This window comes from Eretmochelys imbricata, chromosome 17 (genome assembly GCF_965152235.1).
Source record: "Eretmochelys imbricata isolate rEreImb1 chromosome 17, rEreImb1.hap1, whole genome shotgun sequence".
NCBI classification, from domain to species: Eukaryota; Metazoa; Chordata; order Testudines; family Cheloniidae; genus Eretmochelys; species Eretmochelys imbricata.
In genome coordinates, this window is record NC_135588.1 from 22,103,847 (window position 1) to 22,243,200 (window position 139,354).

The 139,354-nt window shown below is 53.5% G+C and overlaps 4 protein-coding genes across 6 annotated transcripts; 2 read left to right on the forward strand and 2 right to left on the reverse strand.

Annotated features, from left to right (window-relative positions):
- Positions 1-567: 567 nt before the first annotated feature.
- Positions 568-25,822, forward strand: POM121C (POM121 transmembrane nucleoporin C). Of its 3 annotated transcripts, none has more exons than XM_077836326.1 (13): positions 568-674; positions 7,378-7,593; positions 8,274-8,429; positions 10,611-10,691; positions 11,519-11,690; positions 14,630-14,721; positions 15,820-15,890; positions 16,661-16,785; positions 17,080-17,182; positions 17,885-18,064; positions 18,530-20,179; positions 20,976-21,104; positions 21,412-25,822. In XM_077836326.1, the coding sequence occupies exons 1-13, from the start codon at positions 589-591 to the stop codon at positions 21,504-21,506; spliced, it is 3,156 nt and encodes a 1,051-aa protein (XP_077692452.1). In that variant the 5' UTR covers positions 568-588; the 3' UTR covers positions 21,507-25,822. The 3 variants fall into 3 exon arrangements, with proteins under 3 accessions (XP_077692452.1, XP_077692454.1, XP_077692453.1); XM_077836328.1 differs by having other exon boundaries at positions 21,777-25,822; XM_077836327.1 differs by having other exon boundaries at positions 17,888-18,064.
- A 2,975-nt stretch (positions 25,823-28,797) lies between these two features.
- On the reverse strand, positions 28,798-44,184 carry NSUN5 (NOP2/Sun RNA methyltransferase 5). The gene is made up of 10 exons (XM_077836647.1): positions 44,012-44,184; positions 43,037-43,159; positions 42,776-42,947; positions 42,220-42,328; positions 41,632-41,770; positions 40,753-40,868; positions 34,254-34,432; positions 33,746-33,950; positions 33,231-33,389; positions 28,798-31,352 (listed from the first exon to the last, which is right to left on the reverse strand). Exons 1-10 carry the CDS (start codon positions 44,102-44,104, stop codon positions 31,241-31,243), a joined length of 1,407 nt encoding a protein of 468 aa, XP_077692773.1. The 5' UTR covers positions 44,105-44,184; the 3' UTR covers positions 28,798-31,240.
- Positions 44,185-57,764: 13,580 nt separating this feature from the next.
- Positions 57,765-101,623, forward strand: LOC144276683 (maestro heat-like repeat-containing protein family member 2A). The gene is made up of 43 exons (XM_077836942.1): positions 57,765-57,864; positions 58,212-58,354; positions 59,093-59,221; positions 60,171-60,333; positions 60,472-60,570; positions 61,522-61,673; positions 62,059-62,202; positions 63,303-63,392; positions 63,904-63,982; positions 64,133-64,246; positions 64,713-64,786; positions 73,915-74,034; positions 74,401-74,511; positions 75,289-75,427; positions 75,932-75,972; positions 84,419-84,560; positions 85,189-85,241; positions 85,848-85,955; positions 86,212-86,316; positions 86,603-86,704; positions 87,190-87,342; positions 87,794-87,820; positions 88,226-88,348; positions 88,741-88,820; positions 89,325-89,439; positions 89,593-89,688; positions 90,158-90,262; positions 90,604-90,727; positions 91,059-91,180; positions 91,635-91,787; positions 92,072-92,226; positions 92,877-93,021; positions 93,670-93,866; positions 94,677-94,811; positions 95,542-95,656; positions 96,795-96,941; positions 98,475-98,657; positions 98,895-99,050; positions 99,810-99,947; positions 100,298-100,400; positions 100,817-100,882; positions 101,025-101,096; positions 101,385-101,623. Exons 1-43 carry the CDS (start codon positions 57,765-57,767, stop codon positions 101,621-101,623), a joined length of 5,157 nt encoding a protein of 1,718 aa, XP_077693068.1.
- An 8,745-nt stretch (positions 101,624-110,368) lies between these two features.
- TRIM50 (tripartite motif containing 50) lies at positions 110,369-118,762 on the reverse strand. Its single transcript, XM_077836799.1, has 6 exons — positions 118,358-118,762; positions 114,111-114,206; positions 112,607-112,837; positions 112,007-112,029; positions 111,363-111,502; positions 110,369-110,979 (listed from the first exon to the last, which is right to left on the reverse strand). The coding sequence occupies exons 1-6, from the start codon at positions 118,760-118,762 to the stop codon at positions 110,369-110,371; spliced, it is 1,506 nt and encodes a 501-aa protein (XP_077692925.1).
- Between the last annotated feature and the right edge of the window lie 20,592 nt (positions 118,763-139,354).

The window sequence follows — 139,354 nt, forward strand, 5'->3', positions numbered from 1 at the left end:
TCCCCTCCCTGTCGCCCCTCCCCCCTGCTTCGAGCCCCGCCCCCGAACCCTCCCCTCCCGTCCCCCCGCTTCCAGCCCCGCCCCCGAACCCTCTCCTCCCATCCCCCCGCTTCCAGCCCCGCCCCCGAACCCGCCCCTCCCTGTCGCCCCTCCCCCGGCTCCGAGCCCCGCCCGTCCCCCCGCTTCCAGCCCCGCCCCCGAACCCTCCCCTCCCGTCGCCCCGCCCCTTTCCCAGCCCCGCCCCGAGCCCTCCCCTCCCCGCCCGTCGCCCCGCCCCCGGCCCCGGCGCGCGGTGCATGCCGGGCGCGGTGCGGCGGCGGGCGGCGCGGGGCCGCCATGTCTCGGGGCGGGCCGGGGCCGCGGCGGCGGGCCTGGCTCTGGCTCTGGCTGCGCGGCGCGGCGGCGGGGCTGACGCTGGCGCTGCTGGGCCTGGCCTGCCTGGTGCTGCGGGGCCCGGGGCCGGGCGCGGCGCTGCTGGGCGCGGCGGGGGCCTGGTGCGCCCTGAGGCCCGGCCCGGGGGCGCCGCGCAGGCCGGGGACCCGGGGCGGCCCCAAGCCGCCGGCCGCGGCCAACGGGGGCCCCTTCGCCATGGGCGGCCAGCTGGGCCGGGCCGAGCCGCGCCCCGCCGGGGGAGCCGGGACCGCGCGGCCCCTGAGCCGCCGCCTCGCCGCGGGGTAAGAGCGGCCCGGACCCCCCATCTCCCGGCCCCCCCTTCCGGAGCCCCATCTCCCGGCCCCCCCATCTCCCGGCCCGAACCCCCATCTCCCGCCCCCCCCGGCCCGGAGCCCCATCTCCCGGCCCCCCCTTCCGGAGCCCCATCTCCCGGCCCCCCCATCTCCCGGCCCGAACCCCCATCTCCCGGCCCCCCCTTCCGGAGCCCCATCTCCCGGCCCCCCCATCTCCCGGCCCGAACCCCCATCTCCCGCCCCCCCCGGCCCGGAGCTCCATCTCCCGGCCCCCCCATCTCCCGGCCCCCCTTCCGGAGCCCCATCTCCCGGCCCCCCCATCTCCTGGCCCGAACCCCCATCTCCCGGCCCCCCCTTCCGGAGCCCCATCTCCCGGCCCCCCCATCTCCTGGCCCGAACCCCCATCTCCCGGCCCCCCCTTCCGGAGCCCCATCTCCCGGCCCCCCCATCTCCCGGCCCCCCCATCTCCCGGCCCCCCCATCTCCTGGCCCGAACCCCCATCTCCCGGCCCCCCCTTCCGGAGCCCCATCTCCCGGCCCCCCCATCTCCCGGCCCGAACCCCCATCTCCCGCCCCCCCCGGCCCGGAGCTCCATCTCCCGGCCCCCCCATCTCCCGGCCCCCCTTCCGGAGCCCCATCTCCCGGCCCCCCCATCTCCTGGCCCGAACCCCCATCTCCCGGCCCCCCCTTCCGGAGCCCCATCTCCCGGCCCCCCCATCTCCTGGCCCGAACCCCCATCTCCCGGCCCCCCCTTCCGGAGCCCCATCTCCCGGCCCCCCCTCCCGGCCCGAACCCCCATCTCCCGCCCCCCCCTTCCGGAGCCCCATTTCCCTGCCCGCCCCCCCATCTCCCGGCCCCCCCATCTCCCGACCCCCCCTTCCGGACCCTCCCCGGCCTGGGCCCCCCTCCCGGCCCGAACCCCCATCTCCCGGACCCCCCTTCTGACTCCCCCCGGCTCAGACCCCCCTGACCTGCTCCCCATGGCCCGGCCCCCCCTTTTCTGATCCCCTCGGCTCTCCATCTCTCGGTCCCCCCTCTTCCAATCTCCCTCGGCTTCCATCACCCCGACCCGCTTCCCATCGCCCGGCCCCCCCCTTTCTGACCCCCCCACTAGCTCCTCATCTCCCGGCCTGCCCCCCCCCCGGCCTCCCTCACCCCGACCTCCTCCTCGTCTCCTAGCCCAATCCCCCCTTCCCGGCCTCCCTCACCCCGACCCGCTCCCTGTCTCCCATCCCGGCCCCCCGCTTCCCGACCCCCCCCCGGTCACCCTCACCCCAGCCCCGTCCCCATCGCCCGGCCCACCCTTTCCGACCCATCCCCACCCCAGCCCCTTTCTCCTGGCCCAGATCTCCCTTTTCAACCCCACCCCGACCCGCTTCCCATCTCCTGGCCCGGACCCCCCCCTTTGACCCCACTCCGACCGGCTCCCCATCTCCCGGCCTGTGCCCGGTCCCCCTCACTGCAACCTGCTCCCCATCGCCCCCCCCTCCTGGCCCCTCTCACCCCAACCCGCTCCCCATCTCCTGGCCCAGCCCCCCCTTTCCGACACCCCCCAGCCTCCCTCACCCCGACCCGCTCCCTGTCTCCCGGCCCCCCTCTTTCTGACCCCTCCCCGACCTCCTTCACCCTGACCGCTCCCCATTTTCCAGCCCGACCCCCCGCCTCGCATTGGGGTAAGAGCCGACCCGGCCCCTCCTTTCCGACACCCCCCAGCCACCCCTCACTCCAACCCACTCCCCATCTCCCGGCCCGACCCCCCCTTTCCAACACCCCCTGGCCTCCCTCACCCTGACCCACTCCCCATCTCTCGGCCTGATCCCCTTCCTTGCCTTGCCTCGGGGTAAGAGCAGACCCGGCCCGCCCTTTCCGACACCCCTGGCCTCCCCTCACCCCGATCCACTCACCATCTCCCGACCCCCTGCCTCGCCTCGGGGTAAGAGCGGACCTGGCCCCCTCCCAGCCCCCTCTGATCCCTCAGCTTTCCCTCACCCCGACTCAGTGCCTCGCCTCAGGGTAAGAGCGGACCTGACCTTCCACCCAATCCCACTGATCCCCCCGGCCCTTCCCCCTTGTCTCCCTCTAACTCCCAGTACTTCCCCTCACTCCGTCCCCCACACTGCCCCCCTCCAGCGTGTCCCCGCACTCTGTTCCCCTCACTGACCCCCCCCCCTCAGCCTTTCCTCTCATCCTGTCCCCCCAGCTGACCTCCCGGCCCTTGCCCCAGTCCCCCTGCCTACCTGACCCCGACCCCCCCACTGACCTTCTCCCAGCCTCACCCCGATCCACCCCACTGACCCCCCCGGTCCTTCCCCACACACTGACCCCCCCAGCCTCATCCACCCCTCATCTCCCAGCCTGCCATGTCTCCTCTCCTTGGGGTAAGAGCGGACCGACACCCCCGCCAGACGTTCCCCCTCACCCCAACCCACTGATCCCTCCCAGCCTCCCCATACCCCTACCCACCCCCCATCTCCCAGCCTGTCCCACCGCCTCATCTTGGGGTAAGAGAGGGCTGACCACCTGCACCCCAGCCCTTTCCCCTCACCCTGGGCCCCTGACCTGCCCAGCCTCCCCTCACCAGCCCAACACCCCCCAACCTAGTCCTTGCTCCTCACCCCGACTCACCCTCTGACTAGCCCGTCTTCCCTCCAGCCCAACCCCATGCCTCACCTTGGGGTAAGTGCAGACCGACCCTCCCCAGCATTCCCCCTCACCCATTGATCCCGTCAGCCCGACCTGCCTCCTTGCCCCTTCACCGCTGATCCCCTCACCCCCCACACCCTGACCTGCTCCTCCATCGCTCCCTGCACTCTCTCAGCTATGACTCTCCCATCACCTCCTAGCCCAACCTGCCACCTCGCATTTGGGTAAGGACTGGACATACTACCCCCCAGCCCAACCTGCTACCTCAGGCCCCCTTACTCCTGCCTGCCCATCAGCCCCAGCTGGCCACCTCACCTTTAATTAAGGACTGGACCAATCCTGCCAGCTGCCCTTTCAGTCTGCTGTACTCCCCCCCCCGACATACCCCCGCCCTTTCCCCTGCTCCCATTCTCAGCCTGGACCACTGCCTTGCCTTCATCCCCAGCCCTCCCTCACTCTGACCCCTGCTCAACCCATCCACTCCTCTCTCCTCTTTTCCCCCCTCCATCCACTCCTTGGCCTTTGGGTAAAGACCAGACTGCCCCCTCACCCCCAACTTGACCTGCCACCTCTCCTTCAGGAAAGGACCAGACCTGCCTCCTAGCCCAACCCCTGGGCTCCCACCCCTCCGCTTCTCTTTCTGGTAAAGATGGGACCCACCTGCCCCAGCTTCCTCATCCCATCCTCCTCATTTCTCCTGATGCATTTCCTTTGGGTAAGGAGAGGACTGAACCCCCCCCCGCCCCAGCCCTGCTCCGGGGGCAGCTCCATCCCAGCACAATTCCTCATCCCCAACCCAATCCATGCTGCCTGCCTCGCTCTCCTTCAAGTAAGGACAAGATGGATCCCTCCTCCCCATTGCTCCCTCCCCAACCCCCATTCGGGGGTGGGGCAGCCCCCTCTCCATTATCCTCCTGTCCTTGCTGTCCCTCCTGGCCCCCTCAACCCAACTCCCATTCAACTTTCCTTGGCCCTGCTATCCCCAACCCTTCTGGAGAACGGCCCCCACTTCCCTCCCCACTGTCTGATCTTCTCCTCTCTTGTGCTGCTCCTGGGGCACCCCTTCTTCCAGCATTGGGCAGCAGGCCCCATCTTGGAGCTACGGGGTGGGGAGGCTCCATGCTTTTGGTGGATTCTGGGGCTAGGTCTCTTCCCCAAGCACATGTCTCTGTTCTGAAGGTACCAACTTGGGAAGAACATCCAGAGGGTTTACCTCCCTCCTGGTATCAGGCCTGGGGAATGCAGGCAGGTAGCAGAGAGCTGGCACCACAGTGTGTGAAGCCCCCTTCTCTAGGCAGGAGAGGAAACCCTCTTGCAGGGCGTTCTCCATGCAGCTCTGTGGGGTGCTTGGGCTGTGTGGGGTTCTACCCCACTCCACACAAGCTCATAAGCAATCAACTGAGTCAGGAGGGATGGGTGGAGCAAGTAGGAGTGGGGGAACTCCCTCACTTCTCTCTGTGATTTTGGCCAGGTTTCCTAGGGATTTTTTGCATTTCTGCAGCATGCTGCAATAGATACTCTGCATGTGTACACAAGAAAGTCTAGAGCTCCAGGGCATTATCCCAACATGTGCAGGGAGTGGGGAATGCTCTGGGCCCTCACAAGTTGCTGTCCCCTTAGTTTGGCATGGGTGGGCAAAAATGGGGTGAGCACAGCAGCATCTTAGGGAAGGAATGATCTTAGCAGCCACATGTAAGCCCTTTGGGGTAGGGAGTAGACCACCTTGTTCTCTGTGTGTGTGTGTACAGCGCCTAGCAGAATAGGGTCCTGGTCCTTGACTAGGGCTCCCAATAACACATGCTGCTGTTACCGCTATTAATGTAAATAGCGATGGCCTCTCACTCCTGGTCTCTAAGGTCTTGGCCACACTTACTACTTATAGGTTCTTAAAGCGCAAAAACTCTGTTTATAATGGCTAACAAAGTTTGTGCCTGTTACATGGATCGCCTGCTGCCTATTTACCAGCACATTAACCATGTTTGAGCCTGTTGAAAATAGTTTAGCTGTAGTATGCAGTACACAAACTTTGTTAACCAGTTCTCAGAATTGGTCTGATTTGTGCTTGGTGTGGCTAGGGCATTGCTGAGATGCAGGCTTGATATTTATGTCCCCTGCAGATTTATTTGATTCCCTGCAGAAAAATGACTTTCTCACGGGGAAGCAAAGGGAGGCCACCAGGGCGATCACGCGACCCTCCCAAGCAATATGTTTCCAGGTGCCCAGGGCAGCCGGCAGAGAGCTAAATCACTGTAGGGCAGCAGGTAGGACTGGGGAAGACCCAGATGGTGGTTCCGAACCTGTGCCAGCTCAGCAGCTGGGCTCGGGAGGACGGGACTTCCTCTTCCCCTGCATGGCATCTGGGGCCGGGTCAGACCCACCCCCAGATTTCTCCCCCAGCTGCAGTAAGCTCTGCAAACTCCCTGCCCCTGCTTCCTGCACCCATTGCTCCTCAGATACTGGGGGAGGGATCCCTGTACAGGGAGCTGCTCCGCCATCTGCCTAACCCTGTACATCCAGACCTGCCTCCGCTGAGCCAAACCCCCCTGCACTCAGAACCCCCCTCATGAGCCCCACTCCCCCAGCATCTGGACCCCCCAGTAAGTCCCCCAGACTCCCTGCCAAGTTGTGTATTCCCCAGACCCACTGCTGCTGAGCCCCAACCTCCTTCACCTGGACCCCCCTGCAGAGTCCCATTACCATTGCACCCAGACCCCGCCTCCATGTATCCAGATCCCCCACTGAGCAGCCCGCACCCAGATTGCCCCAAACAGAACCCTCTCAACCCCCACCTGGATCCCCCCCCCTCTTGGATCTTGCCTTACTGAGCCTACCTGCTTGCACCTGGCATGGAAGGGCAAGGCCCTGGGGTGTTTCTGGGGTAGGCCGGGCCCTTGTGCTATGGCAGGGTTGGGTGCAGTCTCACCTCTGTGTCCGGGGGGGGGGCGGGCGGCTGCACAGTGATCTCCCATCTCTGTGTAGCCAGTGTCCTGTGCTCCCCAGTGCCATGCTGGAGCCTCCACATTTATTTGAAAAATAAAATTTGCAGCATTTTAAAATATTGTGCACAGAATTTTAATTTTTTTGGCACAGAGTTCCTTCAGGGGTATATTGTGGAACCAAACAGTGTGGAGTGAATTCACGTCCTGCCCAGAGGCTGTCTTCTGCAAGACTGGCCTAGGGTCGAGGCACCTTGGCTTATTTTGGAATGGCTCCTCTCCACTTAGTTCAAGCCAAAGCTTAGATTTTGCAGGAGACTACTATAGAAGTTGAAATCTGAGGTTCTGTTTTCAGAGCTGCATATTTCTCCTGTTCCTAGCAATGAGTCAACTTTCATAAACTATTCCTCACTACTTCATGAGTAACAGTGACTTGGTTGCAGCTGGAATGTTTGTGTCTCTACGGAGTTGGTGGGAGAACTGCTTACCCAGAGTCACTGCCAAGTGATGTTTCATTGGCTTCCTATTAAATAGGCTGGAGGGGGGACTCTCCAAATAGATTAGTATTTGTTTGGTGCTGCCGCATGCTAATGGTTCCGTGGATGTTTTCCCTGTTGTCTGGCCCGTATTCTGAAGTGGGAAATAGTCAGATGATCCTGATGGATTTTACTGCACCAACATCTCTTCTACAAAGAAAGTGTAGTTTCGAAGGGTAGTTCTCACCAAAAATGGTTGCTTTGCCCTAGTCCCCTACTGTAGCAGAAGCGTTCCATTCTCTAGGATATCACCATGAAGTTTAAACTGGTATGGTATTTTCTCGCTGTTGTGTGTTGTTGCTGTATGGAGATGTACGCTCTGCCAACATCGTAGAGGAAGCTGTGTTTTGGTGAGGCTGTGTGTAGATACTGTGTAATTCTGGTCACTTACGAATTGTTGGGGGTGATTCCTTGTAATGACTAAAGCAGCCCTTTTCTGAACCTTTCTAGTTTTTCCTTGCAACAAATAATTGCAGCTTAAACTCATTTGATCCCTTGCAATGCTTGGAGTCTCTTGGGGTTAGCAAGAGGTACGTTAGCTAGCCGCCCACTTATACCCTGTGGTCTTTCTCTACAGGGATCACCTGACTCCACCAACTCCCTTTGCGCTGACTTCTCGACACCGGTATCCAATTCAGCAGGCCCAGTACTCCTCGTTGGGGGCCCTGCCCACAGTATGCCTGGATGGCTACCAGAGGAAAAGCCTGCTATCTGCTCGCAACTCCAGCATGGTGCACAGCCCAGTGACAGTGAAGATTGCACGTCCGGACAGCAACCTGGCCCGCTCTCCACTGTGAGTACCGCTTAATCAGTGGCCCTTCAGTATCCCACAGCACATGTGGTACACACGAGGTACACGCATACAACCAGTGCTCAAATACACTTGTATCTTATGTGTTAAAGATTACTGAGTGCTGAGCAGAGTAGTGTTCCCCTTTAGAGGGCAGGAGCCCTCTATCCTGCAGAGCCCTGCTTCTCCCAGATCCTGCACTTACTGGTAGCAAGCAGATTGTATCTCCTGCATGGCGACTTGCTCTGGATGCACTGAGGCGGGTGTGCACTGGTGGTTGCACTTACGCATCACTTTGCACTACTTACAGCTCTGTAAAACCTCCCCTTAATTAATCGCAGAGGGGAGAGTAGCCTGCTTGGGGAAAATGGGTAGTTCACTCTTCTGTTTGGTCGCTTGATCCTCTCTTCCCTGAGGGAGTGTCTGTTGCTCATGGCCCTGTAGTGACCTTTTAATCCCCATCTGAAGTATCGCTTTATTGCCATGGAAAGGCTTGTGAGGTCACAAGCTAGTCCTGAAGGTGCATTGGAGATGCTGCTTAGATTATTTCTCTTTCTTTAGAGGGGGGCCAGTCTTCAGATGTGCTGGGCTGTTCAGGCGCAGGGGAACTCAGCACATCCATCACTGTTAATGGGGAGGAGGTGGGGGCCCACTCTCCCTTAACTCATGACTTTACATTGCAGCCTGGAGCAGCTGGTTTCACCAATGGCCTTGTCATGCAATAGCTCCCTGGACCCATGTGCAAAGGAGACTGTACTGAGTGCCCTCAAAGAGAGCAGGAAGAGGGCTGTGGAGGAGGAGGACCAGAGTTTCCCTAGTGGTCAGGAGAACAAAAGAAGGTAATACATTAGGGGGCTGGATGCTATCTTTGTGTGTCTGAAGCGGTGCTGTAGGTGTCAGGTGCTTCACTATCTTCATAATAGATATCCAGGCAGCATGCTAGCTGTGAACATGGGAGCAATCAGCTGGCCTTTCCAGTGTGGCCAGTAATCCGAAACAGAACTTGGCTATTAAAGGTGGTCGGCAAGAGGAAACCAATCTGGTATCTGTGCCCTTCCAACTACCTTCAGGAAGCCTAGAAGAATCCTCTTTTGAGGAAGAGGGGAAAACTTTGTTTGGGTTTCTGTCGTGGAAGTTTTAAATGCCAAGCCTGGTCTCCCCTGCTTTGGTGGAGGTCTTTGACAGCTTTCAATCCACACGCCAGGCCTCTATCTCAGCACTTGGTTGAAGGAGTGAAGGAGTTGGAATCCTAAAAGAGAATCACTTCCATCTGCTTGGATTCTTAAGTCTGGTTTATTAACTTCCATTTAAACATAACCATCCCTTCCCCTCACTTCACCAGGTCTCACTTCCATATTATTTTTATCATAAACCAATCAGTTCTCCAGTCAGCCTCAGTCTTTAGAGAGAAATGGGATACATGTGTCCTGAATTTCTGATGTAAAACAAAACATGACAGTTTAAAATCTGTTGAGATCTACTTTATATAGCTCAATAAGCAAAAAAAGCATGCATGTTTTTCCTTCAAGAAATGGTGGGGGAAATATTTCCCAGTTTCCATTCGTTATTTTTAATGAGAACACCAGACCTTAGATCTCAGACACATAGCTTCAGCAGTATCTTTCCCCAGGATTTTAGGAAGGAGTAGGATATAAATCGGTGGATGCCATCCTCTTTCTGGTGGAGTCCTCTTGCAAATGCCCTAGCGTAGTTGTGCTGTCCTCTCTTCCATCTGTGTTTTCCTTCTGTCCATTTCTGTATGTGTGGGTTTAATTTGTTTTGTGACTCCCCATGTTTGTCCCTTGCTTGCCATGAGGCTGCTTGCAGTGGGGAAATCCACTGGGGCTGGGTTATATGGGCTCTTGCAGATGAATTGAGTGCTAGAGAACCGGAGAAGAGAAGCTTGGGCTGATGAGATACTGTTTGAGTCTGTCACCCTGAATGGTGCTCCTGGCCCCACATTTAGATATCAGTTTGAGAGCTTTCAGGGAGCAACCAGTTGCTTTTCCCACTGCTGCAGGAGCACACTTTCAGTTGGAGTTGTAGTGACTTATGCAGCTTTCTCCTCTCTCCTTTGCTCTTCTCTGTACCTCTTGGACTAGTGAATGTCTGGTCCCACCTCCTAAAGTGTGTGTGGGGATAGGATGAATACAATCCTACAAAGCGTGGTAGAAGGTGAGCATGGATGTTGACACTTCATTCTCCTTTCTGACATTGGCTCCACAAATCCCCACTAATATTGAGTGCCCAGCTGTGTAACAGTAACCCATTTCAAAGCACTGAGCCAGCGGGGGAGCGTGAGGAGGTTATGTACGCAGAAAGCTCACTGCTCAGAGACTTGAGTTGTGGGCCAAACGGCGCTTGTCAGCTATGTCAGATCTTAGCACCAATGCTCTGAGGGCGCCTTTGTGCTGCCAGCGGTTATGCCTGGCACGCAGGCAGCACCTGGTGTGGCTTGCACTTGAGAAATGCAGTCAAGCTCAGCAGTAGAACTGACCAGAAGATGACAATTCTGTTTTAAGGCAACTTTCAAGGTTTTGAAATTGGTTTTCATTCCATGTTGGAACAAAAACTAAAACTTCTGAACGTTTTCATGAAAACAGAGTTCTGTCAGTGTTGATTTTCAGATGAAAACATGGGTGGGGAGGTCCGTCTGGTCATATGCCTGTCTAGTTAGGGCAATGGGTGTAGGATGTAAGATGGGGGTTCTCAAACTGGGGGTCGGGACCCCTCAGGGGATCGCGAGGTTATTACATGGGGGGTCGCGAGCTGTCAGCCTCCACCCCAAACCCTGCTTTGCCTCCAGCATTTATAATGGTGTTAAATATATAAAAAAGTGTTTTTAATTTGTAACGGGGTGACTCACTCAGAGGTTTATGTGAAAGGGGTCACCAGTACAAAAGTTTGAGAACGACTGATGTAGGAGTTCTTGGTTCCAGAGCAGAGATTTTCATCACATATTCCTGGATTGTGTGGGTCCTTCTGAACACTGAGGATTTCCTCGTATCTTTTTCTTGCAGACGCCATGACAGCAGTGGCAGTGGGCAGTCTGCGTTTGAGCCTCTGGTAGCTAATGGAGCCCCAGCTTCTCTTGTACCCAAGTAAGTGCCTGCTAAACTGTAAAGGGGCTAGTGTTGGCTAAAGGGCAAAGCCAAAAGGCTCTGCAGACTTGGCCAGTCGAGTGGAGGCCAGAGGAAAAGGCACTGTGCTTTTCCTTCATGAAGTGCAATTTATTGAAATAGCAGGCAGGGCTAGAGCTGGGCTTCCTGTCCTGTGACCCAAGCATTGCGGAGCTCTGCACCCTCACTGTGGGAGAAAAGACTTCTGGGAGGTGTCCAGTGCGGTGCTGGATCCTCTCTATATGGAGGGGAGCTTGGCCTGAGCTGCTGGCAGCCCCCTTGTCAAGATCTCGGTTGCACAAGCTGAAAAAGGAAAACTGAAAACCCTGCCCCTCCCTCAAAAATCACCCAGACTAACCTATCAGAGAGAGAGTCTGGGTGGGAGACTCCCAAAACATGTGGATGCTGGGAGTGCATGAAATTAGAACTGGAAAAAACTTTTTTTTAGTGAATAATAAAATCACTGAAAAATGCATTTTTCGCAGCACCAAAATTGTGTGTGAATTCAAGTTAAATTCAGTGAAAAGTTTCAGCCAGAAAAAATGGAAAATCTTGAAAGTCAAAGCTGTTTTTTAAATAGTTAAATCTCTAAACAAAAGATCAAGTGCTAAATACCTGAGAATAAAACATTTTGTGTGAAACAAGACAGAAAAAAACCTGAGATGAGACTCAATGTTTTGTTTTTCTCATCAAAACAAAAAACTAAGCTTTGGTTCAAATCAAAGCAAACTTTTTTGGCTCAGCCCCCAAATTGAAAATTCAATGATTTACTTAGCTTCATTAGCAACCTTCTCTCCCTCTTTCTCTAGGCCAGGCACTTTGAAGAGGGCCCTCGTTTCCCAGTGCCTAGACGATTGCTTGAGCAAGAGATCGCGCACTTCTTCCATCGGCTCCATGAACAACACATATGCTGGTGGGATTCCCAGCTCCATCCGCAATGCCATCGCTAGCTCCTACAGCTCCACCCGGGGACTCTCGAAGGTAGGACACAGCGTTTCTAATAAAACACCTGGAATTCACAAGAGACATGGTGGTTTGGGGTGGCATGGCCCTATGAGAATAAGGCAGCATTGCCACATGCCTGGCAATAAACGTGAGTAGTCTCTCTCCAGCTTCATGCAGCACAAAAACCTTCAGCAGAGCATCTCAAGCAAAATGTAAACTGTAGCATTGCCTGTCCTCAACATGCCCATCAGGAGGCAGTGCTTTGCCATCCTCAGCACTGGCTAAAGCCGAGGGGTATCATGGAATTGAGCCCCCTCAAATAGACCAGAACACACTGTGGTTTCCTTATGACTTAGTTTCAGTTGGATGGTGCTCAATTTGGATTGTTCTAGGTAAAACAAAACGTAAAATCAGAACCATTCTCCTGTCATGCCACCCTCTTTCAGGCTGCAATTGGCCAATGTTTGAGTCCAGCATTTTCAGCTTTGATCCAGGGCTCTTAGTCAACTGCTAATCTACCAAAAAAATGGTGTTGAAATGACTCCTTTGTCATCAGACAGGACTGTAAAATTGCAGATGCAGCATAAGGGGGAAAAGGGGATAAACAGTGAGGTGGCAAAATTTGCAGATGACACAAAATTACTAAAGATAGTTAAGACCCAGGCAGACTGCGAAGAGCTACAAAGGATCTCTTAAAACTGGGTGACTGGGCAACAAAATGGCAGTTGTAATTCGGTGTTGATAAATGCGAAGTAATGCACATGGGAAAACATAATCCCAGCTATATATATAAAATGATGGGGTCTAAATTAGCTGTTACCACTAAAGAAAGCGATCTTGGAGTCATTGCGGATAGTTCTCTGAAAACATCCGCTCAATGTTCAGCGGCAGTCAAAAAAGCGAACAGAATGCTGTGAATAATTAAGAAAGGGATAGATAATAGGACAGAAAATATCACGTTGTCTCTATATAAATCCATGATACGCCCACAGCTTGAATACTGTGTGCAGATGTGGTCGCCCCATCTCAAAAACGATATAATGGAATTGGAAAAGGTTCAGAAAAGGGCAACAAAAATTATTAGGGGTATGGAACGGCTTCTGTATGAGGAGAGATTAATAAGACTGGGACTTTTCAGCTTGGAAAAGAGACCGCTAAGGCGAGATATGGTTGAGGTCTATAAAACCATGACTGGTGTAGAGAAAGTAGATAAGGAAGTGTTGTTTACTACTTCTCATAACACAAGAATTAGGGGTCACCAAATGAAATGAATAGGCAGCGGGTTTAAAACAAATAAAAGGAAGTATTTCTTCACATAACTCAGTCAACCTATGGAACTCCTTGCCAGAGGATGTTGTGAAGGCCAAGATATAACAGAGTTCAAAAAAGAACTAGATAAATTCATGGAGGATAGGTCCTTCAGTGGCTATTAGTCAGGATGGGCAGGGATGGTGTCTCTAGCCTCTGTTTGCCAGAAGCTGGGAATGGGTAATGAGATGGTTCACTTGATGATTACCTGTTCATTCCCTATGGGACACCTGCACTGGCCACTGTCAGAAGACATGATACTGAGCTAGATGGACCTTTGGTATGACCCAGTAGGGCCATTCTTATGTTCTTATAAGAGCAGATAACTGAACTTTACTAGCTAGTAGCCTATCCTTGTGCAGGCTTAACTGCTGCTGTTCTACTCTCTCTCTTGTACCTCCTCGTCTCCTGAGCCACTTTAGGGCATCAAACCTGATACACCTTTTTAAAATAAATCCATGGGAAAACGACATATTGAATATTGCATGCAGTTCTGATCTCCCCATCAAAAAAATATTAATTTGGAAAAAGTACAGAGAAAGGCAACAAAAATGAGTGGTACGGAACAGCTTCCATATGAGGAGACATTAATAAGACTGGGACTATTCAGCTTGGAAAAGAGATGACGGGGGAGGGAATATGACAGAGATCTAGAAGATCATGAATGGTGTGGTGAAAGGGAATAAGGAAGTGTTATTTACCTCCTCATATAACACAAGAATCAGGGCTCACCCAATGCAATTAATAGCAGGTTTTAAACAAACGGAAGGAAGTATTTCTTCACACAACGCACAGTCAACCTGTGGAACTCATTGCCAAGGGATGTTGTGAAGGCCAAAACTATTACAGGGTTCAAAAAGGAATTAGATAAGTTCACGGAGGATAGGTCCATCAGTGGCTGTAAGCCAAGATGGTCAGGGATGCAACCGCATGCTCTGAGTGTTCCCTAAGCCTCTGACTGCCAGAAGCTGGGGCTGGATGATAGGATGAATCACTTGATGATTGCCATGTTCTGTTCATTTCCTCTGAAGTATTTGTCACTGTCCACTGTTAGAAGACAGGATACGGGGCTAGATGGACCATTGCTGTGACCCAGTATAGCCATTCCTGTTCTTACGATTCCTGTAGGAAGTGTTCCCTAGGTTCAGTCTCACCTGAAATGTACCACTTTCAATGGAAAAATGGTACAGTCCCTGAGGTTGGATTGACGGTATCTTGTGCAGTGTTGCTGAGAACATAGCCTGTTCTCGCCAGAGTAACTCGATGTGTGCTAATGGATCTAGGGTATGTCTACATCGCAGTTAAAAGCCTGCGGCAGGCCTGAGCCACTTATTCTCAGGGCTCGAGCTAAGGGACTAATTGTCGTGTAGACATGTAGGCTCAGACTGGAGCCCAGGCTCTAGGATCCTGCAAGGAGGGCGGACCCCAGAGCTCTTCACCACAATTAAACAGCTCTGTGAGCCCAAGTCAGCTGGCATGGGCCAGTCAAGGATGTCTAATTGCAGCATAGACATATCCTACGGCTCTAGTCTCTTCACCAGCCAGATCATTGTTGCTTTATTTGTTATAAAAAGGAGCAATACAGCCTGTGGGGCTGGCCAGGAGCACAGGGTATTTAGCCTCCTGATGTGAATTACTTTTTAATGGTCTCTCTCTCTGGGTTCCAGCTGTGGAAGAGAAGTGGCCCGAGTACTTCCCCTCTCTCCAGTCCGGCATCTTCCCGCTCTCAGACACCGGAGAGGCCTAGCAAGAAAGCAAGGTAACCAAGCTGTACTTCCAGTTCAGTGCAGCTCACATTTGTTGCTGATTCAGTCTAAACAGATGTTGGGGGTATTGTTCTAGCGGTATCCTATGTGCAGACTCCAGCTGGGGGGTCGCAAGGCATGTCCAGGTGGGGCTGGTGTGGCGCTTTGCACTGCCCTCTTCTTTCTCCCCAAGTCTTAAGCTCTGTGTAAGCCACCCACCTTGGGGCAGTCCGACCCTTCCCTTCCAGTCCATCTCGAGTCCCCTGAAGTCTGGCTAACTCTACTCTCCCTTGTTTTCCTGCTGGTGGCCTGATGCACTCTAAGGAGGCATTGCACTTGTTCCATTCTCTAGTGTCCGTAACTGTATCCTGCCTACCCTGCAGCTGATATGGATTACTGGCATGGTGACTTTCAATGCTGCACACACATCCTGCTGCTTTTGTCCATTTCCTTGGCCTGGATTGTTCGCGTGTCTGGGGCTGGGAGAGAAGGAAGGGCCCAGTGCCATTTCGTTAACTAACACCCACCTCTGCTGCTCCTAACGACTCCGTCATAGCTGTCCGAGGGATACAGAGGCACCTGTCTACTTCCAGCCTCCTGTCTTAGTGCTCAGCACCTCATCCTTCTGCAGCGAGGGGTGTGTGTCTGCAGTCTGAGTGTGCGCCACATCAGTTGTAAAACAAAAATGTTGAAACAGGCTGTTTTCCCAGAATATTCACAGTGAATGTTTGGGTCTAAAGCAAAATGACTCTCAGGCCAGCAAAATATGGCCCCCTCAGTGGTGCTCGGAGGTTAGATTTGCCTCTGCCAAGTGCTGGAGGGTTTGTGTGCAATTCTCCCTTTGCTGATATGCCAGACCTCTCCATTGTCCCAAGCTGTGGAACACAAGCGTTCGCCTTTTGTTTCCAGGCGCTGCCGAGCTGTTTGGACTAGAGACAGTGCTGCGCTCAAGGCACTGGTCTTACCAGTGGTTGGCAGTTTTCTTGTGGCTTTCAAGATTATCGTTCATGGCTCGTGGGTTGTGTTAAATCTGTCCTGAAATGTTCGCAGCCCTCAGAGTGGAGGTGAGTCGGAGTGAACTGGGCCTAACGGGCTTTCTCCTGTCTCTGCAGGGAGGAGGATCCTCACTGGTCCAGCACTTCTACCCCTTTAAAATCTGACAAGGAGCTGCAGACAGAAAAGGGTGAGTGGGGACGGGGTATGGCTTGCAGAGCCACTGGGGATGCCTGCTTGGCTCAGGCTCTGCAACTGCCTTGTAAAGGAAAGGCTGCTGAAGAGTAAGAGGAGGCAAAAGTTAGAACCTTCTTTGGAAGTAAGATCTGAATGTGATCTAGAAACGGAGTAAGTAGGTACAGGGCACAGCAGAGGGGGCAGGATGATGCGTCTCCACCGAGTTCCAAGCTGAGCAATGATAGGCCCCTCCCTATTTCCTCCTGCTGGTTAAATTGGACAGTGTTCTTCACTTGCTGTCCTAAGTGGTTAAACAGCTCCCATGCTTCACCCCACAGGGGGCTGAATGTGGGTGATGGAAAAGGAACCTCAGGTTTAGTTTGTATGCTGGTTAGTGGAGCACTCTGAGAGGATGGGAACAGCCATTATAAAGGGCCACTGCACTGCTGCTCTGAGTTACTGAATGGGCTCTTCAATGTAAGCAGGAGCAAGTCCTGGAGCAGTCTGTTCCACACTCCCTGGGAGACTTCGCACAAGCTGCCTCCTCAGTTTGCGGGTGTGGCCAGCCATTCATCCAGGAAACCCTGGGGTCCTGTACTCAGCTTGGCCCACTGTCTGTGGCTCTGTGCTCCGAGGCAGGGTTATCTGGAGGCAAGTCTCTCCCTCCCACTCTGACAGAAGGGCAGTGAAAGCATCGGTAAGCAAGTTCCTATGACAGGGTGTGCGAACTGACCCTCTCCTCCATCTGGGATCCCCACTTTTGATTGTTTCCTCCCATTCTAGCTTTGGAGACTCCTGTGCGGAAGAAGCAGAGTTCCTTGACCTTGCCGTCCATGTCAGGGAGCAGTGGGAAACGCAAGCGGAAGATCCAGCTGCTTTCTTCTCGCCGAGGAGACCAGCTTACCCTGGTATGTTGCCTCCACGTAGGCCCTCCTGGGCACCTCTGGCAGTGGAATACCCTGCTGCAGGTCCTCCATTTGTGGGATGGGAAGTGAAGCCAACCCCAGCTCCTGGTGTCTGGAGAGCTGCTTACTGCTGGGCTTCCCGGGCAATACTCTGGCCCACTGTGCACTCAGCACCAAGCTGAGTGGCAGACTCTGCTTCATAGCTGTTGCTGCTCAGTGTCTTTACCATGAGTTTGGCTGGGCTCTGCCTGCCTCCTTGAGGAAGAGACTAAGCTCAGGCTGTTCTTCCCTTGGCAGCCCCCACCCCCTCAGCTAGGTTATGCTGTCACAGCAGAGGACTTGGATGCAGAAAAGAAGACAGCACTGCAATGGTTCAACAAAGTCTTGGAGGATAAGACAGGTAAGGACTCCTCACGGCCTTCTCCTCCCGTTTAGGAGGTGTGGCTAGTAGGATACTTACAGTAAGTTAAAATTGTAAGCAAGAAACTGAAGAAAACACCCATCCCATAGATTTCTAAGGCCGGAAGGGACCATTATGGTTAAGAATACAAGTCCATCACGGATTCCGTGATTTTTGGTGACCTCTGCAACTTCAGTCCCAGGTGGCGCACGGCTTGGGCTTGAGCAGTGCGGGTCTCGGGCTTCTATGAATTATTGCTTATTGACCATGACCTTACTAAAAATAACCCTGACAAAATCTTAAGCTTAATTAAGGTTATCTGGTGTGACTACCTGTGTAACACAGGCCAGAGAACATCACCATGTGAGTCATGCATCATACCCAGTAAAGCTGCCTTCTCCCAGGGGCTAATGAAGTTAGATTTTCTGCCACTCTTGGTCCTGAGGAGAACTTCATGAATGACTCCTTCACCGCTCCCCCCAAACCTGGGGATTTTAACCCCATGTGAGTCCTCCAGATCCTGGAGTGGGGGTGACGTCCTTGGATCCTTTCTGAAATGTGGAGTGTCCTCCTAATTTTACTTCACTGTCGTCAGGCTCCGGTTCCCTCTAGTAGCTGCCCCTGCATAGTTGGGAAGCCCTGCTAATAGCAAACTGCTTTTCTGTAGAGGGGTGTAAGCATGTTGTTTTTCTTGCTCCCCAGCAGTAGATGCCACCCCAAGCACTGCTGCAGAAACCACCCCTGCATCCAGGCCTGTGTCATTCACACTGACATCTACTGGGCCTACGTCTGTTTCGTCGGCCCCCCTGGTCACTGACACTGGCTCACTCCTGGAGAGTCTGAAGAAGATGCAGAGCAGCCAGAGTGCTCTTGTGCTTTCAGGTTTGTGCTCCAGCCAGGGCAGGAGTGACCATGGGGCTGTAGTGTGGTGAGGGGGACGAGAGAGCAGTGGGAATGTTGGCCTTTGTGGGTCACTGGCCAGTCCCAGCTTGGCAAGGCTTGGAGTTGCAATGTTGCTTCTCCCTGACACAGCTTATAAACAGCTGAGTGCAGGAAATCCCAAATGGCATTTGATTCAGTGCATCCATAACACCTCTCCAACGCAGAGTGGAACAAGAGCGGCACAGGAGGGTCTCTAGGGGAAGCCATCCGGGTTCGAACTTGGTGGCTCACCTTGGCACCCAGAGCAGTGCTGTTTGGGTCTGGCGTTTTGCTCCAGGTAAGGTTGTCTTGGTGGCAACTTGATCATCTTCCCCCAGCCCACCGAGTCGACTTCCTTCATCACACAAATCAAACTCTGGTAATCAGTCATCTGTTCATCTGTCAATGATTTTCCCTCTTCCACAGATTCGACTGGGGCTGCAGTGACATCTCAGCTGCCTCTGACAGTTCCCACAGTATTGCTGGATTCAGGTTCACTCCCTGCAACCGTGTCTGACTCCAAGCCTGCGCTGACATTAAACTTGCCGGCTCCCTTGGCCCCTCCCTCCTCCACTGTTCAGCCTGCCAGCAGTGTGAGCAACCTGGCAATTCCTGCTTCATCCGACCTGGGCCAGACCCCCACCAAGACGTCCTCCCCACCTAAGCCCAGCATTCTCTTTGGGATGCTGAGTACGCCGCCAGCCAGCCAGCCTGGACCAGCGGCAGCATCCACTGCACCCACAGCCATCCCCATGTTCAAACCAATCTTTGGCACCCTGCCAAAAAGCGAGAGTGGGGCGCTCTCTGCAGCAGGCACCTCTCTGGCAGTCGCAGCAGCTGCTGGCTCCGTGCCTCCCTCAACAGCTGCTTCCTCTGCCGCCGCCACCACATTCAAGCCCATCTTTGGGAACGTAGCAGCTGGGGCTGCCCCTGGAGCAACAGCGTCTCCTTTCACATTCAAGCAGACACCTCAGCCAGCCCCAGCTGCTGACCTGACAGTAACTTCCACTACAGACACCACCTCTGTCTTCACCGGCCTCCCCAACGCCGTCTTTACGACGGCAGCTACCACTGCCAGCCCACCGGGTGCCACCACTGACTCCAGCACAAAGCCGGCCTTCAGCTTTGGACTCGGCGTGCCGCTTGCCACCAGCGTATCCCACAGCACAACTGTCGCTGCTCCCATCTCCGCCCGAGCAAGCCAGCCGTTCCTGTTCGGAGCCTCCCCAAACCCAGCCCCTAGCACAGCAGCCAGCTTCACGCCTACCGCTCCTGTCTTCCAGTTTGGAAAGCCTGCAGCCCCCGCAGCCCCCACTACCAGCGTTGCAGCAGGCTCCGCCTTTGGCCCCGTGCCCTTGAATGCAGCACAGGCTGCTCCCAGCACCACCGCTGGCTTTAATATCTTTGGGGGCACAAATCTGACCTCTTCTACCCCACCAACCACCAGTCAGTCAACGCTGTCGTTTGGTTCCTCCACTGCTGCATTTGGGGGTTCCTTTGGAACAGGTGCAAAACTGCCCCCTCCGTATCCTGGTGCAGCTGGTCAGCCTGCGTTTGCCACTGGCGCCCCGGAGAGCCAGCAGCCCACCAGCAAACCTGCCGCTGGCCCAGCGAGCTTCAGTACCCCCGCTTTTGGCTTTGGGGCCTCCGCGGCCCAGTCCGCAGCACAGCCGGCCTTTGGGAACAGCTCCCAGCCAGTTTTCGGAGGCACCACGTCCGTGTTCTCCTTCGGAACAGCCGCCACTTCAACCGTGTCAAGTTTTGGCTCCAACACCCAGCCTACAAAGAGCAGTACGGGTAGCATGGTATTTGGCGGAAGCACCCCCTCCCCATTCCCCTTTGGGGGGCCCAGCCAGCAGAGCACAGGTGCCAGTACCTTTGGCATGGGAGCGCCTGCCCCGAGTGGGGGCACCCCCGCAGTGGCATTCAGTTTTGGGGCTGGACAGAACGGATCGGCAAGCGCAGCAACCCCCTTTGGTTCTTCTTTGACACAGAACACGCTGGGTGCCCAAAACCAGAGTGCGCCATTCGCCTTCGCTGTGCCTGGCACTCCTGACAGCAAGCCTGTGTTTGGAGGTAAGGTGCAGGGGAGGAAAGTCTGCTTAGCCCTGTTTGGGACGAAGGCTGGGCCTCTCCTTCGAGCTGGCATGAGGAGGAAGTGAGAGGCTTGAGTGGATCTAGGCAGTGACCTTGCTGTGCTTTCATTCTCCCTTTATTCCTCACCCCTCTACACTTAGGGCTGGCGCTGTTGATATTTTGCCCCCTCTGCCATGAGCCATTCCTTGGGATCAGGAGAATCCCAGATGACTGTATTTCCAGTCTTTGCATAGACTGGGGACCACTCCAGCTTGTAGCGGTGTGTCTGTGAGGGGTGCATCCACGTAGCTCAGCTCTGCAGGGGAAGGAATGGGCTGGGATCACTCTTCTAATAGACTGAGCTGTACAAAGGTCTTTCTGCGCCAGCCAGTAGAGTAAGCTCTCCCCAGCCTGTTCTGTCCCATGGGTCTGCTGAATGGAGGCTCCAGGAAATAGGAAGGGAGTGGATGGGAGATGCAGGAGCCAGTTTTCCCAGGAACTCAGGTATTTCAGGGGGAGAGGGGAGGTGGCCACCTTGGGAAAGAGGGAAATGGAAACCCTCTGGGGTTAGTGGGGAGTGCACGTCATCTCTTCCTGTTGGGAGGCCGGGTGGACATGTTCCAGCCCCTGCACAGTCTGTTCTCATCTTCTCCTTCCTCCCCTGGCTGAGCTGTAACCCCCCCCGTGGAGCAGAAGCTTCCCCAAAGTGCACCAGGCCCCTATCCTGCTGTGGCGTTGACACAGACTCCCTGTCCTGCTCCTCTAACCAAGGCTGACAGCGCTGTGTTGTTTTCAGGATCTCCCACTCCCTCCTTTGGGCAGAGCACGCCTGCCTCAGGAGCAGGACCTGTCGGGAGCAACAGCCTTTCCTTCGGGACCCCCAGCACTCCCGGGTCGGGCTTCGGAGGAGCAAGGCCTCCATTTGGTAAGAGACTTTCCTCATGGCTTCCTCTTCCCCCAGGTCTGCAACATGGGGGGTGATTGGGGTGTCAGTAGGAGCCCTGCCGCTAATGCAGAGCCTGCTGTGTGCTGCACTGACTTCAGACAGGCTCCCAGAGGTGAGTGTCTGTGGGCTGGCCGTTGGGTGGCTGGAAATATGTCTGACAACTGGTCCTGGAAGACAGCATTTGCCTGCCTGCTCCCTGGGATGGTGGGAAGGTTGGGTCATGGAGAGGACTGCATCCCTCTTGGTTAAGGCTGGCAGTGGCCCATGCAATCTCTCTCGCCTCCAGGACCATCAGCCCCTGCATTTTCTATCGGGGCAGGATCCAAGACTGGGCCCCGTCAGCGGCTGCAGGCACGAAGGCAGCACCCCCGCAAAAAGTAGCCTCTTGGCTCTTCCGTTGGATCGTAGCTCTGGCCCGGCTGTGAAGAGCCCCGCCAGATACATGAGCAAAGGGGCCTAGTTCTAAGTAACCCTTCTGACGAGCAGCCAGGGCCCTGGGGTCAGGCGCTCGCTTCTGAAATCAGTTGGAGACACTTCTGGGCGACGCAGGACAGGATAAACCAAACCCTTCGTACTTGAACAGTTCCACGGCCGAGACTGGATAAACTCTGTACATATCAGCAGTGTTCCTCTTCTCCCTTCTTTCTCCAGGGCTTCATCTAGCGGCTCCTGTGCTCTCCTGACCTGACAGTTGAGCCTTGCCCATCCACCATGTACCGAGTGCGTGGAGTGGGAGCTGGTGGGGGGACGAGGGGATGTGCGCATGGTGCCGGCCCATATCCACGTTCCCTGTGTCTGAATGGAAACCCGTGTTCTGCTCCTTCGCTTGCTGTGTCCCTGCATTCTTCCCCCTTGTAGCTTTGCTGTAAGTGAGGCTCTTCCCTCCAGGCAGATGCGTTCCCAGAATGCTTCGTGGCTGCTGGCCCTGGAGGGAGGGTGTCTTCGCTGGCTCCAGAGGCCTTTCCCTGCATGGTGATCTCATGACTTGGTAAACACACCTCTTCCCCCCTCCTCCTATGGGACTCCAGCCTCTGGTTTGAACTGGCAGGTGCTGACTTGCCAGACATCTGGCCTGGGCAAATGGACCGGGTCCCTGTGTGTTGGGGAGTAACTCTTGGTGCTCCAGACAGACCACCATCCAGCTCCTGCATCTGGGCCTAATTACCGCTGTGAGCAATCTGCCTTTGAATGCTCCTAAGCAGACCTTGCAACTCAGCATCTTTCGTCTCCTGCGGGAACCTAGGATAGGTTGGCAGAGCTGCCCATTGCAGGGGGTAACCTAGCCTCTGCAGCCAGGGAAGGCAGGAGGGTGGTGCCTTTGGTGCACCAGAGGTGTTCTGCCATGCCCGAAACGAGCAGAACCCCTGCCCAGAGGAGGTGGGACGCTGTCACTTACTGCCCTCTCCCGTCGTCATGCTCCTGTAGTTTTCCCTGCTCCTGTCTAAGCACTGTCTGTTGTGCTCTTCGTATATTTGCTCCTGTTTGTTCGCTCATTGAATCGAGCTTGGAGGAAGAATTGAACCGTGTGAGTGGCGGCATGTTGGTAATGCCGGATTTGCTGTGTAAAGATTTTGCGGGGAGGCTGTCTCCTAGTGGGGGATGTGCCCTGCCTAATTGGGTGTTGAGAGTAGCATCATTGTGTGGCTACTAGTGCTGAGTGAACTCTGTATCTAAATGTGATGACTGAAAGGACGGCAGCCTGGGGCGTGGGGGGCCATAGGGCCCTCGGGATGCATGGGGCTGGAAGGGTTCCCTAGGTCACGGTTTGGCAGCCTCTTTGCTGTCATGCCCTGCTCTAAGCCTAGCTCTTCTCTCCCTTGTGTCAAACCCAGCTTGCTCTTGTCTACGCATGGTCTGTAGCACATGTCCCTTCTCGCTTCCCTTCAGTGCCAGGCTTCCCTGGGACTGCACGGAGCTGCAGACCCTGCCTGAAGCCACTAAAGGGAAAGAATCCCCAACTGACATGCTTAGGACTCTGCTTTTTGCCCCCTTGTTAAACTTTGTAGCTGCTCCCCATTGAAACTGGCTCCAGGGGCCCAGTGGGAGCCAGCGGGGGGTGCTCCTGGGGCTGCCCCTGTATCTTGGAGCGGAGTGGGCCAGGGCTTCTATTCCCTCTGTTGCCCGCAGCCTCTGGGGAGCTTTCACTGGGAGGATGCCTTGTGTGCCTCGGGGAGAGGGGCTGACACGCCAAAGGCCTAGGCCCCTATGACTCCCCCACGTTCCAAGAGTGACTCTGGCCGCCAGATCTTTTTACTACTCAGAGGTGTGAGTGTGTGTCTGCCGAATCCTAAATTAACAGATATTTAAACATTTTTTAAGAAAATAAAAATTTATTTTTATATTTAAGCTAAATTGCCTTTGAATTCCTTCAAGCTTGGTTCACTGAGGTGGTCAAAAGTTCAAAGCTGTTGACTAGGATTTAGCTGTGCAGTTACCTCTGGGGAGGAGGAAGTGGTCCCTTGCAGGCCTGGAACCCACCCCTGCCAGCCATGGCAGGCTGGGCTAGCAGCTGGGAAGGGCAGCTAGCCCATGTGGTGCTTTGCCCAGAGGCGTGGGGGCAGGAAGGGCTGGCCTGCTCTGTCCGAGTGGGTGCATTCTCTTCCTGCTGGCAGGAACTGCCAGGGCTGCTTCTCCCCTGACAGTCAATGTTACATGAAATGTACTTAATTCTTTTATAATGTGCTGTATGTGGATGTGACTAAACTTTTTTATTTTTCCTTGAGACTGAGGCTTAGGAGCTCTTGCACGTCAGAGAGAGTTGGGTGTTATTTTTTTCTTCCAGGAACAATGAGCCTCTCCTGGCTGGGGAGGCAGGACATGGGCGGAAAGTCTCTGGGCTCTAGCAGCTGGGAGGTGGCTCCCTTTAGAGTGTGGGGGTGGAGGTTGCGCTGCACTCACCCCTGCCCCTTTGGAGGGCTGTAGCTGCCTGGTGTTGGGCTGTTTTCCAGCCTTTCCTTAGGGTACCAAAGCAGCCATCGTGGGCTGTGGGGGGCTCTCCCCGGTCCATGGGCACTGCCCAACCATGTAAAGAGCACCGGCCCAGCCTTGCGGGAGTCTCATTTCAGTCTGACTCTTCGCACGGTTTTGGAAAATGAGGTGAAGGGGCTCGTACCTTAAAACTGGTCCCAGACCCCCACCCCTCACCTGAGAGGCCGTAGCGGCACTTCTCTCCTTGCTGCCGAGCACCTGTCTGGGCCCACGCGCTGTCCTGTCGGGCGACCACTCATTCATCGCTGGTGTCAGGCCTGTGCTTTTCCAGCCTGCTGCCTTCGGGGGGGGGGCAATGTATGCTGTGTTCAGAGGCTCTGGAGCTTCCCAAATCCACTGGGAATTGCGGCAGTTTGGTTCTGACACGCTGTGAATGGTCCGTGGCTGTTGGTTCGTGGATGTCTTTGCTCGCTGGCTTAGATACAAGAATTGCTTCTACCCAGAAAAAAGAGGAGAGTTCAGTGTCAGCCAGTGAGCAGAGAGAGATCAAGGTAGGTGTTGGTGCTCGCTGCTGTGACCGCTGGCAGGCCTGCTCCCACGCGCCTGTATTCCTGGGAGACGGGCCTGAGGGAACTGGCCTACAGAGCTCCGTTAGCAAGAGGAGGCAGCTCTTCTGGTTACCTCAGTTGACTTTCCTCCACCACAAGCCCATTCTGCCCAGCCTCCCATCTATCTCCGTTCATGGCGGTGCTAGGCTAGAGGTGACCTACGAGGTAGAGGCCACGTATTAAGTTTTCTGGCCATGTTATGCTGCATTGGTGTGTAACTTACTGCAATTCTAACGCCCTGCAGCAGAATATAAGGAGGAGGCCTCTTGCGCCTCAGACACAGCTGGGCTCCTGCAGGCTAATTAAACTCTGTTGGGAGTATATTGCATCTGAGGCCCCTGTTCACACCAATGGGGTGTAATGCATTTCAGAGCTGAACTCCAGGCTGTCTTGGTATTCCACATCAGAGGCAGGTTGCTGGGGCTGGTGGAAGAGCCGAACAGAACAATGGTGGGTGGATGGTCTCTATTTATAGAATAAATTATCAGCAACCCAAAAGAGCCCTGTGCAGTGGCTTGTGCCCTGAAACAAACCATGTTCATAATCAGTCTTCAGGGCACGGAGGTTTCAGGCTAGTCCAGTGAAAGAACCAGGGTAGGAAGAAGTAATAGGGTCCAGATACCACCACAGACCGGGGGGGCTGGTTCAGACACTTGCTGGAGTGTTACCCTGGGCTTGTTTTTAAACTGGCCCTGTTCTGGTGCTGGTGCTCTAAACTACCAAGCCATTTAGCAGCAGTAACGAGTCACTTCGCTGTACCTTGGTTGGGCTTGTGTTTGTCAATGGCCCTTTCCTCTTTTTCTAACGCAGTTATGCTGGGCCTGAGTTTTCCAAGCTCTCCCACCATTCTCTGCTGTGATTAGCAAATACCAAAGCTGCCTAGTGACCAGGCCGCTGCTCTAAAGGACCCATCTGCTTATTGCACAGAGACCTTCCGCTGCCCGGCTTCCTCTGTAGTGGCTGGGTGAGAACTGTGTGCGTTGCAAACCTGAGTGGGCTACAGTACGTGAATGTTGACAGGGGTGGGAGGCTGGGTTTTTTTAATTACAAATGAAAACTTAGATCATTCCTGGTGCAGCTGGTGGGGATTTTTAGTGTGAATGTGCAATTTTTTCCCTTGCTTATGTCATTGATTTAAAATAAAAACAAAATTGTGCTCGATTCTGGCTGTTCTTGCACCAGTTGCTTTGTGTCCTGGGCAGCCCCAGCTCCACCCTGGCTGGCCATGCCTGTGAGATGGAAGGGGTAGGCTCAGGCAGCAACAGCCACTCTGCGCCATTCGAGAGCAGCATTTCTCAAATGTAGCTGTATGTGGCCATCTGGTTCTTCCTGCGGCCACAACAGCCTCCTGGGCAGAGATGGGGCAGGCCGCAAAGCAGCACCCTCTCCCTGCAGCATACAGGGTGGGCTTCAGTCCCCCTCTCCTGATTCAGAGACTTGGACGGCAGGCTTCCCCCCCCCCCACCCTTCAGCTGCACGGCTCTTGCTTTGGCTATAGGGTTCTGGGGACAGGTTCAACCTCTTTCCCCCCCCACCCCCCTTCAGCCTTGGGGCTCTGGCAGTGGGATCCATGATTCAGCTCCCACATCTTTGGTTGCAGGGCTCTGGGCTTCAGCCCCCCACCCCAAATCCAGCCATGGGGCTCTGGGCTTCAGCCCGGCCAGCCTTACTGGGCACCATGGTCAAGAGGCAAGGAGCGGGGTGAGCCTGAAGTGCAAGGCTGCAGAAGGGAGCTTGACAATGGAGGGGGGGGGGAAGCAGTGGGGACCCAGGGGAGGATGAAGAGGCAGTGGGGCTGGGGAATCTGTAGGGGGAGGCTGTGGAGGCCTAAGGGGATGCATGAGGGGCAGGGAGAGGCATTGGGGGCCAGAGGTGATGGGTGGGGGTCAAGGGCACCAAAATAAATTTTGAGTCTGCAAAAAACCCCTACACACCTAAATTACAATGATTTGGATGTGCATATTTATTATTTTTTCCTAAAGTTAGGAAAATGTCAGAGCAGCCACCAGCAGCAGCTGGTGGCCACACTCTGAGGCCACCAACAAGTGTTGAGAACCCCTGTGCGGCTGCCTGCCTAGTGCTCATCAGACTGTGGCCATCCCCTTGATCCTATTAGCTGCTGGATTGCTCTCCTGCAGCTGCTACTCACAGATCAATCCTTGTGCGTGGTTAATACAGCAAAATTGGTAGAGCCTTCCTGCATTGAATCAATCCTGCCCTCACTAGAATAATCTCACGACCCTGTGACTAGTAGGATGCTCTTTACCCTTAGTCTGCAAATAGTACAGAAAAGTGTGTCCTAGCCTGGCCCAGTGGGAATGCATCACACATCAGTTGTAGGAAGAGAGGCCCTGTGCCCCTTAGTCTGGGGGTAAAAGTGGCTGTAGGTGGGTGGTGTGTGGCTGTACCAAACTGAAGGTCCCCTGGCTCTAGCTAGAAATATGATCCATGCTGCTTGGAGGAGGCCAGGAAGAAAGGAACATAGCAATCGCCAGCTGCTCAGACCTGAAGACCATCAAAGCCAGTGTCCTGTCTGCCAGCTGCCAGTACCAGACGCTTCACAGGAAGGTGCAAGAAATTGCCCCTTAAGTAAGAATCTGTTCTCCACAAGAGGTTTCCTCCTAAACCATCAGGCAGGTCTCTCTCAGTTAATGCATTAACTAGACTAAGAACTGTCTGACTTGGTCAGACCAATGGTCCATCTAGCCCAATATCCGGTCTTCTGACAGTGGCCAATGCCAGGTGCTGCAGAAGGAATGAACAGAACAGGTCACCATAAAGTGAACCCTCTGGTTACCCATTCCTGGCTTCTGGCAAACAGAGGCTAGGGACACCATCCTGGCTAATAGCTCTTGTTGGACCTATCCGCCATGAATTTATCTCCTTTTTTTTTTTAATCCTCTTATAGTTTTGGCCTTCACAACATCCTCTGGCAAAGAGTTCCACAGGGTGACACTGCGTTGTGTGAAGAAATACTTTTAAACCTAGTGCCTATTAATTTCATTTGGTGACCCTGAGTTCTTGTGTTATGAAAATGAGTAACACTTATTTACTTTCTCCACACCAGTTGTGATTTTATAGACCTCTATCATATCCCCCCTTAGTCATCTCTTTTCCAAGCTGAAAAGTCCCAGTCTTATTAATCTCTCCTCATACAGAAGCTGTTTCAAACCCCTAATCATTTTTGTTCTTTTCTGAACCTTTTCCAATTCCAATATATCTTTTTTGAGATGGGACAACCACATTTGCACGTAGTATTCAAGATGTGGGAATACTGTGGATTTATATAGAGGCAATATGATATTTTCTGTCTTATTATCTATCCCTTTTTTAATGATTTCCAACATTGTTGGCTTTTTTGACAGCTGCTGCACATTGAGCAAATGTTTTCAGAGAACGATCCACACTGACTCCAAGATCTCTTTCTTGAGTGGTAACAGCTAATTTAGACCCCATCATTGTATATGTAGAGTTGGGATGATGTTTTCCAATGTGCATTACTTTGCATTTATCAACATTGAATTTCATCTGCCATTCTGTTGCCCAGTCACCCAGTTTTGTGAGATCCCTTTGTAGCTCTTCACAGTCTGCCTGGGACTTAACTATCTTGAGTAGTTTTGTATCATCTGCAAATTTTGCCTCCTCACTGTTTACACCTTTTTCCAGGTCATTGTTGAATAGGACTGGTCCCAGTACAGACCCCTGGGGGACACCACTATTTACCTCTCTCCATTCTGAAAACTGACCATTTATTCCTACCCTTTGTTTCCTATCTTTTAACCAGTTACTGATCCATCAGGGGACCTTCCCTCTTATCCCATGACAGTTTACTATGCTTAAGAGCCTTTGATGAGGGTCCTTGTCAAAGGCTTTCTGAAAATCTCTCAGTACACTTTATTCACTGGAGTCCCCCCTGTCCACATGCTTGTTAACCCCCTCAAAGAATTCTAGTAGGTCGGTGCGGCATGATTTCCCTTTACTAAAACCACTACTAAAAACATGCATCCGATGAAGTGAGCTGTAGCTCACAAAAGCTTATGCTCTAATAAATTTGTTAGTCTCTAAGGTGCCACAAGTCCTCCTTTTCTTAAAACCATGTTGACTCTTCCCCAACAAATTACATTCATCTCTGTGTCTGACAATTCTGTTCTTTACTATAGTTTCAGCGAGTTTGCCTGGTACTGAAGCGAGGCTTACCAGCCTCTGGAGCCCTTTTTAAAAATTGGCATCACATTAACTATCCTCCAGGCATTTGGTACAGAAACTGATTTAAATGACAGGTTACAAACCACAGTTAGTAGTTCTGCACTTTCACCTTTGAGTTCCTTCAGAAGTCTTGGCGGAATGCCATCTGGTCCTGGTGACTTATGATAAATTAAATAGTAAATTTGTTCCCAAACCTCCTCTAATGACACCTCAATCTGGGACAGTTCCTCAGCTTTGTCACCTAAAGAAAATGGCTCAGGTGTCAATCTACCTCACATCCTCAGCTGTGAAGAACGATGCAAAAAATTCATGTAGCTTCTCTGCTACGGCTGTATCAACCTCGAGTGCTCGTTAGCAGCTCAATCGTCCAATGGCCCCACTGGTTGTTTAGCAGGCTTCCTGCTTCTGGTGTACTTAAAAATCTTTTTGCTCTTACTTTTTGAGGCTTTGGGCTAGCTGTGCTTCAAATTCTTTTTTGGCCTTCCTAATTATAACTTTGGATAGTCTTGTTAAATGTCCCCTGCCTTTTAATTTTACTAAATTTGTGGCCACATTTCATCCCTTGGGACTGAGTTTACAGCTTAGGTACAAATTGAGAGGAAAGAAATCTTTTTGAATTGGTCATTTTTAATAGAATGGTCCCTTCAAATGGGAGACGGGAAGAAAAAGGAAGCCAGAAGCCAAGGCTGGTGTTTTGAACTAGGGCCTACCCTTAGATACCTGCTGGAGAACCAAGAGCATTTGTGTGAAGTACTGAACTCAGCCATCAATGGCAGTGCTGGCTTCGGTATCTCCACTTCAGTCACAGCAGCCCCTCTGTGAGTCGTCATTTCAAGGATCACATGAGCCATGTTGAAAATCAGGCCCCTCTAAGGTGTCAAGCGAAACACCCAAGTACACTGGTCACTTGTGAAAACTAGGGCTTGACATTTCAGCCTCTCTGCAGGGTGCCTTGGTTTCCAGAGTTCTGCAGTCCTTTTATTCAGCGGGCCCAACGGCTGCAGGTAGAAAGAATGCAAATTCCTCACTGAGCTTATTTCAGCCCAGTGAGCAAACTCATGGCCCATGGAACACAAGCACCGAAATAGCTGGCTGTGCTCCTCAGCGAGGGGGAGAGCCTAGAGCCCCCGGCACCGGAACAGTGGCAGTGCTTATAAGGGAGCAGATTTCATTGTCCAAGCTAAACACACCGGCTCAGGAGCTCCTGCCTGGATTTTCTGGCTGCCTTGAACTCTCAGTGGGTTCTGGTGGGCTAGGGCTTAGCCAGTAACCCAGGATTCTTCCCCATTTCATCACTGTAACCTGCACTTCTCTCTCCAGGCGCTGCCCTGCTATACCCAAGGGAGGGCTGCGTTGTGCTCACATGCAGGGAGAGTGCAGGAGGGGTGAAGCTGTGGGTGGTGACAGGAGTAGCCCAGTGCACAGCCCTGACCGAACTCGACACAGGCATAGGGCAGGGAAGAGCAAGCACTGAGGGTGGTCATTTGGCAGTTGAAATTCCTCCTCCCAAGGCTGTCCTGGGGCTGGCTGCTAACGACAGGCAGCAGCGCTCATGGCTCACAGAGAAAGGCTTATGAAAACAGCCACAGATCTGCCCCCCTTGAGTTCAGCTGCTCTAGCCACAGCTGTTCTTCCTCACCCCAACCCACTGCAGTGCTGCTTCCCATGCGCGGCCAGTGTCCCTTTTCTCCCCCTCCAAAGCTGCCAAGCTCTCACCTAAAGGCTTGGCTGGCCTCCAGCGACAGAAGAGACCAGCAAGAGTCAGACAAAGTTGATGCTCAACCCCTCCCAGGAGCAAAAGTCAGGGAGGCCAGAAAGCAGTTCTGGATTGAGAGACAGGAAGGACCATACAACAACATAACCTGGCCCACGCCTGTCTGCTGGCCAAGACACCTGCTTGCGAAGGGAAGCTGACAGATTGCTTTGAGTGGAGTCATCGGCGAGCCCTTGGTTTGTATCTTACTCTCATAGAAGAGCCAATCGAGAGCGCAGGTTGGAGTCTGAGCCCATGCGCAGGTGGTGTCCCTGGGGCCTGCACTGCAGCAGCATTTCTACAGACTGGGGCTCAGAGAAACTTACTCAAGACAAAACCTGAAAGGGGTTGGAAAACTTTACTCCCACCCTGACCCAGGCTGGGGCCACAGCACCCCCAGCGGCTGGACTGGCAGCGGCTTAGACAACCCCCTTCGACAGCAAAAACATCTGTTCGGACCAGCCCCATGGAGGGAAAGCTTGCCAGCAGCACAGGGCCGACGCAGCAAGGGGCTCCAGCCTCAGGGCTCCGAGTTCTGCCAGCAGGATAGGCAGGCGGCTGGCAGAAGCCTGGCTCTAAGGCTGCCACCACAGGGCCACCGCTGCTCCTGTCAAGAGTCCTCATTTCACACACTGGCTCTTCTTCCGCCTCTTCTTGCGGGCAGCGAGAGGGCCCCTTCCCTCTCCATCCTGGGATCTCTCTGCTCCACCGTCCACCTCGGCAAGAAGGGAGCTGGAAGCAACAGCCGGAGGAGAGCCCAGAGCAGCAAGAGTTACTGGTGGGACAAAGTCACCTTCCCAACAGAGCAGTGCCCCAACAGACTGGCCGTCCCACCACTAGACATTGTTCCCCAACCTTGCTTCTATTGACACTGACAACTCCACAAATCTGCCACCCGACTCCTCCTGCCCGGCCCCGGCCCTTGGATTCAGCACAATCTCCCCCTCTCCCCCACCCCAGCTACTTTCTCTCCCAACCCCCAGCTCTGACCTCCATCACCTCCCTCAGCTGGCTCCCCTCCCCTCCAATTTACGCCCTTCCCTAAGGCCCTACAGCTCACTGCCTCCTGCTGTCCCTCCTCCCAGCTAGAGGGTAACCTCGCCTCAGGGTCAATGAGCTCCTTCAAAGCCACTTTTTGCAGGAATCCTGCCCCCTATGGTTCCCCCCCCCCCAGCCCAGGTGCTGCAGGACAGCAGGCCTTGTCGGACAGCCTGCACAATGGAAATGCAACATAGTTCCTATTTTTAAGGAAGGGAAAAAGTGTGATCCGGGTAACTACAGGCCTGTTAGTTTGACATCTGTAGTATGCAAGGTCTTAGAAAAAATTTTGAAGGAGAAAGTAGTTAAGGACATTGAGGTCAATGGTAATTGGGACAAAATACAACATGGTTTTACAAAAGGTAAATCGTGTCAAACCAACTCAGCAAGATGCAGCATACCCAGGGCATGGTGCTGCCAGCCTCTCCGCACCACATCCAACAGAGGATTTCTAACCAGAGCCTTTAAGGCAGTGCTAGGCCCTGCAAAAGAACAGAGGGCAAGCCCCAGCCCCTTGCCCCTATAAGGTGGATAGAAAGCTGGCTAGATTGTTGGGCTCAACGGGTAGTGATCAATGGCTCCATGTCTAGTTGGCAGACGGTATCAAGTGGAGTGCCTCAAGGGTTGGTCCTCGGGCCAGTTTTGTTCAATATCTTCATAAATGATCTGGAGGATGGTGTGGATTGCACCCTCAGCAAGTTTGCAGAGGACACTAAACTGGGAGGAGAAGTAGATATGCTGGAGGGTACGGATAGGGTACAGAGGGGCCTAGACAAATTGGGGGATTGGGCCAAAAGAAATCTGATGAGGTTCAACAAGGACAAGTGCAGAGTCCTGCACTTAGGACGGAAGAATCCCATGCACCGCTACAGACTAGGGACCGAATGGCTCGACAGCAGTTCGGCAGAAAAGGACGTAGGGGTTACAGTGGACAAGAAGCTGGATATGAGTCAACAGTGTGTCCTTGTTGCCAAGAAGGCCAATGGCATTTTGGGATGTATAAGTAGGGGCATTGCCAGCAGATTGAGGGACGTGATCGTTCCCCCTCTATTCAACATTGGTGAGGCCTCATCTGGAGTACTGTGTCCAGTTTTGGGCCCCACACTACAAGAAGGATGTGGAAAAATTGGAAAGAGTCCAGCGGAGGGCAACACAAATGATGAGGGGACTGGAACACATGACTTATGAGGAGAGGCTGACAGAACTGGGGATGTTTAGTCTTCAGAAGAGAAGAATGAGGGGGGATTTGATAGCTGCTTTCAACTACCTGAAAGGGGGTTCCAAAGAGGATGGCTCTAGACTGTTCTCAGTGGTAGCAGATGACAGAACAAGGAGTAATGGTCTCAATTTGCAGTGGGGGAGATTTAGGTTGGATATTAGGAAAAACTTTTTCACTAGGAGGGTGGTGGAACACTGGAATGGGTTCCCTAGGGAGGTGGTGGAATCATCAAAGCCCTGGCTGGGATGATTTAGTTGGGATTGGTCCTGCTTTGAGCAGGGGGTTGGACGAGATGACCTCCTGAGGTCCCTGCCAACCCTGATATTCTATGATTCTAGCCGCAGAGCTCTCACCTGGAGGAGACCTGGCTGTTGCATTCCTGCTGCCTCTCCAGCACGGCAACAAAGAAGCCGTTTGTCAGCGTCGCTGTGGGGCAGGCTCGGAGGCAGCACTCCGCACCTGGGAAGGTGGCGAGGCCTCGATGGGGCCAGGAAGGCAGCACGTTTACCAACCTGTGAGCGGGGGCAAGATCACGACAAAGCTCAGTGACCCAGCTAGCCACTGCCTGCTCCGCTGCAGGGCACCAACCCAGAGGCCTAAGTGCCCAGCTGGCCAGCTGCCTGTGACAGTGAGGCGGGGAAACCTACCTCTTTGGAACCACTGGCTAGAGCCCCCGGGCCTCAGAGCTGCCTCAAACGATGCCCTCAGTCCCCTTCCCCCCCCCCCCCCCACAGGAAACACAGGGAGCAGATACTAACAATGCTGCCTGGCTTGTCCCCTGCCCAGTGGGCAATTCCACTTCCATCTAGCCACGGGCACCCACACACACTGTTTATTGCAGACCCAGCTTCAGCCCAAGTGTTGGTACCTGAATGCTGTGCCGTGTTCCTGGAGCACATCCCACACCACATCCTCGTTCTCCTCCTGCTGCACCGAGCAGGTGGAGTAAGCCAGGCGCTGGAGGGCAGGGAAGCGCAGGGCATGGCTCAGGGCCTTGCGCTGGAACCCAGCCAGCGCCCGCAGCCGCTCCGAGCTGGGGGCACTCTCCTCAGCTGGCAGCCGGTTCACCATTCCTGGGGGGAGAGACAGTCAGAGAGGCATGGACAAGTTGGGCTCCAATTCAGGCACCCGTATCACCCAGCTGCTGGGCTCCCCTCTGTTCCAGGCTTTGCATCCAAAGGTCTATTCTCCACCAACCCCACTGACTTCAGTGTATCCTGTGGGGAGAATCAGGGCCCCAGGATCCTTCCCATAGGCTGGAATGGGCAGCCCTAGATGGAAGCAGAGCTTTAGAGATTACTCAGACAGGTACACCAGATGAGTATAACCACCACCCTGTTTGTACTGCATAGGCCTGGCCTACCCCCACCCCTTACCTGAGCCGCTGCATGAGGGGTCCAGGAGAATGTAGGTCACATTGTTGTACTTGGGGTCACTGGGGTCAATTGTCAGGAAGTCCTGATTGGCCAGTTCACAACAGCTAACCCCAGCCTGCACCAGCATGGTGCTCATGGTGGCCAAGCGGTTGGGGTCCAGGTCAAAGGCGAAGATCTGCCTGAATGTAATGCCCCAAAGAGGAATACAGGAATCATTACCTGGCAGACAGGGCCCTACCTTCATTGCCAGACCCACAACCCCAGGCACGCAGAAATTCTCCGACAACCAAAGCAGTTTTGGCCAAGTACATCCTTAAGTCGATTAACCCACTTCCCCCAGGGGTATAGCACCTCCTTCCCACCACTGCAGGAGGAGCCGGAGCACAGCTGGCAGCATGCTGGGGGAGGAGGGGGTTCACCTTGCTCTGCAGTGGGTGGGTACAGGTCACTTGCCAGGAACATCTGGGTATATCTTAATAGTTTCCCTGCCATTGCAGGGGTCTCGGGCACTGCTGCACCTTGGTGCCTCCTATCCTCTCCCCATGGCACACAACAGTCTAGTCTCTGGTGGGCTGTGATGCTTCGGTCTCATTCTGGCTGTTGGGTTAGTGTGCAGGTGCTGGTGGTCTGAAACGTACAGCAAGCCAGAGTAGATGATCTGATGGTCCCTTCTGGCCTATGACTCTATATTAACGGCTGCCAATCCGAGTCTTTGGTTGCTTTTAAGTCCCTCCCCAAGCCTCACTCTCCAGCTGGTGCTCTGCCAGCAGTCCCCACAGACGCTGCCCTGTGCTGGACTGATTTCAGACAAGGACAGAGCTAACAAGACAAGCTGACAACAATTCCCAGTTCCCACATGTGAGAGCCAACATGCCCGCTCCCCCAGTGCTTGCCCCTTTCCCTTGTGTAGTCCTGCTTTCCTAGGCTCCTGTAGGACCCAGAGGGCTCTGAGCAGAACTGAGGCCAAAGACAGTGTGCATCCCTCCCCCCCACGGAATCATAGAATCATAGACTTTAAGGTCAGAAGGGACCATTATGATGGTCTAGTCTGACCTCCTGCACGACGCAGGCCACAGAATCTCATCCACCCGCTCCTGTAACAAACTTTTAACCTATGTCTGAGCTACTGAAGTCCTCAAATTGTGGTTTAAAGACTTTGAGGTGTAGAGAATCCTCCAGCAAGTGACCCGTGCCCCATGCTGCAGAGGAGGGCGAAAAAACCCCGGGCCTCTGCCAATCTGCCCTGGATGAAAATTCCTTCCCGACCCCAAATATGGCTATCAGCTAAACCCTGAGCAAGTGGGCAAGCCTCACCAGCCAGACACCCAGGAAAGAATTCTCTCAGATCCCACCCCATCTAACATCCCATCATGGGCCATTGGGCATATTTACCGCTAATAGTCAAAGATCAATTCATTGCCAAAATTAGGCTATCCCATATCATCCCTTCCATAAATTTATCAAGCTTAGTCTGGAAGCCAGATATGTCTTTTGCCCCCACTGCTTCCCTTGGAAGGCTGTTCCAGAATTTCACTCCTCTGATGGTTAGAAACCTTCATCTAATTGCAAGTCTAAACTTCCTGATGGCCAGTTTATATCCATTTCTTCTTGTGTCCACATTGGTACAGACCTTAAATAATTCTTCTCCCTCCGTGGTATTTATCCCTCTGATATATTTAAAGAGAGCAACCATATCTCCCCTCAACCTTCTTTTGGTTAGGCTAAACAAGCCAAGCTCTTTGAGTCTTCTTTCATAAGACAGGTTTTCCATTCCTCGGATCATCCTAGTAGTCCTTCTCTGTACCTGTTCCACTCCAAATTCATCTTTCTTAAACATGGGTGACCAGAACGGCACACAGTATTCCAGATGAGGTCTCACCAGTGCCTTGTATAATGGTACCAACACCTCCTTATCTCTACTGGAAATACCTCGCCTGATGCATCCCAAGACCGCATTTGCTTTTTTCACGGCAATATCACACTAGCGGCTCATAGTCATCCTGCGATCAACCAATACTCAGAGGTCCTTCTCCTACTCTGTTACTTCCAAGTGATGTGTCCCCCGTTTATAACAAAAATTCTTGTTATTAATTCCTAAATGCATGACCTTGCACTTTTCACTATTAAATTTCATCCTATTACTATTACTCCAGTTTACAAAGTCATCCAGATCCTCCTGTATGATATCCCGGTCCTTCTCTAAGTTGGCAATACCTCCCAGCTGTGTCTCATCTGCAAACTTCATTAGCACATTCCCGCTTTTTGTGCCAAGGTCAGTAATAAAAAGATTAAATAAGATTGGTCCCTGAGGAACTCCACTAGTAACTTCCTTCCAGCCTGACAGTTCATTTTTCAGTGTGACCTGTTATAGTCTCCTCTTTAACCAGTTCCTTATCCACCTTTCATTTTCATATTGATCCCCATCTTTTCCAATTTAACTAATAATTCCCCATGTGGCATGGTATCAAATGCCTTACTGAAACCTAGGTAAATTAGATCCACTGCATTTCCTTTGTCTAAAAAAATCTGTTACCTTCTCAAAGAAAGAGATCAGGTTGGTTTGGCACGATCTACCTTTTGTAAAACCATGTTGTACTTTGTCCCAATTACCATTGACCTCAATGTCCTTAACTACTTTCTCCTTCAAATTTTTTTCCAAGACCTTGCATACTACAGATGTCAAACTAACAGGCCTGTAGTTACCTGGATCACATTTTTTCCCTTTCCTAAAAATAAGAACTATGTTAGCAATTCTCCAGTCATACGGTACAACGCCTGAGTTTACAGATTCATTAAAATTTTTTGCTAATGGGCTTGCAATTATATGTGCCAGTTCCTTTAATATTCTTGGATGAAGATTATCTGGGCCCCTCAATTTAGTCCCATTAAGCTGTTCAAGTTTGGCTTTTATCTCAGATGTGGTAATATCTGCCTCCATATCCTCCTTCCCATTTGTTGTACTACCATTATCCCTAAACTCCTCATTAAAGACTGAGGCAAAGTATTTGTTTAGATATTGGGCCATGCCTAGATTATCCTTAACCTCCACTCCATCCTCAGTCTTCAGCGGTCCCACTTCTTCTTTCTTTGTTTTCTTATTTATATGGCTATAGAACCTTTTACTATTGCTTTTAATTCCCTTTGCAAGGTCCAACTCTGCATGGCTTTTGGCCTTTCTCACTTTATCCCTACATGTTCTGACCTCAGTAAGGTAGCTTTACTTGCTGATCCCTCCCTTCTGCTTTTTCTTAATCACCTCTCTAGGATGCTTAGAATCACAGAATATTAGGGTTGGAAGGGACCTTAGGAGGTCATCTAGTCCAACCTCCTGCTCAAAGCAGGACCAATCTCCAACTAAATCATTCCAGCCAGGGCTTTATCAAGCCTGACCTTAAAAACCTCTAAGGAAGGAGATTCCACCACCTCCCTAGGAACCCATTCCAGTGCTTCACTACCCTCCTAGTGAAAAAGTTTTTCCTGATATCCAACCTAAACCTCCCCCACTGCAACTCGAGACCATTACTCCTTGTTCTGTCATCTGCTACCACTGAGAACAGTCTAGATCCATCCTCTTTGGAACCCCCTTTCAGGTAGTTGAAAGCAGCTATCAAATCCCCCCTCATTCTTCTGTTCCGCGGACTAAACAATCCTAGTTCCCTCAACCTCTCCTCATAAGACATGTGTTGCAGTCCCCTAATCATTTTTTTTACCCTCCACTGGACTTGTTCCAATTTTTCCACATCCTTCTTGTAGCGTGGGGCCCAAAACTAGACACAGTACTCCAGATGAGGCCTCACCAATGTCGAATATAGGGGAACAAACACATCCCTCGATCTGCGGGCAATGCCCCTACTTATACAGCCCAAAATGCCAAAATCCTTGCTCATCCAGCTTGGTCTACAACTCCTGCCTATGAATTTTTTCCCCTTTCTTGGGATGCAGGCTTCTGATAGTTTCTGCAGCTTTTACTTTGAAGTAATTCCAGGCCTCCTCCGCCTTTAGATCCACAAGTTCTTCAGTCCAATCCACTTCCCTAACTAATTTCCTTAAATTTTTTTAAGTTAGCTCTTTTGAAATCAAAAACCCTAGTCACAGATCTATTTTTGTTTATCCTTCCATTTAGTTTGAACTGAATTAGCTCATGATCGCTTGAACTAAGGTTGTCCCCTACAACCATTTCTTCTATGAGGTCCTCACTATTCACCAAAACCAAATCTAAAATGGCATCCCCTCTTGTTGGTTCAGCGACTACTTGGTGAAGGAATCCATCAGCTATCGCATCCAGGAAAATCTGAGCCCTATTATTATTACTAGCACTTGTCCTCCAGTCTATATCTGGGAAATTAAAGTCTCCCATGATCACACAATTCCCATTAGTATTTACTTCATTAAAAACATTAAAGAGATCTCTATCCATATCCAGATCGGATCCCGGTGGTCTATAGCACATCCCAAGCACTATCCCAGGGCAGGCTCTAGTAGCTTTCTTCCCCAATGTGATTTTTGCCCAGAAAGACTGTCTTATCCATTCCATCACTTCTTATTTATTTACAGTCTACCTCCTCATTGATAGACAATGCTACTCCACCACCTTTGCCTTTATTTCTGTCTTTCCTAAACATCACATACCTTTCAATACCGGTACTCCAGTCATGACTACTACTCCACCATGTTTCTGTTATCCCTAGAATATCTGGTTTCACTTCCTGCACCAGTAGCTCTAGTTCCTCCATTTTGTTACCTAGGCTCCTTGCACTGGTGTACAAACATCTTAATTTTTGCTGTTTGGCCTCGTTCACATTCTTTACCCGCGTAGGCGCAGACATTCCACAGCCAGTATGACCTATTAGACTGCTATGTACACTGCCCTTCCTCCTTATGTCCATTCTCCTACCCACGGCTGTATGCTTTCTTACTTCGTTTTCTTCCCTCTCAACGTTAAAATCTGGTATGGAGATTACCTGGACATCTCCCAATCATTTCCCCCAGATTCCTAGTTTAAAGCTCTCTTGATCAGTTGTACCATCCTCCATCCTAGAAGTCTATTTCCCTCCTTACTCGGGTGAAGTCCATCCCGAAAGAACAGTCTTCTGTCCATGAATGCTTTCCAGTGGCCATACATCCCAAAGCCCTCCTTACAGCACCACTGCCTGAGCCATCTGTTGATCATCATAATCTTATCACACCTTTGTTGCCCTTCTCTAGGAACAAGCAGAATCCTACTGAAGATCACCTGAGCCTCGATTTCCTTAAGCATCTTCCCCAGCCTGGCAGTCTCCCTTGATACGTTCCAGCGAGAATCTAGCCATATCATTTGTTCCCACATAAAGGACCATCAGTGGATTCTTTCCTGCTCCCATTAGGATCCTCTTCAGCCTCAGGTCCACATCCCGTATCTTAGCACCCGGCAGACAGCACACCCTTCTGTTCTCTGGATCAGCTCTTGTCACAGGCTTGTCTATTCTTCTCAGTAAGGAGTCCCCAATCACATAGACCTGCCTTTTCCTGGTGATGGTGTGATTCTCCAGTCTACCCCCTGTTCCCTCTGGCTGCAAGTCCTCTTGATTCCTATTGTCCCTTGCAATCCTCTGCAACCCATCCCATATCCTCCTGGGGCTCATCTTTGGTGTTATCTCCATTGACTCTTGCCCTCTTCCAATAGGACTAGCTGGTCTTCTCTTTTTCCTTGCTCTCTCACCTTCAGTGACCACCTGCAGTGCCCCTTCTTCATTTTCCAACTCCGCAAACCTGTTCCTGAGCTCTGTTTCTCCTTCACTGGCCCATCTTTTCCTCTGCCTGGTTCTTAGTCACATGCTTCTAACTGTCCACTTTCCTCACCCAGCAGTCTCCCCTCAGAGTTCTTTGGTCCTGCTTCCATCTGCAGGTCTGAGCTTTTCCCTTCAGCCTCCTCATGTCTTTGCTCCATCATCCCTGGAACCCCCTTCTAAACTCGACCAGAGTTTCCACCTGCATCTCCAATCCTCGGATCTTCTCTTCCATCAGCTCTATCAGGTGGCACTTCATGCGGACAAAACTCTTTTCAGGTACCCCCTCCAGGATCATGTACATGCCACAGCTTCTACATCCAGTCCTCTTCATTGTGTCTTCCACTGCCTGGGTCACTACCACTGCTGCCTCTGTGTCTGTCATAGCCTTCTCACCCAAGTCCTGTTAGTCTGGGAAACAAACACCACCACCCACAGCATAAACAACCCCCATGAAGCACCACAACACTGCCAGAACACCACACACTCCCTTCACTAGCCTGTCTGTTCCTCTGCCTCGCTCTTAGTCTTCCCCACAAACTCCCCCAACAGAATTCCTACTCAAACTCCCCTGTTTACAGCTCTGTTTGCTGGCTCCTGTACCGCTGCAGCTGTCTGTTCCTCATCAGAACGGCTGCTAGGCCAGGGCTTCAGTGCCCAGCACTGGGAAAACTGCTTATCACAACAGCAGGCAGCCCTCACCCACACAGCTCTGTCCTGCAGCTCACACTCACCCCTTGTTCTTCATGATGGCGGCCATGTGGCTGGTCTTGTTCCCGGGGGCAGCACAGGCATCGATTACATGGGCCTCTGAGGGGGGACTCAGAAGGAAGGCAGGAAGGCAGCTGGCCTGGAAGAGAGACCACCAGTCACAGCTCTGCACCTGCAGTACCTACCTCCCCAATATACACATTTACCCAATCTCTTCAGAAAACTCCCCTAAGTCATTCCACAGCCATAGAATCCACCCCCGCCTGGGGAATCAAAACTTCCATAAAAATACAACCGTCACCCTTCTAGTTATGGAGATAGCTTTCCAACACAGAGTAACCAATGCAGTGACAGCTGCCTCAGTCTGCAGCAAGCCGGAGACTGACACAAATTGCTCTCATTTGTCTTGATGGGGTATTGACATTTAACTAGCATCATGAGGTTTCAGAGTTGATAGGCTAACTATGTCATTGCTCTTTAGCAGAAACACCCAGCTTGAGTCCTTACCCTGCAACCCCAAACTGCCTCCTGCATCTCTCAGTTTGCCCCAGGCAATTTCTACAGTGCAGTTAGGAGCTGTCAGTACAAAAATCTCCAGCATATTGAGAACTATGGGAACTGCATGATCCTTCAGGGTCGTATCTGGGCCATTCTGCCCCATTAAAGGTCACCACTTCTTAGACCTATCTTAAGTTGCTGCACCAGAAAGCCACAGAATTTAGCTTTAGTTTGCTACAAAGTACGTGCGGGTTGTGGCCTAAAAACAACACCCATCCTTCCTGTATAGCCTTGTGACACCCATCACCATACCTCACTCCATTCCACAGCAGAACCACCCCTTGGCACTTCTCCCCTTAGCCTGAGTTTTCCATCCTCACCACAGTGTCACCCGAGCCCCACACCTTGTCCTGCAGTATGATATGCCCTGCGACGTACAGCCGGTTCTCATGGAAGTCTGTCTGTGGCGGGAAGACAAGCAGCTCCGGCAGGTGGGGATCCAGAAGGAATTGCTTCCCTGAGAGGGAGCTCAGCTCCTCCATTCTACCCAGAGACAGCAAGGAGCGGGGATGGAGAAGACTGATTTAGTGAAGCACACATCCTGATTCCCCCAAGCTCAAAAGTCCTTCAGAGGCCAGCTACAGATTTCCCGCTTTCTCATTAGCCCACTAAAGCCCATACCCCAACCCCATCTCAAGGCCAGCCAAGTAGCTGACCAGAATCCAGGGCAGCGCACCACTCTAGAAGCTCCAACCCATCCACTGCCAATATTGAAGATAGTGTCCCTACCCCTCTCATTCTCTTCCACACACAAGGCTCTACTACTCCCCTTCACAAAGAGGATGGCTTATGGATTCCTGCAGTGCCAACCCTTGATTGTCTGGAAGGTCACTACAGTAGGTGCAAGGCCTCCCCCATCTCGGGCTATCAGCTTGGCAGGTCAGTGAAGACCAGAGCGCACAGGGTCATGGGACAGGCTAGGATGGCTTTACCTGGCTGCCCTGCCCAAGTAGGAGTAGCCCTGGCGTTTGAAGTAGTCAACCACATCATCCTTGCAAGTTTTCAGGGTGTTCACTCGGACATACCGTGGCACTTGAGGGGCTGGGGAACCAAAACAAACAGGTTACACACAGACACAGACACACACAATCCCCTTTCCCAAATCACCTGAGATACAAGAATTCTCCAGCTTGTTCCGAGTATCAGGCAGAGATGGAAGGGACAGATCAGGTCATGTCTAGCCCAGTCTGAAAGTCCATTTACTAAGTTACAGGTTAACCAGGAGCCCAACTCAAACAGACCCAATGCCCAGAAGAATGAACCTGGAAACCACTGCCCCATACATGACCCTTATCTCTAGTGAAATGATGGCACAAATACAGAGAATAGCCTTGAAGAAACCAGGAACTACAGTACACCTCCCACTGGAGAAACAGTCACAACCTACCATCCGGGCAGAGGTGGGCATAGGAATCCTGCTGAGTCTCCCGCTACAATGGGATTCCCAGTCTAGAAGCCCACCTGCTGGGGAAAGCCCCCCACACTCACCTTGGATCATCCCATCTGTGGGCGCCAGCAGATCCTCGTTGCAGCTCACCTTCCTGCGCACCTTGAGACGGGCAAGTTCTGCCTGCAGCCGGGCCCTGTGCTTCAGCACCAGCACCTTCCAGCGGCCCCCGCACTTCAGACCCTTGCCAAAGAGCAGGTCATACACCAGCACCTGCGGCAAGACAGAGTGGGTCAGGCCCAGCCCAGTGCCACCAGCCTAGGGCATCCCCCTGAGATAGCCTGGGCAGGGCCAGGTCTTACCTTGGCCAAGTGGGGAGGCAGCTTCTTCTCAGCCTTCAGCAGGGCAGCCCCGGCCATGATGGAGTCCAGCACCAGCGAGTAGCGCAGGGTCTCGGACACCAGGGCATAGAGCTGCTTCACGTTCTGTGGGGAACAGACCCGGTGAGCCTAGGGGCCCAGCCCCCCTGTCTGGCTCTACCCCCCAATAACCCCAACTCCTGCCCCTGGCATGGTCAGTCTGGGAGCCCAGCCCCCCAGCCCAGCTCTGCCCCCCCAATAACCCCAACTCCTGCCCCCCACCCTGTGAGCCCAGCCCCCCTATAATCCCAACTCCTGCCCCCCACCCTATGAGCCTGGGGGCCCAGCCCCCCCAATAACCCCAACTCCTGCCCCTGGCATGGTCAGTCTGGGAGCCCAGCCCCCCAGCCCAGCTTTGCTCCCCTATAACCTCAACTCCTGCCCCCCACCCTGTGAGCCCAGCCCCCCTATAACCCCAACTCCTGCCCCCCACCCTGTGAGCCCAGCCCCCCTATAACCTCAACTCCTGCCCCTGGCATGGACAGTCTGGGAGCCCAGCCCCCCCAATAACCCCAACTCCTGCCCCTGGCATGGACAGTCTGGGAGCCCAGCCCCCCCAATAACCCCAACTCCTGCCCCTGGCATGGACAGTCTGGGAGCCCAGCCCCCCCAATAACCCCAACTCCTGCCCCCCACCCTGTGAGCCCAGCCCCCCTATAATCCCAACTCCTGCCCCCCACCCTATGAGCCTGGGGGCCCAGCCCCCCCAATAACCCCAACTCCTGCCCCTGGCATGGTCAGTCTGGGAGCCCAGCCCCCCAGCCCAGCTCTGCCCCCCCAATAACCCCAACTCCTGCCCCCCACCCTGTGAGCCCAGCCCCCCTATAACCCCAATTCCTGCCCCTTCCCGGCTCCGCTGACACCCCACGCCCCAGGCCGGAGCGGGGCGGCGCGGGGGGCTGGGCCCGGCCCCGGTACCTGGAAGCGGCTCTTGTACACGAGAGTCTTGAGGGCGCCCTCCCGGCGCTGCAGCCCCGCCAGGACAGAGGCGGCCGCGCTGTAGAGCGCCATGGCCCGGCCCGGCCCCCGTACTCAGCTGCGCGACCCGAGCCGCCTCAGCCACGCGCCACAGCCGGCGGGCCCGACTTCCGGCAGCGCCGCTCCACGAGGCCCCGCCCCCTCCTGTGGCCCCACCCCGAGAACCGCGCGACAGGAGCGCGATCAGCGAGGAGGTGCGCACGAGCCCCGGGCATTGTGGGTAACAGCGGGCGTCCCGCGCTGGGCGGGTCTGGCTGAGGCCGGGCTGGGACCTGGCGCCGGGCCCGTGATTCCATCTTAGGGTGGCCAACATTCTAATTGCCCCGCCCCTTCCCTAGGCCCCGCCCACACTCACTCCAGCCCCCCCGCCCCCGTTGCTCGCTCTCCCACCCTCACTCGCTTCCAGTGGGGTGGGGCTGGGGATGAGGGGGTTGGAGTGTGGGAGGGGCCGCGGGCGGGAGTTTGGGTGTGGGAGGGGGCTCAGGGCTGGGGTGCGGGGTCTGGGATGGAGTTTGGGTGGGGGCTCTGGGATGGGGCTGGGGATGAGGGGGTTGGAGTGCGGGAGGGGCCGTGGGCGGGAGTTTGGGTGTGGGAGGGGGCTCAGGGCTGAGGTGGGGGGTCTGGGATGGAGTTTGGGTGGGGGCTCTGGGGTGGGGCTGGGGATGAGGGGGTTGGAGTGTGGGAGGGGCCGCGGGCGGGAGTTTGGGTGTGGGAGGGAGCTCAGGGCTGAGGTGCGGGGTCTGGGATGGAGTTTGGGTGGGGGCTCTGGGGTGGGGCTGGGGATGAGGGGGTTGGAGTGCGGGAGGGGCCGTGGGCGGGAGTTTGGGTGTGGGAGGGGGCTCAGGGCTGGGGTGCGGAGTCTGGGATGGAGTTCGGGTGGGGGCTCTGGGATGGGGCTGGGGATGAGGGGGTTGGAGTGCGGGAGGGGCCGTGGGCGGGAGTTTGGGTGTGGGAGGGAGCTCAGGGCTGAGGTGCGGGGTCTGGGATGGAGTTTGGGTGGGGGCTCTGGGGTGGGGCTGGGGATGAGGGGGTTGGAGTGTGGGAGGGGCCGCGGGCGGGAGTTTGGGTGTGGGAGGGGGCTCAGGGCTGGGGTGCGGAGTCTGGGATGGAGTTTGGGTGGGGGCTCTGGGGTGGGGCTGGGGATGAGGGGGTTGGAGTGTGGGAGGGGCCGCGGGCGGGAGTTTGGGTGTGGGAGGGAGCTCAGGGATGGGGTGCGGGGTCTGGGATGGAGTTTGGGTGGGGGCTCTGGGATGGGGCTGGGGATGAGGGGGTTGGAGTGCGGGAGGGGCCGCGGGCGGGAGTTTGGGTGTGGGAGGGGGCTCAGGGCTGGGGTGCGGAGTCTGGGATGGAGTTTGGGTGGGGGCTCTGGGATGGGGCTGGGGATGAGGGAGTTGGAGTGCGGGAGGGGCCGTGGGCGGGAGTTTGGGTGTGGGAGGGAGCTCAGGGCTGAGGTGCGGGGTCTGGGATGGAGTTTGGGTGGGGGCTCTGGGGTGGGGCTGGGGATGAGGGGGTTGGAGTGTGGGAGGGGCCGCGGGCGGGAGTTTGGGTGTGGGAGGGGGCTCAGGGCTGGGGTGCGGGGTCTGGGATGGAGTTTGGGTGGGGGCTCTGGGGTGGGGCTGGGGATAAGGGGGTTGGAGTGTGGGAGGGGGCTCAGGGCTAGGGCAGGGGGTTGGAGTGCAGGAGCGGGTGCGGGCTCCAGGAGGGAGTTTGGGTGTGGGAAGGGGCTCAGGTCTGGGGTAGGGGGTTGGCGTACGGGCTCCAGGAGAGGGCAGGGGTGGGGAGTTGGGGTGCAGGAAGGGTACGGGGTGCAGGCTCTGGGAGGGAGTTTGGGTGTGGGAGGGGGTTCTGACCTGTGGCGAGGGATTCGGGGTGCGGGCTCCAGCCAGGCAGCACTTGCCTCAGGCAGCTCCCCGTTGACATTGCAGCAGCATGAAGGCAGGTGCCCTGCTCTGGCTCTTCACAGCTCCCTGGAAGCAGCTGGCACAATTCACCTTCTTCCCAAGGCCAACACGCACAGCGAGACCTGCTAGGATGCAGAGTCACCTCTCTGTACCAACAAGCCATGGCGGGGGAGGAAGTAGGTATGAAGGTTCCTTTTTTATATAAAAATCAAGGTTCATACCTGCCCTTAGAGCTTCCAAAGAATTCGACTCCAGTGCTGCACGTGAGAATCTTAGCCCTAGACCAGCAGCAATCATGCCTCACCCTGTCTTCCAGCCCCAGATATCTCTCCATCCTTGCTCTCTCTCCTCCAGCAGCATCCAGAACTCTTTCAGCCAGCAGTCTTCACTGCTCTGTAAATCTGGTCAGCCACAATGGGGCAGAGGATTCTTGTGGGTAACAATGGACACTCTGCACTGGGACCTGGCCCAGTGCATTGTGTGTAACAGCAGAGTGCTGCTGCAAATGCTCATGGCGTCAACTATGCCACAAATAGCAGAGTCATAGTCATAGGGGGAGGGATAGCTCAGTGGTTTGAGCATTGGCCTGCTAACCCCAGGGTTGTGAGTTCAATCCTTGAGGAGGCTATTTAGGGATCTGGGGCAAAAATTGGGGATTGATCATGCTTTGAGCAGGGGGTTGGACTAGATGATCTCCTGAAGTCCCTTCCAACCCTGATATTCTATGATAATGAAGCAGGCTGTGCCCTGTGTCACTCACCAGTACTGCACCACTAGCTCCTCTTTAGGAAACAGGCCAGAGTCCACCTGCTAGGTGAGCTGGTTAGATAAGTCTGGCAGCTACTTGATTATTGAAGAGACAAACCATTAATATTGTTCCGTACTCTCCTCCAGCCCCTCCCCCTTCATGGTCTTTGTTGATTCTTTGTCCATGTGGATCCCACTTGTCATGCACATGAGATTGAAACCCTTGTACCAGCAGGGTCTGGTGGGGCCATACTGAAAAGAGCCAAATCAACACCACGGTGTGTAGCAGAGGCCTTACTGTGGGGTCTGTTCCCTGGAGAGACCCCTTTACCCAATGGCCATTATCTCATGAAATTTGCAGCATGTATGAAGCCAGTAGCTCATGTTTCAATTAGTTCATTCCCATCGCTACCCCTCACAAGTTAGACTAATGCACAAGTTAGAAATAACCCCCAGGGATGGGGGAATCTCCAGATCTCACTGAGTGATGAGAAGGGGGATCATTCTGTGGAGAGGACCCCAGGGCAGAAGAAGAACAGAACTTCAGTCAAGGAGAGGAGAGGAACATGGCCTTGGAGAGCTGGAAAAACCTCAGTTTCATGACCTGCTCCTATCTCAGCCCATCCAAATCGAGCAAGCTTACAGCAAGGAGCATATTCACGCTCAGCCTTGTGCTCTCAGCTATTCCCCACACTAGTCCCTACGCAGAGAGGAGCTGGCCACAAAGCTGCTGAGATCCAGATGATGTGCCCCATCCCCTCTGGCCTAGGCTGGGCCTGAGCTTTTCCAGAACCCAGCTTCTGTCTATCAACTAGTGAGTCTCACCTGAACGAAGAGTCATTACAATGATTCTCTCCTGTCCACCCTCCCCTTCCTCATCCTGAGGATCTGGCTGTCTCCCAGAAGATCCCAGGAAGTGGAGGTGTCATAAATATAAAGGAAGGGAAACCACCTTTCTGTATACAGTGCTGTAAAATCCCTCCTGGCCAGAGGCAAAACCCTTTCACCTGTAAAGGGTTAAGAAGCTACAGTAACCTCGCTGGCACCTGACCCAAAATGACCAATGAGGGGACAAGATACTTTCAAATCTGGAGGGGGGGGAACAAAGGGTTGTCTGTGTGTGTGATGCTTTTGCCGGGAACAGATCAGGAATGTAAGCCTTACAACTCCTGTAAAGTTAGTAAGTAATCTTGCTAGAAAATGCGTTAGATTTTCTTTTGTTTAATGGCTTGTAAAATAAGCTGTGCTGGAGGGAATGTATATTCCTGTTTTTGTCTCTTTTTGTAACTTAAGGTTTTGCCTAGAGGGATTCTCTATGTTTTGAATCTGATTACCTTGTAAAGTATTTACCATCCTGATTTTACGGAGGTGATTCTTTTACCTTTTCTTTAAATAAAATTTTTCTTTTAAGAACCTGATTGATTTTTCATTGTTCTTAAGATCCAAGGGTTTGGGTCTGTGCTCACCTGTACCAACTGAGATTATTATTCTCAAGCCTTCCCCAGGAGAGGGGGTGTAAGGCTTGGGGGAACACGTCTCCAAGTGGGCTCTTTCCCTGTTCTTTGTTTAAAACACTTGGTGGTGGCAGCATACTGTTCAAGGACAAGGCAAAGTTTGTACCTTGGGGAAGTTTTTAACCTAAGCTGATAAGAATAAGCTTAGGGGGTCTTTCATGCAGGTTCCCACATCTGTACCCTAGAGTTCAGAGTGGGGAAGGAACCTTGACAGGAGGTCAATCAAAATCATGTCTCTGGAACATGAAACAGAAGTTTCCTCTTGATTATCAAGAGGCAGAGTAAGATCTGCTCCAGTTGCTGGGGCCAAGATGGCAACCTGGAATGGAGGAATATTTCACACTGAAATTCCACTACCAAGAGTGGCATCCTGAAGGGAAATCTTTAGGCTCCTACTTTACAATCAGGCAAACACCTTGTATGTAATAATGTGGGGCAGATAACATGGCCTATCCTTGCTGGAACTGGATACAGGCAAACTCTTCCCAATAGCCAAGCACAGAAAAAAGGCTCTGCACTTTTGCTAAAGATAAAAAAATGCCAGCGTCCTGGAATGCGATCAGCCCCAAGTACAGCAACTCAGTGGGAATCTGCATGAGCCCTACGCCACATGGCATGCTCTGCAATAGAAGATGCAATATCAGCTCCCCGCAGTGCGTACTTCCAGGGAATTTAATGGGAAGCCCCCTCCCTATGGGCCTTGTCCACACTACAGCTTCTAACTGAGTTTGTAACCAATTAGTGATATAGTAGATTCTAAAGCTGGTCCAGGTGCATACACAATGTGGTGAAATACTCCATTTTTGTGGCCGATAGAACACCCTCACAGGCATGTGAGGCCCAATCCTTAAATGCTGTGCATCTGTACTGACACCCTAAGGGACACTGTACTCACTGCTGTGTGCCAGAGAAAGGTCTTTCTGATTTGCAAAAGAACACAGAGGTTCTCCCTTTTCTGTGCCATAGTCTCATCAAAGCCACAAGCAGCAGGTGTCATGATGTTGGGGACACTGGGCATGGCCACTAGGTAACTCGAGGGGATGGAAGACCATGAGTGTCGATGAAGCCCCCTCGCACTAGGCCCAAGTGTCCTTGGCCCTCCCCCCCCCCCCGCCTGGAGAAACTCACAGCAGTTATGCTGAGGATCTGCAACAAGATGTTGCAAAGTCAGACTGCCTGAAACTAAACAAGGCCAAACAGGGCAGATATGAAAGAACAATGCTGAATAAAGCAGCTTTGTGTATGGTTTAACAGATGGTACAGAGAACAAGGGAACTAGCTGGTAACTGGATTGGCTGGCTATATGGATACTTAGGGCAGCTTGCTATTGGATAAGTATGCTGAAGAAAGGATGTATAAAAGCCTGTGTAACTTCCTGCTCTGTGTGCAGGATTTGAGATTCTATTCTCCCTGTACCTTGTTGCAGCTGCAAATAAACTTTTCTGCTTCTCCACCCCGTTGTGATTATTGGGTGACGCACACCGGGCAACGAACCTTGCTGTTGTTCGCCTCTGGCACTGGGTGCCGGCAACAATGAGAGAGAGTCACTTTCATCTCTTTGTATCACTGTCTCCGTGTCCATGCCTCTAAGTAGAGGCAGGGCAGACCTCTATCAATAAAACAGCACCTCACCCTTTGGCCTTTCTGGGGCAGCAAATATTACATCAGATATCTGGCTGGTGTGGTCATTCTCCCTGAATGTTTGGGCATCTTTGCCTGTGTCTAGACTTGACCCTCTGTTGGCTCTTCCCTCACATTTTGTGTAAACAAGGGCACTTTCATCCCTGCTTAAAAGCTGTGGGGTCATTAAAACCTTGACATATTCCAGACATGCAAACTTCCCTGCAATGGACAGGTTCCTTACTGGTGTAATTATGAGATAGCTTTAACACGAGGCTGCCTGAGGCCTTGGCAGGGCTGTTCAAGAGAATCCCACTCCTTCTTGACACTAGGAACACCTGAACCACAATGTCTCAGTACTTTTAAGATGCTGTATTGCATGAGAGAGAGCTAGAACATGCTCTCCAGGGCGTTCTCTTATCTCTTTCTTGCCACATGCAGTAATAGCCCGAGATGGTGGTGAGGATCGTTCACCTTGATCTCCAGCCGCTCCTGTCATGGGGTTTTCTACTCACTGCTGGAACGCCTCCTTTTGACTGCATCCGGGGATTAGCTCTGCCAGGCCAATGCCCCTTCCTTTGGTAGCACTCATCACTCTCTCAGGACTTGGCTACTGTCACTTCGTGGCTTGGCCCTCCAGCTAGGTCACTGTAGCTCCCCCTTCCAGAGGATCATGTACATCAAAGTCTCTCCAGACCCACTGTTCCAGGCACTCTTTTTTCCACTGCTCCTTTAATGGTCCCACTTCTCCAGTGTCTGGGAGGGGAACCTAGGGCCTCCCTCTATACTTTTTTCCAGCCCAGAGCAGTCAAGGTCTGCCCAGTCCTCTCCCTTACTGCTGTATCCCTGGGCTATTTCCTACCTTGCCTTCTCTTACCCTAACAGTGACTGCAGTTTCTCTCTCAGCAGCCTCCTTCTACAGTCAGCTGCTGGGCTTTACACAGACTCCTCCTGTTCCTGTCCATCTGAGCTTCCTCTTTAATTAGTCCTCCTTGCTCCCTGGGTCCTCCTCCAGATGCAGCTGGTCTGACCTGGTCCCCTTAACTCGCTAAGGCCTTGTATGGCGTGGGCACCACATCACAGCTCCACACAGAGGTTCTGGAGCTGAGCGTTGTTTCTCTGACCTGCCAAGCTTTATGAAACCCAAATCTGTCTGAATTCTGATGGACAGCATATGGAGACACATTACACAGACTGCTAAAGAGGGGTTTGCTCTAGCCAGTTGTGCCAGGGAAATTTCCTGTTCGTAAAGTTCAGTATCCTCATTGGGTGGATCCAATGTTTTATCTAGTGGGAAAGAGCATGTACTGACAGGTCCTTCAGGCAGAGTTGTTGCTCAACAGTAAAAATGCTCCATCAAAGGCTCCATCTTGTATTGTCTGTTTTACTACAAGTGAGTGGGGTAAACACCAGTTAAGTCTTTTCCCCACAGGGATAACACACTAATCTAGGGTTCTGATTTGAGGACAAGCCAGACCTAACATCAGCATTGCATTCCTTTTCAGGCAACAAGGCAGGAACTTCTCTATGGTTCCTCTGATTCTGTTGAATTGTGAAGGCTTTTGAATATTGGTCAAGTTGGTCCCAAGTTGCTGTCAGTAGCCATGGCAGCAGATTTGTCATTCAATATCATGGATATAATCTTAATATCCGTTAAGTCCTGCTTTCTACATTGCTGGATTTTCTGCCTCTGAGTTGAGGTGGGTGTCTCCACTCAGGTCTGAAGTTTCTCTGGTTGGCAGCCTTAGTCCAAATTGCTGGGACTCTTGATTAGGAGCATAAAGATGAGAGCTAAAAGATCTTATTGAAAAGTTGGAGTTTTTGATCTGTCCAGTTTATGAATTGAATGAGATTCCCCATCTGAGCAGCTCTGAGGTGGGTGGACCTAACAAGGTCTTACTTGACAGTTAATTTAGAGCAGTATTTCTCAACGGGTGGGTCCCATCCCCCAGGAAGAGTCACAAAAGGCAATCAGGAGGGTCATGAGGCATTGAAAACTGTATTACAATCTAAAGCAAAGAAAATCTCACTCCCCCTCTCCCTGCACATACTTACCCTTCAAGATCAAATATTCCTGGTCCACCACCCCAGACACACACACACAAATCAATTCTGTTGCCTTATGACTGCTATCATGGATATCGTTTTACACTTAATTTTACAGTAAAAGTTGTTGGGGGAGAGAGAGGTGTAAACAACTTTGACTTTGTAGAAGTGGTCGCCAGTCTGAAGAGGGTAAGAAACACTAAGTTGGGTTGGACTTTCCTGCTTTTCCCCTCTAAAATGAAGCTATTTTCAGCGCAGCGTCCCAGCCTCGAGGTTTGGTCTACGTTCAAACTTGAACTGGCCTAGCTATGTCAGTTGGGGTGTGGAAAAGCCCACACACCCCTGGAACATAGCCCTGCCGACAAAACCCCCAGTGAGATGCAGCTATGCCAAGAGAAGAGGGCTTTACTCGGTGCAGCTAATGTCATTTGGGGAGGGGGTGTTCCTGCACCAGCAGCTGAGCTCCTTCTGTCAGTTTTTGCCACATCTAGGCTAGAGGGCTATTCTGACATAACTGTGATGGCATAGGCGTGGTAACCGCTGGTGGTAACAAACCCCCAGGGGAGGGGTGGGTCCTTCAACCCTCTTCTCTTACCAGGACTGCACTGGGGTGGGGCCAAGCTGGGCAGCAGCATCCCTCCAGGTGTTGTGGTGACCCCTCCAGCTGTTGCCATAGGGACCACATCACAAAGCATCTCTGGGTGAAATCACACTGGGGACAGGTCAGGTGGGTGTGGCCATGGGCGGAGCCTCAGTATAAATGAGGGGGGAGCATCCCCAGTTCTGTGCCTGTTGGCTCGGTGGTGTGGAGGGAGCAGCAGGGTCTTGGGTTTCTTGAGACCCAAGGGCTACAGAGGGAGCAGGGTTAGTGAGTACAGCTCAGAGAGACCTTCTGTGGGTAAGTGCCTGAGCCAGGGGATTCCAGAAGGGGCCATGTGAATTAGCGGCTATTTACTGAGAAGGGCAGAGGTTTGGGACTGGGGGGTGCAGGTTTGGGGGACGTTCCATGACAGGGCACACAGGCAGGCCTGGTGTGTTGGACAATGGACCATTGGGTCTGAGCAATGTCTGTAGAGCAGAGAAAGATCTAACTCAAATCCAGAGCCAACTCCTCAAACCTTTGCGTGTTTGAAATCTGAACCTAGATCTAGATTTCACAATTACCCTTCTTTTTATAATGGACCAAACCCTATCCTCCGATCCAAACAACCCCTGAACTTGGGGGGCAGGCATGGAAATCTGGATCCAGATTTGAATTCTGTGGCTTGAGTCCATCCCTACTAGACGAGGGGCTTGAGTCAAGGAGAGGAGGTGGGGGAAAGAGTGGGGAGGGGAGGACAAACTCTGAGTCTGTAACCAGCCCCACAGTTGGCAGCTGTGTAGGGCAGAAAGAAAATCTCAGATCCAGGTCCATTCCCTCCCCAGAATTTGGATTAAGCTAATTCTAGGAGTGGGTTTTCCAAGTGAATTTGTATCTAGGGGGTCTGTCCTGGGGCTTATTTACACATGGTTCTGATTTTTTAAAATCATTTAATAATTATGATATTTATTAGTTACGGGTCAAAACATTTGAAAAGAGAAAATCCATAGGCTCGATGGGCAACAGTGTTTTGTTCAAAACAAGATATCCTGATGGAGAAAAACATAAGGAAAAAATGATACAGCATCTCAGTCTTTCAGTAGTAATCATTGTCAGTAATTATCTATAACTGTCATCGCACGGGATGGCAGGAGAATGATTCACTAAGGGCCCAACTGTGAAAATTTTACACACCTTGGGGTGTATTCCCACAGCTGAATAGTCCTGCTGAAGTCAGTGGGTTTACTTGAGTGAGTAAATGGCCATCATTAGTGGATGGGTGTGTTGCATGTTTGAAATAATGATTTGTGATTGTCAAATAACAGGGGCAAATGGAATTACTTAATAAAAGATTAATGCAGCACTATACAGAATGCAGAAAGAAGATATACTCTACCACATCCAGTAGATGGCAACGAGAAGATAGTTTGGGCCTTTTCTCTGTGTCTAGTGGAATACTGGCAGTGTTCATTCACAAATTAGCTATCTAACCGTCTTTCCTTTTCTAGGGTGCGAGCTAAAGATACTTCTTTTTGGAGGGAAAAATACCTTCCTGTGATTAATTTTACCATGTGTTCTATTTTCCTAATTACTCATGTTCCTCAGTTTACCTGACTGATGAGCAAAAAGGAATCTCTAACCAAGTCATGAATAACAGCTGTGACAACTGAGAGTTCTTAATGAGTTAAAAACATCTTTCAGTGGGTCATTATCTCATCCATTACAGAATCCATCTGCAATAAGAATAACCTCTTCTCAATCACAGAACATAACTGGATCCTAAGTACCCTTATCAATTTCCCATAACATACTTCTGTAGACACCTTTCATTCATTTTGAGGGGGTCCCTTCCCTGGGTGTCTGGGCTATGTTAGTAAGGTCAGGGTAAAAGATTGCACACATTCCATCTGTGACCAGGGTGGGGGCCACCTGAGGTTACCCAATTAGGGCAAACCGCAAAGAATGGGGCAGATAATCCCCAAAACTGGTGGATATTTTCAATACTTAGATTTACCAAGACAGCATAAAACAGCTTCTTTATTACCTCCCTGGTTGTCCAGAAACCAACAACACAGTTCCCTTAAAGTAACCCAGCCTCAGGCCTCAATCCAGGTACCCAGTCAAATATGATGAATATTTCTGAAAATCTTATTTCATCATGTAAAAGAAAAGGTTCTACCAATCCCGAAGGATTGGACACATCACCTCCCAAGTTCATGAATGTTCCAGATCTTACCCAAATACACGCTACAGCCAGTTCTCATTAACTAAACCAAAATTTATTAAAAAGAAAAGAGAGTGTGGTTAAAAGATCAATATCTGTACAGACATGAGTTTAATTCTTAAGATTCAGATTCATAGCAGAGATGAGCTTTGTAGTTGCAAAGAGTTCTAGAAATAGTTCATAGGTTATAATCCAATGTCCAATATCATTGCAGGGCGTTCTAGCATAGGACTGGGATCTCAGTCCTTAGTGCTTAATTTTCCCCTCTATGAAGCCTCAAGCAGATCTGAGATAAACAGGATCAGGACTCAAGGTCTACAATTTCAGGTCTTCTTTGACAAGTTGGATCCCTCAGGGAACAATAGGTCCTCATTTCTTAAGCATTGTTGTTAATTATTCACACAGATTAACACAAGGCAATTTAGCCATCAGGCAGTCATATGTAAATGCACAAAAACACAAACGTTTTCTCTGCACATGTCTTTAAAGGTTGGCTTTGGGTTAGTTAGCCTGCAAGCTGTTTAACCCTTTCTGGCCATAAGTTATATTTTGTGTAAGATTTGTTGCGATGATATAATAGTGATAGCAATAAGGGTTTGCATGATATTTTAATTAGACAATGTCACACCATCATTTTTCCTTCACCCATTAGATTCAATTGAAGGACAAAGAAGATTTTAGTTTCAGTATGTATAGGGCAATAAATATAGAGGTGCACAAAATAAAAAGGCTTTTGATTAGTATATAAAAGAATTATGAGAGTTTAACATACAAAAATCATAAAAATTACATACATAAATACATATTAACATACATAAATCGTGATATTTGCTAACAGATGGATGGAAGGGTGAATTGGATGGGTTGATTGGATGGGATAATTGGATGGATGGGGTGATTGGATGGATTAAATTAGAGAGATGGATGGGTAGGAATAGAAGTGATTCCTAGGCTTGGTATACAGCCAGTATCCCCTCCCATGTTCACAGCAGGATCAGGGCGCGTCTCCAAGGAGAGACGGGAGCTATTGGTTGCCTGTTTCTTCTCAGTGCTGAGGATCCATGTGGGTGACTCAGTGGGAAGCAGCAGGGGAAATCTATTCTTGCCCTGATGCCCTGTCAATGTGCCTTAGCCCCACCCTGGATGGACCCCTCTAGGGGCAAGAGGGGTGTTCTGTCTCTGCACTGCCTTGCGGGGTGGGGGAACAATCGGTGTCAGTTGTGATCATGGTTCTTGCGTGATGAGCTCCTGCCCACTCCAAACTGGACTGAGCGCATAATGCATTTGGGGGTGTTTGGATCTGGGTTTCTGGTTTGATCCATTACAGAGAAAGGGGAAAACCATGAAACTTGGAGCCAGATCCCAGTTTGGATCCCAAACTTTTCCAGCATTCAGGTGCACAGGTCAGGGGCACTGGCTCAAGCCCATCTGTAATTATTCCCCTTTGTGATATGCAGAGAAACTCTCTGAACTCACCACTAGCCACTGCTACTGATCAAGTATCTATTTGTACGGCATGTGGAGTGGGAGAGCAGGAATGGCTGACACAGTGGGACAGCCCAGTGGAGGTAAGAGGAACCACTCCAAGAAGTGACATCAGAAGGGGTTGGGGCAGGAAGCAGGGTCTCTCCTGTTTGTTCCCCAGCGGGTTTAGGGATACCCTCTGGATCCCATTTCAGAGGCAGGGCCCTGTGTGTGCCAGGAATTGGGGTCTCTGCTGCACAATCGCTGCCACGAGTCTTGGCTTTCGCCACAAAACACTTGGTTTCTAGCACTTATAATAGAATGATAGAATATCAGGGTCGGAAGAGACCTAGAATCATAGAATCATAGAATATCAGGGTTGGAAGGGACCTCAGGAGGTCATCTAGTCCAACCCCCTGCTCAAAAGCAGGACCCATACCCAATTAAATCATCCCAGCCAGGACTTTGTCAAGCCTGACCTTAAAAACGTCTAAGGAAGGAGATTCCACCACCTCCCTAGGTAACGCATTCCAGTGCTTCACCACTCTCCTAGTGAAAAAGTTTTTCCTAATATCCAACCTGAACCTCCCCCACTGCAACTTGAGACCATTACTCCTTGTCCTGTCCTCTTCCACCACTGAGAATAGTCTAGATCCATCCTCTCTGGAACTACCTCTCAAGTAGTTGAAAGCAGTTTTCAAACCCCCCATCATTCTTCTCTTCTGCAGACTAAACAATCCCAGTTCCCTCAGCCTCTCCTCATAACTCATGTGTTCCAGACCCCTAATCATTTTTGTTGCCCTTCGCTGGACTCTCTCCAATTTATCCACATCCTTCTTGTAGTGTGGGGCCCAAAACTGGACACAGTACTCCAGATGAGGCCTCACCAATGTCGAATAGAGGGGGACGATCACGTCCCTCAATCTGCTGACAATGTTCCTACTAATACAGCCCAATATGCCATTGGCCTTCTTGGCAATAAGGGCACACTGCTGACTCATATCCAGCTTGTTGTCCACTGTAATCCCCAGGTCCTTTTCTGCAGAACTGCTGCTTAGCCAGTCGGTCCCCAGCCTGTAGCGGTGCATGGGATTCTTCCTTCCTAAGTGCAGGACTCTGCACTTGTCCTTGTTGAACCTCATCAGATTTCTTTTGGCCCAATCCCCCAATTTGTCTAGGTCACTCTGGACCCTATCCCTACCCCACATAGTAACTACCTCTTGCCCTAGCTTAGTGTCATCTGCGAACTTGCTGAGGGTGCAACTCATCCCATCATCCAGATCATTAATAAAGATGTTGAACAAAACTGACCCCAGGATTGACCCCGGGACACTCCACTTAATACCGGCTGCCAACTAGACATTGAGCCATTGATCACTACCCGTTCAGCCTGACAATCTAGCCAGCTTTCTATCCACCTTATAGTCCATTCATCCAATCCATACTTTTTTAACTTTCTGGCAAGAATACTGTGGGAGACCATAGCAAAAACTTTGCTAAAGTCAAGATATGGGTGCAAAGGAACCTTGGAAGCATCCGTCCTCTCTTGCTCTTGACAAGGGCATCATGTGCACTGCAGGCCCTGCTCCCCAACCCCATGGAGCGGCCTCTGCCCAGCCCAGGGACACTCAGCGACCAAGGCAGGAGAATTTCCAACCGCCCAAAGAAGCTCCCAGAGCCTACCAGCATCCCTGAAGGTGGGATCTGGCCCTGGGTGTCTGGTTGGGGAGGGGAGTGAGGGAGGAATCAAGTCAGACTCACTCCTGGGCTTTAGCTGTTTGAGGGGAACCAAACCCAAGCCAAGTGCAGGGTCACTTTGGGTCCAGGTCCCATTTAACCCAGAGCTGGGGCAGTCTGAGGGCAAGTCACCCTCCAGGCATCTCTCTAGCTGATAGGCTGAGTGATGCTGAGCTGAGATCTCAGGGCCAGGGGCTGGGGTGCTCAGGGCCTGCCTGTTGGTTACCAGGGTAATGCTGGCCCCTTCCCAGCCCCCTGCAGCTCTGGGGTAATAACCACCTGCAGGCCTCGTGTCAACGCTCTGCAGGTCTGCACCATTGGATCTCCAACCTCCTGTGGCTGGCAGATGAGGGAGACCACAAGGACACTGTGGCACGCATCATGCAGGCAGCCAGGGTCCAGCCAGCTGCTGTGCCCTCCCTCCTAGTCCAGATCCTCCAGCAGGATGAGGTAAAGCAGCTCCTTTAGTGACACACTGGCCTGTCTGTCTCCATGTGGTTGGCCAGCTGACCTACAGCAAAAGCTAATGCCCCCAAGCACTGCGTGTTTCACCAGGGCACTTCCTGCTCTACCTTGTGTTGCTGTGAATAGTTAAAAAGTGCTTGTCCTCCCCAGAGGTGGCTGCACTTCCGTGGCAGGTGAAGTGACCCCTACCGACGAGGACCAAACGCTGCTCCCCTCCATGCTGTTGGAGCCAGTGGGCTGCTGACATCAGAAGAGTTGGGATTGTCCCTGTGTTTGGAAATCACTTTGAGTCCCCCCCCATGGAAGGAGCTTTAGAAACAAAGGGCCACATCCTGCTCCAGGTTCCAGCCACTCAACCTGGAGTGACTCCATGCACTTCAGTGGGGCTACTCTGGATTCACACCAGCATCACAGGCAGCAGACAGTGGCCAAAGGGGTTAATTTGAATGTGGGTGCAATATCCCCCAAGCTCCTCATGGTCCATCAGAGCCAGGTGTTGGGCAGTCAGGGCCCGACCCCGATCCCTGCTATGCAGGGGGAATCCGTAGGGACTCCCCAGAGGTCCCTGGTGTAAGTGGGAGCTGAATCCAGCCCAGCTTCACACATGCCTCCATTTCCTGGCCTGACTGGAGCCCTGCAGGTGTCCCTGGGAGCTGGCTCCGTGCCCCAAGCCATAGGCCACTTTCCACTGACCTTCTCCCCACCCCGGGCTCTCCACTCCAGGTGTCTGTCAGGCAGAAGGTGGCGGCATACGAAGGCCTCAGGACCATGCTGCTGGAGCAGGAGATGGAGGCAGGACTCATCGACAGCCTCATTGCTGTGGCCTCCCAGCAGATGAGGGCAGCTCCAGAGGTGAGTGACTCTCCCAGGGCAGCTACAGGGGATTCCCGCGGTGAAAGCTTCCCACCGTGGGTCTGGGGGAGCCAAGCCCCAGGCCCCGCGTGGGATACAGGCCTCTGGAGAGGGCTCCCAGCTCCCTCAGCGAGAGTCACCCGTATGGATCCTACCAGGAGATGCGCCATGCTAGGCACAGAGGCCAGAAGAGGGGGCAGCCCACAGCTCCCCTGAGAACCTCCCCTGGGCCAGAGACTCCTTCAGGAGGCACAGAGTGAGCGGGTCCAGCGCCAGTGGGGTCGTGCCAGGCTCCCATTTGGGCTGAGCGGGTTCAGTGCCATTGGGGTCCGTGGAGTCGTGCCCTGTTACACCAGCTCCGCTCACCCACAGGATCAGGTTCAGGGCAAAGTGCCTCTGCCCAGAGGAAAAGCCCAGGAGTTTGCTTGGAAGAGCCAAACCCCCTGCTCCAAAGAGACGTCTGACCAGGACCTCCTGTCTGGGGTGGGGCCTCTCCAGGGCACATTCTGGGCTAGGGCTGAGATTTTCAAAGCCCCCTAGGGGTTTTAGACTCACAAGTCCCACTGGGTTTAGGGGAGCTGTATGTAAATCTCCTTGGCGGCTCTTGGCCTGAGACTCTGCACAAATCCCAATGGTGGCTTCAGACAGGCTGGAAGAAGGGCACTTACAGGGCTGCATGTCGGGGTGCTCTGGCCCAGTGGGCCAGCTTCACTGAAGGGAGAAGGCAAGGTGGGAGGTCTCCCAGGAAGAGAAGGGGACCCATCCTAGGCAGAGGCCATGCCAAATATTCTCCACCTTGCGGGGTCAGTACCTCTCATGGTGTTCGGAGAATGCCCCCCTAGTACCTAAGCCCCTGCCACCTCAGCCAGGGCACGTCCCCCCTTGGGGCTGGTGCCCTTATGCCCCCACAACTCTGGATGACTAATGGGCTCTGCTGTTCATTCCACAGGAGGCCTTGAGTGAGCTCCAGGCGGCTGCCAGTGACACCTTGGCCACCCTCGCTGGCTGCTGCTTCAGCCCGGTGATGCGGGAGCTCCAGAAACACCTGAGGCCCTTTGTGCTGCCATCAGAGTTCACCCTCCTCACCCTGGGCAAGGTCATAGCTGCCAGCGGTACGGGACCGCCCCGTCCCCTGCATGGGCCCAGTGCTTCGGGGATGCTTGCACCCTGCCGTGTCCCTGGGCCTGCGATTGGCTGAGAGCCGGTCCCCTCCATCTCCGATTGGCTGATTGGGTCTTCTCTCTGTGCAGTGTACCGGTGTGTCCCCTTCCTGGGCATCACCCTGACCACCATGCAGACCGTGATGCGGGGGATAGATGACAGCAGGAGACGAGGGGCCTTCTGCACTGGTGAGGGGACCACTTGGGGCAACCCTTTGTTCTAGATGGTGGGTAGAGATGGAGCTGGTCCGGCCCCGGATCCCAGCACCCCATGACCAGGATGTGTGTGTTCCCACATCGAAGCCGGAGCGGGACCCCGATTTAGCAGATTGAACCATCTTTATAAAGACCAAACCCTAGGATCTGAACAGCCCTGGACTCTGGGTGTGTAACCCTGATTTAGACCCCAGCGTTGCCTCTTGACCCCGTCTCTAGTCTATGGAGGCGGAGGAAGTGGAGGGAGAATATGGTCTGGATGCCTGGGTTCTTCTCCCTGCTGGAGGAAGGGGGGACTGGCAGGTTAATTCATTAGGCAGGGAGGTGCTCCAGTTACTATGATGGTGGGAGCCATAGAAACGCCTGTACATGGAAGGCAGTTTTTAGCAGAGGTCTTGGTTCCCTCCAGTGTCTTGGGGAAAGGGTGTGTAGGTGCTGGATCTGGGCGCACTGACAGGGCATCATCATTGGCTCCATGGCATCAGGTCCAGGCCTTGTCTCTGTCATGCCTGCTGACTGCAGGGACTCATGTCATGCCCTGAGGACCCTCTTAGGGTTGCCAATTTGGTTGAACATATTCCTGGAGGTTTCATCACATGACATAATCTTTAATTAATCTTTAATTCCTGGAGACTCCAGGGCAATCCTGGAGGGCTGGCAACCCTAGGTCACTATCTGCAGAGACCCATGTGTCCTGGCCACTGGAGACTGCGGCATGAACCCCAGAGGGGGCAGAGTCTGCAGCATGAATCCCACAGGGCAGGAGGCGGAGTCTGCAGCATGAGCCCCGGGGCACAGGGGGCTACGCGGGAATAGACCCCTGCAGAGACTGAAGTTACTGAGTGTAGCAGAGTTTGAGCTGGTCTGTAATGAACCATGTCTCAGCTCTGGACTGAGCTGCCCTTTGCCCCCCACCCCTCATAGCCCTGGAGTGCATGTGTGGGGCAATCAGCACGTACCTGAGGAGCTGGGAGAGGAGCACCTATCCACAAATCACGCTCCAGCGCTTCTCTGCATACCTGCTTCCCATGTACCAGAACCTCATCAGCGTCTGGCTGCCCAGCGAGGACATGAAGGTGAGGGGCTCGGACAGGCGCTGTGACCACGGCTCACTCGCTCTGCATCTCCCCTACAAGCCCTTTTGCCCCGGCCCCTTTGTAAGGAGCAGACCCCAGGGTGGAAATCTCTCCTGTCTTGGGGTGGGTAATGTCACTGGATGCTATGGGCTGTGGGGGTGGAGGACTGAGCAATAGGCTAAGAGCCAGGATTCCTTGGCCAATGTCCATGCAAATCTACAAATCTAGAGGCCAAACTGGTCTCCCTGTGCCTCAGGCTGGTCCCTACCCCTCTCGGTGCCTCAGCCAGTGCTGGGAGGAGAAGTACTGGATCCAGTGAGTAGCGCTGAGTGACTGAGCCGCAGGGGACCGAGCCGGCAGTCACCCCGTACTCCTCTCTTGACAGGTCAAACTGGCTGTCCTCAAGGCCCTGGGGCCAATGCTGAACATCCTGCTGCCCAGGAAGGATCTGCAAAACCAGATCTACGGGGACATCCCCCTGCTCCTGGCTCAGTACAGGGAGAACATTGAGGCCTTTTACATAACCAAGGTGAGGAGGTGGGGGCGTTCCCTGCAGGGTCCATGGACTATGGCAGCCCCCTGCAGGCTCCATGGGTCAGCAAGTGAGCTGTCAGATCAGCTGCAGTATGTTGGAGGGGGTTCCCAGGGCTGGGAAGGGGTCCCAGGTCTCCACCACATGCCTTCGCGAAAACACCAACCCCGCTCCTTGGAGTTAACCCCTGGAACAACCACCACAAATAACAACAGCACAACACTGTTCTCTGACCCAGGCAAAACCCGGAGCAGACGCAGGCCAGGACCCCCAGTAGGGGTTACACAGCACAGCTTACAGCAAAGCAGCTGTCCCTCCCGGCACGTCTGACTCTCTCCCCCTTGGGTCAGCCCAGCCGGTCTGTGCTCTGGGTGGTGCTGGCAGGCTGGGTGAGCTCAGCGTGGTGGGTCGGTTACTGGTCTCAGCTCCGGTCTGCTGAAGCCTGAGAGTTTACAAAAATTCCTTTTTGCCACCAGCCAGTTCTCCTGCCAGCAGCTCCCGCCCTGCCCCAGCTCAGGGCTCCTGTCCTGCTGCTGCTTTGTTTTCTAGCCAAATTTCCCAGGCTGCCCCACACCATTTGTTCAACCTCCCTCCCACCCAGTTAATTCTGTGTGTTTGAGTGGCACTCCCCCCAGCCAATCAGGTTTGTGCAAAGTAGCTGGGGCGTGGGGAAGGGAAGGAGATCTCTCAAGTGTGCATAGCACACACCTAGCCAGCACCCAGGCTGCAAAGCACTGATGGCTCTTGCTGTGTGGGGAAAGGCTGGCTGAGAGACTGATTCTGGACCAGGATCCAGAACTCCAGCAGTCCATGTGTCAGGGCTGCTCAGATCTGGGGCTCTGGCAGCCCAGGGGCCCAATTCCCCAATCCCACCCATGTCAGGCACAAGTGACTCCATCATGGCCAGTGAGCTGCTGCACCAGGGTCAGCGCAGAATCTGGATCTCTGCACTAAGCAGAATTCCCCTCTTCACCTCCCTCCTTTCTCCCCAGAGCCTTCAGCCAGGGGTGAAGCAGACACCTGTGGCTGATGAGTTGATGTCAGTGCAGTGCTTCACTGTGCCGGCTCGGCCTGACATCTCTCCCTGTCTGTTGCAGGTTCTGGGACAGATCTTGCAGGCCTCTTCCTCCAACAACCCAATCCCAGAGGTGCATGTGAAGGCTATCTCCCATACGCTGAGCTACCAGGTATGGGGAAGTGGGGCTGGCATGTTTGTGCTGGGGCCAGCAGATCTCAGGGACCCCAGCAGGCATCCGTAGAGTGCACAGTGCTCCCCACCCCCTGTACTGGAGACCTCCCTTTGCCCTCAGCATTCCATACAACGGGAGTTGACAGTGCTCAGCACCTCACAGGATCAGGCCCTTAGTGTCTGTGGGCCCAGTTGTCCTCTCCTGCATTGGAGTCCAGGGGCGTTTCTCCTGATTTACCCTGGTAGACGTGAGAGCAGGATCAGGCCCTTTAGTTCCTTCTCAGGGCTCTGGCTGCGTCATACACAGTACGTACTGCAGGGCCTTTGCCATTAATTATTAAGTGTCTGTGATGGTCACATGGCCCAATCCAGTTCTCAGTCCTACTCACAGCCCCATCAGTGTGAATCTGCACTGGAGTCTGAGGAGCTGCAAAATCGGGCCCTGAACCCTTTGGGAGATTCCTGTTTGAGTGAGCAGGCTTCTCCGACCTGTTCCCATATCCCCGCAGGTCACTTCCAAAGCACAGAGGCCCTATCGGCTCTGCAGGGAGAACCACACGGAGATTTCCCACATCTTCCTGCAACTCGGTAAGGGGGTGGTGATGAGAGGCTGCAGCCCAGACCAGCAGTGTATGGGGTGCCTTGAAGCTCCTGCTGCTGGGTCAGGATCCCTGATTCAGCACAGGAGAGGAGAGCTCATTCCTCACTGCCCATCATTCTGCTTCCTATTCCCTGTAGCCCGTTCCCATCCCTCAGAGCTGTTGGGGATTTTCCATCAAAAACTGGAGATGGGCAGGGGAGATACCCGTGTGGGGATCCTGGCCCTGATGTCAGCTGTTATCGCTGCTGAAGGTAGGAGCAGGGGGGCAAGAGCTCAGAGACTTCCCCTTATATCCTGTCAGTGCGAGCGCCTGGTGCAGCACGGGGCCCACTATGCAGCTTCAGGGCCTGTGGGTCTGGTTGCAGGGCCCTGGGCATGTCCTGCTCCCTGTAGCAATGGACAGTCCCCCCGTGGTCCCATGCTGTGCACCCTAAAGCTCTGCACACTCGACCACTGACAGTGAGTCTGCCTGCACCAGCCATGGCTGGGAACAGGGGTGTGTGTGGTGACCCTGCCTGGGCCCAGCCTGCAGGGGGCACTCAGGGATGGGGAGGAGGGGAGTGAGGGCAAGTGGGGGAGCCCTCACCAGGCGGCTTTGTTGGTGACACAAGGGTACATTGCTCCAGTGAGGCAGGAGGACTCTGTGATCCTGCCGCAGGCCACAAAGAGCTAGTCTGTGGCTCTGGTTTAGTGATGCTGGATGTCTGTCTCTTCCAGTTCCGGGGATGCCTAGCTGGAAACATCTGTGCATCAAATCAGTGAAATCAGTTCTTACTGATGGGAGTCCCAGGGTGAGAGAACGACATTGCTGGGCGCGGGAGAGGTGGGCGGCGCTGGGCGCGGGAGAGGCGGGCAGAGAGTGGGCAGCTCAGGGTGAGATTCTCTCTGACCCAGCATAAACCTCACAGGCCCCATTCCCCTCCCACCCACACCAGCATCTCTCCATTGACTCAGTGAGTTACTCTTGATTCTTGAATGAGAATCTGGCTCTTTGAGCCGAGGGCAGGGTCCTTAGTTAACTCTAGCTCAGTTCCCCCTCCGCATGCATCGGTGTCAGGGTGGGGCTATAAACTGGCTTCTGGCGAGGCAGCGGGGGCAGGAGGCCTGGGGGCAGGCCACAGGGATCCAAGGGGAGGGGAGCCAAGCCTCAGGCAGGGTTGTGTTCTGGTTATTCTCTTTATTTACACGAACCCAAGGAGAGAACCTGCTGAGTCCTGGCCTTTGTGCGGGAGTCACCTGCTGCCTTCCACCTGTTTGCCTTCCAGCCAAACCCGGCACTGTTCCCGTGAGTGAGGGCACCGGGGCAGGGCTGGTGTGCCTGGCTCCCCACTGAGGCTGGCTTTGAGGAGCTGTCTGTGGTGCTGAAGGCAGCTCCTTAATCATGTGCCCAGGACCATGGGACCAGGAGGGGTTTGGATCTGGGCAAAAGGTTCAGGCCCTGATCCCATGGAAATATGCCCATTGATTCTAGTGGGCTGTGGGTCAGGCTTTCAGTTGGGTTCCCAGGGAAAATTCTGCTCTAGCCCCCTGGGGCAGGGACTCTCTCTGGACTCCTAGTGGCTCAGTGAGGCAGGGTCTGGACCCAGAGGTTCAGGAGTCTCTCCAGTTGACTGCTGTTCTATAAGCTGTCACAGTCCTTTTGGTGCTGTTCTGAAAAGGGAGCCAGCTGAACCCTAGAGTCCCACTGAACCTTTCCACCATCCTGTGAGACTGGGGCTGGGCTGGAGTGAGTTTTGTGGATCCCTAGAATCTCACCAACCTGTTTAAAACTGTGGATTCCAAGTTTCTCCCTTGATCTGTCTGTAGCTCCCCCAGGCCCAAACCCAGTAAAGAATCCAGTCAGTAGGACCCCTACTACTGTCCCAGCTTCTTGAGTTCTTATTGGGTAAGCCTCAGGCCATTTGGTGAAACAGTCCATTGCTACCAGCAGAGACTGCCTTACCTGCCTCTGTCTCCGGCCAGGGCCCAGCGCATCAATGGCAATTAATTCCACTGGTGCCACCACGAGATACTGCAGCAAAGGGGCTCTCCCGGTTTTAAAGAGACCCTTCTTTGCTATCCACATTGGTCCTGTCACACCACAGGGGCTGGATTCAATGCCTTCTTGAGGTCCCTTCCAACCTGAGATTTCCATGGCGATTCCTATGATTTCCTGCACCAATTATCTCCTGTCTGCCTGCATTTTACCCACTAGAAAGTCTCTCTTCACTTGGCTAAGGTTTTTGCAACCCCAGAATGTCCAGCCATTTTGAGACCATGTGTCATGGAGTGTGGGGGAGTCCAGGCCCTGCACCCCTCTTCCTGGGATTCACTGAGACTCTCAGCCAGCCAGTAAAACAGAAGGTTTATTGGACAACAGGAACACAGTCCAAAACAGAGCTTGTGGGTACACCCAGGACCCCTCAGTCAAGTCCTTCTGGGGGAGCAGGGAGCTTAGACCCCAGCCCTGGGGTTCCCTGCGTTCCTCCACCCAGCCCCAAACTGAAACTAACCCCTCCCCCCAGCAGGTTCTCTCCTGCAGCCTGTCTTCACATTCCTGGGCAGAGGTGTTACCTCCCTCTCCTCCTCCTGGCTCAGGTTACAGGCTCTCAGGTCTCCCATCCCCAGGGCACATTCCCAGGTCAACACTCCCCTCTCCCTGCTGCGTCATATTGCCACATCTCTCCCCCCATCGAGACTGAACTGAGCGGGGTCACTGTGACCAGTGACCTGGGGAAGTTCAGGGCCCCCTCTCCGGGACAGCACATCCGCTATCATGTTGGCACTTCCCTTCACATGGACCACCTCCATGTTGTAATCCTGCAGGAGCAGGCTCCATCTCAGGAGTTTGGCGTTGGCTCCTTTCATCTGGTGCAGCCAGGTCAGGGGAGAGTGGTCGGTGTACACGGTGAAGTGTCGCCCGAAGAGATAGGGCTCTAGTTTCTTGAGGGCCCACACCATGGCCAAGCATTCCTTCTCGATGGCCGCGTAGTGTTGCTCCCGGGGTAGCAACTTCTTGCTCAGGTACACGATGGGGTGTCTCTCCCCAGTCCCGTGTCTGAGGCGTCGGTGAACACCACAAAGGGCTTGTCAAAGTCTGGGTTTGCCAGAACTGGGCCACTGACCAGAGCCTCCTTCAGCGCCCGGAAAGCCTCCTGGCACTGCTCGGTCCAGACCACCTTGTCTGGCTTCCCCTTCTTGCATAGCTCAGTGATGGGGTTGGCTATGGCGCTAAAGTGGGGCACAAATCTTCGGTAGTGTCCTGCCATCCCAATAAAGGCTTGTACCTGCTTTTGGTGTGGGGAGCGGGCCAATCTCTGATCACCTCTACCTTGGCTGGTTCCGGCTTTAGGCGGCTGCTCCCCACCCGATGGCCCAGGTAAGATACTTCAGCCATCCCCACCTTGCACTTCTCCACTTTTACAGTCAGCCCAGCCCCCTGGAGTCGGTCCAGCACTTGTCTAACCTGGAACACATGGTCCTCCCAGGTCTGGCTAAAGACACAGATGTCATCAATATACGCCATGACAAAACTCTCCATCCCCCTCAGTAGCTGGTCCACTAGACGCTGGAAGGTAGGCGGCGCTCCCTTGAGGCCGAAAGGCAGGGTCAGGAACTCATAGAGCCCCAGAGGGGTGATAAAGGCCAATTTCAGCCGGGCATCTGCATCCAGCAGCACTTGCCAGTAGCCCTTTGTAAGGTCCATGGTGGTAAGGTACCGAGCTCCTCCCAGCTCGTCTAGGAGCTCGTCAGGCCTGGGCATGGGGTAGGAATCATAGAATCATAGAATATCAGGGTTGGAAGGGACCTCAGGAGGTCATCTAGTCCAACCCCCTGCTCAAAGCAGGACCGATCCCCGACTAAATCATTCCAGCCAGGGCTTTGTCAAGCCTGACCTTAAAAACTTCTAGGGAAGGAGATTCCACCACCTCCCTAGGTAACACATTCCAGTGTTTCACCACCCTCCTAGTGAAAAAGTTTTTCCTAATATCCAACCTAAATCTCCCCCACTGCAACTTGAGACCATTACTCCTTGTTCTGTCATCTGCTACCACTGAGAACAGTCTAGAGCCATCCTCTTTAGAACCCCCTTTCAGGTAGTTGAAAGCAGCTATCAAATCCCCCCTCATTCTTCTCTTCTGAAGACTAAACATCCCCAGTTCCATCAGCCTCTCCTCATAAGTCATGTGTTCCAGTCCCCTAATCATTTGTGTTGCCCTCCGCTGGACTCTTTCCAATTTTTCCACATCCTTCTTGTAGTGTGGGGCCCAAAACTGGACACAGTACTCCAGATGAGGCCTCACCAATGTCGAATATAGGGGAACAAACACATCCCTCGATCTGCTGGCAATGCCCCTACATATACATTCCAAAATGCCATTGGCCTTCTTGGCAACAAGGGCACACTGTTGACTCATATCCAACTTCTCATCCACTGTAACCCCGAGGTCCTTTTCTGCAGAACTGCTGCCGAGCCATTCGGTCCCTAGTCTGTAGCGGTGCATGGGATTCTTCCATCCTAAGTGCAGGACTCTGCACTTGTCCTTGTTGAAGCTCATCAGATTTCTTTTGGCCCAATCCTCCAACTTGTCTAGGTCCCTCTGTATCCTATCCCTACCCTCCAGCATATCTACCACTCCTCCCAGTTTAGTGTCCTCTGCAAACTTGCTGAGGGTGCAATCCACACCATCCTCCAGATCATTTATGAAGATTTTGAACAAAACCGGCCCCAGGACCGACCCTTGGGGCACTCCACTTGATACCGGCTGCCAACTAGAGATCAAGCCATTGATCACTACCCGTTGAGCCCGATGATCTAGCCAGCTTTCTATCCACCTTATAGTCCATTCATCCAGCCCATACTTCTTTAACTGGCTGGCAAGAATACTGTGGGAGACCGTGTCAAAAGCTTTGCTAAAGTCAAGGAACAACACGTCCACTGCTTTCCCTTCATCCACAGAACCAGTTATCTCGTCAGATAAGGCAATTAGATTAGTCAGGCATGACTTGCCCTTGGTGAATCCATGCTGACTGTTCCTGATCACTTTCCTCTCCTCTAAGTGCTTCCAAATTGATTCCTTGAGGACCTGCTCCATGATTTTTCCAGGGACTGAGGTGAGGCTGACTGGCCTGTAGTTCTCAGGATCCTCCTTCTTCCCTTTTTTAAAGATTGGCACTACATTAGCCTTTTTCCAGTCATCTGGGACCTCCCCCAATCGCCATGAGTTTTCAAAGATAATGGCCAATGGCTCTGCAGTCACATCCGCCAACTCCTTTAGCACTCTCGGATGCAACGCATCCGGCCCCATGGACTTGTGCTCATCCAGCTTTTCTAAACAGTCCCAAACCACTTCTTTCTCCACAGAGGGCTGGTCACCTCCTCCCCATGCTATGCTGCCCAGAGCAGTAGTCTGGGAGCTGACCTTGTTCATGAAGACAGAGGCAAAAAAAGCATTGAGTACATTAGCTTTTTCCACATCCTCTGTCACGAGGTTGCTTCCCTCATTCAGTAAGGGGCCCACACTTTCCTTGACTTTCTTCTTGTTAACATACCTGAAGAAACCCTTCTTGTTACTCTTAACATCTCTTGCTAGCTGCAACTCCAGGTGTGATTTGGCCTTCCTGATTTCACTCCTGCAAGCCTGAGCAATATTTTTATACTCATCCCTGGTCATTTGTCCAGTCTTCCACTTCTTGTAAGCTTCTTTTTTGTATTTAAGAGCAGCAAGGATTTCACTGTTAAGCCAAGCTGGTCGCCTGCCATATTTACTATTCTTTCTACACATTGGGATGGTTTGTCCCTGTAACCTCAATAAGGATTCTTTAAAATACAGCCAACTCTCCTGGACTCCTTTCCCCCTCATGTTATTCTCCCAGGGGATCCTGCCCATCAGTTCCCTGAGGGAGTCAAAGTCTGCTTTTCTGAAGTCCAGGGTCTGTATTCTGCTTCTCTCCTTTCTTCTGTTAGGATCCTGAACTCGACCATTTCATGGTCACTGCCTCCCAGGTTCCCATCCACTTTTGCTTCCCCTACTAATTCTCCCCAGTTTGTGAGCAGCAGGTCAAGAAGAGCTCTGCCCCTAGTTGGTTCCTCCAGCACTTGGACCAGGAAATTGTCCTCTACGTTTTCCAAAAACTTCCTGGATTGCCTGTGCACCGCTGTATTGCTCTCCCAGCAGATATCAGGGTGATTGAAGTCTCCCATGAGAACCAGGGCCCACGATCTAGTAACTTCTGCGAGTTGCCGGAAGAAAGCCTCGTCCACCTCATCCCTCTGGTCTGGTGAACTATAGTAGACTCCCACCATGACATCACCCTTGTTGCTCACACTTCTAAACTTAATCCAGAGACTCTCAGGTTTTTCTGTAGTTTCATACTTGAGCTCTGAGCGGTCATACTGCTCCCTTACATACAGTGCAACTCCCCCACCTTTTCTGGCCTTCCTGTCCTTCCTGAACAGCTTATATCCATCCATGACAGTACTCCAGTTATGTGAGTTATCCCACCAAGTCTCTGTTATTCCAATCACATCATAATTCCTTGACTATGCCAGGACTTCCCGTTCTCCCTGCTTGTTTCCCAGGCTTCGTGCATTTGTATATAGGCACTTGAGGTAACCTGCTGATCGCCCCTCTTTCTCAGTATGAGGCAGGAGCCCTCCCCTCTCACACGCTCCTGCTCGTGCCTCCTCCCAGTATCCCACTTCCTCACTTACCTCAGGGCTTTGGTCTCCTTCCCCCGGTGAACCTAGTTTAAAGCCCTCCTCACTAGGTTAGCCAGCCTGCTTGCGAAGATGCTCTTCCCTGTCTTCGTTAGGTGGAGCCCGTCTCTGCCTAGCACTCCTTCTTGGAACACCATCCCATGGTCAAAGAATCCAAAGCCTTCTCTCCGACACTACCTGCGTAGCCATTCGTTGACTTCCACGATTCGACGGTCTCTACCCAGGCCTTTTCCTTCCACGGGGAGGATGGACGAGAACACCACTTGCACCTCAAACTCCTTTATCCTTCTTCCCAGAGCCACGTAGTCTGCAGTGATCCTCTCAAGGTCATTCTTGGCAGTATCATTGGTGCCCACATGAAGAAGCGGGAACGGGTAGCGATCTGAGGGCTTGCTGAGTCTCAGCAGTCTTTCCGTCACATCGCGAATCTTAACTCCTGGCAAGCAGCAGACTTCTTGGTTTTCCCGGTCGGGGCGGCAAATAGATGACTCAGTCCCACTGAGGAGAAAGTCCCCGACCACCACCACCCGCCTCCTTCTCTTGGGAGCGGTGGTTGCACAGATACAGATACAGTGATGGCATTGAGCTTCCGATAGTCCACACAGAACCGGACCGACCCGTCCTTTTTGGAGACCAGCACCACCGGCAAGGCCCAAGGGCTGGCAGATGGCTGGATCACCCCCAAAGCCAGCATGTTCTGGATCTCTCTTTCCAGGTCCTGAGCAGTTTTCCCCGTGACTCGGAAGGGGGAGCATCTTATCGGCAGGTGTGACCCTGTCTGCACCCGGTGGACAGTCAGATTAGTGTGTCCAGGCTGGTTGGAAAACAGCTGTCGGTACGGATGCAGCACCCCCCTGACCTCAGCTTGCTGGGCAGAGGTTAGCTGATCCGAGAGGGGAATTGTTTCCAGGGGGGAACCAGCTCTGGTTCCAGGGAATAGATCTACTAAAGGGTCATCTCCCTGCTCCTCCCACTGTCCACACACAGCCAACACCACATTCCCCTTGGCATAATATGGCTTCATCATATTCACATGGTACACCCGGCGGTGGTGCGCCCGGTTCGACAACTCCACCACATAGTTTACCTCGTTTAGCTGCTTGATGACATTGAAAGGGCCCTCCCAGTCGGCCTGTAGTTTGTTTTTTGTCACGGGGATGAGAACCATCACCTGATCCCCGGTGGCGTAGGCACGGGCCCGCACCATGCGGTCATACTAGACCTTCTGCTTCTTCTGGGCTCTGACCAGATTCTCCCTGGCCAGGCCCACGAGTTCAGCCAGTCTCTCTCGGAAGATCAGGACATACTCCACCACTGACTCTCCATTGGGAGTGGCCTTCCCCTTCCATTCGTCTCTCATCAGGTCCAGGGGGCCCCTCACCCTCCTTCCATATAACAGTTCGAAAGGCGAAAATCCGGTAGGCTCCTGGGGCACCTCCCTGTATGTGAACAGCAGGTGAGGTAAGTACTTGTCCCAATCCTGCAGGTGTGGGTTCATAAAGGTTTTCAGCATCATCTTTAGCGTCCCGTTGAACCTCTCCACCAGCCCATTGGACTGGGGGTGATAAGCTGAGGCCCAGTTGTGCCGGACCCCACATTTCTCCCAGAAGCACCGGAGCAGGGCCGACATGAAGTTGGACCCTTGGTCTGTCAAGACTTCCTTGGGGAACCCCACTTGGCTGAAAATGGTCAGGAGCGCATCTGCCACGGTGTCTGCTTCAATGGAAGCTAAGGGCACTGCCTCGGGGTAGCGCGTGGCGAAATCTACCACCACTAGAATGTATTTCTTCCCCGACCGGGTCGTCTTGCTGAGAGGCCCCACGATGTCCATGGCCACCTTCTGGAAAGGCTCCTCTAAGATGGGCAAAGGTCTCAAAGCTGCTTTCCTCTTGTCCCAGGCGTTCCCCACCCTCCGACAGGGGTCACAGGATCGGCAATATTGCCGGACAGTGGTAAAGACCCCGGGCCAGTAAAAGTTCTGTAGCAACCTCTGCCGAGTGCGCCGGATTCCCTGGTGCCCTGCGAGGGGAATGTCATGGGCCAGGTACAGGAGCTTGCGGCGATACTTCTGGGGGACCACCAGCTGCCTCCTGATCCCACAGGACTCTACTTCCCTTGTGGGAGCCCATTCTCGGTACAGGAACCCCTTCTCCCACAGGAACCTCTCCTGGCAGCCTCTCCTCATCTGTACCACCCTGAGGTCAGCCAGGTCCCTGAGCTTCCTCAAGGAGGGATCTTTCCTCAACTCGGCCTGGAACTCAGCGGCTGGGGAAGGGATGGGGACTGGTTCCCTCTGATTGGTGGGTTCTGAGGCCACAGCCTCTCTGAGCCGTGCCCCTTGGCGCTCCCTCCCCACCAGTTGCTCCAGTACGATTACGTCAAGCAGGTCCTCTTTAGTTTAGGCCCCAGCTGTCCACTTGCGGGCATATCCCTGCATCTGGTTGACCAGTTGTAGGTAGGTGACCTCAGGTGTTTTACGCTGACTCCGGAACCTTTTCCGGTACATCTCGGGGGTCAGCCCAAACTCACGGAGCAGGGCCTGTTTGAACAGTTCATAGTCCCCTGCCTCCGGCCCTTTCATTTGGCTGTACACCTCCACGTCTTTGGGGTCCAGTAAGGGGGTGAGAAACTGGAGCCTGTCTGCAGGGTCAACCCTGTGCATCTCGCCCAGCACCAAACTGAAACTAAACCCCCCCAGCAGGCTCCCTCCTGCAGCCTGTCTTCACATTCCTGGGCAGAGGTGTTACCTCCCCCTCCTCCTGGCTCAGGTTACAGGCTCTCAGGTCTCCCATCTCCGGGGCACATTCCCAGGTCAACACTCCCCTCTCCCTGCTGTGTCACATCGTCACACCATGACACAAGCTCAGCACCTCCTTTTTCAGTGTGTCTGGTACAAGCAGCTGATACCTGTACCCATCACCCACTGTCCGATACCATATTTCACCTTTAAACGCCATGTTTTCCCACTGTGACCAGAAAGTTTTTACTGTGGCATTGTGACAGGACACAACGTTCCAGGGTGGCTGTGTTTGCCTGTTGATTTGCCAATCACACACTATCATGAGATCGGGATCTTGTCTGTCTCTCTCTCTGGTCCAGCGGGGCCTAGTGCTGGTCTGTGAAGGGACCGTGCCCAGCACTGCTGCAGGGACACCCTACCAGCCGTCTCACCCTGTATCTCACCACCACCTGTGACAGTGTCTCCTCCTGGCCTTGCAGGTGAGGGTGGCTGTCCTGCAGGCCATTGGCACGCTGGTCACAGCAGGGTACCTGGATAAGGTGAAGGGATGGCCTCTCAACTACATTGCCCTGCAGCTTGCTGTGTCGGCCAACTCGCTGGTAAGGGGCAACGTCAGCTCTCTGCCCATCAGACCTGGATTCACCCCCCCCTCACCTCCCACTAGTTGCTCTTCCTGCCACTCACCTCCATCCCCATGGCATGCGAGTCACACTCCTTTTGGTCCCCCTCCCCGCAATGCCAAATTGGTGCAAATTGCACTTTGCCACTTACAACCGGTTTCTGGCCAGCTCGTCCCCAGCATGGAACGCACTCACCCCCAGATCCTGGCTAATGGGTTCACCCCAGAGATGCCTGCAGGACCCTCCCCCCACTCCCTGCCGAGTGTCACCCGCCCCCCCACCTCCCAGGCACCCGCATGGGAGCTCCTCCTCCACGCAGAGTGACCGTGTGCTCATCTTTTCCAGGAGCGTCCAGTGCGGAGCCTTCCCCTGGGGGGGCTGCTGGAAAAAATGGTCCAGAAAACCAGCCTGGCCACGTTAGAAATAATCATTGCCTCGGGCAGGGGGATCAGCCAGGTGAGTGACTCCATTGGCTTAAGTGCAGTTACCTGGGGAGGGGCATGGAGGGGCTCTGAGGGGGGAGGGGCATGGAGGGGCTCTGAGGGGGTGGGGCAGAGGGCAGAGCGGGGCTCTGAGGGGGACGGGGGAGGGGCGTAGAGGGGCTCTGAAGGGATGGGGCGGAGGGCAGAGTGGGGCTCTGAGGGGGAGGGGCGTAGAGGGGCTCTGAGGGGGGAGGGGCGTAGAGGGGCTCTGAGGGGGGAGGGGCGTAGAGGGGCTCTGAGGGAGTGGGGCGGAGGGCAGAGCGGGGCTCTGAGGGGGGAGGGGGAGGGGGAGGGGCAGAGCAGGGCTCTGAGAGGGGAGGGGCGTAGAGGGGCTCTGAGGGGGGTGGGGCGGAGGGCAGAGCGGGGCTCTGAGGGGGGTGGGGCAGAGCGGGGCTCTGAGCGGGGAGGGGCAGAGCAGGGCTCTGAGGGGGACGGGGGAGGGGCGTAGAGGGGCTCTGAGGGGGAGGGCAGAGAGGGGCTCTGAGGGGGATGGGGGAGGGGCGTAGAGGGGCTCTGAGGGGAGGGCAGAGTGGGGCTCTGAGGGGGACGGGGGAGGGGCATAGAGGGGCTCTGAGGGGGACGGGGGAGGGGGAGGGCAGAGCAGGGCTCTGAGGGGGGGGAGGGGCATGGAGGGGCTCTGAAAGGAGTGATGCGTCAGTCCACCAGCAGGGACACAGGCTAGGACTGGTTGGGGGGAGCTGGAGAGGCAGGATTCACCTAGCCCTGGGCTCTCTCACCCTCGTCTCTGCAGGAGCTGTGGGCACGGCTCCTGGGGTACGTTACCCGCACCCCCTACACTGATTCCATGACCCCCCTGTGCCGCTGCCTGAGGATCCTGGCCGAGAAGCGGCAGCAGCACAGACAAGCAGCCCACGACTGCAGGGAGCCAGGTCAGTGCGGCAGCACTTGGCCCCTGGGATCACAGCCCCAAGCTGCCCCAGTCATGGGCATGGGGGCCCTGGGGTACCAGCGGGGATCTGCTAGGGGAGGGCAGGCCCCAGGGAGCCCCTAGTGTCCTCTCCCACCGTGCAATGGGAGCTGTTCTCCGTGGGATGCAGAGGCAGGGGCGGCAGGGGGGTCCTGAGGGCAGTCCCTGGGGGAGAAGGCCACATGTCTGCACCTCTGCATATGCTCTGCAGTGCTGCTGCTGGTCAGATGTGCCCACCCCTACCCCCAGCATAGCTCTGCTAGTGGCTGCCCTGCTGCTCTGCCCCTGTCCAGGTTCCCGGCAATCCCCCTGTGTGGCGTGGGGGTCATGGAGCAGCCTGGGCAGAGGGGCGAAACCCTGTCCCACTGATGCAGATGGCCCCACTCCCATCAGGAGGGCACACTGGCTCTGGAAGAGCGGTGCCCCAAACTTGACTGCTCACAGCTTTTTTTCCGTCTTTTCCCAGTGGCATCTCCGACTCCCCAGCAGCTGCTGGCCCGGCTCCTGGTGAGTGACTCACTGTGACGTTATTGACATAAGCTGGGACCGTAGAGATCATTGTTGCAACCAAAGTCCTGTAGTGGCACCAAATCTTGTACAAAGGGGGTCAAATGAGGTGTCTAAGACCAGGTTATGGTTTGCTGGTTATGATTATGCTGTCAATATGTGTATCATTTTTATAGTTAAAAGTTATGAATATTGGCTCTATACTGTCTGTATTTCAAACCTGTGCTATGCTTCTGGGGAACACTCCAGACAAGTTGGTGTCAGTTCTGCCTAGCCTGCTTGGTGGCCCATTAAGGACCATCAGCTACACAGCTGACCCAGTGAGAGAGGGCAGACATGCCTTGGGACTCAGCAAGGTGTGCAGGGACCTGCCTAAGGACAGAACTCTGAGGGTTTTCCAGGCCATGTGATGGACAGCTTGTCTTTGGGACAAAGAAAGAAAGACCACATGGCAAGAGACTATAAAAAGCTGCTGCAGCTCCTCCAACTTGTCTTCAATCCTGCTTCTTACCTCTGGAGGGACTTTGCTACACTGAAGCTTTGAACGAAGGACTGAAAGACCCATCCCAGCTGTGGATGTTCTCCAGAGACTTGATTTGAACCTGCAGTTTATTCTATCACTGCTGCAAGCCTGAACCAAGAATTTGGCCATTACTGTATGTCATTGATTCCATTGAACCAATTCTAGCTCTCATCTCTATTTCTTTCCTTTTATGAATAAACCTTTCGATTTTAGATTCTAAAGGATTGGCAACAGTGTGATTTGTGGGTAAGATCTGATTTGTATATTGACCTGGGTCTGGGGCTTGATCCTTTGGGATTGAGAGAGATCCTTTTTTCTTTTACTGGGGTATTGGTTTTCATAACCGTTTGTCCCCATAACGAATGGCACTGGTGGGGATACTGGGAAACTGGAGTGTCTAAGGGAATTGCTTGTGTGACTTGTGGTTAGCCAGCGGGGTGAGACCAAAGTCTGCTCTGTTGGCTGGTTTGTTTTGCCTTAGAGGTGGAAAAACCCCAGCCTTGGGCTGTAACTGCTCTGCTTTAAGCAATTTGTCCTGAATTGGCACTCTCCGTTGCGTCCCACCAGAACCAGCATCGTTACAGTGGCGTAGTCGTGCTAGGATCCACAGAACTAGGTCAATTAAACTTTGGGTCAGAACCCCACGCTATCCAAATTTGAATTTTGGTATTGAGAGTTTGGTTGGTTAAAGAGTAGTTGCAATGGGTGAGCAAAGAGCATATGAGGGCCTTGGCAAAAAAGCTCTGGAACATTTGTCTTCAGAAAAGGGGATAAGCTTTAGAAAGAAAGCTACGAATCAAGAACTGAGAGATCTGTTAATGGCCAGTGATCAGAAGGCAGGAGCAAGCCCTTACCTGATGCTAAAGAAGCTGCAGAAGCAATGAAACTGCAAGCTCTGAGAGACGGCCTGCAGTTGGAACATGAACAAAAACTGGCAGAAATTCGAATGAGAGAGAAGCAAGCCTTTGCCCATCTGGAGAAGGAGGCTGATGAAAGAAAGGAAAGGGCTCGCAGGGGGCATCTGGAGCTGCTGGCTGCTGAGGAGAAAGCTCAACAAATGCAACAGGAGTCTCACCAGATGCAGCAGGAGACGGCTAGACTCCAGCTCCACGTCAAAAAAGCAATGGAAGAACAGCAGAAACTGTATCCTCTTGAAAGTCCAGTTTACAACTATGTTGATATATTGTATTACTCTGAGCAGTTTTCTGTGTTTAAGCAGTTTTCCTATGGCGAGGGAGAGGGGGATTCTAACCTGGTGGGAAATAGCTTTTTGTCTGTGCAAAAAAGCTGTTTGTCTATGAATGAAGTTTCTGAATGTTTGCCTAATGTCTCAGAAGTGAATCTGGAATTAAATCAAGCACAGAAAGATCTCATTGGTCAGGAAAATGTTTCTCAGGAGCAGATTAAAGTGAAGGGTGAGGTTAAAGCCCTAACTGAGGAAGGAAAGGGTAGATTTTTGATGGGTGATGGATTGTTGGCTAGTGCAGCTTGTAAAAGTGAACCTGAAACAGGTAACTGTGATTTGCTGGAAGTAGCTCAGTGTAGTGAAGAGAGCAGCAGTTTATCTGTGCTGAGTGGCAATGTGCCTGGGAAGGAAAGTTTGGATGAGCCTAGGCAGCCTTGTGAGCTGATGGCTGTGTCTAGTCAGCAGTTTCGGAAAGCGAGGATAGTGGAAGATGAGTGTCCCTGTACCTTACCTGTTACCTGTGTGGAGAATTGGGACAGTGAAGGAAATGTGCCTGTGTCTGTCAGGGGTATTGACTTGCCTATGGAGGGAGCTACCCCGGTCTCCAAGCAATTGTCTGCAAACAGCCCTGTGTGCTGGGACAAGGGAAATGAGATCCCAAGCTGTGTGTCTGGTAAAGGAGAATGCGTCTCCCACTCTTCTTTGTCTGTGGAGCAGACAGAAGGTGCCTTTCAGCCTGTGATGGTTGAGAATAGTGCAGTTGTCTCAGAGTTGTTTCTGGATTCCACTAAAGCCCAGGAAGGGAATGGTCCCAAGTTTGCGTCTGTTAGGGAGACTAGCACTGTAACTAGGTTGCATCCAGTTAGTTTCTTAGCAAAATCCCAGAGACCAGACAATTCTGGTGCTTGTATTTTGCCTATTGCTAATGTGTGACTGGGAAAGCAACTTTGTCTGATCAGCGTGATACCCTAGCCAGGGCACAAGGAGAGCATAAAAGTGATTTGATTGTGTTACCTACTGATGGTGTGGAAACTTGTAGCAAGAAGAAAAAGATTCCTGAACTTGTGTATGGCAAAGGGAAGGAGAATGATTCTGATCTTTGACTATGAAATCTAGCAGTTTGCCTGAAAGGGGATTGTGTAGAAATCTGCCTGATGAGTCAAAGGTGATCCTGGATGTAAATAGAAAAGGAGTACTTGTGGCACCTTAGAGACTAACAAATTAGTTAGTCTCTAAGGTGCCTCAAGTACTCCTTTTCTTTTTGCGAATACAGACTAACACGGCTGCTACTCTGAAACCTGGATCTAAATGAGACCCAGAAAGAGTCTGTTGTTGCTCAGGGAAGTGTTCCTTTAGAGCAAGCCCTAGGTGAAGAGGGTAAGGGAAAAATTTCTGTGAGGGGTGAGTTGTTGCTTAAAGAAGTTCCTGAGGAAAGGAATCCTCATGGTAGTCTTTGCAAGCAGTTTGCTGTAGCTAGCTGAAGGCTGTGAAAGTGATTTAATCAAGAAAGTTTCTGTTCCTAATGGCCAGGAATTTTCTGTTGTGAATGGATCCACTGACTTTCCTGTTGAAAGATCCAGTGTGGATAGCTTTGAGAAGGTCTCAGATGGAGTGAAAGCTGTTAAGAAAGTTGAAGAGTCCTATAACCTAGTGGCTGTGTTTGGCCAGCTTGTTGGGGAGACAAGGTTGTTGAGAGAGGAATGTCTCCATGCTGATTCTTTGAGTGAACAGACTGTGTCTCGGGTTCAGAGGGAAGACTGGGTAGCTGAGTCTGCAAAGCAGAACAGTTGTGCAGTTAATATCTCGAGAATGCAGGGGATGGCAGGTATACTCTCATCTCTAGACACTTTTTGGATAAAACCTGTAGTCTCTCAGTGAACTTAACATCTGTTTCCATGTGGAAGCAGAGGTTGGTAAGGGAAGGACAACAGAACTTTGAGTCTAGCTTGTTAGTGAAAATGGATGGTTTCTCTTTCAGACAGAGCCCAGCCTTGGAATTGGTAGCAGTTAAGGATCTGAAAACTGGTGAACTGGCTCCTGTCTGTGGTAATGCAAATTACTTGGCTGGCAGGGAGAAGGACTTGCTAATAGCTGGTTTCAGAGTAACAGCCGTGTTAGTCTGTATTCGCAAAAAGAAAAGGAGGACTTGTGGCACCTTAGAGACTAACCAATTTATTTGAGCATGAGCTTTCGTGAGCCACAGCTCACTTCATCAGATGCATACCGTGGAAACTGCAGCAGACTTTATATATACACAGAGAATATGAAACAATACCTCCTCCCACCCCACTGTCCTGCTGGTAATAGCTTATCTAAAGTAATCATCAGGTTAGGCCATTTCCAGCACAAATCCAGGTTTTCTCACCCTCCACCCCCCCACACAAATTCACTCTCCTGCTGGTGATAGCCCATCCAAAGTGACAACTCTTTACACAATGTGCATGATAATGAAGTTAGGCCATTTCCTGCACAAATCCAGGTTCTCTCACTCCCTCACCCCCCTCCAAAAACCCACCCCCATACACACACAAACTCACTCTCCTGCTGGTAATAGCTCATCCAAACTGACCACTCTCCAAGTTTAAATCCAAGTTAAACCAGAACATCTGGGGGGGGGGGGGAAACAAGAGGAAATAGGCTACTTGCATAATGACTTAGCCACTCCCAGTCTCTATTTAAGCCTAAATTAATAGTATCCAATTTGCAAATGAATTCCAATTCAGCAGTTTCTCGCTGGAGTCTGGATTTGAAGTTTTTTTGTTTTAAGATAGCGACCTTCATGTCTGTGATTGCGTGACCAGAGAGATTGAAGTGTTCTCCGACTGGTTTATGAATGTTATAATTCTTGACATCTGATTTGTGTCCATTTATTCTTTTACGTAGAGACTGTCCAGTTTGACCAATGTACATGGCAGAGGGGCATTGCTGGCACATGATGGCATAAATCACATTGGTGGATGTGCAGGTGAACGAGCCTCTGATAGTGTGGCTGATGTTATTAGGCCCTGTGATGGTGTCCCCTGAATAGATATGTGGGCACAATTGGCAACGGGCTTTGTTGCAAGGATAAGTTCCTGGGTTAGTGGTTCTGTTGTGTGGTATGTGGTTGTTGGTGAGTATTTGCTTCAGGTTGCGGGGCTGTCTGTAGGCAAGGACTGGCCTGTCTCCCAAGATTTGAGAGAGTGTTGGGTCATCCTTTAGGATAGGTTGTAGATCCTTAATAATGCGTTGGAGGGGTTTTAGTTGGGGGCTGAAGGTGACGGCTAGTGGCGTTCTGTTATTTTCTTTGTTAGGCCTGTCCTGTAGTAGGTAACTTCTGGGAACTCTTCTGGCTCTATCAATCTGTTTCTTTACTTCCGCAGGTGGGTATTGTAGTTGTAAGAAAGCTTGACAGAGATCTTGTAGGTGTTTGTCTCTGTCTGAGGGGATGGAGCAAATGCGGTTGTATCGCAGAGCTTGGCTGTAGACGATGGATCGTGTGGTGTGGTCAGGGTGAAAGCTGGAGGCATGCAGGTAGGAATAGCGGTCAGTAGGTTTCCGGTATAGGGTGGTGTTTATGTGACCATTGTTTATTAGCACTGTAGTGTCCAGGAAGTGGATCTCTTGTGTGGACTGGACCAGGCTGAGGTTGGTGGTGGGATGGAAATTGTTGAAATCATGGTGGAATTCCTCAAGGGCTTCTTTTCCATGGGTCCAGATGATGAAGATGTCATCAATATAGCGCAAGTAGAGTAGGGACTTTAGGGGACAAGAGCTGAGGAAGCGTTGTTCTAAATCAGCCATAAAAATGTTGGCATATTGTGGGGCCATGCGGGTACCCATAGCAGTGCCGCTGATCTGAAGGTATACATTGTCCCCAAATGTGAAATAGTTATGGGTAAGGACAAAGTCACAAAGTTCAGCCACCAGGTTAGCCGTGACATTATCGGGGATAGTGTTCCTGATGGCTTGTAGTCCATCTTTGTGTGGAATGTTGGTGTAGAGGGCTTCTACATCCATAGTGGCCAGGATGGTGTTATCAGGAAGATCACCGATGGATTGTAGTTTCCTCAGGAAGTCAGAGGTGTCTCGAAGGTAGCTGGGAGTGCTGGTAGCGTAGGGCCTGAGGAGGGAGTCTACATAGCCAGACAATCCTGCTGTCAGGGTGCCAATGCCTGAAATGATGGGGCGCTCAGGAGTTCCAGGTTTATGGATCTTGGGTAGTAGATAGAATATCCCAGGTCGGGGTTCCAGGGGTGTGTCTGTGCGGATTTGATCTTGTGCTTTTTCAGGAAGTTTCTTGAGCAAATGCTGTAGTTGCTTTTGGTAACTCTCAGTGGGATCATAGGGTAATGGCTTGTAGAAACTCGTGTTGGAGAGCTGTTAGCACAGAGAGCACACCCAATCAGCCAGTGAATTATGTTAAGCAAGAGGAATCAGGGTTTGATCCTTCAGGACAGGGAGGAAAGAGAGACCTTAATTTTGCAAAGGGAAGCCACAGGCTAACCCTAAAAGTCCCAAACCCCAATAGTATTGAGCCAAAGGTGTGAATAACAAACATGAATGTAGATGAAAGAAAAGGAGTACTTGTGGCACCTTAGAGACTAACCAATTTATTTGAGCATAAGCTTTCGTGAGCTACAGCTTATGTGCCACAAGTACTCCTTTTCTTTTTGCAAATACAGACTAACACAGCTGCTACTCTGAAACATGAATGTAGATGGACACTTGGGATGAATTTGTTATTGCTCATGGTAATTTTGGTAACTAATACGGTGCTATTACCAATAACTGTAAAAATGTACAATGTGCCTAATCTTTTGGAAAATCCCTTGAACATGGTAAAAGGAATACATGAGAACACGCTTTGTGTTAAGAGGCCTTGTTATACTGATGGTTCACAGTTAATGCCTGTAAACAGTATTGGAACTTTTTGCAGGGGAAAGACATTCCAAACCTGATGTGCTGTATAAAAAGGGAAACTGAGGGACACTACCATATTGCTTTAATGGCTAACTGCCAAGATTCCTGTACTATAAAATACAGTAATATCTACATTAAGTTGATGTTAATTGGGTTCCAAACATTTGCTAGAGTTTGTATGGATAAAGTAGTCATGTCCTTTAGCTCTTGGCAAGATCACATGAGACATACAGGAACCATGCTGGAAAAGCAGATCCAATCTGCTATTGTTCTAACCATGTTTTACCTTGAGTTTGTAAAGAGATTCAATCATGTTATTGAACATGACTTTGATAAACCATTTCGGTTATACACCAATACTTGCTGTAGTAAGACAGAACCAAGGATGGGGAGCTCTTGGGATGCAGTCAGTGATGGTTGTGTCATCCTTTCCTGCATCAATTTTGCGCTGGGGGTGTGACATTATTGACATAAGCTGGGACCGTATAGATCATTGTTGCAACCAAAGTCCTGTAGTGGCACCAAATCTTGTATAAAGGGGGTCAAATGAGGTGTCTAAGACCAGGTTATGGTTTGCTGGTTATGATTATGCTGTCTATATGTGTATCATTTCTATAGTTAAAAATTATGAATATTGGCTCTATACTGTCTGTATTTCAAATCTGTGCTATGCTTCTGGGGAACACTCCAGACAAGTTGGTGTCAGTTCTGCCTAGCCTGCTTGGTGGCCCATTAAGGACCATCAGCTACACAACTGACCCAGTGAGAAAAGGCAGACATGCCTTGGGACTCAGCAAGATGTGCAGGGACTTGCCTAAGGACAGAACTCTGAGGTTTTTCCAGGCCATGTGATAGGCAGCTTATCTTTGGGACAAAGAAAGAAAGACCACATGGCAAGAGACTATAAAAAGCTGCTGCAGCTCCTCCATCTTGTCTTCAATCCTGCTTCTTACCTCTGGAGGGACTTTGCTACACTGAAGCTTTGAACGAAGGACTGAAAGACCCATCCCAGCTGTGGATGTTCTCCAGAGACTTGATTTGAACCTGCAGTTTATTCTATCACTGCTGCAAGCCTGAACCAAGAACTTGGCCATTACTGTATGTCATTGATTCCACAGAACCAATTCTAGCTCTCATCTCTATTTCTTTCCTTTTATGAATAAACCTTTCAATTTTAGATTCTAAAGGATTGGCAACAGTGTGATTTGTGGGTAAGATCTGATTTGTATATTGACCTGGGTCTGGGGCTTGATCCTTTGGGATTGAGAGAACCTTTTTTTTCTTTTACTGGGGTATTGGTTTTCATAACCATTTGTCCCCATAACGAATGGCACTGGTGGGGATACTGGGAAACTGGAGTGTCTAAGGGAATTGCTTGTGTGACTTGTGGTTAGCCAGCGGGGTGAGACCAAAGTCTGCTCTGTTGGCTGGTTTGTTTTGCCTTAGAGGTGGAAAAACCCCAGCCTTGGGCTGTAACTGCCCTGCTTTAAGCAATTTGTCCTGAATTGGCACTCTCCGTTGTGTCCCGCCAGAACCAGCATCGTTACACTCACACTGAGGGTGGGCCCCATCACTGGGGAGCAGCCCCTGCAAGTCTCAGGTCCTCATTGCCCTGGAGGGAGGGGCAGCCATGATGGGGTCCCTTATCTAGAGCTGCCCATATGGGGACATCCCTGTGCCCCCTCCCTGACTCCACCTTCTGGGCCCCTTGTTCAGGAGGAAGACGCTCAGCACATGTTTCTTGCACGGGCCCCATGCTGATCAGGGCCCGTTCTCTCCCCTCCCCAGTATGGAGGGGGCTCAGCTGGTGCAAGTCACCTCCTTTTCCTTCTCAGGTGCTGTCAGCATCCCCCTTCAAGGGAGAAGGGCGCGGAGTGGCTGCCCTGCTCCTGCTGAACGCCCTGCGCCCTGAGCTGTATGGGGACGAGGCCGAGCAGTGGTGGATGGAGATTCCAGCCATGGTCCACTATCTTGACGGTAAGGGGTGGGGATGGGAGCAGCTGGGATGGGCAAAGGGAGAGCAGCAGACGGAACCGTCCTGCCAATGCCCGTTCCTATCGCAAGCAGTGGAGCCAGGGAGAGCACAAGGCCTCTTGGATTGTCGCACCTGCAGCCTCCTGCTGCGTGGTTAGGTCCCCGGATGTCCCATGGCAGGGGTGGGGATGGATCTGTAGAGAGGGGTCAAGAAAATAATTGGTGAGCAAGCAGAGTGAGGAATGGAGCAGGGAGAATAAGGTGTGAGCAGAGCTGAACTATGGGAGAGAGAGCTGCTGAGCACACAGCCAGCGCCCTGCGACCAGACTGGCTAGGGTTGGCTCCTGGGAAACCCAGATGGGACATGTCTTCCCTATGAGGCCATGCCACGTTGGACTAGGGTACCTCTGTCATGGGAGCAAGGGCAGGAACTCCAGTGTGGATGGGACCCCTATGTAGGGACCTGCACAGTGTGAAGGGCAGGAGCGCTAGTGTGGATGGGACCCTGGTGTAGGGTCCCCTGGGAAGGACAGGATGCCAATGCAAATGGGATCCCAGTGGAGTCAAGGGGATCCAGAAGGGCATCCGTGGGGTGCTTTGTTAATGGCCAGCTTGGTACCCCTCTCTCTAGGACATAGCAAATTCTCTCTGGACCAGACCGCGTGGGAGCACAAGCTGTTGGAGGTAACACGAGGACTTCTGTTCATTCTCCCAGCCCCAGAGTGGAGCAGCCCTGGGCTAGTTCCTCATGGAGGGACCTGGGTTAGAGAGTTGGAGTTTGGCCTGGTGTCCTTGGCCAGAATTTCCTGTTGCCCCCACCCACTGTTGGGCTGTTAAGCAGCTGCCACGCTCCACCCCAGAGGGGGTTGCATTTCACTGAAAAGGGGGTTCCCGTGTGTTACTGGAAAGAGCATTGGGACGAGCAGTGCTATGGAAGCGAGCGTTAGATCCTGGGCCAGGGCTGTCTCTGCTGGCATCCCTTGTGGTCAGGAGAGTTGCCCCAGCAGGTGATTTAGCACACTTGCTCTGCCAGTTCTTAAATGCCCAGCTCCTCAGTGCCCAGTGGTGAGAGCCCCCTTGCGTTTATCTGTGGGGGGAGTCCCTGCACTGGGAGTGGGAGCTGGAAGCCCCTGAGCTGGGCTCACTCGATGCTGGCCCCAGTGTCCTCCATCTAGAATCGCAGCCCAGGAGGGCTCTGTGGAGGCTGGAGGCCAGGATCCCTCATGCGGGTGAGAGCAAAGGAGGAGACTCTGCCCCTAAATGACCCCCCTTCGGCTCCTTTCCTCGCAGTTCCTCCGAAAGACCTTGGAGAGGAGCAAAGAGGGTGGCTGGAGCCAGGATCTGAGCCAGGAGCTGGGCCGGCAGATGGGCAGCTATGCCAGTGGCTCTGTGGAGAAGGTCAGTTCCCAGAGAAGGCCTCTCTAGCGCTGGGGGGCTCTGGGGAGGGGCAGGGGGTGCTGGGACAGTCCCACACGAGTGAGACCAAGCCCTGCAGTTCCCCCTGTGCATGTGGGGCCAGCCCCTGCCTGAAGCTAGAGGTCCTGATCCTGGCCCAGGCTGGCGTGGCCTTCGCCCCAGCAATGGCACAGACCACCCTCACCGAGACTGCGGCTGGCCCCTCCCCTGCACTCTCTTTCAGGCTTTCCTCTGCAAGGTGCTGGGCACAGCCCTGGCCATGGGCAAGGATGTGGCTGCAGTGACAGGGCAGCTCCGGGAGCTGCTGCGCATGACCGACTATCTGAATGACACAGAGACGGAGGTGAGGGGCTGAGACCGCCTGCACCCCAGAGCACCCAGCAGCTCTGGAGGGCCCTTCCCCCAGGAAGAGGCCTGTGGCCTTGGTGTGCAATTGGAGCTCCTGGGAGTGACTAAGGAGTGACTGGAGCACTGGGCCCGGGGACTGGGGAGACTGGTCGTGGCTGGGAGCCCTGGCCCCGGGGACTGGGGAGACTGGACGTGGCTGGGAGCCCTGGCCCCGGGGAGGTGCTGATGGGTCTCAACTGACCCCGAGCTCTCGCTCCCAGTGCCTTGGCTCCTGCCTGCAGCTCTGTGCCAGGGACCAGCTGGATGCCATCCTGAGAGCTCTGGGCGACTTTGAGGAGGAAATGGCAGAGGGGGAGGATTCCTGGCATCTCAGCCTGTGCAAGGTACAGCACCCCACCTTCTCCTAGCCCCCAACCCTGCCTGCATGGGGCTGTTGGCTGGGGTCCAGGCCAGCAAGGCACAGGCGCATGGTGCAGAAGGGCTGGGCTGGGTTAGCCAAGTTTCTGATTGTCAGAGCCCACGGCTGGCCCAGCCAGAACCATGGTTCTGACCCTGTCTGGGTTGGGACATGGAGCCACTCTGTCGCCACATGGCTGGGAGGATCACCTGAGGGAACTGGTTAAGTAGGCAGGGATGAGGCTTGGGGTCACCGCCGGGGCATGTGGGGAGTGTATGGGGAGCCAGAGGTTTGTTCTTGGGGAGGTTTGGCGCTGGACAGGGCCAGGGGGATGGGACAATGTTTATAGAATCTAGGGAACAATCTTCCCAGCCCGTGAGCCCCAAGGAAATGCCTGCCCAGGGCCTCTGGAGCTGAGGAGGGAAAGGCCTTTCCCCAGAAACGTTCCTGCTCTTCTCTTCCTTGTCCCAGGGCCTGGCCCCATGGGAGAGGGACAGAGTGAAGCGCGCCCTCCTGCTGTTCTACAGCAGTGCAGCAGCCCAGGCACCCCCCCAGCAGCTGCTCCCTCTGCTGGTGGATGAGATCGTACCCAAAATCCTGCACCATTACAGCACCAGCTCACAGGTACCTGCCCACAGCAGTTGGTCCCAACCTCCCTGCCACCTGCCTTCTGAGATTGGGCTCCCAGGACCTCACAGGATCGGGTCTCAGGCCGTGGGGTGAGGGCACCATGGATTGAAGGGGCCACTGATGAGTCCAGGGCAGCCACGGGGCGAGGGGAGGGGGGGAGAGATGGATTGATGGGAGGATAGCGGGGATGGAAGGAGACAGCTGGGGCCCTGCTCACCTCTTAGGGCCCTGTGGCTCCCAGCCCAGCCCTCCTCCTTTCCCTGGGCCATATAGCTTTCAACCTGCTCAGGGACCAGAGGGAGGTGGGTCTGAGGGCCCCCTGGCACAATGAGCATGGCTCCATGCTGCCCCCGCCCCCGCAGGGGGAGGTGGCTCTGGGGGCCCTGGCTTATCCCTGGAGGCTTCAATGCTGATGTCTGACAGCTGCTCCCATTTTGTTTTTCAGGCGCTGGGACTAAACGCCAGGCAGATGGTAACGAGCAGCGAGTATGATCCCAGTGTGTCCCCCAGGGCCCATGCAGCTCGGGCCGGGGCATCTGCATGAATTGTGGGAAGGCTGGGGCTGGGCCAGGCTGTGGGCTGCTGGCAGCCAGGCTCAGTCTCAGCCCTGGGGATGCTGGTGCATGGGACTAGTTTATGCTGCTGTTCCATGAATCTGGTTCTCTTCTGTGGGGTTGGGGTATTCATAAGCTTCTGGGCCCCTCCCCATCCGGGTGCCATATGACTTTGGGCCCTTCCTATGAGGGGCGTGATGGGGTGGCCAGGGTCCTCTCCTGGGTGGGGGGGCCTCCCTGGGCTGGGATCCTGTACTCACCCCAAAGGGCTGGGGAGGCTGTGTCCAACTCTCATTCCCACTCTCCTCTCTGCGGGGATGTAGGACACGGCCCTTACTCTGCGCTTCATTGAGAGCATCTCCGCAGTCAGCCTGGCCGTCCAGAGGAGCGGGGAATCCCAACCCCACCAGCTTCCCCACAAACAGGTGCTGCTCAGCCAGTTGCTGGTGAGTGCGGGGATCCCCAGTCCTGGGGGAGCAGCCTCATGGCCTCGGGGTTGCCCTGAGCTGGGGTCTCATTGCCCTGGCTCCAGCAGGCTAGGGCTCTGGGATAGAACTGGATAACTGTGTCCTTGAGAGTAGCTGGGGAGTGGGCTGCTCTCTGGAGCTCATCCCAACGCTGTCCAAACCTGCCCTGAGGCTGCTGGCAAGACGCAGAGTCTGGCTTGGGGTCAGGGGATGCAGTCCCACGGGCACTGGGAAGTTCCATCAGCCCTTCCCCCCCCCCCCATCAATTCTGGGCATTATGTCAGTCCCCCTGGGGGGGGGGAGTCCCATTGTCGCCCCCAGGGATACCATGGCCTCCCCCCATGTTCTTGGTCTCTCTGTGTGTACTTCAGGAGATCCTTAAGGCTGAGCCAAGGAGCTCCCTGCTCTCCACAGTTCGTCAGGAGGCAATGGTGGCCATCGGGCACCTGAGGTGGGTATTGCTCTGCCCCTAGCCCCCTCTACACCAGCTGGCACTTTGGTCATCCTTACTCATGGTGACTAGCATGGGCAAACCCTGACATGGGCTGTTCCGGGCAGTGTATGAAGCAGGAGAGTGACCCCCATGGTGCCACTAGTGTGGGGAGAGCTGCCCAGCCTTCCTAGAGCCAGGGGCTCAGTTCCCAGGGTGGCCTGGGCCCCAGAGCTGAAAAAATCCCGTCGAGATCACTGGCACTCAGATCACTGCAGATTGCTCCTGATCTCCGCAGGAGAGCCCTGTTGGGCACAGAGCCCCTGCCTGCTGGCAGATCGACCGCTGCACACCCAAGAGAGCACGAGGAGAACCCTGGGGAGAGGGGGGCAGGGATGGGGGCACTGGGGGAGCCCCAGGGGAAGGGAGGCAGGGAAGGAAGCAGGGGGAAGGGGTGTTGGCCTGGAGAGGTCTGTGGGTCTCTGCCTTGCCTCTAACACCTCCCGCCATGCTCTCTCCTGCCAGTAAAGTGAAGCAGCCACTGAGCCGTGAAAAGAATCAGGAGTTGATGGAGCAGTGCCTTGATAGTGTCTTCTCCCTGCCTCCCCAGGAGTTCACTGCGGATGTGGGGCCCATCCAGGTATGTGAAAGCCCGTCCTCCCTGCCCCTGACCGGGCACCCCCGCAGGGTCATGGTGCCTAGGCATCACTCCCCTGAGGGCTGGGCCTAGGTACCAGCCCCCTCTGCCCCTTGCCAGCCCCACCAGGGCCTCACTCCTCCCTCTGGTTTGTAGACTCTTTATGCCAGCACCATGGCCACCCTGGAGGGGCTAATGGAGATGTTGCTGGAGGAGGATGAGACGCCAGAGCGACTCCAGGGAACCTTCCGGGTGAGTGGGGGCTGGGCAGGGAGGTCTTCTGTCCAGACTCCTTGATGGCTCCTGTCACCTCAGGGTCCCCTGCCCGGAGTCTGGGAGAGTCAGGCTCAGCCTTTGCCCAACATGGGGCTCATTTCAGACAGGAGCTAGAGGGGGGAAGGACCCCACAGAAAAACCTCCTTGTCTGGGCAGAAACACTCCCTGGAGCACTGCACCCCAGAGGGAAGGGTGGTTGGACTGCCCCCACTTTCCTGGTCTCCATTGCTTTGAAGACCTGCTCCACCGGGGGGAGAGGAGCCACAGGCTGTCTGCACAGCCCCTCCCCCTTCAAGGGGCCGGGAGCCAAGCACTGCTCCGGGCATGGCCCAGGAGGTGCCATGCGGAGGCCTCTCCAGGTGCCATTCCCCACCCTCGCTGGGCCCCTCCTCCCCCAGGTGCAATTGGGGGGGGGGGTTTGCTCATTGCCCTGCTCTGCCCACAGCTCCTGCAGAGATGGCTGGTGTCAGAGCAGGCGTGGGAGCGTGCACGTGCCATGCGGGTCAGCACCCACCTGCTGAGGGCGTATCTCCAGATGGTTACCATCACCGTGAGTACCACCCCACCCGCCTGGCCCAGCGCCTGCCTGCAGCCAGCTCAGGCACTCTGCCTCTGCCCCAGGATATCCCCATGGGTCCCATATGGGGAAGGGCAGAGCAGGATCCCTGGGCCCCAGCAGCCCCTCGGTACTTTCCTGGCTGTGGGCACACTCAGCCCCTGCGCGGAAAGGGCCTGCTCTCAGGAGCAGTCAGGCTGGTCCCTGGGAGCAGGCAACTGTTGGCAGAGTGAGGTCACTGTCTGGTATGGACCAGATCCTGGGCCAAGGCGAGGCGAGGGGCTGGTTGCACCCAGGTGAAGCCCATTTGTTGTTCTCTTTCTTTTCCCAACCAGACACAGATACCTCCTGGCCAGTTCAGCACCCTGGCTGCGACGCTGGGCCCCTACACCTGTGACTCACTGGGCAGCATCCGCCAGGGTGCAGGGGATGCCATCAGGTGCCTGCTAGACATACAAGGTGCGGAGGCCTCAGGGGCAGCAGGTGCCCTGGGGCAAATAGAGGGCATGGCCCGGGGGTGGCATGGGGCATCGCCCAGAGGTGCCCTGGGGCAAATAGAGGGCATGGCCCAGGGGTGTCCCAGGGTGAATAGAGGGCCCATTCAGGGTATGGCATTGCAGATGCCTTGGGGTGAATAGAGGGCCAGACACAAGCATGTGCCAGGCTCAATGCCACGAGGGGCTGGGCCCCCAGCCTCAGCAGCTCCGGGTGCACTAATAATGGCACCCAAGGGGCAGTGGCTCGGGCCCACAGGCCAGGCTAAGCATCTTCCCCTGGTTGATTCCTGCAGTTATCAAGCAGCCTTGGACCCTGAGGGGCCAAGATAAGGAGTGGGCGCTGCGGTGCATGTGTCAGGAGCTGCAGAGTGCAGATCCCGGCAAGGTGTGGGATGCATCTATCAAACTGGCCAAAGTAAGGACTCCAAGAGCTGAGTCAGGCAGCTATTGGGCTGGGCCACCTGGGAAGGGGGCTACTGGGCTGAGCTGCTTGTAGGAGGCCGGGCGGCTGGGACAATGAGCTGGCAACTGGGAGGCTCCTTGTCAGTAACCAGGAGGGGATTCACAGGGGCATGCTGGGTGACAGTGTGGATCTCTCATGGGCAAAAGCAAGGGGCAGAACCAGGAACTCCACTATCTGGATGCGGGATGCCCCAGCACTGAACAGACTTCCCACGCCCCTCCCAGCACACACTGGCTCTGGCTGGATCTCTGGGGCAGGGATTCTCCCCAGAGGGGCCAGCAGCCTGAAGGGGAGAGCAGCCAGGGACAGCCCTACTCCCTGCTCATGGCCAAACTCTCCCTGGGGCCCTGCCTGGCTGAGGAGTGAGCAGCAACCCCAGGCCATGGCTGTGCCCCTCTCTTTGCAGATCGTCAGCAGGGCCCTGCCCAAGGCGGAGATCCTGCCCTTCACCCAGACCCTGCTGGAGAGCCTGGGGGCCGTGAGCCAGGCCTGTGACCAGGCCAGTGTCCTGTGGTTTCACACGCTCCTGACAGACCGCACCAGTGACCTGAAGGACACAGTAAAGCTGGGCTGGCCGTGGGTGTTCGGGGCTGGGTTTGTGGCAGCGGGGCTCCCTGAGACTGTCTGTCAGGGGCTCTGATCAAGAGCTGCAGGGAGGCAGCAGCCCCTTCCCCCAGGCACGGGGAGGGGAGGGGACAGGGGCTGGGTGAGCAGAGGATGATATGTGATGGGGAGGAGCTGGCTGGGGGGCCAAGTGAGTGGCAGAAGATATGTGGTAGGGAGGCTTCTCCGCTGCTGGCGTTCCCGAGGAGTGGGCCAGGGTAACCTCTCTGTCACGGCCAGGTCCAGGACATCCTGAGCATCACCAGCACCTACCTGCGCTGCACGGAGGACCCTGAGCCGAGAGGGCTCCTGGCCCAGGCAGTCTCACTGCTGGCTCAGCACCACCAGGAGACTGTGGTCACCTACCTCCTACAGCGCCCCCTGCCAATGGATAGGTGAGTGCAGCACCTGGCCCAGCACAGGTCTCCTAGCGGTGGGGTGAGCCACATGCCACATGTACCAGGGAGCAACCCAGGAGGTGCCCTTTGCCCCACATCCCTGGTCCAAGGGCTGATGTGATTCCACAGCTTGGGCAAGGTTCCTCAGCTCTTTCCTAGCGAGGGTTACCCCTCGCCCACCCCCACCCCTCCGTCTCTGGGGCAACAGCAGGGGGAACAGGTGCAGGCTGGCCCTAAACACAAGCCAGGGGTACACCCACATCTAGCCCAACACTTTTGGGGTCCTGCTGAGTCAGCCTCACTTCCTGCTCCACATGAGCTTCAAGGTTACGGGTCCAAGTTTAGACCCCCAAACTCCTCCAGCCACTGGGGGCGCAGGGCTGGGAGAGGTCTGACCCGCTCTGGCCTGGGACTCCGGAGAAGCTGAGTCCCCTAAGCTGGGCCCTGACTCCCAAAGGAGCATGAGAGGGGCAATAAAGCCAGAGACTGGTCTCTCTGACCTCCTCTTTGAGCTGCCCACAGCCTTTCACCCCAGGGCATTAGAGTGGGCCCTGCCCACACAAAGGTCCCCAGCCGCAGCGAGGTGGTGTCTGGGCCTGGAGCGGGGGCTCCCACTGACAGATGTCTCTGGGTCTGCTATGCTCTAGGGACAGCAAGGAGCTCTGGGCAGCTCTGGCTGCTGAGGATTTCTTCCAGGATATCCTAAAGGATTTGCTAGACCGGATCCCCAGGGGGCCAGCAGCAGAGCAAGGGGCTGAGACCCAGGAGGTAGCAGTTGCCAGTCCCCTCTCGGTGAGTGCAGGGGGGCTGTGGGTATGGCAATTACAGGGAGGGGACAGCCAGCCCCCATCCTCCACCAGCACTGGGCTGTGGGACAACTACCTGAAGGGGGGTTCCAAAGAGGATGGATCCTGGTCTCAGTGGTAGCTGATGACAGAACAAGGAGCAATAGTCTCAAGCTGCAGTGGGGGAGGTCTAGGTTGGATATTAGGAAACACTATTTCACCTGGAGGGTGGTGAAGCACTGGAATGGGTTCCCTAGGGAAGTGGTGGAATCTCCATCCCTTAGAGGTTTTTAAGTCCCGGTTTGACAAATCCCTGACTGGAAGGATTTAGTTGGGGTTGGTCCTGCTTTGAGCCCCCTGGCCTCCTGAGGTCTCTTCCAACCCTAATCTTCTATGATTCTATGACCCAGTCCATGGGCTGCTGGATCCCGTTGCTGGCTGGGCAGGGAGTTGCTAGGTCCTTCCAGGGCAGATTTCATGGAAGGAAGAAGGCCCTGCATTGGCATAAGGCACAGACCCCTCTGGGGCAGGCTCTGCCCCCTCCTCTCTCCACAGACCCTTCTGGGGCGGAGAAGGGCCCATGGGCCATGTCAGCCAGGGGAGTGGAGCTGGGGGAGGGTAGCTCCTGTTAACGCTGTGTGGGCCCGTCCCACAGGTGGTCTGTGCCATCGGCGAGGTGGTGATGGGGGCAGCGGTCGGGAATGCGCTGGGCTCGCTGCTCCCTGAGCTCTGCTGTGCCCTCCTGTACCAGCTCAGCCGCACCCTGGACAGCGACACGCCATTGCCCTCCAGGGCTGGGAGACCCCTGGCCGGCCCAAAGGGAGCTGCACCCCCACCCTCCACCCCCCGCAGGTAACGTCTGGGGCAAGGGCACCCCACTCCCACCCCTGCAGGTAACGTCTGGGGCAAGGGCACCCCACTCCCACCCCTGCAGGTAGCGTCTGGGGCAAGGGCACTCCACCCTCTGTCCCCCACAGGTAGCGTTTGGGGCGAGGCATCCCTATCGACCCCAGCCCCCCACCCCTAACCAGCAGTTAGGGTGCCCTATGTCCCAATTTTATAGGGACAGTCCTGATTTTGGGGGCTTTTTTCTATATAGGCACCTATTCCCCCCACCCCCCCCCACTCCCTGTCCCGATTTTTTACACTTAGTATCTGGTCACCCTACCAGCAATGCCCAAGGACAAGGCCGCCCCCACCCGTCATAGGTGTTGTCTGAGAACAAGGACACCCCTTCCCATTCTGCACCAGCATCCCCTCAGAGGAAACACCCAGGGGCAAGAACACCCCCCAGGTCCCCATCTGTCCCATCCTGCAGTCAGTGCCCGGGAAGGATCTGGTGCCGCTAGCCCCATGGTCTGCCGCTGACAGGATCCCTCTGGCCTCTGCCCTCCCCCATCTCTGCTCTGCTCCCCCGCTTCAGCTGTGCCCCTTAGCCTGGGCAGTGGGGCTGGGCCCTGGGATTCAGCCAGCTGGGTTCTGATTTCAGTCCTGCCTCATTCTCTAGGCATTTCTGGCCAAGTCCCAGGCCCCCTCTGGGCCTCATTTTCCCCCTCTGTCCATGGGGGTTAGTGACACATGGGGGGCACAGGGCTGAGGATAGCCAGGCATTAGCTGGATCCTGCATCCCCGTTCACCAGAGCAGCCCTGCTGTCTCCCCAGCCTGATGGTGGTGGCGCTCAGAGCCGTGCTCGCCAAGGGCCTGCAGGACGTGTCCAGGACCCTGGACAAGGAGCAAGGCTGGCGCCTTCTGGAGGATCCCCGCAGCTTCCCCGAAGGTGTCTCCCTGCTGGCGAGGTGAGGAGTGGGCCTCCAGCCCTTCTGCTGTCTCTCTGCAGAGTCCCCAGTGGTGTGCTAGACCCTGGGCCTCCACTTTCTGCAAGGCAGACTGCTCCAAGACTGGGCCCTCCCCATGCCGCTGAGTTCAGGCCCCTGTGAAGTGAGGCAGCGATGCAGGGCAGTGACTAGTGGCCAGGGATACAGGAATTCATGGCAAAGCAGAGCTCCTCTGGGGGTCTGTGCTGGACAGCACCTCTCTCTCGGGGGCCAAGACTCCTGGACTCATCGGTCCCTGCCTGGCTAGAGCTCCCAAACCCTGGTCTGCCGCGTGGCAGCCCCTCATCTCCCAGCCCCGTCCCACTGTGATTACTACTCCCTTTGGCTGCCAGGCCTTATGGTGGGTCTTCCACTGCATCTCCCAGGCAGCATCTCTCTGAGAGCTCATTCCTACGCTGCAGTCTATGGGCCATTTACCCAACTCTTGCTGCTCCCCGGTCCAGAGGGGAAGGGAACCCCTTCACACCAGTGGGTAGCAATCCAGAGAGAGGGGAAACGGAGTCACACATCCTTTGCAGAAAAATATTCCAAACCTTTCTGCCTCCTCCACAGTGACTCTGGGGCCCTTGGGCGGAGGAGCTGGTTTGGGCCCACTCACCCCACGGGGTGCTCAGAGCCCCTGCAGGCAGCTCTTGCATAGCTCTGCCAGCCCAGACACTGCCCAGACTCACCCCCACTGCTCTGTACACAGGGCTCTGGTGCAGGTGGGCGAGGCACCACTGGAGAGGATCCTGCAGCTCCTGTTCCCGTCCCTGAGCTCCCCGTGTGAGGACTGGAGAGTCACTGGCACAGCCTTCTACGCTGAGGTGAGACGGGCCCCAGATGGGCTCTCCCCAGGGTGCTGCCTGGGCGGGTGATGGGGTGGGCACGGGGTGGGAAGGCAGCTGGGCAGGCAATGGGATGGGCCCAGGGGTTGTGTTCTCCCTCCATTTTACATAGAACCCCCTGAGAGCCATCACCCCCTGGCACTTCTGCTGTGCCCCTCGTTCTCCAACAGTGGCACATTGAGGGCACGTTCTGCCCCTTTCAGGGGAGCAGGGCCCCACTGCCCTGCACATGGGGGGCAGGATTTTGGGAGGCTGGGCAGAGGCTGAGCAACCCCGCTCTAGGCCCCGCTCCCTTGCACCCCAGGGTCCCTTGCTGCACCCCTGCTTCGTTCCAGCTGGGAGTAGCCCCTGTCCATTGTGCTGGGAATCAGAACCAACACCAGGGCAGGCCCTGCTCTCCCTTCTCTGGCTGCACCCTGCTTGACACCCCGTTGGGGAGAGCAGAGTCCAGCCCAAAGGAGTTCGCCCTCCAGCCCAGGCTGCCTGGCTCGCCCTCCTCCTCGCTGGGTGGATGAGCAGCCAGACAGCACCCTGAAGTCACAGGCTGGCACTGGCCGTGGACCCAAATGGCTGCCCTGAGCCAAAGCCCCACGGACTGTGGGAAAGGAGGATCCCAGCTGTAGGACTGGCCCATTCAGTGCACTCCGCCCCTCCCATCATGCCAGGCCAGGCCTTGGCAGACCCCGGGCAGCAGCAGAGGCAGGTTATCCTGGGAGCCAGAGAGAGCTACAGGGTCTGGCCTGGAGAAACTCCCTGGAGAGCCAGCCCAGCCACGCCCATCTCCTCTCCAGCTAGGCTGGGACAGGGGAGTGAGACTGGAGGACTGGGTCCTGTGCCCACTCTGCCACTGGCCCCTCAGTGAGTCACTTCCCCGCTCGCTGCCTCAGTTTTCCCAGCTGCTTAGAGGACAGTGAGACACACGCACCCCCGTGTGCAATGCGCTGAGCCCGGGGGAGAGTCACCCCACCCCATGAGAGCGCCGAGAGGCACTGTGGTGCCTGTCAGAGCTGAACCCCCCAGCCCAGAGCCGGAGGGAGCTGGGGCTGTGCTCTGCTGCCGAACTGCCCGATGAGTGACTCCGCGTCCCTGGCTATGATCGTGGTCTCTTGTCCCTCAGCTAATGAGTCACCCCGTGCTGTGGCAGAGGAAGCTGCTAAAACCTGTCTTGAAGCACCTGGTGGCAGGGGCCAGCGATGAGAGTGACACCATCCGTTGGCTGGCAGCCCGTGGGCTGGGGAACATGCCCCAGGGGGCGCCGCAGAAGGTGGGCAGAGGGCAGTGTGGCCAGAGGTGGGGCAAGGGGAGCAGCGCGGTCGGCGGGAGGGAGTGAGTCCAGGGGCTGCATTTTTTATTTCCAGCAACCCCCCTTGCCCTGGGCTCTAACAGTAGAGGCAGTCAGGTCTGGGGGATGTTCCCAGTATGGCTGGTGCCACCCCTCCTGCACCTGGGGCAGAGACTGAAGCAGGAGGATCCCCAGCCGGCCCCTCCCCATCATATACCACCCTTTACTCACCTGGACCCCCAACCGGCCCCTCCCGACTGCACATTCCTCCCGGCCCCCCAGCTGGCCCCTCCCCACTGCATATCCCTCTGTCACAGAGTCACCAGGCGATGCTCTGGAACTACTCCCTACGAAGCCAGTCAGGAATCTGGGGAAGCCTCCTCTTCAGGGCAAAAAAGCTCACACAGCTTCCATCTTCCTGGCTCTGACCTCGGAGCATTCAGCATCCTCTGCCCCTCCGTGCGCTTCCCACCGCAAGTCCGCCCAGGGGGGTCCTAGGGAAGCCAGAGGGCCCTGCACCCCAATTCCATAGTCAGACATGACTCTCAGCCAGCCAGTAAAACAGAAAGTTTATTAGACGACAGGAACATGGTCTAAAACAGAGCTGGTAGGTACAGAGACCAGGACCCCTCAGTCAGGTCCATCTTGGGGGGCAGGGAGGCCAGAGCCCCATCTGGCCCTCCCTCCATTTCCCCAGTCTTGGGGGGCAGGGAGGCCAGAGCCCCATCTGGCCCTCTCTCCATTTCCCCAGCCAGCTCCAAACTGAAATTCTCCAGCCCCTTCTCTCGCCTTTGTCTCTTTCCCGGGCCAGGAGGCCACCTGATCTCTTTGTTCTCCAACACCTTTAGTTGGTAACTTTGCAGAGGAGGGGCCCAGGCCATCAGTTGCCAGGAGACAGGGTGTCAGCCATTCTCTGTCTAGACAGCCTCACGCTGCCCTCTAAGGCTCTGCAACAATCACACAGCTTATCCCACCACCTAGATACTTAAGAAATGCCTAGGGGAAACTGAGGCACCCACACAGTATTCAGAGAGAAGTTTAAGAACAGTCCCACTTCGTCACATCGAACAGTTCCACTTCGTCACACTTTGTCTCTCTCCTGGGCCAGGAGGGCACCTGATCTCTTTGTTCTCCAACACCTTCAGTTGGCACCTTTGCAAAGGAGGGGCCCAGGAGAGGCTCAGGCCATCAGTTGCCAGGAGACAGGGTGTCGGTCATTCTTTGTGCAGATCCCTGCACGCACCTGCCCTCTAGGGCTTTGCAGCAATCATACACCCTTATCCCACCACCTAGATACTTAAGAACTGCATGGGAGAAACTGAGGCACCCATACATTATTCAGAGAAAACATTAAGAACATTTCTACTTCGTCACACCCTCCCACTCACCCAGACCCCCAGCCAGCCCCCTCCCTCACCTGGGCCCCCAGCTGGCCCCTCCCCATCACATTCTGCGCTCCATTCACCTGGATCCTGGGGGGCACTGGGGTATGTCTGATTGTCGGGTTCCATTCAGGTGAAGAAGCACAGGCAGCTCCTGCTGGACACCCTGCGCCGCCCCTTGGCTGAGCCCAGCAGCCCCCAGGTCGTGGGCGAGAGCATGCGGGCCCTGTGCAAGATGCTGGGGCAGCTGAGCGAGCGTGACATGGGCCGCCTCTCCCAGCCCATGGCTGCACAGGCCCGGGCACACTTCCCACACGTGAGTCACCCCAGCACACGGACAGAGCTCTCCCCCTGCGCCCCCTAGAGCAGGGGCTCAGGGTGCCGGCTCTCAGGGACACCCCCATTTCCTGGGTTCCCCAGACCAGCTCCAGCTCTCCAGGCATAGGACCTGGGAGCAGGACAGAAAATGGGGTGGATGCTTGCTGCCCCTCCATTGGGGCATTGCCCACTCTCGGGCATGCCCACTGACTCTGCCCTCTGCTCTCTGCGGCAGGAGGACAGCGCCGTGCGCGCGGCAGCATTTGGCCTGTTTGGGGCCCTGGCCAGCTCGGCCCACCACAAGCACCGGCAGTTCTTCACAGGGGAAGTGAGGAGCAGCTGGGCCGCTCTCATGCTCCATGTGCGGGACCCAAGCCCTGAGGCAGCCACGGTGAGACGCAGGGAGAGCCCCCCCGCCGGTCCTGATCCTGAGATGCGGGCGCAGACCGGGAGAGAGCCCCACTGCTGGGCCTAATCCTGAGACGCGGGTGCAGAGTCACTGACAGGGAGAGAGCCCCCTGCCGGGCCTGATCCTGAGACATGGGTGCAGAGTCACTGACAGGGAGAGAGCCCCCTGCTGGGCCTGATCCTGAGACACAGGCGCAGACAGGGAGAGAGCCCCATCTCAACCTGCTCGCACTACTTTTGCCAAGGAGGGAGGCTGACAAGTGATGGGTGATCCTGGGCCAAGTGCTGCCCTCAGAGTAACCCCAGTGAGATGGGGGTCATAGGGAGCAGAACTGAGGGTGCATTGAGGGGGTATAACCCACTGGGAGGGGCTGGATCAGGCTTTGGGGGTACCTGGGTGTATCCCATTGGAGGGGTATCACAAATCTGTCCGTGGTGGGGCACCCCCTTTAGGCTACATGGGGGTGCAGATGTGGGAGTCCAGTTACTCCATGTATGAGGTGCCACTGTGGGGGCTGGGCCTCTCCAGCCCAGGGCAGCTCCTTAACCCTTCCATGCTAGGGCAGGGTTAGTGACCCCTTCACAAGGGGGTTGCACAGGGGTCACTGTGTAGCGGACACCCCTTGTGTACCTGATCTCTGTCCCAGCAGAGTCCCCACCCCCACCTGTCTGCAATAGTCTGGACAGTGGAAAGCTTTGTCCCTGTGCATGGGGCCCCGACTCACCACTTCTCTGCTTCCAGGCCTGCTACGCTGCCTTCCAGGTGTGCGCCCCGTTCATAGGCCTCACGGGGCTCGGGGGAGCCTTTGACAGTAGGCTCCTGACAGGCGCCTCCGGGGAGAGGCACGAACACTTGATGGGACACGTCTGCAAACAGCTGGTGAGAGAGCTGCCGAGGCTGGGCCATTCTCTGTGACTGTGCTTTAGACCCAACAGCAGGGTAGCCCTTCCTCCCTCCTGCTCCTTCCCTTGCTAAGGCCCCAGGAGCAGCTCTGAGAGGCAGGCTGTGAGCACATCCATGTGTCCAAAGCACCTGTGTCATGGGAGCTCAGGGCTCTACAGCTCTGTTGTTTAGGATTTAGCCTCCCCAGCCCCAGGCAGGGTTTGGTCTGATTCCTCCATCCCCCTCCCCACCCCTCATTTCCAGGATCAGGCTGTGGTGAGCAGGGGGGCTGACCTGTCTCTAGGTCAGGAGGAACTCATGCCGTCTCTGTCGCTGGTCCCTCCTAGGCCCAGAAGGACCCTGTGCTGCTGGACAGTCTCGTCATTGAGACCTGCCTGCACCTCCACAGCCCCTGGGAGGGGATCAGACTGGCAGCAGCCAAGCTGGCAGGTGAGACAGTGCCCAGTGATCAGCACCCAGATGGCAACAGGGAACAGGGTGGAGTGACCCTGCCTTCGCGGCCAGGTTGCAGCTCCGGAGCCAGGCCCACGAGGGCAGTGGTGTGACTCCAGGGAAAGCCAGGAGATAGGCCCAAGACAGAGCCATTAATCTGACCTCTTTTGAATGCGGTGGGAGGGTCCAGTTTGAACCCCTGGCTCTGAATCGGCCCCTGTGGCTTGGGCCCAGATTGGCTCCAGCCCAGGAGGTGCCATGTTGTGGTTCTGGTCCAGACAAGGCCAGAATCTCATGAGAACAGCCATTCTTGTGAGATCCTGGCCCAGAACCTGGGGCCCTGGGTTCAAGGTGTCAGGAACCCACCCTGCCTTGCAGCACCCTGGGACAACATGCTCCTCTTGTGTCTCCAGGGATCCTGGCAGAGAACATGGAGGCCCAGCATGTCCAGCAGCTGGATCTGGGAAAGCTGCTGTGCTGTAAGTTCCCCAGACCACCCCACCCCCACCCCAGCTCCTGCCCAAGGAGCCACCCTCCAGGGCCCATCCAGCTGGCACAGAGCAGAAGGGGCAAACATGAGAACTGCTGATGCCGAGGGCCACGTTTTGCTCTTGCTTGCAGCAGAGCAAATGGGGAGCAATGCCCTTGGGGGTCACTGGGGTGGCTGTGCATTGACATCAGGGCAGCTGGCAGGTGAGTGTGGCTGGAAGCTCACGGGCTGGACGGTGGGGGCCAAACACCCCCTCCCAGCGGGACGCTGGATCCAGCCTCGGCAGGCAGTGCCACTGCTCGCACAAACAAGCCCAGGACTGCGGGAAATGCACCTGGTGCTGTCAGTGCCTGGTCCGCATGCTGGGGGCTCTGACCTTGAGGATGCAGCCCATGGTCATTGTAGGGCTTGGCCAGTGTGGTCCTTGCCCCAGGGATCTGTGTTTATGCACAGGTATCTCATCCCAAAGGGGTTTCTCTTCCTCCCCACAGCCCTCCAGGCACTGCATGGTGACCCCAGCACTGCTGTCGAGATTGCTGTGGCAGAAGCCGTCAGCACCATCAGCCAGAAGCAGCGGGTAGCCCTGCAGGAGCCAGGTCCCAGCCACACAGGCCCCAGAGTCCGAGGGAGGCTGCTCTTTGTGAGGAAGCTCTTCAGGAGGAAGGGGAAGGGGAGACCCCTGGCAGGGCCCCTAGATGTCGCAGAGTCCGATAGCATCTCCAGCAGCTGATGTTGGAAGGAGATGGATGCTGCTGCCAGCGCAGAGGATTGGGGCCTTTGGAACCGAGTGTTCCCCACACTCAAGGGACTCTGGATATTGATGTGTGTATATATGTGTATATATTCTGTGCCTTTCCAGCCGTGGTCTGGGCTTTGCTATCTCGTCGGAGTCTGAGTCCAGGACCCCAGTCAGTCCCAGCCCTGAGTCAGCAGGAGCTGGGAGCGTGGGCATCTCACAGACTGGGCTGCTAAAGGTGCAGGGGCCATAAATATGGGAACCAATTGAATGCCCATGGGGTGAGATGGCAGCTGGGTGGGGCTATTGGCCAGGTGAGTCGCAGGCCGGCGTGTGCCAGGAAAGGAGGTTGTGATTTAGCCATGGCTTTTTATCTAGAGAATGTCCTCCCCTACCTTTCCCTGCTCTCCTGGGTGAAGTCCAGCTCCTGCCATTGACTCTGAAATGCTGCTCCAGGTAGGACAGTGCTGTTGCATGGGGGAGAGCAATGCAATTCTACCGGGCGATTCTCTGCTACTTCCAGGCTCCAGGGTTTGCTTATTTGACCTGATAAAAGCTCCTTTGGGGCTGTTCTTTTAAACCCCAAACCCCTCTAAAGAGACTCTCTCAGCCTCCCTTCCCCCACACCGTCTCCCAGCCTACTCCCACCCTATCAGGCTACCAGAGGTTAGAAGAGGCTCAAGAAATGGCCACCAGCACTGCCTTGCTGTGCTGTGATGGAGAGAGAAGCAAGCTTCACAGACCTTAGGGCCTAGGGGACATTTTGACCTGGTAAAGGCTAGTGTTAGGTGCTGTGTGTAACACTGGCTCTCCGTGCACATCTGTCCCTGTGGCTGTCTCAGTGAGAGCAGCAGCCTGCTCCTTCCAGCTAAGGAATCATAGAAGGGTAGGACTGGAAGGGACCTTGAGAGGTCGTCTAGTCCAGTCCCCTGCACTCAAGACAGGACTAAGTATTATCTAGACCATCCCTGACAGGTGTTTGTCCAACATGCTCTTAAACATCTCCGGTGACGAGATTCCACAACCTCCCTAGGCAATTTGTTCCAGTGCTTAACTACCCAGACAGGAAGTTATTCCTAGGAAGTCCAACCTAAACTTCCCTTGCTGCAATTTCAGCCCAATGCTTCGTGTCCTATCCTCAAAATTTAACAAGAACAATTTTTCTCCCTCCTCCTTGTAACAACTTTTATGTATTTGAAAACTGTTATCATGTCCCCTCTCAGTCTTCTCTTCTCCAGACTAAACAAACCCAATTTTTCAATCTTCCCTCATAGATCATATGTTTTCTAGCACTTTAATCATTTGTGTTGGTGTCCTCTGGACTGTCTCCAATTTGTCCACAACTTTCCTGAAATGTGGCGCCCAGAACTGGACACAAGACTCCAGCTGAGGCCATATCAGCGCCGACTAGAGCGGAAGAATGACTTCTCGTGTCTTGCTTACAACACTCCTGCTAACACATCCCAGGAGGATGTTTGATTTTTTTGTGACAGTGTTACACAGCTGACTCATATTTAGCTTGTGATCCACTATGACCCCAGATCCCTTTCCACAGTACTCCTTCCTAGGCAGTCACTTCCGGGGAGACCTTGTATTCTAGGTCCCAGCCTGGGGCGGTCTGTGCATGTTATTCTTCTGCAGAGACATTAAACTTCCGAGAACACACGAGAGTCTGGCCTTGGTTTGCCCCAACAGCAGGGCTTTGCTGATCTTTAACTTTAAAAACAATAAGCTAAAAAGCCATTGTGTGATGCCTCTCTAATGGGCTCACGGGACTCTGTGATGGTCTGTACTATTATGACAGGTTTCAGAGTAACAGCCGTGTTAGTCTGTATTCGCAGAAAGAAAAGGAGTACTTGTGGCACCTTAGAGACTAACCAATTTATTTGAGCATGAGCTTTCGTGAGCTGTAGCTGTAGCTCACAAAAGCTCATGCTCAAATAAATTGGTTAGTCTCTAAGGTGCCTCAAGTCCTCCTTTTCTTTGTACTATTATGGTCACCACTTTTACAAGACTATGGTAAATTTTGTGCAAAGTAAGCCTTGTGAGGTATCATTTGAAAACTCATAATCTGATGAACATTATTGTCCTGGTAAAATATGTGACGAGGGAGATGTAAATAGGAAACAGGGGAGATGTAGACAGGAACAGCTATTCTGACAGCACAGCAGTGTAAAAGGCCCCCCAGGCTAGAGGATTAAGGAGCCACAGCTGTTCAACAGGCCAGATTGTACCCTGAGGCCTGTCGCACTATAGACGGTTCAGTGCAGCAGAGGAGGGAGTCTGGAAAAGGAACCACCCCAGAATATTGCGGCTGGATCGTGAAGCGAGGCTGTAGGGATGTGGGTAGTCACTCCCCACGTGAGACGGGGCTCTGCTCAGGTTCAAAGCTTTGGCAGACAGTGCTTTCCCCTTACAGGGTGTTACCTGCACAATCATTGGTTCAGCCAAGCTCTGGGGCGGCAGCCCTGTGAGAGTTTATTGCAGGTGTCTGGGAAGTGTCTGCTCATTGAGTGGGACTGGGAAGGACCTTCCTGCAGACAGATAATATATGTGCTCCGAGACGTGCCCTGAGCCCCGGCCTCCCATCCAAGACTACAGAAAAGTCTGGTTAAAAATAAAGGTACATGCAGTTACCCTGCTGGGGGGAGGGACAGGCAGTGCCACAATCCCTGCACTCAGGAACAATATGGGTTGGATGCTTCAGCTGTTGAGAAAGCAATTTACTGCAAATCAGTAGGTCTAAGCTGTTCTCCAGTGTGGTTAGATGTTGATAGATGTTTGGCTGTGTGTGTTTGTTCCCTCTGTGTGCCGCCCCAGCCCTGAGCAGACAGCTGGCATGGCAGACCTCGAGGGAATCACCCAATAACCACAAGATCCATTAAGGTATGAAGGCATCCAGCCAGGTTTATTGTCGACAAAGGCTGGTACTAGTATCCCGCAGACTCTATCGGACCACTAATACATGTATGCCCGTAACAATGGACCAGCTCAGTGAGCGGCAGGACTTTCCATTCCTCCCTAAGGCCAGACAAAGATACTCCCTCTGATATACATCTTTATACCCCAATACAAATAAGTTAGTACTGCCCCTTTGACATAGTTAGTTACCACCCGCGATGTGACTAGTTATTACCCATTACCTTGTACTTGTTGGTTTGATCAAAACATCCTTCTTATCTGCTGTCATCCTGACCTCATCTTTTAGGAGGGTCAGTGTGTTCCTGTTATCCTTGGGGAATGTTTTTGTACCATCCTTGATATCGGGATGTTCTGGTATCACTTGAGATTGGGATGTGTTTGCGTGAGCACTTCTTAGGAATGTGTATTTCTGCAATATCAGCCCTGTTCTTGCCAAATTCTGTGAGCAGGTCCTGTCTCATACCAGGCCTCTAATATAAGGTCTTATGTCTCAGGCTCTCTTCCTACTACATCTAGGACTTAGGCCAAAGCAAACGAGCGCGTGAGCCACTAAGTCAGGCTGGCCCTGCTGACCCATGTTCCAGGTCTGTGCACAGGGCTGGGGCTGGGGTTTAAATGGGGACTTGTTCCTTTTCCAGGTCCCCTACCCTCCTCCTTAGGGAGTGTGCCTTGATCAGGTTTGGAATCCAGGCTGGCCACATACTGTGAGCTCCTGTTGTCGCAATGCTTCACCCTTTGCCCTGGCTCTAGTCTCACGGGCTCTGAGGCAGGGTGGAATGTGCCGGCTGGATCTCGGGGCGCTCTTTAGGGTATTGACTCTGTCCTGGGCATTGCTGTGTTGATCCCACCGTGGCAGAATGACATTTTGGCACTTGGTCTTGCTGCCTCATTGCTGTGGAATTTTGATGCCACCTCCTCCCCACTATGTGGTGATGACATCATGACACCTCCCATGCGGCATCGCGCTGGGTTTCGAGGACATTTCATCTTGTGCCATGACAGCAATAGTTTGACGCTGCCACATGAAAACGTTTTGGGGATCACATCTGTGGTCACCCTGGGATTGAAACAGGGGTGCCCCAGCTCTGCCCCATGGAGCCAGTAAGTACAATGCTGGCTGGGCCTGGCCTTACCGCTCCCCATGTGTCTGAAGCCGGAACACGGCAGCAGCTGCAGGAGCAGTGAAAGCTTGCATCGATTCAATGGATATTCTGTGCCTGTGTTTGTCAGGAACGAGTCTGGGAGCCAGGCTCAGAGGCAGGAAAGCAGGAAATAGGGGAACGAAAGAATGAGCCACAACAGGGCACCTGTGATGCTGGGTCACTGGTGCCCCCTGGAGGAGAGAGTGCAGCGGTGTTGCCACACCAAGGGCTGCGGGACGAGGCGTCAGCAGGGCGTTGAGGGAAGGATTGGCTACCGTTGCAGCCATTAACGGAGCAGCGCTGCCAGTGTTTGCCCTATTCTTGTGTTGTGATTTGAGTCCATTTTTTCCAGGCTCCTTATGATGAGGTGAGACGCTGCAGCTGGCTCAGTTACTCTGGCTCAGCTGTTGGCCCCTGGACCGAGGTGAAATCCCTCTCCCTGCAGAAGCAAGCAGCCATGGCCTCCTGCCCCATCAGGGTGATAAGGGGGTGGGGTATATAATCCAGGCAGTCCCCAGGGAAATGGAAAGGCAGGGGAAGGAAGGCGGGAGCTTGCCTGGGGAAGGGGTAGGAGAGGTGCAGGGGGCAGGCACTGGAGCTACCTGTTTGGGAGTGGATGGAGAGGATGGGACTTCGTGGGCTAGAAGGAGAGAGCGGGAAGGCCTGCTGCCAGGGTCTGGGAGGTGAGGATGGAAAGCTGCTGGGGGCTGATGTTTTGCTGGGGGGCTAGGAGGGGGACTGCTGTGTTGCAGAGGGCATGAGGGGGAGCCTGGGCTCAGCTAGGGGCAGGGGCAGAAGGTCAGGAGGAGACAGGCTTTGCCACCAAGGGAAATTACCTGCCTGACCCCGCCCCAGCATGTCATTTAGTAAAGCAAAGCCCCCGCTCCCTTGGGAAACATGACAAAGGAGTTGGAGTTAACTAGGTGTCCGCAAATGCCCTCGTGAGCGTGAAAATGGCACGGGCAGGGTGCCCTGCAGCATGTGCCCAGGGAGAATTCGGGGGGTGCGGGAGAGGGGCTGAGGGGAGCGGGGAAGGGGAAGCTGCTGGGTGGGCTAGAGCGGCCGGTGGATAGTGGTGGGGATGTGAATGGGGCAGGGGCACTGGGGGGCAGGGGCTCATGAGTGGGGAATGGAAAAGGTAGGGGAGGGGCGAAGGGGAGCAGCAGGGCAGGTGTCAGGGGCTGGGGGAAGCAGGGAATGGGGAGTCCCTGGTGTGGAGGCTGGGAGAGATGGGAAGGAATGGGGGAGGCCAAGGCAGGAGCCCTAGGGAGTGGGAGGGAATGAGTCCCAGGTTGGAACATTTCAACGAACAAGAAGCTGCCCTGAGTGAACGACAGGAACCTCCTCCAATGGGAGGCTTCCCAGGGAGCAGGCGGGGAGAAGCTGTGCTGGGGGTGTCGCTGTGAGAGGGGCAGTGACACCCCCCCACACAGTGCCCAGAGCCATGGGGTGGGGGCAGGAGGCTGCAGCCAGGGAGGGGGAAACAGGGCTCTCTGAGCTGCCCAGGCAGGGAGGGAGATTAGAGCCCCCTGGGGCTGTGCCCCTGCCCCATGCTCAGGGTTGGGGCAGGGGTAGGATCTTGGGAGCAGTCACTGCCCTGAGGAGGAAGGGCTGGGTTAGTCAGGACCCCCCACCCATCAGTGCTGGGCAGGCCCAGGTACCCGGGGATGGTGGTTGGGGTTTGGTACCCAGGCGGGTTGCTATTCCTCAGTATTCGGCAGGCCTAGGTACCCAGAGGAGATTGGGGTTCCTCAGTGTTGGGGAGGCCCAGATACCCGGGGCGGGGAGGTGTTGGTGTTCCTCAATGCTGGGCAGGTCTAGGTACCCCAGGGGGGTGGGTTGGGGTCCCTCAGTGCTGCCAGGCCCAAGTACCTGAGGTGGTGGTAGTTTGGGGTTTGGTACCCCGGGAGGTTGGTATTTCTCAGTATTGGGCAGGCCCAGGTACCCAGGGAGGGGTTAGGGTCCCTCAGGGCTGGTCAGGCTCAGATACCCGGGCAGGGGGTTGGGGTTTGCTAGCCAGGAGCTTGGTATTCCTCAGTGTTGGGCAGGGCCAGGTACCCAGATGGAATTGGGATCCCCCAGTGCTCGGCTGGCCCAGGTACCCAGGAGAAGTGTGTGGGGTGGGGTCAGATTTAATTCCACCAGCCCCAATGCTTCACACACACTAGCAGCCACAATTTAGACAGCAGAAATGGGGGCTAATGCTTCTCCCCGCCCTCCAGCAACACCTGAGGGGTGACGGTGGCTACTAGAACAGCAGGCAGAGGTCCCCACCTCCTTCCCACCTCCAAAGACACCTTTGAGGTAAGTCACACAGCAAGGATGGAGGAGGAGGCAAAGAGGACAGAGGGGTTAATTAGCTTCTCTCCAAACACTAATCCCCTTTGGCTCTCTCTCAGCTCTCCAGACAAACTCCCTTCTACAGGACGAATAGACACGGTAGCTGTGCTGGCCCGAGTTAACCCACTAACCTGCACGTCTCAGTCTCAAGGTTGGTCTCTGCCTAGCCTCACAGCCTCAGCTGGTGACACTTACTGTGTCAGAGAGAATAAATGCTTATAGCTTGGCTATGCCACAAATGAGAAATATGATCGTCCTCTGAAAGGATTTGAAGTCCAAACACCAAAGATGGAGAGTGGCACAAGGCCCTGTATGTAGAAAGGATGGGACAAAACTAAGGAAAGGAGAATTGATGCTTACTATCACAAAGCCCTTCCTGACAGTGAGATGTATCCAGCATGAAACAGCTTCTTCCAGGGAAGTTGTGGCATGCCATCATTTACACATTAATGGTTGGGTAAAAGCACTTGTGAATGTTCTGTAAAAGCAGTTCTATGTCAGGCCTCGGGCTGGGACTGAAACAGGTGACAAGCTTGTTACCATAGAAGTCAGAGGTGAAAACAAAACTAGGATGGGATATTCCCATCACCACTGCCTGATTTCTATGATAAACTTGTGACATATTTCATCCTCTGGCTGAGCGGGGCCACACTGCTGATTATGTCATTCACTATGCCCTTGCATCTTCCATTTGTCCCCCTGATGTTGTTGCATGTTCCCTGAGTTCCTCTGAAGTTGGGGACTCTGTGGATGACTGTTTCCCCCTTCAGGAACTATGTGACAGTGAACACAAGGGACACAAAGGAATTTCTAAATCAATCACCCTTTACTCACAGGTAAAGCACTAGAGAGCTACAGATCTATGGAAACTAACAAAAACCCACAAGCAGAATTTTTTTTCCAGTGTTCACACCACTCACAGAGCCCTTTGGGTTTTGATAATTCCTTTCAGGGTCCCAGGACCCTCCTTTCCTTCGCTCCCCTACCTGCCACCCACTGTACAGCCTTGCCTTCTGGGCCTGATAGCCTCTCTCAGAAATTGCTGATGGGAGAGGCTTCCTTTTCTAATGTCCCAGTGCCCCCCATCAGGTGACTCTCAGTGGCTTCAAGTCCCTTGTCCGCTGATACATTACTTGATTACAAGCCCACCTGGGAGCTCTGGTTCCCCTAGGAAGTAGGCTGCTTGCTGTCCTAGGGTGCTTCCATTTGATGGGAGAACCACCAGGTTAACCACTCTTGTTGCTCTGCATTGTTAGCCATGTGCTAACACTTCTAGGAATCCCAGTCCAAGATGCAGATAAAAAGACAACAGTGAAGATACAGTGCAGTTTACACTCAAAATGGTGTTCATAAAATGGTGTTTGTAGTTTCCTTTAGACATGTACCGACTTAACTAATCTGTCACACCGGGTTAACTCCCTGCGGACACAGAGGGGGATCAGCCCCACTGTGGATTTCTCACGTTTGGGGAAAGCCTCCCTAGCTAGCACATAGGCAACCCACACTAATGCTAGATGGCTGTTTAATTCCAGCCAGCCACTAAACAGTGTGCAGTGATGCCCCACGTCAGGTCACCTGGGACAGAATGAACTCTGGGCTCTTGATTTGAAAGCATGAGCTAAAGGGAGCCAGGGTTGAGTTGTGGAATTGGGAGATCCTAGGGGCTATACAAGGACATATGCATGTGGGCCTTGGTTCACTGTGTTAAGTGGAACAGTCGGGTTGGGGAGGGAGAACAGGATTGTTTAAGGAGCAGCTGACACTCCATGCAAAGCTCTGACCACAGACTGAGACAATCCTGTCTTGGTTGGTTGGATTCTGTCTTCATCCTCTCTGATTGGGGGATTGGTCCTGCTCTGAGCAGGGGGTGGGACTAGATGACCTCCTGAGGGCCCTTCCAACCCTGATAGTCTATGATCCTATGACTCCTGCACAGCTGGGGCCATGTGCGTGGGGGCAGGATACTTCTCCCTGTGCCCGCTGCTCCGGCATGATCCTTAGCCTGGGACACAATCATCAGTCCCTAGCAGTCATTACGGTGCCCACACAGGAGTCTGGGCAGGGAATAGGCGGCAGAGACAGGTGGAACACAGCAGTGGGGATGGGTCCAAACGGCAGCAATCAGGTCCGAATTCCCCCCAGGGTGGGGGTGGGAGGCTGGTTTGGTTCATGCCCATCTCTGCTCTTAAGGGATAAAGATCCTGTTTTCCCCACCCTGAGGCTTGAATGGCGGAGAACGATACCAGCTATAAGCCCTCCCCAGCTGGGCATCACAGCTCAGAGAGGTCTGACAATCCCCAAACAGGGGGTAGGGTGTGGGGCTCTGGGTGGAGATCTATAGCTTTGTGGGCTCCGGTGGGTCCAGGCTGCTGTCAGGAGCTTGTGTGTGTCGAATCATGGTGGCCGTGGGCAGCACAATGGGCAGGGCGTTGGTGCCCCGCTCGTGCCAACACATGTCTAGGATGGGGTAGAGCTTGCCCTGGAACTCCGCCCGGAAGGTGTAAATGGGGATGAGCTCATCGGGGCTGTCGGCATTGTAGAAGGTCAGCTCACCCTTCTCATAGTGCAGGTAGATGCCGATGCGCTGGGGCCGGGCCGTAAGCGGCAGCGTGGTGCGGGGGTTGTTGAAGGCCTCGTAGACCTTTCCTTCCTTCAGGCCAATGAGCCACACGCCATGCTCGGGAGACTTGTTCAGCTTGCCCTTGCGGCTAGCTGTGCCCTTGATGATGCCCAGGCGCCAGTGGCTCTTGGTGCCTACGATCACCTCCCAGTAGTGCTTGCCCCAGGAGAAGCCCTTGTTGGTGAGGATGCAGTTGCTGGAGTCAAAGCGCTCAGGATTGCTGCCCCGGCGCTGGTAGAGCAGCCTGCTCTGCACCACAGTGTTGTCCTTGGTCAGCTCCAGCAGAGGATGTCCTGTCACCGGGTCCAGCTTCAGTGTCTCTGGGGCTAAGGAAACACATGGCAAGCAGAGGAACCTCAGGGCGGGAGACCCAAGCGGCTAGGCCCAGGTGAACCCTGAGCAGCTTTGGGGGTTGGACCAGGACCAGGAGAGCCCTGAGCAGAGAGGCAGGCCTGGCCAGGTGCAAGGAACCCTGGGAGAGCCCCGAGTAGCCTAATGGGCCGGATCCAGTAGAGCTTGTCCACAGGCAGCACCCCTATCTGAGCTCTTGCATAGCTAGGAGAGTGACCCATGAAAAGCTTCCTCTGGCACATGCCTGAGCAGCCCTGCGTGGGTCGGACAGCGTGGTGCATGCCAGAGGGAGCATATGCCATAGGTACACGCATACTCTGAGCACACTGCAGGGGACTTACTATGTGTGGTGCAGTACCTGGCAGGACTCTGCGGAGCAGACGTTTCCATACTGTCATCTTGATGTCATCTTGGTGGAAACCTGGCTTAAAGGAGATGGCGCTGAAGGCCCCTTCAGCTGGGTGCTGGGGGAGAAACTCTGACCTGGAGGGAAAGACACTCCCAGGCAGTGGGGTTTAGTGAGAACATTTAAGGGCCCTGCTTCCTACCCCATTGCCCACATCGGGCAGAACTCAGAGTCTCCCTGGCTGCTCTAGCCTCCATCTGTGAGCTGAAGGCCGGGCAGTGGGTGCTCAGCAGCCCCCAGGGCATGGGCACTAAGCTGTGCCAGGTGGAGGGGGCATGGGCACTACGTCACTCCCCTCTAGGAAAGTAAGCCATGGGAGCAGAAAGCCTGGTGCCTCGCTGCCAGGCTGCTCCCAGCAGCACTGGAGATGCTGGTGCACCACTGGCATGGAGAGGGAGTGCAAACCGCAGCTGGCATGGGTACAGCCCTTGCTCACCACTAGAGTTGGGGCCAAGCCCTCAGTGCCTCCTGCTACTCCCATGAAAGGGCCCTCGCAGTAACCACTCCTAGGAAACATTTCCCCTTCCTGGGTTCTAGCCATCCTGGCTGCCCCATGGCTCGAAGGAGGGTCCCAAGGGTGGAGGGTAAGTGCTCACCTGGAGGGGAATGAGCCGTAGTTCTGTAAAACACAACACACACACACAAAGGCAGAGTTAGCGCTGACAGCCTCAGCCCCATGGCCGGGGAACGCTGCAGAGGATTCCTGGCCAGCACTCTCACCGACTCTCCATCTGACCCTGGCACCAGCAAATGGCGCCTCTCACTGCCACCTCCGCTTCCCGCCTGTGCAGGGAAGGTCAATGGAAGCTGCACAGACTGGGGGCAGGGGGTCTCCGGCAGCCAGGATGGGGCTGAGGGACACAGGGATGGGAGGAATCAATTGCCAGATGGAGAGAGGCTGGAGAGGGTGCGATAGAACCATAGTTGTCTAGGCTCCTCCGCCATAGACAGGCATGGCACGGTGCCTGTCTCTTGGCTCTCCCAAGGAGGCTGTGTGGAGGTACCTGGCTCTCCCCTCTCCTGGGGGGAGATCTGGCTTTCTACTTCCCAGGGAGGAAGCATGGAGATATCTGTCTGTTTGCTCTCCCCGCAGGGTGCATGGGGTGCATCTGGCTGTTTCCCAGGTTGCATTGTGGGGTGTAGGGCAGTCTCCTCTCCAGAGTTTCCATGGTCATTCCCCTGGCAGACAGACTCACCCGGATGAAATCCAGCTGACTTTCATTATTGAGTTTCTCCAGCGAGCTCTCCATTTCCTGCAGCTTGTGCAGGGTGTCTGATGTCTGCGTGACCTGGGACTCAATGGAGGCAATGAGGTGGCCAGCCTTCCTCTCAATGCTCTCCAGGAAGCTGGCCTTCTCCTCGTCAATGTATCGGTGCAACTCCTGGAACTCCTTCCGGATCACCCACTTGAAGACATCTGACTCATTCTGCAGGGGGACAGTATGTTCTAGGAGCCAGAGGAAAATACCCGGGACAAGACGTGGGGTGGCCCTGCCCGCTCCCTGCTCAGCACAACTCAGTCATTCCACCCGCTTACAGCGTGTTATGCTCGATGCAGACCACAGGCCAACTGCAGACCACCTGCCTTCTACAGCAGGGCACACACCCTCCAGAATATCTTAGTGGTTAGATCTCTCACCCGCATGTGGGAGATCCAGGCGAGTGGCTATTGGCTATTCTGGGTTCAGTGGATCTCTCTTTCTTTGTGACATTTTTTAGAAGGTCCTTGCCTTGGTTTTGTCCCGAAACAGAATGAAACCAAATGCAGAAACCTCCACTTATTTTTTCACAAAATGGAGCTCTTGTTTTGTGGCCACTGCTTCTGCTTAAGACATGGAAATCGCCCGAAGCTGACTTCCCCTGGCAGGGCAAACATGCCCTGAAGCTATCAGTATTGATCTTGTTGGAGAGCTAGCTCTGGCCAGGATATTTTACACTGGTTATCTCACTTTCAAGGACACTGGGTCAAACCAGCTCTGAACAACGAATTGCCCAGCCTGTCTGTACGCCTGCCAGGAAGTTCCGTGCCACAAGAGATGGCTCCCTCACCCCTTCGAAAAGCAGGGCTATTTTTAGTCCACACTTTGTGAAGAACAACAACCCCTCTCCTCTGCTAGCAACAGAAAGCAAGCGTAAAACGGTAGGGCTGGAAGGGATCTCAGGAGGTCATCTACTCCTTCCCCCTGGGCTGGGGCTGGGCCAGATAACCTTAGCCCAGCCCTGGGAAGCAAGACACTTATTCACCTGCCTCTCGCTCAGCAGGTGGAGGACATGGGACCAAGGAGACTCTGATATGGTGTGGGTTGGTAGGCTGGGACTCTGGGAGGGATGGGAGAACCATTCCCGATGTGGGGCAGAGGGCACTCTGGGATTTTATTATTATTATTATTTTATTTTATTTATTTAACATTGATATGGCTGGAGTGCCTAATGGCCAATCAGGTCAGGGTCCACTGTGCAGGGCACTGTACAAACAGTTAGCAGTGACCGTCCCTGCCCGGAGGAGCTTACAGGCTAAAACAAGACATTGCAGGGGTTGAGAAACAAGCTAGCCAGGGTAGGAAAGACGGGGTAAGACAACTAAAAGGATGTGTGCAACCCTTAGCCAATCGGGAGCAGTAATCAGAACTGGGGCTGCTCCCGGGTTGGGACCCAGGAGATTCATGGTCATGGGCTCCTCTCACAGCTCCCTGCACTTACTGCGATCCGGGTTTTATTGTTAACCAGCTTGCTGATGTGCTCATCCAGCTTCCTCTTGTGTTGCTGGACCTCTGTTATTAGCACTGAAAGCTCTTCCTGCAAAGGCAGAACATACTCCTGTTAGACTGGAGTCTCTAGTCTAGGATATTGCACCCAAAGGAGTAGCCAGGTGGCAGTCACCTGGCAGGGGTTTGGCTCTGGGCCCCACACTCCCCCATCTGTGCAGGCCAGCCTGGCCCTGAATGGAACGAGTTCTCCTGGGGTCAGTCATACTTCCCTTGATCACTGGCTTCCCCCCATGGAATACAGGGCATGATGAGACCACGTTCTCCTAGGCTTCATGGGAAATTCATTTATCATTCCTTTTCCATCCTGCCTGAGTTCACCTCTAGGCCTCTTTAATGTTAAGATACCTCGATATTGTTAACCCTAGCATCTGGGCCAAATTGAGAACTGGGCAATTCTGTTCTGTCCATCTAAGATTCTCCCTGTGGGCTCATTTGACATCTAAATTGCTCTGCACTGTTAAACAGTTGCTGAATCCCACCCTAGAGGTGGCTGCATTTGAGTGGTGAGCGAACTGGTGTTGTATAGCAAATGCAAAAACCACAGAACTCTTGCAATGTTATGTTTGCACAAAAACTCTTAAGAGTCTGGAAATGCGAAAGTTGATATTCCAAGGGCTACATTCCTTGGGCTATGTAGCATGTTCTGTATGTTATATGGGATACAATTACAACCTAAACAGAAATATGTTAAGCTACATGTTTAAAAGGACATTGTCAGCTTGAAACCTCATCAGTTTAAAAAACTGAGTTAAAAGCAGTTTCAGGTATGACACCTGCCCCCGAGTCCCCCAGCCAGTGGTTCTGGTTGAACAATCACATTTTCTTTTTTTTTTTTTTTTTTTTTGGGTGGACACCAGAGTTAACCATGACCAACTGACATGCTGTGAAACAGGACAGTACTTATCTACACAGAGTCTGTCTAGACTAGGAAAAGATTCTAGGTTACAATACGGCCAGCTAACACGATAGTAAGATACTAATAACCTGTGTCTACGCTTGGTGGTAAGTGGTGTTTCAAGTCACGTTAGCCAACTCAATTTTAAAAGCACCCTTTTTCCTGGCAGGGACAAACCCTGCACATTTAACATGGTTTTCGTTGGCAAGTGTCCTCTCTAGCACAGTAATGGGGAATAACTGGTGAGGTAGTGGCATGGCAGAAAAGGATGGGGGGTTACAGTGGGCCAATATGGTGCATTTGAAAAAAAAGGCTAGAATAAGTCTGGGGTGTATTAACAGAAATGTCCTATGTAAAACATTGAAGGTAATTATTCTGCTCTACTTGGCACTGCTGAGTCATCGTCTGGAGTCCTGTGTCCAGGTTTGGGAGCCACACTTCAAGAAAGATGTGGAGACAGTCCAGAGGAGAGCAACAAAAATTATTTGAGATTTGGAAAACCTGACCTATGAGGAAAGGTTAAAAAGATTGGGTGTGTTCAGTCTGGAGAAAAGTAGACTGACAGGGGACCTGACAAGAGTCTTCAGATATTTTAAGGGCTGTTATAGAGGACAGTGATCAGCTATTCTCTGTGTCCACTGAAGGCAGGACAAGAAGCAATGAGCTTAATCTGCGGCAAGGGAGACTTAAGTTAGCTATTAGGAAAAACTTTCTAGCTATAAGGATAGTTAGCTCTGGAATTGGCTTCCAAAGGAGGTTGTGGAATCCATGTCAGTTGAGGTTCTGAAGAAGAAGTCTGGCAAACAGCTGTCAGGGCTGGTCTAGGTTTACTTGGTCCTGCCTCAGAGCAGGGGGAAGGACTAGATGACCTCCTGAGGCTGCTTCCAGTCCTACAGTTTTATGATTGTATCATAGTAGGCAGGCCCATTATCTCACTCTGATTTGCAATTGACAGCCTGGGAATTTGTTTAGTGTGAGTATTCCAGACTATTAATAATGTTAAAAACAAGCATAGCATGAATCACCACTGTGTCCTTCCTCTAACCTGATCTATGGACATTGGTCACTGCCCTTTCTGTGTGATCTGGTGGAGAAAGATTTGGGGGTGTAGCCAGATTGAACAGTATCTCACTGATTCAAATGCCACCAGTGAGTGGGTTCTTTTGCAGTAACTCCTCCCCTGTGCTCTGCACCGATGCTGCCTCAGTGGCGTTATTATTCCTCATTTACACTGGGGTGAGCAGCCAGGATCCAGAAGAGCCTTCAAGCATGTATTCCGGTTCAGGACAGCAGTTAAACACATTCAGGTTCCTGAACTGGAGCCTCTAACAGAGTAAGAGAGAGGAGAGTTGGCCCTAGAGGTTCTAGTTCTGTCACAGCCCAGATATACCCCACTTCTGAACAGGGCCCCAAGGCCCAAACTGTGGGCAGGATACACTTCTCTTGCCTCACACACCCTATCTGGTGTCAGGAGCAGAAGGGAGCTGGGGCTGAGTCTGTGCTTTTCCATTTACTGGCTGTCACATGGTCTGCTGGAAGGGACCCTTGCTGGTTACATCAACAGGTCAGAGCCTGTGTAGCCGAGTGCTCTGTCTCCCAACCTCCCTGCGCGGGTATCTCAGTCTTATCAGCCCACTCTTTTCCAGAGGTGTTTGAGCACTGGAGATGAAAGGACCCTGGAGTAAACAGGGAACAAGACTGCCTCTCCCTCCAGCACTCCCCCGCCCAATGTCTCCTGCGCTCCCTCCTTGGACAAACATTAACCCTTGCAGCCCCCCCGGGGAGCTGGGTCCATGTTGTTATCCGTGTTTTACAGAGCGGGAAAGCAAGCCAAGCAGATTGAAGGATTTGCTCAAGGTGACAGATAGAGCCAGTCACTGTCTGCAATGGAGCTGGAACAGAGGAGCTTGTAACTCCCAGCCCTGTGATCAGATCACTAGGCCATCAGGTGAGCACATCTGCACTGGAGTCAGGGAGACACAGCAGGCACAGACCCTGCAAGGCCCTTTCCAGGCTGGGCTCTGAGATGTTTAATTGATGCTAGAGACGGGCCCAAGCTGTGATCAGGGTCTTGCTTTCCCCAAAGTCTAGGGCATCCAGAACAGGATGGTAGGTTCTAGTCCAGTTCAGGGCTGCACAGAGATTCTGTTAATAAATTAGGGGCCGAAGCAATTGGTTTGCAGATGCTTTTCCCTGGCCTATTGATCCTTCCAATCAGTAGTGTCAATGGTCGGAGTCTCTGCCCTGATGCTACTGCAGGGGTGGCCAACCCGTGGCTCCGGAGCTGCATGCGGCTCTTCAGAGGTTACTATGCAGCTCCTTGTACAGGCACCGACTCCGGGGCTGGAGTGACAGGCGCCAACTTTCCAATGTGCCGGCGGGGGCTCACTGCTCTGCCCCTGGCTCTGCCCCAGGCCCTGCCCCCACTCCACCCCTTCCCGCCCCCTCCCCTGAGCCTGCCGTGCCCTCGCTCCTCCCACTCCCCCTCTCCCCCAGAGCCTCCTGCACGCCAAGAAACAGCTGATTGGGGGGGGCAGTGCTGGCTGGGAGAAAACTGGGAGTGGGTGGGGGGAGCTGATGGGGGGCTGCTGACGTGTTACTGTGGCTCTTTGGCCATGTAGATTGGTAAATTCTGGCTCCTTCTCAGACTCAGGCTGGCCACCCCTGTGCTACTGGGTCAAGGCCCACTTGAGCCTCAGAGGAGCATGGGTCCAGTGACACACTGACCATGGGCTGTGAGCCCTTACCCCAAGAGCAGGCGTGGGACTGCCGCACGCCGGCCAGCTCAGCTCTGGCTCGGTCACAGCCAGTTTGAGTGAGAGCAGCAGTGAAGCCTGGCAGCCCAGGTGGGCCCTGCACGGGGAGGCCTTGCCCACGTGACTGTCTGTGTTGCCACAGCTTCGCTGCGATGGTTATCCCAGGTCTGGTGCTGCGATCACACCTCCTGACTGCAGTGTGCGGACCCCCGGGTTACTGTGGCCGCGGGACAAAGCCCAGCAAGCCCGATACCCCGTCTTGGTACGCTCCCAGTTCCCGCACACCGGGATCCAGCGTTTGTGTCAACTACCAGCCTGTGCCAGACCCTTGTCCCGCTCTCACTCCCACACCAGGTCCGGAAATCCAATCAGGGATGGTCCACTGGCTGTGCTTTTATCACCTGAAACCCGCCCAGCTCCTCCCTTCTCACCCTCCAAGGAGCCCAGTCGCAGGCCTGTGTCTTTCCCCAGCAGCTGCCATGGGGCAGGCAGTGCCCAGGGCCAGCTGTTAGCTCCCCAGGCACTTACCTTCATCCGGCTGTATACGGTAGAGACAGGCAGGATCTTATGCTGACGGTGAGCCCCAATGATGCCGCAAAGCCCACAGATCACCTCTTGGTCCTGCTCGCAGAAGAGGCTGAGGGGGTTGTGGTGGACAGGGCAGGACTCCTGGTTGGGATCTGAATCGCCCATGGTCCGCAGCGCCTCGATGACGCAGGCCAGCGTGACGTTGGGCAGCAAGGTGCTGCAGTCCACAGCTTGGCGGCACACGGGGCACAGGAGCTGCTGGTCCAGGTTGCACATGAGGGACCCCACGCAGGACTTGCAGAAGGAGTGCCCGCACTGGAGCATCAGGGGCTCCTTTAAGACCTCCAGGCAAATGGGGCAGAGCAACTGGTCCTCCAGCTCACAGACACTCATCTTCCGAGCCATGCTCCGGCACGGTGGCTTGGTCCAGTCTTGGAGGAAGAGCCCCTGGGCTGGAAAACATGGAGTTAATGAGAACAGTTCCTAATGTAACAAGCAGGATGTCTCCAGTGGAAATCTGTCACCCACCGGCTGAGGAGCTTAGGAGGAGCACATCCCTTTGGGGTGTTTAACTGAATAAACCTCCAAACACATCTATCCACCTAGGATGGGAGATCCCTCCACAGGAAGCACATTCCAATGGTGCTTGTGATCCACACCGGCTGCCCGCTTGCTTCTGTGTGAGGTGTGAGGTGTTGGTTTAACCTATGAAACTGGGAATGGTTTGGGCTCTGCTGACCTCTGAGACCCTGCCCCGCTGCTGGTGTGCTCGCAGGACAGCGGTGCTCAGCTCCCGTTGGGGGCTGCCCCGTTTACACAAAATAGGGCTGTTCTTGATAAGGGGGCATAGACTGAGCTTATTTCCCCTCTGGGCTGGCCAGAGCCCATGTTTGATCACCAGCTGCAAGGCTGATCTGTTTCCCCGGCCTTCTGCACGGGATAGCGGGGGAGTGGAGTGGGGTGTTCCCTGATGGCGGGGACACGTCTTCGTCGGCACTGGGCTCATTTCTGTTTCTAAAAGTCTCTGTTGAATCCTTCTCTCAAATACTGTACATAGAATCATAGAAGGGTAGGACTGGCAGGACTGAAGTAACATGAGTTAGGAGCATGGGTGGCAAGTGAACTGGCAGTTGGTGGAGGCTAGCCCCTTCCCCTCCCCTTGTGCCCAAGGCCCTGCCCCTCCCCTTTCTCCCCCTCCCCCACTGGAGCCCAGAGCGGCAGAGCCCCATCACAGCCACTGCCCCACCACCTCAGGCCAGCACCCCCAACCCCTACTCTGACCCATGGAGTGGGCGGCACGGCCGCATGGCCCCCGACCCCAGCCACGGAGCACTAGGCGGGCACCAGCCCTCGCCTCCCCAAGTCCCGGCAGCAGGCCATCAAGCCCAGCCCCAGCCTGGGCCACGAAGGAGCAGAAACTCACAGGCACTCCTGGGGGCGGAGCGTGGGTGGGGCCACACAAGGCTGTTTGGGGAGGCTCAGCCTCCCCCAGCCTATGATATCCGCTGCCCATGGTTAGGAGGCCTGGAATTAATGCATGTGAAATATCAAAATGAATGGAGGAATAAATCAAATAAAGAGTCAATGCTCAAAAGACAGGACTATAGAACAACCACCCACAGAAATCTGCTGAGAAAAAAATCACTGATTCAGAGCTTCTACAGCCACAAGCGACCACTGTGATCATCTAGTCTGACCTCCTGTGGAGCACAGGCCAGAGACCTGCCCCACAATCATTCCTAGAGCACATCTGTTAGAAAAACATCCATTCTTGATTTACAAATTGTCAGTGATGGAAAATCCATCAGGACCCTGGGTAAATTGTTCCAATCCGATACTGAAGCAAAGCTGTGAAATCCAAGTTTGAGACTCACACCCACTCCCTTCTTGAGTCAGGCCTTGGTGGAGGATTTCCCCTTAGATGTTGTGACATTTCAGGGTATTTAAGGGGTATACACATGCACCATCTTGCTGGAAAACTTCTAATAAATCTACAGGCAATTGACTTTAGTTTAACAATAATGATTGCATGTACAGAGTTCCCTGAGGAATTGCCACTGTCCCTCTGGCCCATGAATGCTCCCCTCTTCACTTCCATACATTTCTATGATTCTCCCATGACCTGCAACAGAAGCAGCTGGAGGGAAAGAAACTTAACATGTGAGTAAACGCAGAGACTCAAGTGCATGGAATTCTTACAAGCAGTGCCTTGGCCACGAAAAAGGCCAAGAGGCCTGTGACGAAGCGGGGAATTTTCTGTAATATTTTTATGAATCTTGTATGTGCTGCAGTTTCCTCCGTACTTTGCATTTCTATCCAAAGGGCGCTACCAGGTTAAATCTGCTCCTGGGTCAGCGCAGGAGACATGAGGTGTGTATGTCACCTGCTCACCGGGATAGACTTAGTGGATCATTAAAGGGCTGGCTGAGGCTGATCCGTATTAATGGAAAATCTGAGAAGACAATGGGAAACCTCCATTCACACCTAGCAACCAGTGACCAAGAGGAAGGAGGTTTCCCCCCCACCTCTCAGCAGGGAAGCTGAGCAGAGGCCAGCTCCAGAACAAAGGACTGAGAGGTACCAGGCAGGGGATAAAGAGTAGCTTTTGGAGAGGCTGGGCTGGTCCTCCCATGGACATGGACAGGCACGGGGACCGAGAGCCTGAAATGAAGTCTGGAGCAGTTGGCCTGGCCAGATGGACTATGTCTTAACCTTGATTTCTCTGTGCTAACCTAAGCCCAATGCTGCTTTCCAGGTGACTAATAAACCCTACTCTGTTTTGAAAATGCTGCCTGGTGTCACTGCAAATACCTGCTGAAGTGCAGTAGTCCTTGAAGAGCACAAAAGTCTCTGACCAAGAGTATATCTCAGTAGGGCTTGCTGGACACAGCTCATGGAGTGAAACAGCAGTTCTGGATCCCAGGAGCTCGGTCTTGGAGGTGGTGAGGCTGCGAGGCCAACCCTGAAGGAGGAGTGGGACTCTCTGGGCTGAAGAGGTTCCTTCAAGAGACTGTTTAAAAGCTGGGTCATGTGGATCCGTGGCAATATCCTACATCTCCTCTGCCATAGCAGCCCTGCCCCTAAGCTAAACCCCAATGAACTTTTCTGCAGCAAGAATCACTCTGCCAACCCAGAACGTCTCCAGGGCTCCTGGCAGCAAGAGATTCTGGGCTGCAGGATGCAATCAGCCTGTTTTCAGAAAAGATTCCCCCACATCTGCGGTGGCCTCTCCAGACGTAGACATCGGAGCAATAACATAACATCCTCCCTCCGAGTTTGGCCCATCCCTCATCTGGAAGTCCTAGAAACACTGCAGAAAATCCATTCACCACCTATGATTGATCCTTCTCCTTGGCTAGTGAAAGAATGGAGAGCTCACGGGGCCCCTTCCAACTGAGACTGACAGCACCTCCTTTAAGCATGTCCTAGTCCAGCCAGAACTTGGGAAACACTCCATGCTGCCAGCGTTTCCTGCACCCCTCACTAGCTATGCTTTCACTTCTGAGCAAGCTAAGGGTATGTCTACACTACGGAATAAGGTCGAATTTATAGAAGTTGGTTTTTTAGAAATCGGTTTTATTTATTCGAGTGTGTGTGTCCCCACAGAAAATGCTCTAAGTGCATTAACTCGGCGGAGTGCTTCCACAGTACCGAGGCTAGAGTCGACTTCTGGAGCGTTGCACTGTGGGTAGCTATCCCACAGTTCCCGCAGTCTCCGCTGCCCATTGGAATTCTGGGTTGAGATCCCAATGCCTGATGGGGCTAAAACATTGTCGCGGGTGGTTCTGGGTACATATCGTCAGGCCCCCGTTCCCTCCCTCCCTCCGTGAAAGCAAGGGCAGACAATTGTTTCGCGCCTTTTTTCCTGAGTTACCTGTGCAGACGCCATACCACGGCAAGCATGGAGCCCGCTCAGGTAACCGTCACCCTATGTCTCCTGGGTGCTGGCAGACGCGGTACGGCTTTGCTACACAGTAGCAGCAACCCATTGCCTTCTGGCAGCAGACGGTGCAATACGACTGGTAGTCGTCCTCGTCGTGTCCAAGGTGCTCCTGGCCACGTCGGCTGGGAGCGCCTGGGCAGACATGGGCACAGGGACTAAATTTGGAGTGACTTGACTAGGTCATTCTCTTTCATCCTGCAGTCAGTCCTATTGAACCGTCTTATGGTGAGCAGGCAGGCAATACGGATTGCTAGCAGTCGTACTCTACCATCTTCTGCCAGGCAGGCAAGAGATGAGGATTGCTAGCAGTCGTACTGTACCATCTTCTGCCGAGCAGCCATAAGATGTGGATGGCATGCAGTCCTTCTGCACCGTCTGCTGCCAGCCAAAGATGTAAAAGATAGATGGAGTGGATCAAAACAAGAAATAGACCAGATTTGTTTTCTACTCATTTGCTTCCCCCCCTCCCCTGTCTAGGGGACTCATTCCTCTAGGTCACACTGCAGTCACTCACAGAGAAGGTGCAGCGAGGTAAATCTAGCCATGTATCAATCAGAGGCCAGGCTAACCTTCTTGTTCCAATAAGAACGATAACTTAGGTGCACCATTTCTTATTGGAACCCTCCGTGAAGTCCTGCCTGAAATACTCCTTGATGTAAAGACACCCCCTTTGTTGATTTTAGCTCCCTGAAGCCAACCCTGTAAGCCGTGTCGTCAGTCGCCCCTCCCTGTGTCAGAGCAATGGCAGACAATCGGGCATCTGAGAGTGCTGTCCAGAGCAGTCACAATGGAGCACTCTGATGGGGCTAAAACATTGTCGCGGGTGGTTCTGGGTACGTATCGTCAGGCCCCCGTTCCCTCCCTCCCTCCGTGAAAGCAAGGGCAGACAATCGTTTCGCGCCTTTTTTCCTGAGTTACCTGTGCAGACGCCATACCACGGCAAGCATGGAGCCCGCTCAGGTAACCGTCACCCTATGTCTCCTGGGTGCTGGCAGACGCGGTACGGCATTGCTACACAGTAGCAGCAACCCATTGCCTTCTGGCAGCAGACGGTGCAATACGACTGGTAGTCGTCCTCGTCGTGTCCAAGGTGCTCCTGGCCACGTCGGCTGGGAGCGCCTGGGCAGACATGGGCGCAGGGACTAAATTTGGAGTGACTTGACCAGGTCATTCTCTTTAGTCCTGCAGTCAGTCCTATTGAACCGTCTTATGGTGAGCAGGCAGGCGATATGGATTGCTAGCAGTCGTACTCTACCATCTTCTGCCAGGCAGGCAAGAGATGAGGATTGCTAGCAGTCGTATTGTACCATCTTCTGCCAGGCAGGCAAGAGATGAGGATGGCTAGCAGTCGTACTGTACCATCTTCTGCCGAGCAGCCATGAGATGTGGATGGCATGCAGTCCTTCTGCACCATCTGCTGCCAGCCAAAGATGTAAAAGATAGATGGAGTGGATCAAAACAAGAAATAGACCAGATTTGTTTTCTACTCATTTGCCTCCTCCCCTGTCTAGGGGACTCATTCCTCTAGGTCACACTGCAGTCACTCACAGAGAAGGTGCAGCGAGGTAAATCTAGCCATGTATCAATCAGAGGCCAGGCTAACCTCCTTGTTCCAATAAGAACGATAACTTAGGTGCACCATTTCTTATTGGAACCCTCCGTGAAGTCCTGCCTGAAATACTCCTTGATGTAAAGACACCCCCTTTGTTGATTTTAGCTCCCTGAAGCCAACCCTGTAAGCCGTGTCGTCAGTTGCCCCTCCCTCCGTCAGAGCAACGGCAGACAATCGTTCCGCGCCTTTTTTCTGTGCGGACGCCATACCAAGGCAAGCATGGAGGCCGCTCAGCTCACTTTGGCAATTAGGAGCACATTAAACACCACACACATTATCCAGCAGTATATGCGGCACCAGAACCTGGCAGAGCGATACCGGGCGAGGAGGCGACGTCAGCGCGGTCGCATGAGTGATCAGGACATGGACACAGATTTCTCTGAAAGCATGGGCCCTGCCAATGCATGCATCATGGTGCTAATGGGGCAGGTTCATGCTGTGGAACGCCGATTCTGGGCTCAGGAAACAAGCACAGACGGGTGGGACCACATAGTGTTGCAGGTCTGGGACGATTCCCAGTGGCTGCGAAACTTTCGCATGCGTAAGGGCACTTTCATGGAACTTTGTGACTTGCTTTCCCCTGCCCTGAGGCGCATGAATACCAAGATGAGAGCAGCCCTCACAGTTGAGAAGCGAGTGGCGATAGCCCTGTGGAAGCTTGCAACGCCAGACAGCTACCAGTCAGTTGAGAATCAATTTGGAGTGGGCAAATCTACTGTGGGGGCTGCTGTGATGCAAGTAGCCCACACAATCAAAGATCTGCTGATATCAAGGGTAGTGACCCTGGGAAATGTGCAGGTCATAGTGGATGGCTTTGCTGCAATGGGATTCCCTAACTGTGGTGGGGCCATAGACGGAACCCATATCCCTATCTTGGCACCGGAGCACCAAGCTGCCGAGTACATAAACCGCAAGGGGTACTTTTCGATAGTGCTGCAAGCTCTGGTGGATCACAAGGGACGTTTCACCAACATCAACGTGGGATGGCCGGGAAAGGTGCATGATGCTCGCATCTTCAGGAACTCTGGTCTGTTTCAAAAGCTGCAGGAAGGGACTTTATTCCCAGATCAGAAAATAACTGTTGGGGATGTTGAAATGCCTATATGTATCCTTGGGGACCCAGCCTACCCCTTAATGCCATGGCTCATGAAGCCGTACACAGGCAGCCTGGACAGTAGTCAGGAGCTGTTCAACTACAGGCTGAGCAAGTGCAGAATGGTGGTAGAATGTGCCTTTGGACGTTTAAAGGCGCGCTGGCGCAGTTTACTGACTCACTTAGACCTCAGGGAAACCAATATTCCCACTGTTATTACTGCTTGCTGTGTGCTCCACAATATCTGTGAGAGTAAGGGGGAGACGTTTATGGCGGGGTGGGAGGTTGAGGCAAATCGCCTGGCTGCTGGTTACGCGCAGCCAGACACCAGGGCGGTTAGAAGAGCACAGGAGGGCGCGGTACGCATCAGAGAAGCTTTGAAAACCAGTTTCATGACTGGCCAGGCTACGGTGTGAAAGTTCTGTTTGTTTCTCCTTGATGAAACCCCCCACCCCTTGGTTCACTCTACTTTCCTGTAAGCTTACCACCTGCCCCTCCTCCCTTCAATCACCGCTTGCAGAGGCAATAAAGTCATTGTAGCTTCACATTCATGCATTCTTTATTCATTCATCACACAAATAGGGGGATGACTACCAAGGTAGCCCAGGAGGGGTGGTGGAGGAGGGAAGGAAAATGCCACACAGCACTTTAAAAGTTTACAACTTTAAAATTTATTGAATGACAGCCTTCTTTTTTTGGGCAATCCTCTGTGGTGGAGTGGCTGGTTGGCCAAAGGCCCCCCCACCGCGTTCTTGGGCATCTGGGTGTGGAGGCTATGGAACTTGGGGAGGAGGGCGGTTGGTTACACAGGGGCTGCAGTGGCAGTCTGTGCTCCAGCTGCCTTTGCTGCAGCTCAGCCATACACTGGAGCATACTGGTTTGGTCCTGCAGCAGCCTCAGCATTGAATCCTGCCTCCTCTCATCACGCTGCCGCCACATTTGAGCTTCAGCCCTGTCTTCAGCCCGCCACTTACTCTCTTCAGCCCGCCACCTCTCCTCCCGGTCATTTTGTGCTTTCCTGCACTCTGACATTATTTGCCTCCACGCATTCATCTGTGCTCTGTCAGTGTGGGAGGACAGCATGAGCTCGGAGAACATTTCATCGCGAGTGCGTTTTTTTTTCTTTCTAAGCTTCACTAGCCTCTGGGAAGGAGAAGATCCTGTGATCATTGAAACACATGCAGCTGGTGGAGAAAAAAAAAGGGACAGCGGTATTTAAAAAGACACATTTTATAAAACAGTGGCTACACTCTTTCAGGGTAAACCTTGCTGTTAACATTACATACATAGCACATGTGCTTTCATTACAAGGTCGCATTTTGCCTCCCCCACCGCGTGACTACCCCCTCAACCTTCCCCCCTCCCTATGGCTAACAGCGGGGAACATTTCTGTTTAGCCACAGGCAAACAGCCCAGCAGGAATGGGCTCCTCTGAGTGTCCCCTGAAGAAAAGCACTCTATTTCAACCAGGTGACCATGAATTATATCTCACTCTCCTGAGGATAACACAGAGAGATAAAGAACGGATGTTGTTTGAATGCCAGCAAACATACACTGCAATGCTTTGTTCTACAATGATTCCCGAGTACGTGTTACTGGCCTGGAGTGGTAAAGTGTCCTACCATGAAGGACGCAATAAGGCTGCCCTCCCCAGAAACCTTTTGCAAAGGCTTTAGGACTACATCTAGGAGAACCGCGAATGCCAGGGCAAAGTAATCCTTTCACATGCTTGCTTTTAAACCATGTATAGTATTTTAAAAGGTACACTCACCAGAGGTCCCTTCTCTGCCTGCTGGGTCCAGGAGGCAGCCTTGGGTGGGTTTGGGGGGTACTGGCTCCAGGTCCAGGGTGAGAAACAGTTTCTGGCTGTCGGGAAAACCGGTTTCTCCGCTTGCTTGCTGTGAGCTATCTACAACCTCATCATCATCATCTTCTTCATCCCCAAAACCTGCTTCCGTATTGCCTCCATCTCCATTGAAGGAGTCAAACAACACGGCTGGGGTAGTGGTGGCTGAACCCCCTAAAATGGCATGCAGCTCATCAGAGAAGCGGCATGTTTGGGGCTCTGACCCGGAGCGGCCGTTCGCCTCTCTGGTTTTCTGGTAGGCTTGCCTCAGCTCCTTCAGTTTCACGCAGCACTGCTTCGGGTCCCTGTTATGGCCTCTGTTCTTCATGCCCTGGGAGATTTTGACAAAGGTTTTGGCATTTCAAAAACTGGAACGGAGTTCTGATAGCACGGATTCCTCTCCCCAAACAGCGATCAGATCCTGTACCTCCCGTTCGGTCCATGCTGGAGCTCTTTTGCGATTCTGGGACTCCATCATGGTCACCTCTGCTGATGAGCTCTGCATGGTCACCTGCAGCTTGCCACGCTGGCAAACAGGAAATGAGATTCAAAAGTTCGCGGTTCTTTTCCTGTCTACCTGGCCAGTGCATCTGAGTTGAGAGTGCTGTCCAGAGCGGTCACAATGGAGCACTCTGGGATAGCTCCCGGAGGCCAATACCATCGAACTGTGTCCACAGTACCCCAAATTCGAGCCGGCAAGGTCGATTTAAGCGCTAATCCACTTGTCAGGGGTGGAGTAAGGAAATCGATTTTAAGAGCCCTTTAAGTCGAAATAAAGGGCTTCATTGTGTGGACAGGTGCAGGTTTACATCGATTTAACGCTGCTAAATTCGACCTAAAGTCCTAGTGTAGACCAGGGCTAAGTGAGAAGCTCATCAAGGCTCTCTGTTAATTCCACCTGGATACTTCCAATATTCTGAGCTTTCCCAATCAGGCTTCAGGTCAGGAGAAGGAACAGAAATGGCCATGAACACGAGCCATATATCGATTCTCATAGTGCAGGATCTCTTCATGTCATTCAATGTCAATCAATGAAATGCTGATGTCCTGCCTTAGGGGCATAAGCTGAGGTTTGTGGGAAAGCACTGAGGTAGCTACAATCATTCCTCTTGGACCAGAGCCAGAGAGCTGTGATGGGCACCAGCTTCTCCGCCTCCCCTGTAAAGTTCCACAGTGATCCATCCTCTCTCCCATCCTGCTTAACCACTGTAGGAGGCAGCTAGGGAAGATTATGTCAATTAGGTTTCTCTGTTGTGCTCCTGGCCACAGGAACTGGGGATTGTGAATCACATGGGCTCAAATGCCAGCACTACACACACAACACAAAGCACGGAGCTTTCCAGCTAATGTGAACAGCTCCCTCTCCCAGATCTCTCAGTGCTTGGAGGACCTCAGCACTTAGACAAAAAGCAGCAGGCTCAAGCCAAACCCAGCCAAGCTGGAGGTAATGTTGGTAAGGAGATGGGAGCTTTGCAAGGGACTAGCCACTACCGTGAAGTCATTCTCATTGAGGGCATGCTCACTAAGGAAGGTCATTGCCTAAAGAAACCAGGAGGACCACAACCCTCCTTCAGATCTAAGTGGGACTGTCAGACCCATTTCCATGATCTCATCTTCCCACAACAAATCATGCAGACCAAAGGGGAAATGGGGAGACATATACAGAAACCTTTCCCTGTACTGGCTTTTAAAACTTGCAGCATGACTCAAACCCCAATGCAAAGAGTTCAGGACAAATGCCCAGAGAGATTGTGCTTCAGACAGTGCCCAAAGAATTAGAATATAATCACAGCCCAAAACAAAAACTAAACACATAATTACAAGATAGTAAAAGACTAAAAACACAGATAAAAAGGACCAGTCTTGGCTGATTTATTGAAGTGGGGAGAGAGGCTGGAGAAGACACTTCAGAAGAAGCAAGTTCAGTACCTGATGGCTCCACAGTGCATAGATTGGGGAGGGTTTTCAAAATAAACTCCTCTATATAACCTTTACAGCCCGCAGTGAGCCCCAGAACTACTCACCTTCCACTGCTCAGTCTTTCTTTCCTTCCCCTGCTCGCCCCTTCAAAGCTGCAGGGTGCTTGGCAAGAGATCAAACCCTGAGGGGTATTATTCAGCCTGTCTGTGACTGACAGAAACGTTCAGTCCCCTTAGGCAGACAGAATCCAGCTAACTGTGACAAATGATGGACACGCAGCTTCCACAGCAGCAAAGCAAGAGCGCCCTGTCACACCCACTTCTTTTTCCCTTTTCTTTAAATCCTACTGAGAGCTCTCCCCCTTGTCTTCTTAAACCTGGCCCACAAATGTAAGGAAAGATGGGACCCACCACAGCCCGCAGACATGGAGAGAACAAGTACTAAGAACAAGAGCCTAGCTATCTTCCTGCACCAATCCATGGTGCTTACCTCATGACAACACCCTACCACACCCCTTATTCCACTCCCCCGTGCTCACTGTAAATCAGGTGTAAACACACACATCATATGACTGAATAGCCAGCCACCGAGAGCTCCACACTTGATAAGAAAGATTCAGATGGTTATTTCAGTCAGCATGCGGCTTCCAAGGAAGTCCTTTAGGCAGTGGTTCTCAGCCAGGGGTACGCGTACCACTGGGGGTACACAGAGGTCTTCCCAGGGGTACGTCAACTCCTCTAGAGAGTTACCTAGTTTTACAACAGGCTACATACAAAGCACTAGCGAAGGCAGTAAAAACTAAAATTTCATACAGACAATGACTTGTTTATACTGCTCTATGTCAGTGTTTCCCAACCTGGGGGGGGGTCGTGATTTATTTCATAGTCATATGGTAAAAAGGAGAAAGTACGCAATTTTTCCATACTAGTGTGGCTGTGACACTTCTCTATTTTTATGTCTGATTTTGTAAGCATGAAGTTTTTAAGTGAGATGAAACTTGGGGTACACAAGACAAATCAGCCTCCTGAAAGGGATATAGTAGTCTCGAACAGTTGAATACCATTGCTTTTGGGGTTTTACATGGATCCAGTCCAACTGCAGAGTTGATGGAAACATTTTTTCAATGAAAAAAACATTTTCACTTGGGTTGAAATTTTCTGGGTTTTCTACAAAAACAGAAACCATTTTTTTTTTCAATTTTTGGTCACCTATTTAACCAAAAATTGAAACTTTTACTGAAAACAGTTTAGAGAAACATTTTCATGAGAATTTTTTTTTGGGGGGGAAACTTTTATGGTAGTTAATGAGAATATTTTGGATGGCATATTAAACCTCATGCTTCAGGGTTTAAGCCAATTTCTAACAAAAAAGGATTAGGAGACCCAATGTGTGGGTCAGATTATCCCATATCTGCTACTGTGTGGTTCTTCCAACATCCTCTGAAGCAGATAGTTCTGGCCACTGTCAGAGAGGGACTGCTTTGCTCTGATCCAGTCTTGCAATTGCTACGTTTCTGTGTGACCTTCAGCGAATCATTTGGGTCTCTCTGTAAAATGGGGTTGATAATATTTCCCATCCACAGGGCTGTTATAAGGATAGAGTTTGTTAATGTTTGTGAAGTGCTCAGATGCAACAGTGAGAGGGGCTATATAGACCAAACAGATCTAGGCTCTCCACAGGCAGTTTGGTGGTGCAGCGCTAGGTTTTCCTTTTGTACGGAATTATGTTGAGAAACATTTGGTTATTATTTATTAATCTAACAAGCGTGTATCGAGTGCCATAGATAAAACCACATAAACCCTTTCCCAGTTAGAACAGGTGCCCCAAATGAGAGGGACTGGGCCTTTTTGGGGGGTCAGAAATGAAGCTATTCTATACCTAGATTCAGTGGGCACCAAACAGCAGCAGATTAGATCGATACATTCTTATACTCTCGCAGCTGTTTGTGGAATATAAATAAATTTACAAGAAAGAAAATGTGCCATCTGCTTCCCTCCTAAAATTATCCCATCCTACTGTTACTGTTCTCTTCCAGGTTTCAGAGTAGCAGCCGTGTTAGTCTGTATTCGCAAAAGGAGTACTTGAGTCACCTTAGAGACTAACAAATTTATTTGAGCATAAGCTTGCATGAACTACAGCTCACTTCATCGGATGCATTCAGTGGAAAATACAGTGGGGAGATTTATATACACGCAGAACATGAAACAATGGGTATTACCATACAGTGATCACTTAAGGTGAGCTATTACCAGCAAGGGGGGGGGGGGGGGGGGGCTTTTGTAGTGATAATCAAGGTGGGCCATTTCCAGCAGTTGACAAGAACTTGTGAGGAACAGTGGGAGGTGGGGGTGGGGAAATAAACAAGAGGAAATAGTTTTCCTTTGTGTAATGACCCATCTACTCCCAGTCTCTATTCAAAACTAAGTTAATTGTATCCAGTTTGCAAATTAATTCCAATTCAGCAGTCTCTCGTTGGAGTCTGTTTTTGAAATTTTTTGTTGAAGAATTGCAACTTTTAGGTCTGTAATCGAGTGACCAAAGAGATTGAAATGTTCTCCAACTGGTTTTTGAATGTTATAATTCTTGACGTCTGATTTGTGTCCATTTATTCTTTTACGTAGAGGCTGTCCAGTTTGACCAATGTACATGGCAGAGGGGCATTGCTGGCAGATGATGGCATATATCACATTGGTAGATGTGCAGGTGAACGAGCCTCTGTTAGTGTGGCTGATGTGATTAGGCCCTATGATGGTGTCCCCTGAATAGATATGTGGACGCAGTTGGCAACGGGCTTTGTTGCAAGGATAGGTTCCTGGGTTAGTGGTTCTGTTGTGTGGTGTGTGGTTGCTGGTGAGTATTTGCTTCAGGTTGGGGGGCTGTCTGTAAGCAAGGACTGGCCTGTCTCCCAAGATCTGTGAGAGTGATGGGTCGTCCTTCAGGATAGGTTGTAGATCCTTGATGATGTGTTGGAGAGGTTTTAGTTGGGGGCTGAAGGTGATGGCTAGTGGCATTCTATTATTTTCTTTGTTGGGCCTGTCCTGTAGTAGGTGACTTCTGGGTACTCTTCTGGTTCTGTCAACCTGTTTCTTCACTTCTGCAGGTGGGTATTGTAGTTGTAAGAATGCTTGATAGAGATCTTGTAGGTGTTTGTCTCTGTCTGAGGGGTTGGAGCAAATGCGGTTGTATCGTAGAGCTTGGCTGTAGACAATGGATCGTGTGGTGTGGTCTGGATGAAAGCTGGAGGCATGCAGGTAAGTATAGCAGTCAGTAGGTTTCTGGTATAGGGTGGTGTTTATGTGACCATCGCTTATTAGCACCGTAGTGTCCAGGAAGTGGATCTCTTGTGTGGACTGGTCCAGGCTGAGGTTGATGGTGGGATGGAAATTGTTGAAATCATGGTGGAATTCCTCAAGGGCTTCTTTTCCATGGGTCCAGATGAGGACGATGTCATCAATGTAGCACAAGTAGAGTAGGGACATTAGGGGACGAGAGCTGAGGAAGCGTTGTTCTAAGTCAGCCATAAAAATGTTGGCATACTGTGGGGCCATGCGGATACCCATAGCAGTGCCACTGATTTGAAGGTCTACATTGTCCCCAAATGTGAAATAGCTATGGGTGAGGACAAAGTCACAAAGTTCAGCCACCAGGTTTGCCGTGACATTATTGGGGATAGTGTTCCTGATGGCTTGTAGTCCATCTTTGTGTGGAATGTTGGTGTAGAGGGCTTCTACATCCATAGTGGCCAGGATGGTGTTTTCAGAAAGATCACCGATGTTTTCTCAGTTTTCTCAGGAAGTCAGTGGTGTCTCGAAGATAGCTGGGAGTGCTGGTAGCGTAGGGCCTGAGGAGAGAGTCTACATAGCCAGACAATCCTGCTGTTAGGGTGCCAATGCTTGAGATGATGGGGCGTCCAGGATTTCCAGGTTTATGGATCTTGGGTAGCAGATAGAATACCCCAGGTCGGGGTTCCAGGGGTGTGTCTGTGTGGATTTGTTCTTGTGCTTTTTCAGGGAGTTTCTTGAGCAAATGCTGTAGTTTCTTTTGGTAACCCTCAGTGGGATCAGAGGGTAATGGCTTGTAGAAAGTGGTGTTGGAGAGCTGCCTAGCAGCCTCTTGTTCATATTCCGACCTATTCATGATGACGACAGCACCTCCTTTGTCAGCCTTTTTGATTATGATGTCAGAGCTGTTTCTGAAGCTGTGGATGGCATTGTGTTCTGCATGGCTGAGGTTATGGGGCAAGTGATCCTGCTTTTCCACAATTTCAGCCCATGCACGTCGGCGGAAGCACTCTATGTAGAAGTCCAGTCTGTTGTTTTGACATTCAGGAGGAGTCCACCCAGAATCCTTCTTTTTGTAGTCTTGGTAGGAAGGTCTCTGTGAGTTAGTATGTTGTTCAGAGGTGTGTTGGAAATATTCCTTGAGTCGGAGACATCAAAAATAGGATTCTAGGTCACCACAGAACTGTATCATGTTTGTGGGGGTGGAGGGGCAGAAGGAGAGGCGCCGAGATAGGACAGCTGCTTCTGCTGGGCTGAGAGTATAGTTGGATAGATTAACAATATTGCTGGGTGGGTTAAGGGAACCACTGTTGTGACTCCTTGTGTCATGTAGTAGTTTAGAGAGTTTAGTGTCCTTTTATTGAGTAATGACAATGAGTTTCCTGTCCAGTTTTGAAGGTAACTTCCTTGGGACCGGGACCTCGTCTTACATGCCTGTAAAGCACCACGAGCTTAAAACTTGTAATGAATAGAAAATGAGAAAATCTTTGCAGGAGAAACAGAGTCCTGGAAGAAGAGGCTTCCAAAGAGGGATTTGAAAAGGCTTGGGAGAGAATGCCAGGAAGACAGAGATTGCGAAGAGTGGGACAAGGAGCTAACGGAAGCAGTGAGGAGAAAGGATGGGGAGACAGATATGGAGCAGGAGGGAGAGAGGAGGAAACAAGAACTGAGGTGTAGGTGGGGGCAATATTACATACAGCCTTGAAGGTGAGAATGGAGAGCATAGGTGTGATGCAAAAGGAGACAGGAAGCCAGCGACGGGATTCAAGGGTGGAGGCAAGTGAAGAGAGAGTTCACAGTCCTGAGTCAGAGTCCTGGTGGCACAGCCTCTTGGGGGTTGGGGGACCAGCACAGGAATGGGGAGGCAGGCTGAGCCTTTTCTAGTTGCAAATAAGCAGCAACTGCAAGGCCCTGACTGGAATTCATCAGGGCATCACAGATGCGGCGCCCCACACCCCGGCCATGGCCCCTGGCAGTGTCAGATAGCAAGTATATAGGTGCCGATTCAGTGGGTGCTCCGAGGCTGAAGCATCCAGGTGGAAAAAATGGCGGGTGCTCGGCAGCCCCCCATCAGCACCTCCCCTGCCCCACCCAGCACCTCCTGCAGGGGAGGGAAGAGGTGGGGAGGGGCAGGGCAGGGCTGTGAGGGAAGGGTTGGAGTGGCGGTGGGAAGAGGTGGGGCAGGGGTGGGAAGAGGGGGGGAGGGGCAGGGCGGGGGTGGGGCTTTGAGGGAAGGGCTGGAGTGGGGGCGGGAAGAGGTGGGGAGGGGCGGGGGCGGGGAGCTAAGGAAACCACATGTCCCAGCATGCCTCACTTCTTCGGTGGGCGGTGCATGGGTGGGGCAGGGTCGTCGCCACGCTTCCTCTGTGTGATTGGTTGAGACTGGGGACGCGGCGAGCTTTGATTGGCAGCCGGGGAGCCGGGGGGCCTGAGGCTCAGAAGAGCGGGCATGTGCTCGGGCGGGGGAGGGCTCTCGGAGCGTGATTGGCTGGAGCGGGAAGGGCGGGCTCGGATTGGAGCGTGTGGGGGCGGGGCCCGCTGAGGCGGGCGCTGAGGCGGTGGAGCCGGCGCGAGGCGGAGGCGGGAGATGGCGGGGCGCGGCCGCGGGTGGCAGCGGGAGCAGCTCAACGGGCTGCACGCGCGGGCCGGGGCCGGCGCGGTGAGGCGAGGCGAGGCTGGAGATCGGGCGGGGCAGCCGCGGCCTGGGGCCCCTCAGCGGCAGCGGCTTGGGGGGCGCCGGGAGCGGCCGCGGGGGGGCAGCCTGGCGCCCCCTGCTGGCGGCGAAGCGACTCGGCCTCCCCCCAGCGCCATGTGGTCCCGAGCGCCGGGCCCGGCCGGTCTGGTCCGTCCGGTCCCGTCCCGTCCCCTGCAATGCTGAGCCCCGCCGCGAGCCGGCCGGTGCGGCTGCCTGTTTCGGCAGCGGGTGTATTTCCCCTTCACTCCCTCGCGGGGCCCACCCCGAAGTCTGGAGGGGAAGAGCCCGTTTTAATAAGCGCAGCTCCCCTGGGTGCCCTGGCAGGAAACTAGCTGCAAGTGTCGAGCGCGCGCGGCCCGTCAGCGGGGCTGGGCTCGTCCCTAGGGCGGCTCTTGTGCTCGGGAGCTCCCAGGGCGCTCCTCGGACCCGAGAGGTTCTGGCCGCAGTGGGAGAGGTTACAGTTAACCCTCTGTTTAATTATTTAACCTGCATTCTACACCCTGCACGTTAGAAAGTTAATACCTGGTTTTTGCCTTAAATTTTAGGCAGTGAATAAAGTTTGTTGCAGTGCAAGAAATCCAAGAGCATCACAGCTGCGTAACCTCTGCACACTATCTGGAGCATGAGATGCTTCTGTCACAATACAGTTTGGAGGCAGGATTGTTCCTGACCTGCAGTATTTCAGCACAGTGCTTAGGGTCCTTCAGAGCGGAAACCCTCTAATTACAGCTGCAACATCTTCATTTAATAATGTAGAAGTGCACTGTTAAGTTCCGATGGCTAAGTGGCCTCATTCTTTTCCCACCATTCATAGTCTCCTTACCAACGGTTGGGCCAACGCATGCGGGATGTTACTGGTGATAGAGGGGTGTTAAAGGAGGTTATCCGTGCTGGTGCTGGAGAAATGGTGCCCCAGGATGCTTCTGTATTAGGTAAAACCAGTTTCTTTGTTGGAGGCCTTTTATTGGGATTATCTGCCAAAGAGCATGTCTGTGTTTTGTTTTTGTTTTTATATTAAGTGAACTAAGTGTCCACATCCACTTTATAATTTTGACTTTTGCTTAGTGGCTGGTATTCTAGACCAGTGGTTTTCAACCTGTGGTGTCTGCAGGCTATGCCTAAGATTTCCAAAGGGGTCTGCACCTCCATTTGAAATTTTTTAGGGGTCCACAAATGAAAAAAGGTTGAAAACTACTGTTCTAGACCACTGGTTCTCCGCCGTTTTGGGTTCAGGACCCATTTGTAATTGTTGATGGCCTGTTGCAATCCAGTAAATGGGTGGTGTGGGGGGTGTTGGATCCTGCCCCCAGGGGAAGGGGGAAGCCCTGGGGGTGGGGTTCCAGAGCCCACCCTGCATTCATCTTGCAGTGATGGCTCTTGGAGCTCTGGTCCCGCAGGGCTGGCTGGGTTCAGCTCCCTGCTTTAGACATTACAGCCTCCAGGCTCGGCCCTGGCTGGCTGGGCCACGTTTGTGTGAGTGGTGGTGCGACTCAAACTTGTCCCAGCCAGTCTCTTATGATGGAGGGGCATCTGGATCAAACCAGAGTGGCACTGCAACCCCGGAGGTCACAATGCCCAGAGCGGAGAGCTGAGCAGCCACAGCAGTTGCCGCACGACTCTTTGAAACGTTCTGGTAACCCAATTTTGAGTTAAAAGAAAAGGAGTACTTGTGGCACCTTAGAGACTAACAAATTTATTTGAGCACAACCGTTCATGAGCTACAGCTCGCTTCATTGGATGCAATTTTGGGTTGCAGCCCACTGGTTGAGAAACCTTGCCCTAGCCCTAGGTGACTGTGCTTCTCTGCAGCACATGTGAATAAATGGAGATAGTTGTTGATGCATCCAGTTTGTTCTAGGATTCTCTAGGCCCCTTCATGTCTTTGAACACTTACAGTATACAAATCTGAATTCAGTTTTATCACAGACTCCCCGCCCAGGAGACACCAAAGATGTTGCAAAAAAGAGCTTTAACCATAATTTGCTATAGAGAGCAATATGCCCTGCCCTATGTGCTTGATTTTTATTTAAGAATGTCTTGTTCAGGACTGCTGGTTTAGGCTGTTCTTAAACTGCTTGCTTCAAAAAATCAGTCTCGGTAAAATATGAGTTGTATTGCTCAAGGAAATCTGTAAAAGGAATCGCACCTCTTTCGTGAAAGCTGTAGGTTTCAATTAGGTTCATGTTCAGTCAGCTGATCCCAGCCTTGCAATGAGATCTGCACATGTTGGTCTTGCTCTTATTGCAGGAGCTGTGCCTTCGGTGAGTATTTTTGGCTGTCCAGAAGTATTACTCTTGTGAACCTGAGGTGACTACTCTTTATAAAGTACATTGTTGAAGAGTTTAGATTCAAATTTGACTGAAAGCTGAAATGTCGATTGGCTGGAGAGTATCTTCCAGTATTGCAATGGCTTGTACAACTTTTCTTTCTTGGTGTCATAAAGACACTAACATATCTTTATAGTTTTTTTGTTTGCTGTCCCGGAAGCTGACAATCAGAGGGAGTTACAAGTTAACAGATTCTGTTCCAAGTGCTGGCATCAAAGTGCAGTGTACAATAGATTAAATGAAGAGGCATGTCGGTTTTTAAGAAATGCAGGAAGCATTTCACCACTAGATTGAGCCTAGGTCAGTATTGGCTGAAAGCTGTTTCAGTTTGATGGTGATTTGCCTTTTGTGACATGACTCATAGATTGAAAACCAGAGGGGACCATCCTTATCATCAAGTCTGATCTCCTGCATGTTGCAGGCCACAGAACCTCACCCACCCACTCCTGTAATAGACCCATAAACTCCTGCTGAGTTACTGAAGTCCTCAAATCATGATTAAAGACTTCAGGTTACAAAGAACCCACCGTTTACACTAGTTTAAACCTGCAACTGAGCTGTGCCCCGGGCTTCAGAGGAAGGCGAAAACCCCCCGGGGTCTCTGCCAATCTGATTTGGGGAAAAATTCCTTCCCAACCCCAAGTATGGCAATCATTTAGACCCTGAGCATGTAAGTGAGACCCACCAGCCAATGCTATAAAAACCCCACCTCCACGAGTGGAGTAGCTACCAGTGCTGGTGCACTGTCTACGCTGCCACTTCACAGCGCTGAAACTTGCAGCGCTCGGCGGGGTGCTTTCTTGAGAAAGTTGCAGTCTTGAAGCCAGTTAGGTTTTTTTGCTCCCACTGCTCCTCTTGGAAGGCTGTTCCAGAACTTCACTCCTCTGATGGTTAGAAACCTTCATCTAATTTCAAACCTGAACTTGCTGATGGCCAGTTTATAGAATCATAGAAGGGTAGTACTGGAAGGGACCTTAGTAGGTCATCTAGTCCAATCCCCTGCACTCAAGACAGGACTAAGTAATAACTAGAGCATCCCTGACAGGTGTTTGTCTAACCTGTTCTTAAAAATCTCCAATGACGGAGATTCCACAACCGCCTTAGGCCAATTTGTACCATTGCTCAAATATCCTGGCAGTTGGGAAGTTTTTCCTAATGTCCTACCTAAACCACCCAAGAAGCTGAAGTTTAAGCTCTTTGCTTCTTGTCCTATCCTCGGAGTTTAACAAGAACAATTTTTCAGCCTTCTCCTTGTAACAACTTTTATGTACTTAAACTGTTATGTCCCCCGTCAGTCTTCTCTTCTCCAGACTAAACAAACCCAATTCAATATTTCTTCATAGGTCAGGTTTTCTGGACCTTTAATCATTTTTTGTTGCCTTTCTCTGGATGTCACCAGTTTGTCCGCATATTTCTTGAAATGTGGTGCCCTGAACTGGACACAATACTCCAGCTGAGGCTTTACCAGTGTGTAATAGAATCGAAGAATTACTTCTTGCTTACAACACTCCTGCTAATACATCCCAGAATGTTCACCTTTTTTTGCAGCAGTGTTACACTGTTGACTCATATTTAGCTTGTGATCCACCATAACTCCCAGATCCCTTTCCACAGTACTCCTTCCCAGGCAGACATTTCCCATTTTTATGTGTGCAATTGATTGTTCCTTCCCAAGTGGAGTACTTCACGTTTCTCCTTATTGAATTTCAACCTGTTTACTTCAGACTTTCTCCAGTTTGTCAAGATCATTTTGAATTTTAATCCTATCCTCCAAAGCAGTGGTTGTCAACCTTTCGAGATTACTGAAGCCCAAGCCCTGCTGCGCAGGCCTGAAGCCCGAGCCCCACCACTTGGGGCTGAAGCATGTAACTTAGCTCTGTGTGGCCTCAGGCAGTTGCCCTGCTTGCCACCCCCTAATGCTGTCCCTGTACTTGCGACCCTGCTAAACCTGTCCCATGACCCACCAGGGGGTTGCACTCCCCGGGTAGAGAAACACTGATCTAGATGATCTAGATCTGGAAGACCTCTGCATATCCCCAGGTGTACGCGTACCTCTGGTTGAGAACCACTGCTCCAAAGCACTTGCAACCCTTCCGAACTTCGTGTCATCCGCAAACTTTATAAGTGTACTTTATGCCATTATCTAAATCCTAGATGAAGATATTGAACAGGAGCAATCCCTGCAGGACCCCACTTGATATGCCTTTCCAGCTTGACTGTGAACCACTGATAACTACTCCCTGGGAACGGTTTTCCAACTCGTTATGCAACCATCTTACA

Excerpts from the sequence above, each read along its gene's own strand:
- LOC144276683 (XM_077836942.1), top strand. The coding sequence starts at position 57,765 with ATGGAGCGGCCTCTGCCCAGCCCAGGGACACTCAGCGACCAAGGCAGG. Across the intron at positions 85,242-85,847 it reads GGGAGCACAAGCTGTTGGAG|TTCCTCCGAAAGACCTTGGA; the intron begins GTAACACGAGGA and ends CTTTCCTCGCAG. Across the intron at positions 96,942-98,474 it reads CCCAGGGGGCGCCGCAGAAG|GTGAAGAAGCACAGGCAGCT; the intron begins GTGGGCAGAGGG and ends GGTTCCATTCAG.
- TRIM50 (XM_077836799.1), bottom strand. The coding sequence starts at position 118,762 with ATGGCTCGGAAGATGAGTGTCTGTGAGCTGGAGGACCAGTTGCTCTGC. Across the intron at positions 112,030-112,606 it reads GTCAGCTGGATTTCATCCGG|AACTACGGCTCATTCCCCTC; the intron begins GTGAGTCTGTCT and ends TGTGTTTTACAG. Across the intron at positions 111,503-112,006 it reads TACGGCTCATTCCCCTCCAG|TGTCTTTCCCTCCAGGTCAG; the intron begins GTGAGCACTTAC and ends ACTGCCTGGGAG.
- POM121C (XM_077836326.1), top strand. The coding sequence starts at position 589 with ATGGGCGGCCAGCTGGGCCGGGCCGAGCCGCGCCCCGCCGGGGGAGCC. Across the intron at positions 7,594-8,273 it reads AACCTGGCCCGCTCTCCACT|CCTGGAGCAGCTGGTTTCAC; the intron begins GTGAGTACCGCT and ends TTTACATTGCAG. Across the intron at positions 8,430-10,610 it reads GGTCAGGAGAACAAAAGAAG|ACGCCATGACAGCAGTGGCA; the intron begins GTAATACATTAG and ends TTTTTCTTGCAG.
- NSUN5 (XM_077836647.1), bottom strand. The coding sequence starts at position 44,104 with ATGGCGCTCTACAGCGCGGCCGCCTCTGTCCTGGCGGGGCTGCAGCGC. Across the intron at positions 40,869-41,631 it reads ATATCATACTGCAGGACAAG|GCCAGCTGCCTTCCTGCCTT; the intron begins GTGTGGGGCTCG and ends TCTCTCTTCCAG. Across the intron at positions 34,433-40,752 it reads GCCATCATGAAGAACAAGGG|GCAGATCTTCGCCTTTGACC; the intron begins GTGAGTGTGAGC and ends CATTACATTCAG.